Genomic DNA, 144,179 nt, shown 5'->3' with positions numbered 1-144,179 from the left:
AGAGGAAACGCGTGAACCGCCGTCGAAGCCGACAGGCAAGCGAAGGCGCTCTTTTCCTGTTCCTGCTCCCAGGAAGTGATGGCCAGGAACGCTTCCAAGCGGAACAAAGGATCGTACCGCAAGGATGACGACGAGCTCTTTGAATTCATCAAGGTACGCAAGAAAACGGTGTCCAGTATGATACTTGTGTTGCGGCTGTACGAGGACTCCCAGTGGGCGCTTGAGAAGACCTGTCCAAGTGTCAGGTGCTCTGGGCTTCAGCTGACTACGTTTGTCGGGCCGCCTAAATGATCTAAACGCTAAAATGCATGGCACTAAGTGTTCCCGCGGGCCCCAGAGCGGGTGTTTGCAATTGATCTGTTCAGCCTGTCAGCAAAACGAAAAAATTCCTGATGACTACGATACTCCCTAATGCGAAATTTGTGCGCAACGTGAACTTCAGTCTTCTCAGTCACGGCGCATATCTGCCGCGTTTCACGAAGTTGTCGCGTGATCAGCGAACGCATGGCGGCGCGCTCTACTCCGCCGTTTTCTCGCAGCGTGTCGCCGCCGCCGAGCATGTTGTTGCAAATCGTGTTTGAACCTCGCGCGCAAATGTCACGTCGTTCGGATGAGCCACAAACGGCGGGGAGCGCTGGCGAAAGTGTGAAGGGGAGGCAATGAGACATACTGAGCCGTGGCGACCTGCAGGGACCTTAGCAGCGCGTGCCGTCCTCCCCCTCACACCTTCGCCGATTAGGCTCCTCTCCGTCTTCTTTCTGCTGGAATGGGGTCGTTCGCTCACTCGGTTACGTGGATGTCGGCGCCGCCGCGAAACCCAGGTACCGGGCGCCAAAATGCTGCGCCCTAAAACACGTTCGGCGGAGACGCTGCACTATAGCGCTAACAGCTAGGTCAAGACGTTTACAGTGGCATTGCTTGCACAAAGAACTCCACGGGCCGAATTCTCCAAAAAAGGGGCGTCGTTTTGAGACGACGCGTTGGCACCATGCAAATGCGTGTGTTCTTTCTGGGGCTGGGGCGCCGCTTGGAGGGGCGAGAAAGCCGGCAAAGTCGCACTGAGGAGCACCGGCAAGAGGGTGAAAAGTCGCTAGCAAAACGACGGGGGAAGGGGGGGGGGGCAGTGTGCGTCGCTTTTCGCCCTCTTTCCGGTGCTCCTCAGTGCGATTTTGCCTGCTTTTGCGCCCCTCAAAGCGGCGCCCCAGCCCAAGAAAGAACACGCATTTGCATGGCGCTAGAAGGAGGAGGAGGAGGAAGTGATTGTTGGGGGGGGACAGAGGCCGGTAACTGTCTGGCGTTTCGCCGACACCTCAACCGGCCGAGCATGGCGCTACCGCGTCGTCTCAAAACGACGCCCATTTTTTTGAAGAAGCCGTCCGCAGTTCTTGTCTTTAATCTCATGTCTTCTCGCCAACTTTGACGCGCTTCCTTACACAGACGAGCAAAGACCATGTGCCTCCTGGTGTACACAGGTGGAGTTAGAGTCACCAGAAAAAGCTACTGGGCGGGGTTATGCTCTGTCAGCGCACCCTTTCATTGCCGCATACGTGATGAGCTCTCTCAGCAGCCGAGCGATGACTTCCGCGGCTCCTCCTACGGACATGTTGGGAAAAAGCTGCGCAAAGAACCAGAAGCTTACGAAACAGCGTAGAAGCGAGAACAGCTCGACCGTATCAAACGTGGATAACGTATTATGTACAATGTCCACTGAGATTAGAGCAGGGGGCGGTTAAAAATGTTTCCCTGTAATTATCGTACTCAGCACACCCCTGCACCACTGTGTTGTCGAGTGCTTCTTTGTCTCTACTGATGCAACAGCGCGAACTTGACCGACACAGAGAAGACAAAACAACACGAGCGCGGTTTTCCGAGTCTTATCTCTATTATTTCAGAATAGAAGTAGCGCCGTTTTTGACAAGCTTTTTGTCCAGGAGAAGCAAAACAAAACAAAACAAAAAACGACGCAGCGCGCGTATCGCTCGCAGGCTGAAGCACGTATATCTGTACCTGTAGCTGTTGTACCTGAAGACAGTCTGCACCTACTTACAGCCCTAGCTGAATCAAAAATATGAATCCTAATAACAGCTTTGCCGGCTCCATCATTGGACAAGCGCTTTCCCGTCGCGACTCAGAACAAGACACACTCATTCAGTTTGTAGGAAGCGTCCTCTGATCAACTTCATCCGCTGACTGAAGCCCCACCCCCCTTTCCCCTTCCGAAAAAAAAACAGCTTTGAATTCGTCGAACACTGCAGTAGTAACATAGAATAGTAGTACCATAGTAGTACCATACTCAATTCACGGTAGATTTTGGAGGAGGTCTTCGCGCGATAAGGGTCTTTTCTGTCCGTGCTGAGCAAAAAAGGCCGCCACTGTCTCCTGAGAAGGTCTTCTGATGATAGTGAGCAGGTTAGCTAGTCGGTTGGACATGTTCCACGGGAAATATATACACTGGACTGAGGCGGTGCATAAACTAGAGTACGGCCGCTGTGTTTATTTCTGGAGGTTCTACCGCCCCCGCTGTCGGGCCTTCTTAGATGCGAGGTTTTGGAACCCAAACAGTAATCAGGAGACGTGTAGTGGCGCATGGACCTCTTCTCCACACTGCAGGACTACTTGTTCCGCCGCGGAGGCGCCCTGAAACTGCGCAGTCGCAGTAGCGACGGGAAGGCCCAGTTCATGGGCGTCGACGCCAGCGACGACGATGCACCGCCGGCCAAGAGGGACAGCGCCGAGTCGGACAGGCGCTACAAGATGCACATCATCAAGTTCCGCCTGGTGAACCGCAGTGACCCCGCCGTTGCCGGAGGAGCTAGGAGACACGGCTTCAAGGTGATCTCGTAGTCTATACCCAGCCCGGTACACTCGGGAACAAGTTAAGAACGGCAACGATGATGATGATGATGATGATTGCTATTGGTTTCCCCTTTGAAGCGGGGTGATGACATGTCATCTTACCAAAAAGGACTAGTATACCTATGTTTTACACTCTTGGTTCAAAGCGCTGCTTAGGGCAGGCACAAAAAGCTTATTAGGCACAAAATACTTTTTTTTTTCTGTTACAGGTGGTAACTGTCTTAGCCAATATTCCCCTCTCTGCTTTTCGTCCACCAGCATTCTAATCTTCTTTTCGAATTTTTTTCCATGCGCGCCTAAGGCCAAACGTCCTACCGTTCTCTGGTTCACTTCAAGGCCTGATAGATCTTCCGATTTTAAGCAGAGTACAGCATTCGCAAACGTGAGACCCGGAACCATTACTCCTTTCCACATTTCTCGAACGATGATGATGATTGATGATTACTATTGGTCGCCCCTTTGAAGCGGGGTGATTACATGTCATCTTACCTAAAAGGACTAATATAATCATGTTTTACACTCTTGGTTTAATACTAGCGCTGCTTAGGGCAGGCACTAAAGCTTATTAGGCCGTTAATACTTTTTTTTCCCTGTTACAGGTGGTAACTGTAACGGGCACACCTAAAGTGCGATACAAATTGGGGAAAGCTCGGAGCAATGATGAGAGCTCGAATCGCAGCTCTCAGCGCGAGAAGTGGCCTGTAGACGCCTGACTTTCTCAATTTCATTATTTTTCCTGGAGCAGGTTTCGCCCTTTACGATTGCATTTTTTTTTTGTGTGTGTGGGACATTTCCAATCACGCGAAATGTCAACTTTCAAGTTTGTCACTTGTCTAAAGTACTGCTGGGCAAAAATATAACTAGAGTAGTTAGTTATTCGCGTACTTTTTCGCAACCAAAAGCCTGGTGGAGCTTCAGTGTTGATTTGTCTTCGCACTTGCGGGCGATGCGGTTGTGTCTTCCTGTGTTGTTCTGTTGCTTGCCTGACCAAGCCAGAGACGTTCTTGGGGAGCCACTACTCGTCCAGTGACCCGCCCGGTGAAGCTACAGCACGGTGTCGTACAGCCAAGGCCTGGAGTCGAGCGTCTGCCGAGCACTTCACTTCGAAAGCATCCCTCCGGACAACGGTTGAAGACCCTTATCCATCGGGATCTCAGACCCCCGGCGGAGAAGCTGTTACGAATCGGCCAGCGCCGCCGTACTGTCCCGCATCACTCCTCGGCTGTGCGGCGAAGCCCCTGCGTGCGCCTTCGAAAACAGGCGCAACCATGTCAGTAACAAGTTGCGACAAGCCGCGTCAGACGCTTCGCTCTCGGCGCATTTCAAAACTTCAGCGGTTAGCGGCGAGGCTCGTCTCCACGCTCTTCAAGGAAACAGAGGCCCCGTCGATCGCAACCACGGAATACTCTTACACCGTGATCGCAACGGAGTCCTCCTCTCTCCCCTCTCTCGGACTCAATGTGCCCGAGGCTTTGAACGGCTTACGAACTCTGGAAAGACTGTTGTGTGTGTCTGTGACGTTCGTGGCGTGTTGCCGCTTGTTGCGTTTGACCGTTATCGCTTTTGGGTATAAATAGAGCTGCCCAAGCGTTGTAACTCATTCCTGTTAGAGCAGCGAATCGATGTTGTCGCTCTGCTCGAGTCCTGTATTGTAACCTCGCCCGTCGGGGCATTGTTCTTTGGCTTCGGCTCACCTCTCGCTATGAAGTAAACAGTTACGTTAGCCTACGGCTTCTGGACTTCTTCACGGCTGCAACAGCGGCTGGCCGCTCGCATCATACACGCTACCACTCGTATGTCGGAGGCCACGGAGCTCGGATCGGGTGCCCCCGCCCTGTCGCAACACTGCCAATGCTTGCTACTATCTTGGTAGCACTCAAGCGGTGCACCAAGATATCTTTTCGGCACCTCAAACCACTGGATGTTCTAAAAAAAACTCTGATTTGGTGGGTCAGAGCTGCCGAGAATGGATATATAAGGTGTATAAGGTGTACCATAACAGCTTACACTTTTATTTAGTTTTAGCATTTCAAGTACTTTAGGTGACTATTTGTTGTATAGCGCTCGTGCAGTAAGCGTCCTTCAAACTTCCACAATATCTCACGTCTAGCAATTACATTTCTCTGACGAAAAAGCGTTCGCAGATGTGCGATCGTGCTGCTGACCGCTGTGCTTGTTCACCCAGCGCAAAAAAGTGCTTCCTGCTCCCTAGTTTTGCGCTGTACGGCAAAAGTTTCAGTTGATTTTATTTCCTTAGTACCTATATTGACTTCGCTGACTCTTCTCCCGCCTTCAAGTGGCCTTATAGGTTTTCCTACTAGCGTACCAGTCAGCGAAGCGTCGCATGTGCACTTGTGCAGCGCTTGCGTGGAGCGACCCGGACTCGGAGCTTGATACAGTGTACAAATTAACAAAGTAAAGGAAGGCCCATTCTTCCATTCACAAACGTGTTGTGACTTAGTATCAACTGAGCGAGCGAATTGCGACGACCGACGGCGGCCGGCGGACTAAACGCTGGGCCGACTGACTCTGTAGGAAGGTCGGCGAGCCGTGCAGTAGCGCAGCCAATTGCCAGCTCATCTCCCCCTGACGTCACACGAAAACGCCACAGAAAATGGGCGAGAGTGCAGAGAGGAGGACAGCATTTTCGAATTGATTTTTCTACTAAATAAATTCGCGTAAACGCGCTCAGAGTGGTCGAAACATGGCCTATGGACTCCGGACTACAATTTGCGCTGTAATCCCGCAATGTTTACTAATCACTTCAGTGTCCCTTTAAAGATACTGCCAAGGCACCCCGCCATGCGCGCTGTAGCCGCCCGCACTGTGGCCGACTCTTGAGCCAACCAGTCGGTACACGCGAACCAACACCGGTGTTTGGCCCTCGTGTCGGCTCGCTGCTGGCTGTCCACCCCATCGCAAGTACCACCGTCGTTGTCCCTTGTCACGCCGCCGAAGCCGCGCCAGGGATAATTTGCCCCATTTAGGCAGTGTAGATAAAAGTAACCGCGCACATCTCTGGCTCACTTGTACCGAACCGACGCACTCTACAAGTGACGATGCAAGAGTATGCGTAAGCTAAATCCTTTGCAGAACAGAGTATTCCAAGCCTGACGTCGCGGTTGCTGTAGCTCCATCGCGCGGCTGCTCCGCTCCTATGCAGGCAAAGGCGGCGCGAAAACAAGGCACGTACGCCATCTCCCCACACGGTCCTCGGTACAGGGAGGCCGGCGACGAGGGCACGCATGACAGCCACTATGGCGGCCGCCGGTCCACCGGGCGAACCGCTGTCGCCTACACCTCGTCGCACCCGACGCACGAAACGACGAGTTCTGAGGCCCCGCCTCCCCCGAGGGGGGCCGCAGCAGGGAACTGCGAACTTCCTGAAACAACCACGAGGAGCACTACGAAGAGGACGACCACGACTAAGAAGACGACCACCAAGACGACCACCAAGACTACCACCACAACGACGCCAAAGAAGACCACACGCACGCTGACTACGACGACGTCGTGCGCGAGCACTACGGTGAATGGTAAGCACTATGCAGGACCCGATATAGCTTACATGCATGTATGAGGTCAAGGAGGCTCATTTATATAGCTTGTTGCGCAATTTGTAACTATATGGTGCCGAACCGAAAAAAAGAAATTGGCGCAGCTTGCACCAGCGGTGCAAGAATGGAGAAACAGCAGAGCTGACGGTCCCTCTCTGGACGACGCCGCTGTACACGAACCTTCATACCATGTGCTGCACAGTGACATCATGGCTTGACGGGCGCCGGTGAGGCTCGGCTAGCGAAGCGAGCGTGAAGCTATGCACAGCTGCGCCAGGGGTTGCTAGGCAACGCGATGTGACGTCATCGCTCCGCGAGGTTTTTCGGTGCGATAGACGGATAACGCTCTGCTGTTAAAAATACCGATTCGGTTCGGGCTCGGCAGGCTCTATTTCGTTTCGGTTCAGTTATGGTCCGACTAAGCACTTTTCCCGACCGGTTTGCGAGCTCTGAAACCTTTTTTCGAGTAGTGGTTTGTTCTGAAATTGATGAACAAGTGCAATAAACAAATGGTTATGAGGTTCGGAAGGACATTCAAGTGAATTGTAAATCGATCTAAGCTAATCGCGTTGCAAAATGAAGTCCTAGAACGCGTAGGCCACGTTGAGAGGTGGTGTTAGCTATTGTTTTTTTTTTTTCTTAAGAATTAACTTGGGTCAGTCCAAAATCCACTGCGATTCGGAACAGGGAATTGTTTTCAGAGAATATGGAAAAATGCTTCCGCCTCGCATGGTCAGAGGGCTTCGTAATCTTGCCGCTTGGGACACTTAGGGATCCTCCTTAAAGGAGCCATGAAGAGAAAATACAACTTTGTTTAATTTGAAAGAACTAGGATTCAGTATCTCACTCAGCTCTATTACAGCCACAAAAGATGTTTTTTAACGAAAAAAAAGCAAGAAGTATTTAAAAACTTTCAAATTTCGCGCCACAGTGACGTGTTATGAGCAAGAATGACGTCATACGGGCCAACAATAAAACATAATTTTCAGTGCGTTAGCTGCACGTTAGCATTCACGTGATGCGGTCAAATGGAACTAGAGGCCGCATTACAGACGTCCAGTCATGTGTCGTCGCGACAAGTCAGTTAGGCGGCCGCCAATCGCACAAACAAGGTTCCGTGACGTCACAGAAAAGTTGCGGGAAATTGGCTAGGGGGTCGCCACGGCTTCACACGTTTTCTTTAATATCTCCGTTATTTGTTCGAAGATTGCGATGATATTGGTATCATTATTATTGGGACTAAGCAGTCTTTCTAATAAACCTAACTTGTATTTTGTCTTCATGGCTCCTTTAACGCTTCCCAATTGTTTTGCTACGTTTCCTACGCGTTGCGCCGCTGCTCGTTCCCTCCTCCATGCAATGGGAGAGTTGACGACGTTGCTGAATTTATCTGCTCGTCTTTTAGCTATAGTTGGGATGCGTCCCTTCGCTTTTTCCATCTGCGCTGTACCTGCGTGGACGAACGCTTCCGAAGGTTCTGTTTCTTTTGCGGACGCCGGACAACGGCTTTCCCGCTCCATTGTACGGCCACGTTATCCGGAGGCCTGGCAACATGTGGACCACCCGAGAGATAGAGTGGCTGTAGAGGGACGGGGTTGGAGGTAGGCGAAGGCAAAAGACTTGGTGATGGGACCATTCGGGAAATAGTTTGAACTCGGAGGATGCCGGACAGGGTCATCAAAGTGCTGCTGATGATTATCATATAAATATGCATAAGTCGAAATAAGGGCCTCGAATAAAGGGGCTTTGATGGGAACGAACGCAGTAAAAATAATTTGTCGTTTAAGTATGTGTATTGACATTCAAAGTGCTATGTAAGAATAGGAAAGAAATTGATAACCATGCTCTCGCCCAGCGAGGTTGATACGAACTACCTTTACGTCGCGCGGGTGGTACCAGATCGATAATGAAAGTGATTGATCCCTCCTGTATTTTGACAAGTGTGTATATTTGTGGGAACGTATTAACGGGTTGTTTTGCGAAGGCAATTGCAGCACGAGGTGACGGTGTCAATGTGCAGTGGTAGGCTGTGACCGGCCCGCCCCGCCTTCCACCAAGACAACCACGAGTACGACGACCACAACGAGTGCGAAGCCGTACTTGCACGGCCACCCGTTCGTGGTGATCAAGGTGCACGAGGTGCCGGGGACCCCGCCCTCGCCGACCACAGCCGGTAGCAGCAGCTCGAAGCATTGGGCGTGGGGACACAGAGGCAGCAACGACACGCAGACGCTGCGACGGCACAACGACTCGTCGCGCTTTGCGTACTTTGGACATCGGTAAGCATCCCTGCTTCTTGGTCCCGCCGGGCCCCGTGGATAGAAAAAAAAATGTCTGCGGCTTAGCTCAGCTCACCTTGGATATGCGAAGCAACGCTTGGCCTAGTCTGGTCGAGTCTTGGTTTCGCTTGATTAACCTTTGATGTAGCTGTATTGCCGACCACTCAAAGCACAGGAGGAGGCCCGGCGAACTCGCCGCTCCTCTTCGCCGGGCGCGAGACGAGTCACGTAGCCCGAGACGACCCAGCGGCGCATGCGTGGGAGGCTGCGGGGGTGGTCGGCTTCCGATCAGCTGATCGGCCGCCTTTCATATGAGCAGAACGACTGAAAACGAGGCCTTGTGAGCATAGCCGAAAGTGGGCCCGGCGAATCACGCGATGCGCTTCGAGGGGTATGTCGCCGGGGGTGTGCATGTCTCCGGTCAAAAGGTTAACTTCCACATGCTCCACGAAACCACTGGACGAAAGTAGTAAAGCTTCGCTTAAAAAAAAAAAAAAGACAAGACCGCCTTAGAAGGTTTTTGCAGCAAAGCTGTATACCCCTACCCTTTGACGGTTTCATCGCCGTGGGCAAGAACGCCAAGGCCTAAAACGCCGACCGAATGCGTCAGGCTAATTACGCATACAGCATAGACGTTAGAATTCGTTTGAGGAAACCACAAAACAAGCATCGAAACCGCGTTATGGATGATAAGGCGCCTGTGACCCCCCCATGTGTTCCTGATAAAGACTGTTTGCAGATTATGTTTGAAGGCTGGGCAGGACTAGAGTTCCTGTATATAGCTCCCGCAGGGAGCTATATACATATAGCTCCCTGCGGGAGCTATATACAGGAACTCTAGGCAGGACTAGCGTCACTAAATAGAGCAGTTCTTGACCAAGACGCCGAGCGCATGCGTCAGGCTAGGCGGGACCCATGCATTTGCCGCCGGAGAAGCCGAGCGTAGAGTACCGCCACGAGGCACGCAAGTCAGCAACGGCGGCCATTTTCGCGTTTACCAGGTTGCCGCATGTACGGCCTCGCCGTTAACTTCGACCGGGTTGTTTGTTAATAACACTACTGAAGATGCAGCAAAATGACATCTTTGGACACACTTCTGCTGCTGAAATGCTGTTACACGCGTTATCTTTGGTTTGCATTTGGAACGACGCAGAGCAGGGAGGTCAAGTTAAGCCTACCAGAGTTGACCGACTAAAACGTATAAGCAACAAAATTGCGGCGCCCATGAACCGTCGCAGTGTAAACAAATGTCACGTATTGCGAACTGACCAATGGTCATGGCGGCGTCACGTAACAATAGGAGAAAACATTGCGGATACGCTGTACCCTTACCTAGAGAACTGAGCGCGAGCGACAACCCCGCCGAAACGTCGGGGAACATTTAATACCCTCCTCCATTTGCATTTGTAGTGGCTTACAACGGCTTTGCTGGACATCCACTTTCGCAGGGCAGGATGGCGACCAATTTTTTCTTTTTTGCTCCGCGATTCATTGTTTCCCCAGCCCTGCAATTAAGAGCACATTTTGAGTCTGTCGGAGCTGGAGGTGAACGTTTTCACGCGGTCTAGCCGTCCGTACACATCCAGTTAAGCTTGACGCAAACAAAATAATAGTTCCGGAAAGAGGCCAACATCCCCGCCAAGAGTGTGTGGACGATTAATTTTCACCAAGCGTCAAGCGGGGCCCTAAGGCAACCAACCCACGTTTTCGTTTTCACCAAAAGAATGCACCTAATTAGGCGTGTACCTTCAACGTCCCGCCACTGAGGTCCTCATGGTCTAGAGGACCTTCGGATCCTTTGTGGAAAGCTAGCTTAGAGTTTTGCTGGAGGCAAGAAGAAACGGGTGAAATATTTAACGAACCGTTCAGCTTACTCGTTATGCAGACGAATTAGGGGAGAGCGGGGCGATATGCGAACCCCTGAGGATTCTCAGGTAATGCGAGTTTTGTATGGGCCAACCTCAACGTACGTCGCTGCACACTGGTACACAAGGCAAGCGACCACCATGCCTTAGACGAGTCGTTCTCAAACGGAAGTTCGCGGAGCTCAAGGGAATCGCGTGCCCCGCCGCGGTGGCCCGTTGCGCTGCTGAGCACGAGGTCGCGGGTTCGATTCCCGGCCGCGGCGGCCGCTTTTCTGATGGCGGCGAAAAGCAAAAAAATTGGCCGCGTATCTGCTCCTTTCGTTGCAAATGCCGTCAAAAGACGATAGTCTTTATCGGCTTTTGCGAAGTAAATGCCTCCCTTGGCTTTCCCGCTCACCTCTCATTTTGTTCCTCTTGCGTCGCGCTCCTCCCAAGGTAAAGACGCCAAAGGTTTGCTTAAATCATTTTAAATTTCCCGCGTTCCACTGCTCTAAACCGGGTGTCTCGATGCGAACGCTGCCGTACGGCGAAGACGCGCGTTAATCGAGCTGCCCTACTTCAACGTTTATAGAACCGCGTTTCCCTACTCCACGTGCGTTGCAATCAGAACGTGGAACCTGTCTAGTGGAACCTTGCGTAACTGTTGCCGGTTGATTTCTTAAAATGGCGCCAGAAGCTATAGTGGCGCGGGCGACAGCAGGCGACGGCGGAGTGAATTCTTTTTCTGCAGTTGATGAAGTATTTAATTTCGCAAAGTCAAGCATGTTTGATTTTTTTATAAAGGAACACTGCAAATATCACTTCTGTATTGATTTGTTGTCTCATATTTGCGTAATGTCTTGTTCTTCTTCAACAATGTTGACAAGTATGAACATTACACCGGACATAGACGGGTAGATTTAGCTGCGACTATATAAGACTATTGCGCAGGCATTGTTTTGCTTTGGCCGGGTGGCTGAATCGAGTCACAGACAGACAGACATACAGACATACAGACAGACCAAAATTTCTGGGTTTAAGTAGCCCAAGAAAGACTATCGTCTTTAAAACGCCCGTGTGTACGAGATTTCAGCGCACGTTAGAGAGCCCCAGGGGGCACCGTGCCAGGGGGTCAAAATTAATCCGGAGCCCTCCACTACGGCGCGCCTCATCGCCTGCGTTGCGTCGGTGCGTTAAACCCTACAATTATTCAATGAAGGGGTTCGCGTGGACATTTCAAGGGGTACCCCACCCATATTCTTTTCTCTTTGCCAAACCTTTCCAGCAAGTAAGAAAGGTGGCTTCACTGCATGACACGTACGTCTGTTCTTCACGTAGCGCATGTTTTAAAGTCGGCTTTCCGCGCAACACGTAGCCTTTGCAGAAAAGCCAGACACACAAAAGGCTTTCATATAATAGGCGTTTGGGCGACGTTTGGAGCAAAAGAAAGCTGCCTCAAAATATGTCACGGATCAGCAAAAAAAAAAAAAAAGAAAAGAAAAGAGAAACGAGACAGAAAATGTGGGCATCGAATGGTGCTTCCCCTAAACTTCGTTTTTTTTTTTTTTATTCTTGGGGTTTCCCCTGAACTGGTCGACCGAGAATATTTCGTTGTGGCGTCCCTCATCACTTTTGCGTGCCCGAATGGTATCCTCAGCACACCCATGGTTGAGATAGACCCCCACCCACAAAATAGGGGCTCCTGAGGGGCAACTGCGTCGTGCAGCCGCCGGTGCGCAACAAAGGCGGGCAATGAAAAGCGGTGGCGCAGGAATCTCACCTGCTCTTGTAGGTGACGTCTCGAATCTTCATTCACCATCAGGGCCGTAGCCAGAATTTTTTTTTCAGTGGGGGGGGGGGGGGGGGGGGTTATGGATATTGGGAAGGGGGTAGTTTTGCTGAAAGCAACAGTAAGTATTGCTTACATGCTGCCTGGAAAAGATTTCGAGAGGGGTTCGAACCCCCAAACCCCCCCTCTGGGTACGGCCCTGGACCATACATGATTCGCTTATCGTACACAACTAGCGTAGTTGATTATGCAAACGTTACCAGCCCTCCCCCCCAAAAAAAAATTTGCGGAAATTCGGAGAATTATCCACTAATGCGTAGCATTCTTATGCCGCTTGTCTTGAGTGTGAGTTTTTACAGTCAAAGTTCTTGGTTTTTCTAAATACTGTCCGACCAATTATCTCCATTTGCGTTGTTATAACGACTACGAGTGGAACTTTCTCGAATCCGTGTTATTGCGAAAATGCAGGGCGTTACATCACTGTTCGCCGTTTTCCGGAATTATTTTATATTTTTCTTAAAATTTAGTTTTTTTAAATTTTGTTCGACCAATTATCTCCACCTACGCTGTTATAACGACTACATGGGAAAATTTGGCAAAATCTGCATTCTTGTGGAAATGCCATGCGTTATAACATATAGGGTTTGCTATTTTCCGTAACTTTTTCTTAATTTTTAGTTCCTTAAAATTTCGTACGACCAAATATCTCAATTTACGGGATAATAACCATTACATTTGGAACTTCTGCGAAATCTGCATTATTTTAGAAATTCAGGGAGTTACACGGTTTGTCACTTTTCGTAATTTATATTTTTATTCTTTTTTAGTTTTTCAAAATTTTGTTCGAACAATTATTTCCATTTACGATATTATAACGATTACAGGTGGGGCTTTCGCGATATCTGCATTATTGTGGAAATGCTATGCGTTATACGTTTTGACATTAACCGTCATTTTTTAATTTTTTTTAAGTTTTTTATTTTTTTTTTAAATTTAATTCGACCAATTATCTCAATTTACGTTATTACAATGATTACATTTGGAACTTTCCCGAAATTGCATTATTGTAAAAATGCAGGGCGTTGCGCGTTTCGCCATTTTCCGTATTTTTTTGTATTTTTCTTATTTTCTAGTTTTTCAAAATTTTCTGCGACCAGTTATCTCTATTTACGCCACTATAACGATTACAGGTGGAGCTTCCGCGATATCTGCGGAAATGCAGGGCGTGACACGCTCCTGGTTGTGGGGGTACTCGGCAAAGAAAGCTACGCATTAAAACCTGTAATTCAATAACCCACGTATTCCCCGTGACGTGGCCCCAATTCCCTGCAAATTTGAACACTCTGAGTTCTTTCGGAACAGCGGGCCAACATTCTACACGCGCTTAAGTGGAACGAAAACGGAGTTTAGTGATTTCCCCAAAGAGTGATTAACGTTGATTGATTGATTATAAGGTTTAATGCGCCGACGCTACACAGGCTATGAGGCACGCCGTAGTGGAGGGCCCAGGATTAATTTTGACCACCTGGGGATCTTTAACTTGCGCCGAAATCTCGGAGTCTGATTAGCGTACGAGTCGAAAACATTCAGTGCACGTCATCATTGACAAGCCCCCTATTGCAGCCGAAATTAAACTCGGGACATCGCATCATTTTCCCAGGGCACCAGAGATCTATGTGCACAGCGCTTTCGACGCACGTCTAGTCCCTCTGATAGCCTCGTTGCAAAAGGGTTGTGCTGTGATGCACATTCAGAAATGAATCGAGAGGGCGTCACATGCATGACCCAGAAGAGTTGCGTTGTGAGGCGCAAGCGTGACGTTTGTAAATACAAGTGAAGGGAGCGCTTCCAGGACGATCACGAACCGCCACTGAAACAGTGCAGACCAATGCATAATCTGATCGGATAACTTTTTCCATTATCAGGAGGGAAGGGGAGGGGGACAGCAGTTAATTTCCTATCACAGTGGAAGCTTCCGCGCGCCTAATTCTAGTTCTCAATTACTGATTCCAGAGTCCTGACAAATTGAGCAGTAAAACTAAAAAAAAATGGTCCGAAATTTTAAGGGGGGCAGTTGCCCCCCTCTCCGGACGCCCATGCCCACTGCTCTTCGCATCATCGGCTCGCACAATCGTCTACCACTTTTGAGGAGGCGTGCACGCGTATTTTTGTCGGTACGCGTACATGTACGCACGACGCGGGCGGTCGAAGTTCGAACGCGGCAACTGCGTGAAGAGCACGGACGGGCTAGAGCGAAGAACCGGCGCGTTAGCGCGCACTCCGGCAGATAGCGCCACCATATCATGCCGTGCGGTTCGCTTCATTCAGTATGCAATCATGCAGTCGCATAGGAAGTTTTGAGGAAGTCTGTCGAGTAGTCGCAGTCATGCGGTTATGCGAGGTTGCTTGGCGCACGTGAGGGTGTTTTGGCGGCAGGCATACGCTGTCGACATGACCTCTACCTTGGGCCTGTACTGGTGACTTGTCGCAGCAGTTGCATAGTTAGTGCGGCTCCGATGCCGGAACTGAGGCCTAGCAGTCCGTAAACGTAAAGCTTCGTTGTCCGTAAACGTAAACGTGCGTCGCTTAATCCAGGAACCAATGCGCGAAATGTGGATACTGTAGGGGTTAGAAACATATGCATGATGCTGCGGTTCAAATGGTTAGTTTAGAGCCCTGAAGACCTTAGGAATCACATCATTGGCGCATGAAGGGGGAGGGGATGAGGGGGGGGGGGTGTCGCCCCCCTCCCCATGTGATAGTGGGATATATGATCAACAAATAAAAAGCAAGTTTTCCACAACAGCTTGTGAATAGCGTGGATCATCATCATCATCATCATCATCATTTTATTATTTTTCTTTTTACTCAGGTGCACTGCAGGATGAAGGCCTCTCCCAATTACCTCCAACCGCTCCTGTCCTGCGCTGCTCGATTCCACAGTTTATCCCTCAATGTCTTTATTTCATCCCTACATCGTGCTAATGGCCATCCCCTTCTTCTAGACCAATCTCTCGGTATCCACTCTGTTACCCTAATTGTCCACCGTGGATACGGTCTATAAACTAATTCTAAGCTGGGGCAACTATCTGGCCTGTCCTTTGGCATATATTCGCATAAGTACTTCCCTCTGCAGTGCATAATCGAAAAAAAAACGTAGTAAATGTTTCAACGTGTCAGGAATAATTTTTACGTGTGCATAGACAACAAACTCTGCAGTACGCATACAACACCGGCTTGATCAGGGCGCTATTTAGATCTTGTACGCATGTGAGAAACAATTACCCCGCAGCCAGTTTCGAAGATGTTTTAGCAGCGTTTAACACAGCGTGCACTAAACGCTGCCAATTAATCTCATCTCCATTAGTTCAGTTCGATAAGTATGTCCTGAAGTCATCAAGTAATTGTTTATGGCTGCGGTAGTCAAACAAGTTCGCCATCGTACCTTCGTGCCCACTCAATCCACATGATAGCCACAACTTTAAGCCGTATTCATGAATACAAAGAATGTCCTAACGTAGCCACGAATTTCCTAGCCCGCGTACCCCCGGAGGCTAACAACTAAGAGTGCGAAGAGCAGCTTAACTGGTACTACAAGGTTTTCTTCTTCTCAGTGCCTCACTCCATGGTGAGATTGAGTGCGGCGAGCCGCATTTTTTTTAATATCAATATTTTGTAGGTTGTAATCAAACTTCCACTTGGTATGCTGTCACTCGGGGGTTAGTGACACGCTTGCCTCGACTTGCGCTTCTCTTGCCCGTTCAACGGTGGTGTCACAAAAGCGATTGGCGTGCATGGCGCGTTCTTTTGCGTGCTGTTCTTCTGCGTCCGGATTCTGTTAGGCATGAGAAATGTTTTTCCTTGGTTCGGCTAACTTCAGAGCATGCGAGAGCGTAAAAAAAAAAAAAAGCGCAGAGCTCACAAAAAAGAAAAAGAAAAAAATTCACGCATCTCCACAAAGTGAATCATGACAATTGGGCGAAGCACTGGTGATTGTTCTTACCGTAAATCACCCGTGGCATTTCCCACTCGCGCATACAAATGAGTGACAACGTGTGTGTACAGTATATACAATTCCAATGCAATCTAATCCGATACAATTCAATTTAATCCAATCCAATCCATTTCAATTCAATCCAATCCAAATCCAATCAATTTTTACCCGATCGAATCCAAATCCAATCCATTTCAATCCAATCCAATCCAATACAATCTAATGCTCCTCGCGCATGCGCAACACTGAGTACGCAGACTCCAATGCACGGACAAAGCGAGGTTCTAAGGTGCTTCGCACCTAAAACGATTGTTAAGAGCGACGCGACGCGGACTGTATTGACTACGACACGAAACTGAAGAGTATGCAGTTGACATCCGACGCTGAAAAGGAACTGTCCTTCCGTTGGTGAGACAGTGACTGAAGCGTCATATGCCCCTTGATGCCTCCACATGTTTTCATGGTACATGCGGCGCCTCTTTGCAGCCCTCATGGCTCGGAGCCGGAGCCCCGGCGGCGTTCGCGGCGGTACCCGTCGTACGCCGCCGAGACGGCGGCGCTCAAGCGAGAGGTGGCCGGCAACCTGATGCACGTGCTCAGGACCATCCGCCAGTTGGACCAGCTTGCGCGGGAACCCCAGCAGGAGGGCGACGCACCGCCAAACCCGGAGCTCGACGTCGACCGGCTGCTGACCGCACGCGAGAGACACAAGGAGCCCAGGTCCGCCCTTCCGTCTTGAGAGCGCTAATTTGATGTCAACATGACAATGATGTGCTTCAGGTTCACTCAAATGGAGGTGCACACAAAGCTGCCATTGTTACTCTGTCGTACACGTAATTGCGATTCAGTGGCGCCTCCAACGGCAGGATCGGGATATGCACCAGTGGGGACACGGCTGAGCTAGAGTACCGGAGGCGCGCGTTTCTAAGGTGCCACTTCGTAAAATGGCCAGATTACCTAGGAAGCGGGGTGTCGAACCAGAACCGAACCGGTACTTTTCACGGAACTGAGCCCAAACCCGAACCTTTATTTTTTTTTTAGCGCGCTGAACACGAACCGGAACTGAACCGAAAAAAGAAATATCGGTTTAGGGTTCACGACATAACGGTTCGACCATCCCGGTCGAACCGTTATAGCATCGACATAGCATCGTTCACGACATAGCATCGACCATCCCGGTCGATGCTACAGGAGTTTTGCAAGTTGCAGCATCGACTTTGCCCTTCCCTCGCTGGGACTGTGCAGGGGCCTTTAGGACGCGAAATCGCTGCACGGCGAACCGCTGAAAGGTTCAAACCCTACATGTGCCCACTTGTAGCACCTCAAAATGGTCAAATTTTGGCTGGTTGGTACATAATCGTAAGAATCAAAACAACAGCGCTTCGTATGGAACACAGGAAGAAAGAAGCGCACACTTGCGCAGACAATATAAATCATTAGTTTTTTTATGAGTTCGGGCATCGTCTTTATATAATCGAGGCATACGCAACAAGAAAGCGCGAAAAATACGCTGAAGAAGCACCGCAGAAACACGTTTCTAAAACGCACAACAGGGGATAGCAGAACAGACGTGCCAAGGCAGAATTTGGTGTGTTAATTCGAAATTTGAGAGATGGTATTCTATCGGATCGAGGATCATGCACGTTCGAGTTCGCTGATTTACACTAGTGTCTTAAATCTGTTCTTCACAAAAAAATCGGTTCTTCACAGGCGGATGGAATGCTCTATTGTGTGTGTGCGTGGTTTACATGGAAGTTTGTTGTAGATTTTGTTATGAGAATGCAGATAGCATTTCCTGTTGGTTGTCGGGGGAGCAAGCCCGATAATGGATGTCGTGGTCGGCGCTATTTCTATGCCGCGTTTCCTTCCACCCTTGGCTAGGGGCGTTAAATGGGCCATGCAAACAAAGCTCTACTTTGCCTTATTTGAAAGAACTCATCATCATCAACAACAGCCTATTTAGGTCCACTGCAGGACGAAGGTTTCCCCCGTTGACCACCACCCGCTTCTGTCCTACGCTGGCCGAGTCCATTATTCTTTGCCTCTGAAATTTCTTATTCGGAGGCAATGGCCTCCCTCTTCGTCTAGCCCCGTCTTTCGGTGTCCATTCTGTTGTCCTTGTGGTCCGCCTGTTGTCAGTTCGTCGTACTACATGGCCAGCCCAAGGTCATTTCCTTTTCTTTAGTTGAACTATTTTATCTTATATTCGAGTTTGCTCCCTAATCCAGTATGCTGGTTTTCTGTCCCTAAGCGTTACTCCTAACATTATTCGCTCCATGGCACGTTAGGTGGACGTATGTTTGCTTTCTAGTTGTTTATTAAGGCGCCAAGTTTCCGCTCCGTATGGAATCACCGGCAGGATGCGTTGGTTGAATACCTTTCTTTTTGGTTCTAGCCTTCGTAACTCGCTCAACTATATTACGGCCTCAAGTACGTTGTTGTCACAATAAGAGATGATAAATATCGAAAAACTTTCCCACCTTCCGCTCCACAACATCGTCAGGGACGTAACAAAGAATTAATTGAAACAGAAGTGGCAGTTTGTTAACTCGTATAAATATAGTTAGCATCCAAGCGGTCACTTGGCGGTGCAATAGCAAGCGCGTATCAATAAATCCCCCAGTCGTGTCTCTTGTGGGCGTCTTTATGCTATCTCTAGCACGACATTAGGCCAGGGTGAAAAGGCGGCTGGCAGCAGCAGTGAACTTTCGTTGGAGCAAAAGGAAAAAGGAAGAAAAGGTGGTGGTGAAGCGTCGCTAGTCCAGAATGCCTCTTGACCGGGCCGACTCGATGGCCCGAGAAACCAAGGCCATCTGGCGGGCCGGGTCCGGGCTGGTCAGCTCAGTCGGAGACCGAGCTGACCATCCCCAGCCTGGGAGTGGGAACAGGAGTATACCAGGTGGGATGTGGTGAGCGGTGCGTCGTAATTTTTGCATTGACGGGAATGCAAATGCAATAGTGGTGCGATGTGGTGGAGGATTACGGGATTGTATAAGGTACAGGTCTAAAGGCGACGATAGATGATGGCTCGCTGGTTGGTTAGGAAGGAGTGTGGAGGGTGCAATTAGATAGAAAGGCGCTGTACGCATTATCCAGGGGGATTTTGAGGTCGGGCGTGTTCGTGAGGAAAAGTGGGATCACTTCACCATCGGTGGAGAATTCCCGGGAGTGCAGAGCTCCGGCTACGTTTTCCTTAAAATCGAGCCTAATTTTTTAAATTTAACTTTAATATTGCACCACGCTTATTAAAAAAATCAAGTATTTTGAATGAACAAAAATTTATTTGAGTTTTATGCTGAACTTAAAGTACAAAAGTTTTTTTTTTTTTTACGCATCGCTAATAATTCAGCTACGAATCGATTCGCGAACCGGTTCAAGCTTGCGAACCGGTTCGAAGCATGATTTAGTGTAACCGGAACAGAGCCGGAACGGAATGGATTTCTCTGAACCCGGGCCGCAACCGAACCGGTATTTTTTCCGGTTCGGCACACTGCTCGGAAGTGGAGCCTTATTGGCTCACCGACTAAGGCATTGCGTAAGTGAGCACGATGTTACAGTTCAATGTCTTACTGCTGCGGCTGTTTTCTCTGTGGGAGCGGATCCTAAAGCAATCTTAGTGTATGACTATCCGCAGTTCCATTACACCGTAGCCCGCCCCTACGGCTCACCTCATAGCCGAGCTTCGTCGCTTAGAAGCGTCTTTTCAGACGAGTGTTGTAAGCCAGCCGCTACCAAAAAGGCGTTGAGGGCTGCCCACGTCAATGAACACTACTCTGCAGCGCCACATTTTGTTTGCTGACAAACAATGCTTATCTTTTAGTGTAGCCTGATCCTTATTAAAGGCCAACTGCACTCAGATTTCACCTCGACCAAATTTGTTTTTAATGTGTAGTAAGTACCCCCAAATCAGCTGGGACACAAGCGGTATCCCCGTGAAACGCCTCGTTAATCAGTAAGAAGCGTTTACAAAAGCTCCGCCGAAGACCACGCTGCACCTGCGGGGGATCGTGTAAACAACCATGACGCGCCTGTGACGTTCCAGCAGACGGGGGCTTATTCCTCTGGCCAGCCACGCAGCTGGAGAATCGGTCGAGCCCTGCTGCGCACGCTTCACCCATGTGCTAGAGGTGTGCACGAGCTCGGGCTTACCCGAAAGCCCGGGCCCGGCCCGGCCCGCGGGCCGTGCTCAGGCCACCTGACTTACTTTTCAACCGGGCCCGGGTCGTACTCGGGCCGGAATGTAAATGCTTCGGACGGGCCGGGCCGTCCTGACGGGCCGGGCTGGCCCGGCACAGTGAAGCAAAAGGTTTTCTATGATATCACAGAAACTACATGTTGCTGACGCGGTAAAAGCACGGATCAGGACTTGTTATGTTTAATTGGGTTGCTTTGCCCGTTTAATGTTGGTTTTGCCTGTTATCATTTCCCTTACGATGCATTTTACCACCTTGAGGTAGTTTTTGCTTCCAAACGTGACCCAAACAGACGCGGGCCCCTACGGTATTTGGGTTGGAAACAGGCAGCCGTGCCGGGCCGGGCCGGGCCCGGGCCATAAGGTGAAGGTCTCATGCTTACCCGGGCTGGCCCGTCGGCCTTCTTCGTCGGGTCGGGCCGGGCCTACTGCGATAAGCACCCGGTCCGGGCTGAGCTCGGGTCAAAATTTTTGGCCCGTTGCACAGCTCTACAATGTGTTGCGCCGTGCGCGCGTAGAGCTTGCGCGCAGACTTTCTCCCGAGCTGGTGACCGTCCGGCCGCGCGCTGTGCGGCTGCAACGTCACTGCAATGGCCGCGCTCTCCTCGGTTTCGGTTTCAAAATCGCCTATTTTTGCTGGCCGCTTGCGGCGTCCACGCACGTATTTCAGCTGTTGTATTTTGCATGTTACTTTCTTTTTAAGCAGATTATAGGAAAATAGGGTTTTCAAGAGGTCGAAATTTTGAGTGCAGTTGGCCTTTAAGCGCGTGAGTGTCCTCAGGGTCTGCGTTGATATCTGGCGGGGCAGCAAGTTGTGCGAGAAATGTAGATGAAATCTGGTTACACGTGCAACTGCCTTGACTATATATGCACCCGGGGCGGATCCAGATTTTTTTTCTGAGGGCGGGGTCAGCTTCTATCAGTGATGCTGATGATGATGATGATGATGACGACGATAAGAAGTGGGAGGATAGTGGACTTTTTTATTCACCGAAATTTTGGATAACCGAAAATACAAGGAATAAAAAAAAATAATCAACTAGACTTTTTGCTCGACCCTACGGGTCATCTTCTTGAGGTCAAAATTAAGGGGGGTGGGGGGTTCAGGACATCCGGAACCCCCCTCTGGATCTGCCAGTGTATGCTACACTCAAATTTTAGGACGTTGTCAAGGTAGGGATCACCTCTCGGTCATTGGAGGTGAACAAACTCGTTACTCCTCTTGCAGGAAGAAGACGACGGAGTTCCCGGATGAGCTGCGGGAAAACGAGGTCGAGGAAGGCGACCTTCACCAGTTCAGCCTCCTGCTCAAGAAGGCGCTCGATGAGATGGGTGCGTCGACGACCACGCGAAGACCTCGCACCCGCTAGCGGCGACCCCAGCTCCGGCGCGTCGAGAACTGGCTCGGTGTCGGGCCATGCATGCGTAAAAGGACCCAGATCATGTGGCGCCTTTCTGGGAACTTGCGTATAACCGCTGCTGCTATCTTTGTGCAGCCAAAATGTCCGTCCTGCTGCATGGGTGTGTGGTTCAATCGCAAGTGTTTGTATAACGAAGGGACAAGTGATCGCTGACTTTTCTGCAGCTTTACACAATCTCCGCTGTCCGTTCAACTATCCGTCCAGTGGCACCCGCCATCGCTGAAGTTCTATTCAAAGTGCGCTGCTTCAGCTCTTATCCACAGCTTCCACGAACAGTCGCTAAGGGTACAACTAGTCATTCACCAGCTCAATCGTACCTTAAGGGTGTTTGTAGCGCCATAAGTCATCATTGGTCATCTGGGGTCAAAGCATAGATCATCTGCAAGTTGTGGACTTGATCACTTGGCCGCTTTACTCGTTTATTTTTTTCCTTTTGCTCCTTGGATGAAGCTGTAATGAACCTCGGGGAAATTGCGCCTTCTAAGTGCTGATAACGCTGTAACGCTATGGATGTTTGTGCAGTGCGTGTTTTTGTTCCAGTTCTACGGTGCATTAGGCATTGCAGTGCAGTAACATCGGCGCGTAAAAAAAGCGTCCGCATATTAAATGATTTGGCACAGTCACAATTGCCAAGGTTGCTCTTGCTCGTCTACTTTTGTTGTGGTGGAATAGACTCCGCCTAATTTGAGTGTTATCGTTACTTTAATACGTAATTGTCCCTGGACATCAGATCTGCCGCCAGCATACGGTTGTCGCGCTATGAGGAGCTATACAGAAGGCTATACAGTGGCAGAGCGGGGTTGAGTAAATTTGAAGTTTGAAAACTTCTGGATAAAGACGAATGGCATAACTTAACATCGCTCTGTGAAGCGATATTCCGTTCCCAGGTAGGTACACGCCCGCACTTCCGATGTGATGCAGAACGCTAGTTAAACATGATGATATGCCGCGCACCGTACCTAACCCGACCTAGAAGACACCAAGTTACCTTTATTTGCAAAAAGAACGCGTAGAAGTGGCCTAAGAAAACATTTTTTTTTTCTGTAAAAAAATTACGGGTCTTGGCAAATAATTTGAGCTCTGCTAGGGTTCGAATCCAGGCTGTTCGCGTCAAAATCCACGGTTCGACCCCTAGGCTACAACGGCCGTACAGCGGAGTCGTTTTCGCAGTTATTAAAAAGAATACATTCTACGCGAGCCAGTAGATGGTGCAGGGAGCGTGCAGAAAGTGGCAAGCTTGTGCCCACATAGGAACGGAATTTCGCCTTTGTGACCCATTCTTAATCGTGGTCAAGGGAACAATCATCATATTTTTTTTCCTCTTCTTCCAATATGTCCCCGATTAGTTTGCATTGTGAAAGGGATAGTAAACTGTTGTAGAGAGCGCTGGGAGAACGCGTTCGAAAAAAAAAAAAACGGGTATCGGCGTGGTCCCGCTCCTTATAAGTGGATTGATCGTTAACGCGATATGTGTGGCCCTATTTGTACCCGTCACACTAGAAAATCAGCCTTTTAACGCTGGCACTCTGGTGGGATTTGCTATGTGAGGGTTTAGCTATTTGGGGATTTGCTAGTTATAAGGACAGGGCACGATCTCTATGTCACAGAGAAAGGACACACGATTGGAGGGTATACAGAGATTGAAATTTTATAACAGCGCGGTAACGCCAATCACGGCGGAGCCTCTAGTGCACCGCACAGGTGGCCGCCGAAGAGCGCGCGGCATTGCGCCATGTCAGGGGCAGAGAGACGCCGCAAGTGGCGAGGAGAATACACGACTCGGGATAGCGGCGGCGGCGGTGGACTCTGAAGGGGAGTATAGATGGTATTCACTGAAAAGATTAGTTGTCAGTTTCTTCGCTTGGCAACACTAGAACGGACATGGCCGAAGCGTCACAGACAGGGCGCGGCTTGTGCCACTTCGCCCATACGCCGCAGGAAAAAAACAAAAAACGCCGTGCGTCGTTTGCTCCGTTTCACACCGATTCTCCGGTTCACACCGATTCTCAACCCACATGGTTGCCTATAAAGTAGGGCTGTAACCATACTCCGTCCGTAGATGGCCATGCTTCACTGTGCAACGGGAAAGCCAGCCTACAAATACCAAGCTGACAACCATTTCATTAAATTCGGCTCCACCTCTGAACACAAGTGCATTGCTAGAAAGACATTTTTTTCAGGGGTAATTAGGCCTCCTTACCTTATAATATGAAGGCCCACACCACCGCGTGAACTTGAATGATTATACATATGCAGCTTCACCGTAAATAGAATGCAGGAGGGCTGAATATTGCTTTATTGTTGCTTTTATTACCTTCCCGATTACATTGTGGCCGCCAAATGCCGCTTCCTGGTGCACGCGTGTTTTAGGAACTGGTTCGCCCCAAAGATGGCGTGAGACGCCGATACTGACACAGTGTTAGACACCCACAGTGGGCCACCCGCAGAGGTGCAATACTGACCAGGGCTTACCATCAGCAAACCTAGCCCATTTGCATAAGCATCTAGCACCCCTCCGGCGGCTGCAACCTCAGCAGTAGAGAGAGGTCGCTGGCCATGTTCCATTAAACCGCTGCAAAACTCGAGGACAGTACTCGCAGCGCAGGTCTCGAATGAACACACACAGCATTCAATCCGACTTCAATGCTTGCGCTTTCACAGCTCATAAGAAGGGCTTAGGTGCCGCCAGTTTCCAATGCGCAAACATTCTTCACCGCATGCGGCAATGCCCCAGCCGTGTCACGCCCTGCATTGCAGCAAAAATTCATAATTGGCGAAGTAATACATGTAACCCTTGTCATAGTGTAAACAGAAATAATTGGACGTAGGAAACTAAACAGAAATAACTATAAACGATAAGAAAGCAATAAAGATGAGCATCGCCCTAATAATACAGAGGCAACAATATAAAAAAAACCGAAAACACAAACCGAAACACGAAAAAAATTGGCCGATCTGGACTGGGAAAACGTTTATATTTTTTTAGTGGTTTGGCGGCACTCTACCGGGTTATTGTGCCCCGTACTACAGTTCCCGACGGGAGTAGCCTTAGTCCAGGGTTCCGATGTCCTCTGCTGCTTTGCATGCCCGCTGAATCAGACCGACCTAGTCTTCACAGCAGTCGCTGGCCAGCAGTGCCGAGAACTGATGTAGAAAAGCGTACACACTTGTAGCCAATTCAGAATTTGTGTAACTTTTTTCTTGCATCATATTACAGCCAGGCGTACTTCCTTTTCGTCTTACCCTTGTTACATGGGCGAAGGCGTACGAGTGTAGATAGATAGATAGATAGAAACTTTATTGTTCATGGGATGGTGGAGCGAATCAGCCGCCTCGGTCCAGGCAGCCGCTGAGGGCCCTGATGATGTGGGCCGCCAGTTCCCGTTGCTGTTGGAGACTCGCCGCAACAGCCAGCCACTCTCCGGTGTAATTGTGTGGTTGGGTAGGGTTGTAGGGGCACTCCCACAGAATGTGGTCCTGGGTAGGGGGAATAAGGCAGTGGGGACAGAGTGGGACAGGGGTGTCTGGCGTGCGTTGGAACAGATGGAGACGAGTGGGTGTGTGCAGTGTATATGTTTGCGCCTGCCGAATGACTACTTGCTCGCGACGGGTAAGCCCGGAATGGAGAAGAGGGAACGTAGATGTAGCGTGGGAGCGTACTCCGTCATGTAGATGTAGCGTGGGAGGCGAGCGGCTTGCAGGGGAGTTGCCTCCATTCCGACTATGCAGAGCCGAAGCTAAACTTAGCTTCTTTGGCTTCGGCTTGTTTAACTCGTTTGGCTTATGGCGAGTGGTGAGAACAGCGGTGATACAGGTAGCAGCACAGCGGCGTGCTTACAACATGACAACTCAAATGGGCAGAGAAACGTTCTCCACGGTGGCCCAGGACGCACTGCCTCCTCGTCACTATTTAGTCTCAAATGCAACGGTCAAAACGAGCCCCGACATGTTCAAAGCACAAAACACGCCCAAGCAAAAGCACACTCGCAATGTCGCAGAGGCGGTGAGTCAGACGCCACGACCCTCCGTCCCGGCAGGCCTGTGTAGAGTGAACCAGAATATTCTAGTGTTCACAGGAGGATTCTGACCGCGCCGCATTCTCGATGTCGCAGGAGCGCGCTCAGACTTGCGCGGTTCAGTCCTACAGGTGGTTTTCAACCCTCATCTCCCGTGTTCTGCGGGAGAGTACTACTCGCGTCGTCGCGTTATGCGCTGTTGCCTGTTGCACCACAGCCCGACCCAACCCGGGAGGACTGGGAGGCGACCATGCTCGGCTGTTCTGGCCTGCAGGCCCGGCGAGCCTTAGTCGGGCGAGCCCTGGCTGTGGCCGACGCCCCTGGGGTCCCTCTCTAGGGGCCTTTACCTAGTATCTGTAGGGGCTAGCCTCTTCTACGTCAGCTCATGCATAACCTCCTATTGCATAGCGCTCAATAAATATTTACCACCACCAATACCCCCACAGTCAACTCGTAACCCCCCCCCCCAATCCATTCGTCCGTCTGTACGTTCGCGTGCGTGTGTGCGCGCAGTTATGAATGCATGCGTGCATGCATGCGTACGTGAGTGTGTGCGTGTGGGTTCGTATGAGTGCGCGCTTGTGTGTGCGCGCGAGCGTGCGGTGGGCATTTTTTTTTTCTTTTTTAGACTACGTTTGTCCGCTCGTTGGCGTTATTACGCCACAGGCGAAATGGGAGGAGGGATTTCGGGGCGCTACAACGCTGCAGGAAGCCACATAACAAAGAAATCTGCTCTGTGAGATTGTCTGGTCTGCCTCCTGCCTGTGTATGTGAAACAAAGCCTGCAATGTCAGAATAGGATAAAAAAGGAAGGCAGGGAGGAAGGAAGGAAAGAAGGAAGGGAGGGAGGGAATCAAGGAAAAAAAAAGAAAGGAGAATGAAATAAAAGAATAGCACTGAGGGCAGCAAAGGAAGGAAAGCACGATGCCCAATGTATCCGGTTGTTTTATCGTCATTGTTTGCTCCCACTACAATGGCTTTTTAGACCTGACAGCGGGCATTGCGCCCTTGTGGCAGGCAGATCACGGCTATAAAATATTGTTCACAAAAATTCCTATCGTCTGAATAACCCCATTTGTTCCTACATGTATATTTAAAGTATTCGTGCTTCCGTATATGCAAAATCAACTTTTATTGAAAAAACGGCAAAATAAAAAGAACACCGAACTAGGAACGACTCGATATTCCATTTAATTCATCATCGTCGTCGTCATCGTCGTCGTCATCATCATCATCGCCGTCGTTGTCATCGTCGTCGTCGTCGTCGTCGCGGTCGGCCTGCTAAGGTTTACTAAAGGACGAAGGCCTCTCCCACTAACCTCGAACCGCTCCTGTACAGCGCCACTCAAGTCCACAGCTTATCCCATAAGCTCCGTATTTCATGCCTCCATCGTGTCATTGGCCTTCTCCTTCTTCTAGACCCACCTCTTGATATCCATATATGTCCACCGGTTGTCGGTTCGTCTCACTACATGGCCAGCCCAAGTCCATTTCGTTTTCTTTATTTCAGCTATGATATCCTCTGTTCTAGTTTGTTCTCTGGCCCAGGTAGCTCGTTTCCTGTCCCTGAGTGTTATTCCTAACATTACTCGTTCCGTAGCCCGTTGAGCCGACCTATAGGTTTGCTGTCTAGTTGTTTAGTAAGGCGCCAAGTTTCAGCTCCGCATGTCATCACCGGCAGTATGCACTGGTTGTAGATTTTCCTTTTGAGTGACAGAGGTAGCCTACTTTTCATTATTTGGGGGTGCTTGCCGAGTGCTCCCCAGCCCATACCTATTCTGAGCTGGATTTCTCTCTCATGGTTGGGGTCAGCACTAACCATCTATCCAAGGTAGTTATATGCTGTTACTTCTTCTAGCGTTTCGTTTCCTAAGCTGAAGAAGACACGTTCTTGGCATGCTTAATCCTCATTACTTTACATTTATTCATATTTATTTTTGGCCCCACAACCGTGCATTGTGATTGTATACAATTTCTCAAGTATTGTTTGCGCGTGTTCTGCATTCTCACTCAGCAAGACTATGTCGTTCGCAAACCTCAAGTGGCTCAAGTATTCCCTGGTTATCCTTAATCTTGTGTTTTCTCAGTTTAGCTTTCTAAGTATACCCGCTCCAGACATGCTGTGAATAGCTTTAGAGAGATGGTATCTCCCTATCTTACTCCCTTTCGTATCGGAAATTTATCGCTGTGCTTGTGGAGGGTTATCCTGCCCGTGAATTTCTTATATCTGTCTTCTAGAAGTCTTATGTAGGTTTCCTCTATTCCCTGGTCTTTTAGTGCTTCTAAAACAGGCTGCGGTGGGTACGGAATCAAAGGCTTTCTGGTAATCTATAAATGCCATGTAAAGGGGTTTTATGTACTATGCGGATTTTTCTACGACATGGATGTAATCCATGATAGAGTACCCTTTCCGAAACGTAGCCTGCCCTCTTGGTTGACGGGAATCCAGGCTGCCACCTATGCGGATAACTATGACTTTGGTAAACAGCTTGTAGACAACTGAGAGTAGGCTGATGGGTTTGTAATTCTTGCGCCGTGGGATCTCCCTTCTTATGAATCAGAATAATGTTATCCTGATTCATAAGAAGGGCTATGGACACTTTTTGAGTCTTCAAGTAATCCAAAAATAGTACAGCAAGCTTTTCCAGCACAATATCCCATACCTCCTTCAAAATATTTACGGTTATGCCGTCGTCACCTGCAGATTTTCCTATTTTCATGCCTTTGAGAGCCTTTCCAAGTCCCTGCTTAGGCACTGGTAGGACATCGCAAATTGAGCTTGTATTCTCAGTATTCTTGTATTCTCCCCAGGTCTAACGTCGCTGGATACAGCCTTGTGTAGAATCGTTTTGCTACCTTAATTATATCGTCAAAGTTGTGCGTAATGTTTCCCTGCTCATCTCTAAGTGCGTACATCCTGTTCCGTGCGTACATCGGTGATGGGAGTCACGAGACCCGTCGAGGTAGAGGCAGCTGGCGAGCCGCGCCGGCTTGTCGTCTCCACGGCAAGGTGGCCAGCGTTGCGAGGAAGCTCACACGCACTCTCTCACCTCTGTCGTTCTCCACTCTTCTATCGCTCCCTCGGGGAACGTCTCGTTTAGAGTAGAACACTCTAGAACATAGAGTGTTCTAGAGTGTTCTACTCTAAGAATATATCTCATCTTATCTTATAGAATACATCTTATAGAATATATCTTATAGAATACATCTTATAGAACACTCTAGTCTCGTTACAAAGCTACGCAAAAATTTTGCCGACATGTCCCATCTGTAGCTTAAAGGGTCTCTGCAACACTCCCGACAAACGCTTTCACTCTTTCTTTCGCGACCGAAAGCACTGCAAAGCTATAGTCATTTGATAGTCATCGCCAGCACGGAGCGGAACGGCGTGATTTGCTCGTCGCAGCAGATACGCCTTCCGTTTCTGCTTTGCTTTTGTGGCTTTTTTTAAGTGGCTATCGAATGCGTCCATTGCTGCAACTGAACGAAAGCCGGCCAATAGCCGCAAAACCGCTGTAATGACGTAATTCCAGAGGTCGAAGAACGCCAAGACTGGGAAAGAAAGAAAAATATTTCTGAGCAATTTTTTTTAAGTTATCTGACGGGCACAGAGCAGTAATTCTTGGCTGAGGTACTTTGTGACCCTCGAAGTACTGGATGTGTTTGTCGAGTACGTTCGAAAGCATTTAAAATTTAGAAAAAAGGTGAAAAAAAGTGTTGCAGGGTCCTTTTAAGTAATAAAATAGAGTATAAGCCTACTGTTGTTTAAGTATGAGGCTGCTTTTTTCGCAAGGACAGCCAGTGATGTACTGCTGGCACGCCCATGCCGTGGTAAAAAAAGGTCGCGTGCAATGGGGACTGGTGAACGCTTTTCCTGTTTTTTACTTGAAGGCGATGTGAAAGTTGTCGTTATCGCCAGTAGACAACGGAACTTCAAGATTTCCTCGCCGCAGCCGCGTGTCGATTTCCCCGGCTTTTATTGTTGCAGGTGAAACTGGAAAGCGGCCATTAGCGGCAGTGCTCCTGCGGTGACCCATAAACACACAATGAATCCCCGGACTTTGAATAGCGAGGCGCAAGTGAAAAATGTTTTGAACGCGTTTCTAAGCTATCTGAAGGGCTTTAAATCCCTAGTATTTGCAGCCCGCGTAGTCCGTGGACTCGCGTTAGGACAGGAATACCATATTTACCAAGCTCTTAAGAGTGCTTGAGACGTCGGAAAAAAAAAAAAAACGCGTTGCAGGGGTACCCTATGTTCCTGTAATTCATTGCTGTTTTTTTTTTCTTTTTTTTTCACATTGAAAGCTTTCAACAGCTCTGATCAGTACTCTTAATTAGTGAGTGTATGTCACCGTGTGCGCGCGGCCGTGCGTCCGTCGTCGTGGGTGTACGTGGTATGTCGCCGGTTTCACAGCGCATGCACCGTCGAGCACAGACATGGAAAACAAAATATTTTAACACTGCAGAACTTTGGGTGATTGTAACCACGCCCCTCCCCTGCGAATCGGGGACCTCAATCAGCCGGACAAACGCCCTTTGATTTTACTTGTTTAGTTACAAAAAAAAAACAGTACCATTCGACTCTGTGAAAGTGGATGACCAGCGGAGCTGTTTTTGGGCTATTGGTAGCCCACAAACTTTCGCTCAAACAGCGCCGTCAAGCCAGGAAGGCGTTCAGCGGGATTGTATACCCACGCCTAAGTTTTGAGTTTCCCGCCTTGCGGTTTCCTGCTTCCATCTCGTTCGCGCTCATTGGTGCCCCTTTTTTCTTTATGGCTAGGCTTCACTGCGCAACAGACAATGTGGGGTAGCCAACTTACAAAGACCGAGGTAACATCGATTTTTATGAAGTCGACTTCATTTCTATATGCAAATGCATTGCTTGGAAGACATTCTTTCAGGGGAAAAATCAGGGTTGTCAGGTCCTCAGAACAAAAAATCGCCGAAAAATTGCCAAACGTAGCCAGAAAAGTCGCCACCTTGAACTCTACATTTGAGAAGTAGCCAAAAAATTCTGAGTAGCCGCCATTCTGAGAAAAGTGATGCTAGCAATTTGTATCAGATCATTCGATGGCCTGCATAGAAAAAAAGGCGGAAAATTCAAGGAGTAGCGAAACTGGATAACAAATATTCATTTGTTATGGATCGGAAAAATAACAGTTGTTCTTCGTTGTCTGCTAAGAAAGCTAAATTACTTTACGTAAAGTATTCAAAGAGTATACATGACCACAGAACACGCGTTCGCTGCACATTGTCTTTCACCCTATTCACTTCCTCTTTACATTACCGTGCCTATTATAAATCGTCAAACACGTTCCCCCCGGACATGGCTTCTGAAGCGCCCGTGAACTGCCTAAACACTACTCTTCAGACAGACGGCGTTGCTTGAAGTCTTTGAGACAATTCTTAAGGCGGGTGATAGATATTAAAAAAGCGACACAGCGTGTTTCGCATTGAGCCGGTAAGTAGCAGCGGGCGTTGGTGTGTTTTCGGTGACACTTACTCCTTGGACCCTATTCTCCACTTTTTCATATCGTTCTCATCTTCTGGTTCTAACTGGCTTCTAGTTTCATTTTGATCGCTGAAAAGCTCTGAACGACCAAATAAGGCCCTTTTTCTTGAAAGCAAGATGTCAGAAGAGCTCGGAAATATATAAATAATCAGCTGCGCCGCGCTGCTGACGTATATTGCCCCGGGCAATATACGTCATCTTGTATCCGAATATGAAGCGCCGGAATATAAGTGAAGGTCGAAGGGAGAGGGTGTGCCGAAGCGATGAGGAGGGGGCGGCCTTTCTCAGTCTACGCACCCAAAAACAAAAAAACTGGGGTGTTAGACTATCACAGCTCTGATGTAAAAACACGTCCGCCGTTTCACAAGCTCCCGAGGATGACCGCATAACTATCAGAAAAAGTGAGCAATTGTACAAGCTTGTACAATTGCACCCTGATAACAAGTTGCATTTGCGGGTCTTCTTTTCAGGCGTAGAAGGCAGAAATGAAATCTATCATGACTTCTAGGCTTCGGTGCAACTGGAAATGGGTACGTAGAAATACGCGCCGTTACTGCTCCAGCCCCATGCCCAAGAGCACCATCGGAAGAAAATTTGTGATTTTTTTTTATTTCTGGCATCCCACGAAAAGGTCAAGGCCTTGTTTAATAATGAGACTTCCTGTTCCCTCCACGTACTTTTCTCTTGCATTTAATGAAAGTAAAGCACACCATGTTTTATTCACTACCGTAGCGGACCACTTCCCTTTTGTTCTGGCAAATCAGTTGCCCTGGCGACTACAATGGTCGCACAAGTTTCCGGGGCCAAAACCGAGTGGCCCGTCCAGCGGCGTCCGGTTGTCCCAGCCAGCAGTCTCACGCAATCCGGCCGAGGAGTATTCTGTGACTCATCGGCGGCCGAGGTCGACCTTGGCGGCGCGCGAGGCGGCCACGGAGGCAAGGTTAACGGGCAGACGCTCGGTCGACGTGGCAGTGGCGAATGCAAGCTTGCAAGCCGACGCGCAACCGGATTATGTCATCGGGCTGCGCTTGCCGAGCGCAGCCAGCACGAGAATTCCCGCAAGCTGCCGATTAATGGGCTCGAGCTTGTGGGTCCGTCGTGCAAGCCGTGTCCAATGCCCCAATCCCCAATAGCTCAACTCATCGACAGTATGACTATACGCCTGAGCAGGGAATCGGCCAATAGAGGCGGGACGCATAGAGCGAGAATTTGAGTTTCTCATAGACGGTGCTGACAAGCTGCATGCAGAACTTCTTGGGCAAAAAAGTGTGCCCATTATGCGCATATACACATCGCGTGGCAAATGGCTCATACAGGTTTCACACCGAGCACTCCATGCATGACGCCGTGGAGCGGAGACAAAAACGCACGAAGTCTTTAGCTCTATGTTGAGGACATTTGCACACATTATGACTAGTGATGCCTTCTACTTGCAACAAGATACGTAGAACGAATGCAGCAAAAGGAAGCGTAAGCGCGCGCTTTCTCTCATCGAAACATAAAGCTGGCCGATATATTTTTCGTTCATCTTGAAAAGGTGCAAAAAAAAAAAAAAAAAACACGGACGAAGGTTGCAGGATGAACAAACAAGGAGCCTTGCTTGTTCATCCCTCAACCTTCGTCCGAGTTTTTGTTTTGTTTTGTTTTGTTTTGCGCCATTTCAAAGGTGAACTCTCTCTCTCTCTCTCCTCGTGCATAGGAGCACCGACAAGTGGGCATGTTGATATGGAGAAATAGTGACTAAAAGCGCGGAAAAACGCAGAACAATACGTAAAATGTGCGAAGGGGGTTGAATCCCGTTCGATTGCGGTGGATCTTACGTAAGATAAACGGGCAGTTGCCTGCACACCCGTCCTCCAGAACATGCCTCCTCCTTAAAGGGAACCCCATGTTGAATTTCATTGTGTCGCAAATAAGAACGTAAGCGGGATGAAGAAAAGGACATGATTCGAGGACGCTACTGAGGAAAGATGAGACGGAAGACGATGAACGCCCGGATGCCATGATCACGTTAAACAGGAATTCAGTGTAATGTAAATACAGTTATTTTTTCTTTCCGGCGGCTGCAGACTCCTTTCTTCCACACCCCATGTTCCCATTTATCGAACCCCTGTATGCAGCATGGCATCGTGCCTCTTCTAAACAAAAACTGAAGGCACTCTCAGCAACGTACTCGCAAGGTGGCGGAGGCTCACACCATCTTCCTAACTTCAACCGAACTTGCCTCAGTGCCCCACCTGTGTCCCTCCATGTTTGGGAATTCGCCTATCTTAAGATTGCATCCAGTGAATAGGCGGTGAATCCAGTGAATCTCTAGGCTTCACAATGTTGGGTCACACCGCTATCGATCTGCCAAGTTCCAACACTCGCGCGGAATGTTGGCTAGCTGTCGTGGCGCATGTGTGATTACTGATTCCTTCACGATTGTTGTTGTTTAAACACGTTGTGTGTGCGTGCGTGCGTGCGTGTGCGTGTGTGTTTGTAAGCGCTCGTCGTGTGTAATTCCCCTCTTTGTCCTGCGTTTTTTTGCGCTTTTAGTCACTATGTCTCCTCGTGCTTGCTTGTTGAATCGGTGATTAGCGAATTTTCGAGAATGATCGTAATGACAAGTTAAATCACAACCCTGCGTTTCACTCTTCCTGTCATTTACGACGTGGCCATTATTTTACTCACATTTTCAATTGACGGTGAATCGAACTTCGCGGGCTTGCCAACGCCCCTCGTTGCGCTAATCAGACGCCCCTCGTTGCGCTATCAGAAGCGTGCTTCATGTTCCCCCGGCTTCGCATCCGCGATCGACAAAAGAGAATGATTTTTTTCACCACTTCAGCGTTTTTCCCAACAATTCAGTGACCATGGCATCAGCTACACCTTCACCTGCTCACAGCTGCACCGGCTTCGATCAGATCAAGCCGCTTGGGAAAAAGCCCGCGCGCAAGGCCTTCGCTGAGGCCACGATGGGCTGATATTGTATCACGCCCTTCCGCCAATGTCAACGTGCCGCTGGGCGCAGTGACCTAACAGGCACCGCCGCAAAGGGTAAGACAGAGTGAGAGAGAGAATGAACATCGTTATTGCTAAAATCAGAGACTCGGGAACGAGTTAAGAACGGCATATAGCTCGTGTACGGTACCACTCCGCCGAAGCGGCGGACTCAGATGTCTAGGGGCGTGCGCGTTTTGAAAGGAGATTCTGCTTTTTCTCACGTAGGTTGTTTGTCGTCGCTGCAGTGGTTTATAAGCATATTAAGTCCGAAAAATCACAGAAACGATTCGCGCCATGTTCAAAATATTCCCAGTGACGCCCTACTTGCGCCGCGCGGAGTAACATCCGGATGCGGTGATGAAGCACGGAGGCAACTTTTGTTGCCGTTCTTAATTAAGGAGACCGAAGCGCCCATTACACGTACGCCCTACGTGTACTGTGGCAGCTTGAATGGGGTGGTTGTCACTGCGTTGTTGTGGTGTGATGGGCAGATGTCTGAACATTAGACTGAGGGAGCACATTTCGCTAACCCTTACACGGAATTAGCTAGTTACTGTACATGTCGTCGTTGTGCACCGCGGTTTGGGCGCACGAGGATGATGTTCAGGCACAGGCGTTTTTTTCAGGCGACCACGCACTCCTTGTATCAACCAAGCATCGTTTGCCCTCTTACAGGGCGAGCAAATGCGTATATTGAAAAGAAGTCTTTTCCAATGTGACTTCGGAAAAAAAAATGCGTTTGGTACATGCATGGTATGATTATTCTGTGTATGAAATGCCTGCCTTTTCTGTTTAATAAAATCAGTTGCAAGTCAGCACCGTGTCCTGTCTTTCCTTCTCCTCTGTCTTACGTCGGCTTGCGCTGTTGCTAGCAAGATAAACCGTTACCAAGTTGCCCGGTTTTCCGTTCTGTTGATATATCAGCTCCTTTTTAAGTGCGAATGCACTTCTTAAGCGAGCCTGAATCGTCCGCCGCCGTAGTCCGCATAGCAACAGCTGCGGGTGCGCGCGCTCCTCGTCTTCCTTAGCAACGGGGGGAGATGGGCGCGCGCTGCCTGGCCGCTGACATGGCACATACCCACGTGGGGGATTGGCCAGGAATCGGGCGTGAGAAGGGCTAATGCACCCGCTTAAAGGAGTACTGACACGAAATTTCAAAGCTGAGATCCGCTCTAGCAATCAAGTACAACGACAACACAAATAGGTGTCTGTGAATAAATGCATCTTTCTTTCTTTGTAGTTGTGTGTGTGTGTGTGATCTCTCTTTGGCGAACATTACCGAACCGCGCAAATTCAACTCGTGCATTCGCACTTTCACATTCTTCCCCTCGGGGAAATGCGGGGAATTTTTCTGCAACCTACGCCACCCGCAGCAGACCCCCCCTCCATCCCCCCCCCCCTCCCCATTCCCCCCCTCTTCCCCAGCAACATGCGTGATGGCACGGAACGCTCTAATAGCGCTTATGACGCTCGAGTCGGAACAAGAAAAGGATACTGACGGAGAGAATGAGCAAAGTTTATTGTAGTGGTGTAGGCCCATGGCCCGTCGAAAAAGAAAACTACATATATAAACACTCTAACTGCGCACGACCCACAACAGGTGGAAGGGTTACCATTTTTAATAGGTATATACTGCCGGACACTAAAGCTCGAATTCCACGGTGGGGCTAACAGTATTTGTGTCTTTATCAGGTGATTTCCCATCTCGTATCTGTTAGTGCACAGCTTCTTAATCTTAAAATTCATGACCTCGCTAGTCATGTTCGACTTTTAGAAAAAGATGACGCCTCGACTCCCTCGTGCAATCACAATCATCATCAGTGTTATGTTCCATTAGAACACTCATCGGAACGGGTCACGGCGGCTCGTCCCTTTCTCCACGCGGCTCTCAGATGGCGCCTACAATAATTTCGGTGGTAACATTCCTGCAATCCATACTTTCACGGGCACCTGCCGTGGGACCTGCCATGGGATATCTGCCGGTCACAGATGAATGAGGTGGCAGACCGCCAGTTATTTTCGAAATAGCGCCATTGACGCCAGCGCAATCATGGTATTTTATTGTTAGCGAAGCGTTTTCAGGGACCTTTTTTTATGCGAACAACCTCCAAAATTTCATGAGTGCATTACGGAGCTTACTTATGTTTTTATTTGATTTTAAAGGCGTAGAAGCACGGGAATTTTCGTTTTACACGAAGAAAAGCTGTCGTGATCGAGTAAAAATCCTGCCCTGTATTGTTTCAGTTTCAGTTTAATTGAATTTATTTTCCAACAACAATGAGAAGAAAATGCAGGAAGGAGGGTCAAAATGCTTGCTGCAGCCAGCTTGACTGGTGCCCAGCTTCCTTTGCAAACCAATGTGGCAGATAGCAGACAATATGTAAATATAAAAGAAATGGGAAGCAGTGTTGACTTCTTTTTTTCTTCACCTTTGTAAACGCACACCGCAAGGGTCATGGCAAATGACACTCGTAACGCCGCACAAAGGCAAAAACATTTGGCACATAGTTACAGCATTAAAATACTTAGCAATCAGAGAAAAAGCGATTTTCAACAGTACAAGCAATAGACAATCACATTTTATGGTGACCAAGTAACGATTGCAGCGTGTAGGAACAAAATAACTATGATTGGGATCAAAATAGTTTACAAAAGTCTACTGAGACAGTGAAGCTCCTGTTGAGAAGGCATAAGGCTGTGTAGATGATCTCTCTTCTTAGAAGAGAGACCATTTATAATTTGTGGTACGCCATTTTTAACCGTGTCATTGCCGAGTACTCTTTAAATGTGTCGTCTTTTCAGCAAATCATGCATATACATCATTGCAGAGGAATAAGCTTCGTTGTTTATTGGCTGATTTGTCTCAATCCCTCCTTGTGCCATCTTCCGCGCTGTTTCATAGTTTGTACAGGTTTCATGCTTCGAGCTATATTTTTGAAGTACTTCAATGTGAGAATTTACTGCGGGCGTACAAAAGGAGAACTGTCGTACGACAGCTTAACGTGGTGCCGCAACGGCAGCAAACAGTCCCGACAAATAGTTGTTCACACAAATAGAAGCTACGCTGCTTTTACAACACAAAAGATGCGCATGTTACTGTTCTAAGTAACGTAAACACCAAGCATGCGTGCACGTACTGTGTTTGGTGCGTTGGAACGGTGCGTTGCTTTAATAGGATGACAAATAAAAACCGCTAAAACTCAGTAATAGAAATTAATACCAAGAGGTAACGAAACACACGTGTAAATCTTGACAGATAGCCGTTCTATTTTTTGTGAAGAGAGACGCTCCTAGGGTATTAACACAGTCATCAGCCCACTGCATAATGCAAAACACCTCGTATATCGCGCGTGCCTTTTGCTCCTGATAGCGGACTAAGAGACGGCCTTTCTCAACGAACGGCATGCGGCCGCAGCTGTGGCAATGCCCAGCGAGGTAGCTACCGACAGACCATTTAAGAAAATTATCGTGCTTACGCCAACGGTCATTAAGGCAGCGGAAATGGCCTGCCTGGCCTACGCAGTGTATATTTCTTGTAAGCCAGTAAGATTCTGCACGCAATGCCGGACTTGCATTGTTCAAATTGCCATGCGTACTTTTTTTCACGGGACTTTTCTGCGTTGTGGCTCGAGTCAACTTTCCGGCACAACCGTGCACAAGGCTGTAGGCCGTTTGAAAAATACCATATCTTAAACCGCTATCGGGAGCAAGAGGCACGTTAGATATGCGAGGCGTTTTGCATTATGCAGGGTGATGATGACCGTGTTAGGGTTCCTACTGTATCACTTCACGAAAAAGAGTTTATCTTTGAAATTGACACGTGTCTTTCATTACTGTGTGTTTTTAGAACTGAATTGTCGCGGTTTTCCTCCTCCTTCTCCTGCCTTTCTTTTTTCTTGTTTGCTGTGTTGTGTTCACCACGCCTGTATAAAGCTGGCGCCCCGATCCAACAAAATCATTTGGTTGGTAGTAAGCGCAAGTGTTCGTCTCCTCATCTTCCCGTCACGTCTGACACGCTGGCACTTTCTTTCAAAATAAGTACGCACCAACCAGACCAAGTTTCATCTCTTTTAAAAAATAGGAGAGAAACCGCCAAATGAGTGCTCTTTCTTGGTGAATTCTTATTCATACTGATTATCACTGGCGGAAAATTTCTTTGGAACTTTGGAAAATACACAATATTTCCGCGCTGACGTTTCGGCCTGGACAATTTGTTTTCCAATGAAGGACTTTCTCGCAGTGCTTTCAAATCAGCCTTAATCCGCGTTAGTGGCCACGGAAAATATGCTGTTCGGAATATTACGCAGCAGGTCCAGGCCCACGGTCATTGTTCATCATGCATATCTGCGATGTTCGTTTTGCGTTTTACAGCAAGGTGAAAATTTCTTTTTTCATAACGACGAAGAGTATAAAATGACCCCGAAAACATTGTCAGAATTCTGCCAGGTATTTATTCTGGCACAAAGTGCTTTGTCGTTCGCGCGCTACGCTGTGGTACTGTTTAAGTTAGACACTACTCTGCTTGAAGGCAAACGCTGCCATTGCTTTACGTGTCACGGTTAAAGTTTTTTCACTGCTTCCTCCCAAGACCTTGTCTTAAAAAACATGAACTCTTCGACTACATTCGGTAGCTCCTTTTTTATCTGTTCCGTCCTTCTCATTTGTTACTAGTTTTGAAATATTGCATTCAGCGTAGTTTTTACAGCTCTAGCTATGTACTTCGAAGTTTTCATCTACGTTACATACAATAACTGCAACTGAGAATCTTCGTCGCGGTGTTCATCGTGTCCAGAGGGGAAGAAACTGGTAGCTTTTTCGACAGGCTATGCGTGCATATGTCCCCAGATGAACTTCTCGTTTTCTACGAGTACGTCCTGCGGAAATGACCCGCCCAAGCGCACATTTGTTTCGTTCTACACAAAGCAATTACTTTTCGAATGAAGGTGAGCAAACAAACGGCCGGAAGCATGGAGAGGTGGATGGCTGGTGTTCCATATACAGTAATCTATTGTGTTTGTGCGCGCGAAGAGGAATTATTCTGTAATCATGCTTCGCTTGAATTGAGGATGTCAGCGGACATCCTCTGAAAAACAGCACAACACAACCTTCGTTGCACGCGACGCCATATCACAGGATGTCCGCGGACATCCTCTGGTATGGCGTTGCACGCAACGAAGGTTGTGTTGTTCTTATTTAAAAGAGCATAGCCTTTCCTGGGCTACTTAAACCCATAAAGTTTGGTCTGTCTGTCTGTCTGTCTGTCTGTCTGTCTGTCTGTCTGTCTGTCTGTCTGTCTGTCTGTCTGTCTGTCTGTCTGTCTGTCTGTGACTCGATTCAGCCACCCGGCCAAAATGAAACAAAGTCTTATATACTTACAGCCAAATCTAAACGTCCAAGTCCAGTTTAATGTTCATACTTGTCAATACTGTTCAACAAGAACAAGACATGTTACGCAAATTAAAGAGAGAAAATAATACACCGGGGATATTTACAGTGTTCCTTCATAAAAAAATTCATAGATGCTTGATTTTTGCTAAATGACGTACTACATTGCTACATCCACTGCAGAAAAAAAAAAATCGCACTGTCGCCTGCTGTCGCCCGCGCCATTATAGCTTCTGGTGGCATTTTAAGAAATCAAGCGGCAACAGTGACTAGACAGGTTCCATGATCTGCTTGGAACCAACGTTAGGTTGCTTGGAACACACGTGGACTAGGGTAACGTGGTTCTATAAACGTTGTAGTAGGGCGCTTCCATTCACGCGCGCCTCCGCCGTACGGCAGCGCTAGCATCGAGGCATCCGGCATGGAGAAGTGGAACGCGATTACCCCTGGAACGCGAAGTGTTCCTTGGGAACGACAGGTGGAACGAGAAGTGTTTACCTTAGGAGGAGCGCGACGGAAGAGGAATATGAGAGATGAGCGGGAAAGCGAAAGGAGGCATTTACTAGGCAAATGTCGGCAAAGCCTCGTCTTTTGTCGACATTTGCAACGAAAGGAGCAGATACGCGGCCAATTTTTACGGATCAGTGGCCTTGTGAAGACTCTATCGACTCTTAGAGACAGGGTTAAATTGTTCCCAATCCACGTGCGTGTGTGCTCCTATTTATTGTTATTTTTAAAAATTTTCAGTGTGGTGACTTTACGTAATAAGCACCATCGCCTGACGTAGGAAGTTAGGCAGTCTACTGCAGGATGACCTTCTCGCTACATTAAACCATTCTGTCTCTATTCTTGTTTTCTTTCTTTTAGATGCGAAGCATCTCTTGCTCGGGGGGATGCCCCGCGTCCGTGCCTCGTCCGCAGCGCCTCTGATGATGATTGTGGCAGGATGCCCCTAGGGATTGGCCAACCAAAGAATCCATCACGAGATAGCTTCGCGTTCAACCACCGTCGTCATCTTCCCGTAGGGGAACCGCTGAAGAAGAAGAAGGAGAAGAAGACAAAGCTGCGAAGAGGAGGGCGTGTACGTTGCTCTCAGCCGGTGCACCAACGTCAACAACCTTTACCTCACCAACGCTGACGGAGACTACCGATTCTACCACAGAGACGACAACATCGACAAGAACATGACGGACGAGTTTCGGCGCCTCGAGAACCACCGCCTACTCACAGTAACACAACAGTACTTGCGTGCCTTTGCCACCGGTGTGGACCCGGACGCAGAATTCCCTCTGGCGCTACTAAACACCAGATCACTCAACATAACGGCAACACAATGGAACCACACGGAACCCCCATGATGCTTCGCATCCTCATCAGGGTTCCCCAGGGGCAGATGGTGTAATTTTTTTCTACATGCAAAAAGCACGGACGTTGTCGGCGTGTTAAAACCCACAGTTATGCCTAATGCATGCGAAAACGTGAGAAGATTGCTTCCCTATCTGCTATATGGTTGCGCCGCGGGCATGTATATATCCGTGCCGCCTGCCGTGGGGCCATGCAGACGCTGCCGTTGCCCTTTTAGGGTCTTCTTGTGTTTAGCAGACTTTTTTCAATACCGCGGCCTTCCTCGTATAAGCGTGTGTGGTGCAATTAGTGCCATCGCTCCTCTTCAGAGCGCTTGCGCACGCGTTGCTCCCTCCTGCCTGTTTTGTACGTGAAACCAGTGGAGCACATTTTTGCAGTTTCAGCGGCAATGGACACGAGACCCAACTTTTGGGTCCCACATTGTGCGCGAAAACTCGGGAGCACAAAGGAAAGCTTTGGCACATTCGAGGAAAAACATAAGCAGCACATATCAAGGTTTAGTCACATTAACAAAGATACGCACTGGGTTGGCTTCAGTTCGTATAATGTACACAGTATTTTGTTTTGTGAGCCTGTTAAAAACTTATTGAATACAAACTAGGGCTGCCTTGCGGTTATGGAGGAATACACAAAAAATCGCGCGCCCAGTAAGTTTTAAATCCAGCCTGGAACGACGAAGCTGCATGTATATGCATGAGCGACTCCCTATAGCGCCTGCGTGTTTCCCTTGCGCAGTGTTACTGGACAGAAACTACCAACGAATTTTGGTTACTGAAGAACACTCCCACATCCACGAGAAAGGGGAAGAGGCAGCTACGCGCCCACGTTGCTTCGAAAGATTTGGTTCCCATCAATACAATTATGTCAGGCACCAACGCACTTGTTTTCTCTCATTTTTCCGATGCAGAATTTATCGTTAAATTTTAAGGCATTTTCTTCCGCATACATACAGTATTGTTGTTTGCTGCATGCTTGTGACATATGGGCACATATCCCAGTGCACTACCACATTTCCCGGCGGGATGTTTTGCTGACCATGCATGTACGTTCTGTTCGCCATTCACACATCTACGGTGCCCGGGTGGGAGGTACGTGGGCCATGGTCTTGGTGCGGTGCCGCGGTACGCACATCCCCGCGGCAGGTGGATCACGGTCAGCTTTGCATGGCTGCCGGTGACAGGGACGCTGGAGACTGACCTTCTGCCGTGGAAGGGGAGAAAAGCAAAGGTGCGACTGCCATCCCCATCCGGATTCGCTTATATATAGCGATAGTTTCCCGGCACGGCAACTCACTGACGGAACTCCATGGAGGCGGCAAGGCACGGCGGCAATTAACTGCTGGTGTTTAATTAGCTACTTGTTGATAAAAAATTGGCTAGAATTCCGAACACACCTGGAAACGTTTTTCATGCGAAAGAGGCATGGGCATCGTGCGCGTTAAAGACTACTGTCTACGACGTGGCGTCGATCGACACGGTGCTGGAGGTACACGCTTCCTTTACGATCATGGGGTTGTGTACATGCATTCGGGGCCCACGCTGCACTGGGGAATCTGGCGATGGAGCAGCCGTTTTTTTTTTTTCGGTAAACATCGGACTTACTGGTTTTGGTCACCGGCCAGCGCTCTCGATTCGTTACGCAACGAGAAACTAAGCTTCGTGTGCGTGTGAACTTGGCCTTCTGCGGGGCTCTGTCGGTGCACGCGTGGGAAACGCGCGATGAGTTATTGCAGTGATCGCGGAGTCTGGTATCATTGGCGTAGCCTGAAATATATTTCGGGGGGTTGTTTGCGCCACCTGGAAAATAACAAAATATAGAAAATGAAGACGGCGCTCACATTGACGCGTAAGACGGTAACGAAGCTGCACGCAACCTTCACGACCACTACGACGGTTTAAGTTCACGATTGCAGCCGATGGGCTTCTTCGCTGCTGCAAGGACCTAAATTTACTCCATCATTGTTGCTATAAGCGTGAGCGTCCGTTTTTTTTGGAAGGGATAATCATTGGACATAACCTTGGAGGGGCGTACGCTATGACGTGTCTTTCTCGGGCCGAGCAAGTGTTGCCACGATTACGGTGAATGCTGGAGTTTCTTTTTTTTTTTTTTTTGCCAATCTCGGCCAGTCTCCCCAAGTGGGCACGCTTTGCTTGACAAACGCGCGCCGGGGACGCTTAGCGGTCGCCGCGAGGTATGCGCTCACGTGCGCTCGGCATTTTCTTGGTGTTTTTACTGCTAACACCAAGATCTAACGACCTGCTAAGCAGCTACTCTGTTAAAATACACGTGGACTGTGCCGGAACCCGCCGCGGTGGCTCAGTGGCTAAGGCGTTGTGCTGCTGAGCACGAGGACGCGGGTTTGTGTGACGTATCCCCGCCGTGGCGGCCGCTTTTCTGATGGAGGCGAAAAGCAAAAACGCCCGTGTGTACGAGATTTCAGGGCACGTGAAAGGTCCTCATGTGGTCAAAATTAATACGGAGCCCTCCACTACGGCACGCACCATCGCCTGCGTTGCGTCGGCGCGTTAAATCTTACAATCAATCAATCTAGACTGCGCCGGATGCCCGATCAAATATGTCATTTAACACGAAAGTGTTTTTTTCCTGGATACACCAAGATTTGACTGACGTCATATGCGTCACGGAAATGACGCCAGTAAAACGAAGCAAGCGGCCTGTAAAGGGTACACCCCTGCACACAGCGTCTTCTTGAGGGGAAGCAACCTTTAGTACTAAAGAGTACGTTATACCATATACCAGAGTCCTTCAATGCTTTACTGGTCACTAAACTGCTCTGTAACGCAATGGGAGAGCTTCATATGCTGCATTTGGCAGCCGCGTGGTGGCGCCACCATCTGACTGAGGTCACTTCTCAAGCGGCGTTGCGCTGGCTCGAACGACAGACACACGGCGAGTTGTGTATGGTTTGTGCAGGTAAGGAATGTAACGTGCATCTCGCGCTATTGTGATGCGACTTAAGTAGTGCAACGACGATGCCGAACCCGTGTTGTGCCCTGGGATGTCGTTTCGGGTACAAGGGTGCAACATAAAAAGTTTCCTTGTTTTGTTTACCGAGCGACGGGTAGCTGCGTTAGAAATGGAAGCGCGCCATTCCAAGGCAAGAAACGGGAAATTTTAGCTTCGATTCTATGTATGTGACAGTGTGTGAGAATGCAATGTGTAAGAATGAAAAAAGCAATGCACCCTTTTGAGAGCCTTCTGGACCTATAATTGTACAAGGCTAACTTAGATCCGGATTTTTGTCAGATCAGTCAGGTAGTAGCTGTGCTTCGTTACCTGTTTGCAAACTTGTATACTACCTAGCACTCAGGCTCGCATGTAAAAAAAGCTTTGTGATGTACTTGAGCTTTTATTTCTCATATTTCCAGGAACTATCACTTAGGATTCGTTTTCTTTGTTTTGTAACTGCGCGTGGCCGCTTCCGGTTTTATTATCTGGTGTTTCAACCGAAGCACCCGTTTGCTATTTTGCTCTTGTGTTGGGCAATATTGTTTGATATCGAAAGGGAGTCACCTTGTCACTAACCTTATTTTTGTTCCTTCGACAATGCTCTCGATTCTATTTCTATGGATCTGAAATTAATAACGTCCCAAGAATCATGCATCCATAGCAAACACCGCGCAACTCGCTTTATCGACGTTCATCTGCGCACGTCACGCTGCGGACTGCTTCTTCGACGATTGTGTTTCATTCCAGTTTTTTCTAGAGCAGGAGGTCGCTTTCATAAACTTTGTTCAGTAGAACTTCGCGGCGTTCTTCGCTACGTGGCAATATTCTGTTCCCTCCGTCATCACAGTGCAAAAAACAAATTTTTGTGGGCTGGACCACGTTATTTTGTCTCCCTTCGTAATATTGAAATTTTTTTGTAGCATGTGATAAAATCAGTTTTATTCTTCTTTTTGCGCTCCCTTTTTTGCAAGTATTGAAAAGCGTGGTAGCAGAAAGGCACATGGTGCTACGTAATTTTTTCCCATTTTGATCCTTTTTGTTTCTGCAGCATTTTAAAATGTTCTTAAGTATGTACCAACTCATCCAAACGACAATATCATTGTTATGCGCATTCCAGAGCAATTAACAGATTCATTAATAGCGTAGTCTGAACTACGCGTACTTGTTTCCGAGTTTTTTATTGCATTATCGATAGGCCCGCAGCAGTCCGTGACTACGGTGCTACCGCATGTATAGTGGTTACAACTTTTGCTTTAAGAAAAGAATCAATAGAGATTTAAAAATCCGTAAACACGACGGCGCAGCGCTTGTGCCCGAGTATGCAGAAGCAGTTGCCGTTCGCGGTCGAAGTCTACGGCAATTTTATTTTGAAAAATAAAACAACGATTGGACAATTTATCGCTAACTACTACGAAAAAAAAACACATAATCAGCGCGCAGAGACCAAAAGCCCCGAGCGTTTGCACGCCAAGAGCTGGCAAATATTCCGCACGCGCGGCGGTTGGATGCCCTTCGTGCGGCGGTGGCGCCAGTAGTGGCGCCTGAGGTCCCTATTTGAAACGAGCGCCTAATTTTTGTGACCAGTAAAGCATCGAAGGACTCTGGTTATACTTAAGGTTGCTCGTTTTCGGGTTTCATATTTTAACCCGAAAGTGTTTTATGCCGGGATACACCAATATTTCTCTGACGTCATATCCGTCGCGGAAATGACGCCAGTACACCTTTGCCGAAGCGATTCACTAGCAGGACGTCGCTCGCCAAGCACACCCACAAGACAGCCGCCGACCCGCAAATCATGCTCAGCTGCAGATTTCGCTGCACATTTCGCTTTCGCGTTTTACCGATTCCTATGACAGAGGAATTAACCACAGCTTTTGTGGGATACCACCAGTTTGTCACCTGGCGTTTTGTAACGGGGGAACACTCGTCATAGCAGAGGGGTTACCAGCGCACGTGGACGAGGGCACAAAAGAAAGAAACGACAGGACAAGGCGCTGAACTACAACTTATTCTTTATTCAGAAAAGAAAGACATATAAACCCCGACACATCCAATAAAAAGGCCAAAACAACGTGACGCCAACACTTACATTTGCGCCCTCAGCTTGCTACAATCGTTGCACCAGATATTCTATTTCTTTTTTTCGAGAGCGCAACCGAAGGCATGCTTACACAATTGTCATTAAGACATCCAATTTCAAGCGCCTCGATTACTTCGCGTGTGTGCTTACCCTTCTCTCTAGAATTCACTGCGCACTCTCCGGACAGCGGAACACCAGCACGTTTTTACAGTGCCAAACTAAGTGATCCGAAACCACTGTCTTTTCCACGAGGTTCGTACGCTCTGTTAGCCTTTCTTTGACGCATCTACCTGCCTGGCCAATATAAGTCTTGCCACAGTCCAAGGGGAGAGAGAAAACAACGCCTTCATTACATTGAGCAAACTGCTTTCTGTGCTTCTTCAAGCAGCTCTCCTTTTCTCTGCCCCCGCCGTTTACCATCGGACACAGCTTGAAAGGTTTGCTAGGGCCACAGAAAATGACGTCACACCTGCGCGCATACCAATCTTCTTAAGGTTATGCGCTATCCTGTGCATATATGGTACCACAACATTTTTTTCTTTCATTGGTCTTATCACCGGGCAGTCCTGGTCACCACTTTTGAACTAATAAAATCAGGCATGAGCCACCGACGTCTGCAAATGATGCGGGAACCCAGCTGTCACGACGCGGGTAACCTGGGCCCTGAACTTTTTTTTTTTTTTTTTGCTGAATGGACATGGGATTTTTTTAAAAAAGGAATTTTTAAGACAAGCCTTTTCGATGCCCCGTTTTATGTTTGGTGTGGCTAGAGAGACAAGGAAGCAGCGGTTTTGACGCTCATGGCTCGTATATCCAACACACATGTTCCCCGGTAAAATAAAACTTAATATCAAGAAACTTCAGTGAATCGTCTACTGGAACTCCGTGCATGAACTTCAAAGGCTTCAGGAAGTCGAACATGTTCGGCCTGTTACGAACCCGCCAATGACGAAACGCCATGTGACGAACGCGCCCACAGCCATTTTTTGTTTCGTGCGTCGAGTACCCGCTCGTGCACAAGGGTGCACCAATAAACAGGCACCAGCAAAGTACCTTGTCGGTGCTGGGTTAACAACGCGAAACAAAAAACAATGCACAAAGGCAAACATTAAAATCTAGGCCCACAAAAAAAAGCATTACAGCCGCTATTAAGAGCGCCTATCATATGTCTTTGTCCTCAAACACCGCCTCGTTTGAGTCACGGTCAGTTGTCAAGTCTCAAATGATTCCCGCGTATTCAATAATCGAGGTAGCGATTGTCTCCATGGTGTATCTGTTGTTGACGTGCAGCAAAGAGCTATGGCTGTCAGCCATGAGCGAAATCAGTAATCGCAAGCAGGTATAGGTTAATAGTAAGGATAATAGGAATGAATGGAGATGGATGGTGAACTGATCCTAGTAAACTATTCGTGTAAGTCTTCATGCTCTTAATAGTAACAAGAGACCAACCAGTGCTTTTTGAGGTCTAGGTGAAAATGGACACTTCCTTCCCCTGTATCATAAGCAAGTTCAGTCATTTTACCTGTCGATATTTCTTGGCAAATTGCGAAGGATAGGGAGGGCTCCTATATGAAATTCCGCCATAACGCGGTTAAGCACAAAACGTTCTTTCAGGAAACTCGCCTGGTCGCGTCACAAGCGGGCTCGCGACTTTCTGAATTTGGGACGACGCAACTCAACGGCACTTAAAAATAAAGTCTGCTTTGCTCAAGCCTGCACGGCACTTACTAGTGGTTCCCAGATAGCGGTCGACAAGCCGACAACACCGGTCGCAAATTCAGTGTGCCAGCCTACAACTCTTGGGACGTGTACGCACCCTGTCAGGAAGTGTAAGTTAGAGAAGCGCGTGCACGTCTAGGCCTTTTTGGCCTCCTGGGAAAGTAACCGCAGCTCTACAGAGCGTGAAGTGCGGACCTTCCAAATTGAGACATTTGCCTGCAGAGACCCGATACTTGCAGCATGTTCAAAAACGTTCACCGGGGCCATTGTGAGCTGCCTCAGAAACCGACCGTCTCTCGCATCCGCACGCCCGGGTCGCGCCCTTACCCTGCGACACCATCTCTGTGATAGGTCGGGACTCCGTGATCTCAGTTGGGAGTCCGTAAGGAATGGACGTCTCGACCGGTGGCAAAGGCTACCTGTAATCGGCCCCTAAAAACGTTTACGTCAGAGCAGTGCTGGGCTTCCTCTGAATGGCGGATATGTTCCACATTCTTTAAATTTCCCACATCAAGGTCTGACCCCGTTGTAAATTAACAAAAAGAAGGTGTACCCAGCACGCTCACTTGATAGCAAGCGGCACGCGGTCAGGCGGGCATGCTCGTGGCCCTGTGGCTGCTCGTGGAAAGAATAACTAGTCGTGTTTACGTAGACAGTTGCCTGAAAATTGCCCGCTCTGAATGCAGTTTTGGAGAAAATGTAAGGGCAATCGGGTACACAGAAAGATAAAAGTGTTAAGCAAGATCTCCAGTAAAATTTCTCAAAGCGGTCATGCAACTTGCAAGCATTGAGCCGACGCGCTTAGTGTCATAACGCCCTGTCCGCTAGCACGCGAGCAGCGGTCGGCATTCGGGAGCGATGAACCAGTATTAATAGAACGTAAAACGGCGTTGCGTCATGCCTGCGAGAACCTATAAATGGCCCGCTCCTTGCGCGAGAGAATCTGATCGGAAGGACAGCCGAGCTTCGCCCGCACATCGTGACGTCCTACCGCACGCTGCTTGCCGACTCGCACAAGCTGCAGCTCGAAAGATAAATCGACAACAGGGGCGGCCAGAAACAGGAGCAGAGCGTCTTACGTCGCAATTAGTTGGTGCCAAGATGGGCTCGGGGGGTCAAGGATGGGTGAAAGGGTGTTTCCGCTGTGGACAGAGGTGGTGCGGGCGAGATAGCATGGCAACGCCGAAAGCTTCGAAAACATCGCGATGGTGAGGGGGATGGAAACCGAGTTGCGTCGGGGTCATGACTCGCCATTGACGTCATCGTCTTCGGCGCGGAGCACTCTGCAGGGCGTGTGAGCTTCTCCGAACTGGATCCGAACGGGCCACAATCGACGGGCGGCCGATTGATAGCAGATCCGAGATAAAGGAGATACTGAATTATTCAGTTGCTCTCGCTTCCGTCACTCAAAAGAAACAATCAGGGTACATGGCTATACTAGCAGTTGAAAGCAGGTGCGTGTGTTGGGAAATTTTACAGCAATTGCTGTATACTTTTACTTCCCCCCCCCCCCCAAACGGTTTCATCTCCGTGGGCAAAAAAACGTCAAGGCACCAAGGCCTAAGACGCCGAGCGCATGCGTCTGGCTAATCAGGCACACAGCAGTGACAGCACAGAGCTCACAATTCGTATAAGGAAACCACAAAACCAGCATCGAAACCGCATTATGGATGATAAGGCGCCTGTGAACAATGGGACCCCCACCATGTGTTCCTGGTAAAGATTATGTTTATTATGTTTGCAGATTATGTTGGAAGGCTATAGGCGGGACTAGTGTCACTAAATAGAGCAGTTCTTGCCCAAGACGCCGAGCGCATGCATCAGGCTAGGAAGGACCCGGCATTTGCCGCATCTTTGTACGTATACTTCTGCTGCTGAAATATTGTTAAACGCGCTATCTTTGATTCGCATTCTGTACGAAAGTCAGTCGCGCGCAGGCGCAGAGCAGGGATGTTAATGTTTTTTCCACATCTGTTTTGATTGATTGTAAGGTTTACGCGCCGACGCAACGCAGGCGATGAGGCGCGCCGTAGTGGAGGGCTCCGGATTAATTTTGACCACCTGGGGATCTTTAACGTGCGCCGAAATCTCATACACACGGGCGTTTTTGCTTTTCGCCTCCATCAGAAAAGCGGCCGCCGCGGCCGGGAATCGAACCCGCGACCTCGTGCTCAGCAGCGCAACGCCTTAGCCACTGAGCCACCGCGGCGGGTCCCACATCTGTTTTGTGGCCGGGAGTATGTTGCGAATTGCACCGAAAGATGAAGCTCCTGGCAGAGCCTATAACTGGCAGAGCCTAATCTAAGCCTACCAGAGTTGATTGACTAAAACGCGTAAACAACAAAATGGCGGCGCCCATGAACCGTCGCAAACAAACGTCACGTAATGCGAACCGACCAATGATCATGGCGGCGGCTCGGAATAATAGGAGAGAAAAGTGCCCATACTCCGTACCCTTATCTAGTGACACTAGCCGAGCGCAAGCGACAAGCCCGCCGAGACGACGAGAAATTTTTCATACTCTCCTCCATCACCATTTGTACCGGTTTACAACAGCTTTGCTGGACATCCAATCCACTTTCGCAGGGCGGAATGGAGACCAACTTTTTACGCTGCGCGATTGGGATCAAGCTGAGTTGTTGGCCTGTGCAGGGGATTGCGACTCGTGGTTAATGGGTGGAGCAGCTCTACGTGACTGCCTTACATGCTTCATGCAGAAGATGGTCTCGTGTTGTCGCAGTATCTGCTCAGCTGTAACTTCTATCTGTGCACCCGCGGGCGCGATTGCCACTCGGCAGTTCCTCCGCCCCAATATCCAGGCAAATGTGCTCCGTGTGGAGGCTATCAGTTGCAGTGAGCTATATGATATTGGTAGATGAAATTGTGGAGGTGGAGGTGTATGGTCGCAATATTACTTAACAGAACAATTCAGTGATTTTCCTGACAAAAAAAAAAAAAAAACACTTCGCAAAGTAAGTAGCAAAGCTTCTATAATTCTACCTTTTGTAAAGGGGCAGACTGGAAACATCAGTAATAAAATCACGGACACAATTTCTAAAAAAAAAGAAAGTGAGCGAAATATGGAATACGGATACGCTCGAAGGCAATCCCGGGGTTTACAATCACTGCAACGCACTCTAATCCATGCCCCAAACAAAATAAATTCGACGAACGGCAGCAAAGTGCCTACTAGGGATTTGACTGAAAAATGTAATCTGCGCTGCGGCACTGCGCAACCGAGAACGTCATGCTTGCATGTGCCACAGTGTAGACTGAGCCTTTGAGCCACGTTCGACATCGTCATTCGCCGAAACGTTATTGTTGGCTGCACGAATTGATCAGACAAGTGTATTCTGGTGGAGCTCGGACAGATAATTTTGGCTTAGAGTGATTGGTTGATTGTGGCGTTTAACGCGCCGCCACAACGCAGGCCATGCGGCGCGCCGTAGTGGAGGCCTCTGGATTAATTTTGACCACCTGGGGATCTAACGTACGCAGAAATCTTGTACACACGGACGCTTTCGCTTTTCGCTTCCGTCAGAAAAGCGGCCGCCGCGGCCGGGAACCAAACCCGTGCCCTCGTGGTCAGCAGCAGAACGCCTTAGCCGCTGAGCCACCATGGCGGGTCATTAATATTAGAGGTAGAAGTAGAAAAACTAATACAACTAAAAAAAATGCATACAGTAAATGTATACATTAACTGTATACATAAAATGTATACATTAAAAGGTTGAAACCGAATTGAATATTTTTTAAACAAATTATTCCTCACCTCGAGCTGTACACGGAAAGAGAATTTTCTAACGCGCTCTACAAGCGGTACATCTCCACGCACATATATGACCGGTCCGAACGGGCTTTATGAGGTCGTGCTTGAACAGACGTGTCAGCCACCGAGACGGGCTCTGCTTGCGAGCGGTTTTTGCATGGTTCCGCCATCACTCCGACAGCTGTTTATCAGCCGCTTCACTTCCGGAGTGGTTGCAGCACAGGTGAGATATTGGTGCGTATCTGTCCGAACAAAGGTGCGCTTTGAAACGGTCGTGATCCCAGGGAGGAATGCGCAAGTAATACGAATCAGACGTTGTTATGCATTACCTTTTGAGGTTCGCTTAGTAGAGCTTGTTGCAATGAAAGACAAGGTCATTACTTCGACAACTCAAGGGACGGGGTGCGAAGATGAAACGCCCAGTAGAGTGAACGGCGTCCATCGCGCTTTACTGATGTTGGCCTTCGCCCGGACAAGTGAGTGCCGCGTTAGTTCCGACGCAGCCAGTGGTGCCTGAGACAGTTCGACCTTAGAACCAGCGCAGTCCACTGATTGGCCGAAAATAGACTATTCCCCAAATGATTAGGCCCCACATGCTGATGTGTTTTCTGTGTTAGAATTGCCAACCCCGCATGCTGAACAACTACGTATCATCCCCCCACGTTGTTCAGGGTCTACACCTACCATCCTCTAGTGGCGTGCGCCGTCGAAGAAGAGGCCGCGGAGATGGCCGCCGCCCGGATCCAAGCGGCTGGCCAAACATAGCGAGCTCCAAACGCGTCTTTGTTTTACCCGCGTCATCACTCGAAATTAATGATCAACGGCGCTTCGCACGAGAGCCCTCGCATCCCTCCCCCGTGCGCTCGTCTCCTTTCCACCTGCTGTCACGGACTGCATGCAACCAACGCCGGAGTTCTCGGTCTGGACGACCTTGATACGCGCGCAACTTAGAAACGGCTCGCACTTCGGAGGGAATAGCGTCCGGCCATCTGTAACTTCAAAAGGCGATGTTGTGGCTGATCACCCTTTAGCGAGCGTCGCTTATACGAAACAAAAAAAAAAGGGGGGGGGGGGGGGGGGGGCTGTATCTTTGGGCAGACCAATACTGTAGCGGTGTCGCCTATTTCTTTTTACCGACGGTGCACCGAGACTGGCGCGTGCGCTCCTAGCGGTCAATGCACGATGGTCTCTACAGGAGGGGTGAAGTAGCTACTTTGGTCTGCTGCATATTTGACGGTAAAGGGAAGCATAGGAGGGGTAAAGTCGAGAGTAGAAAGCTTACTTCTCCTGAGGCGTCCCTTGCGGCTACTCAGTAGCGTTCAAAATTTAGCCCTCTTGTTTCGAGGAGTAACTATTTACACTTTGTTCCTGTCTGTCCTTTATCGTTGCACTTGGTGACATGACCTGCTTACCTTGCGACGGCCGGTGTGGCGTCTTGCTAAAAGCAATGTCACGGTTCACATGGGCGATTTAAGTAACAAAATGTATCACAGTGAACGCGTATGCGACGTATGACGTGCAGGCGAAACCAACAAAAATGTAGCCTATATGGATCAGTAGACCAAGCAGCAAGAAGCAGCAAGAACATTCAACCTTTCCGTTATCTCTTAGGTCCCGCAAGCAGCACCATGTGTATTACCGCCTTGGATTCTTTTGGCACGCACGCATCAAATTTAGGTTTGGATGTGAGTCCGCCGGCGTCAGGTAAAAGGGGATACCTGCCGCCAAACGTGTGACCATATGTGTCAAGGACTGTACGCGATGTCACACATTCAACGTGGATCAAGAGTGCAAGAATCATGAAATCCTGCAGGCGCTGCGGTTAACTCAAGAATCGCCTGGCTGCAAAACAGACGTGCATATGTGGGATCTGCCTCGCTCTGACCGACTTAGAAAGTCATAAGCTCGAGGACCCCAAGACGATGATGAGGCACAGAGTTGGGCGAAAAGGGCAGAGCTCACGTGGCCATATAGGGGCGTATACGGGCTCAGTGTATTCAAAGCTGGTCGCAGTCTGTACAGGCGATGCAGCTTCCTGCGCTGTTGCCGACGCCACGTGCACATGTACCACTGAGGCAGGAGACAAATCTTTACCCTCAGCCATCCTGTGTTTCATCAGGAGTGACGTGTAATGGCCTTCGATCCTCTCAAGGGAGGCTCCTAAAACTCAGTATGCATGCGTGAATGCGCAACTGAACGACCAGGAAGGCCTCCAAACCAAAAAAATGCATAAAATACTAAAGCGTTTAATTAGCAAAATGTGTTCACTTCTTTCAGGTGTGCAAGAGAAATCTCTGGGGGAAATTGGGTTTTTCTCGTCTTTTTTCTCGTAGCCTTGAAAAATCGGTATTGTTTTCGTCCAAAAGAAAACATCTGTCATTGTATGCCATTTTTAACATACAAAAGCAAAAAGGCGGGAGTGAGTCTCCCAATTCGGTTGCGTTCGAGTTCCCAGAGCACTCGATATGTCCATGGGCGCGCTCAACAATTTGGCTGCACTGGCGTAACAGGTGGAAGCAGTGGGGCTTTTCCATTATAAGTCCTGGCTCACCGCGGACTCACACAGAAGCAGTCCGGCAATCGTTTTTTACGTGTATTCCTATGGCGTGGAGAATTATCGACAACCCGTGGACCATTCGTGGCGAGCTGAGGATGGCATCTATTCGCCAGTGCAACTCCCGCCGCCTGCACCTCGCTCTTGGATTTACCAATGGGGCAGGTGAACGCAGTCCATGTTCCCGGTTTTGGCCCACTCCACCACAAGATGCTTAGGCGTGGTGCAGAGCACAAGGTACCCACAACTCGTCTATTTCCGATTTTTCCCTTTTTTCCGAGCCTCACTCGCGCGAAGTTGAAGAATAATGAGTGGGGTCAAGAAAGGCAGCCATTTCCCTCTCACTTAGGGGGCGTAGGAAGAAGTAATCTAATGTAACAACGATAGGGACTGGTCAGGCGACTATTGGAGTCGCCTTTTGCCTCAGCACCATGGCAGTTTCTGATTGTCAAAAGTTCAATAAAAGAAATAAGAGAGAGTCCCGTTCTTCGGGAGCTGCTGTGACAGAAAAGTCGATAATAGCGTACGCAATAGCACCGCCATTTTTCAATGTAAAAGTGGTTTCCCCCCCACAAATTCCCCCAGATAACACTTAACTTTCCCTTCTGAGGAACTGAGTCACCTTTTGGGCCTACACGCCCATATTTCTGCACGTCGGCATCGACCGCATTCGCCATCCTTCTGTGGACTTGCCCTCGTCTCCAGCGTTCCCGACAGCGAGTACTAAATAGTGTGGGACTCAATCCAGGTCGGCTGCCCGACTACAGATGCTGGCTCTTTTCGCCGTATCGCCGAAGCCTTTTACACTTTGCAATCCTGTTACGGTACATGTAGCTCCACTGGCTCAACAATTTTATGCTTCCGGACAAACTTCCGAATATTAATTAAAAAAATATTACACTTCTCATCATGTTTTGTATCCTTGCCGATCGCTACGAAATACGAACAACGATTCGTGGCGCCATAAAATGCTGATATGAATAGAGAGTTTTAGCAGTCCGTCCGTTCCGTCGTGTACGTTGTTACCGGGTTGACCGGGGCCCGTCTGGGCGCTTGGGCATTCGGGATTAGTTCCGCGGGCCTGCCTTCGCCATGTCCGCGCCTCCTCGCCCTTCCGCGTGCGCAGGCGCGGACGGGTCCCGGTCAACCCCGTAACAACGTACACGACGGAACGGACGGACTGCTAAAGCTCTCTAATGATATGAATTGGTGGAGCTTGCGTACGCATTTTTTCTTTGAAAAGATGGGTGGAGAAGGGGGGGGGGGGGGGGGGGCGTAATGTAAGGATGTAAGATCATGCAAACGTGCAAACCTTGGCGCGAGTGTATGAATCGTGCAAAAGCATAGCACCACTTCCGGTCCTGGCTGTTATAACCTCCATTTTGAAATGGAAAAAAAAAAAAAAACACGCATAGAGATGACCTGCCTTTTGTGCCGTTCAGACACATGTTTTATCGACAAAAAATATGGGCAAACAAGACAAAAAAAATCAGAATAGAACCTTGGGGTACTTGGTGCATTACGACAATGGGAAAAGACTACGCTTGAAGCCGCAGAACAAGAGCAGGGAAGTGGACAGACAAGAACAGTCAAAGCATTTTGAAAAAGTCCAAGCAAGAGAGAAACCATGTTGGGCTCGAATCTAGTACGTTACTACGCTTGACAACTCTGATTGGCATTCGTTGCGGAAAAGTCCCGGATGTGCGACAGAAAGGGAAAAAAAGTGCTATGCGAACATCACATGACTCTCATGGGTCTTCTTTGGCAGGATTCAGTGTTCGTAAGTTTGGAAGATTTTTATATCTCTCCTTCCTCGTGTGGGGCTCAAGGATGTACAAGAAGTCCACTACAATGAAGAGAGGGCGCATGTTCTTAATCCTGACCGCTCTTCTGAAACCACTTTGCCTGTCTTTACTCTACTTCTTGACTTCACTCCTGAGACGACTCACTACCTATCTTGAGTCGTTAACCTTCGCATCACGGATCGTTGTATTTCCCTGAAGCGCATGTGTACCTCAGAAACAAACAAAAACAAGCGCGACACTCGAAAATTGATCTTGTCGCATCCGTTACTAACTTTCCTATGTGACGAATCGATCTATGACGAGTTTTCCTCTGTCGCGAACCGGCGTATGACAAAACGCCAGGTAATGAACGGGTCGTGCCCCGTAGTGTCTGATGCGTCATCTGCCCTGGGTCAATACCCCCGCATAGACGCGTGAAACATGATCCGTTCGCACACGTTCCAGTTTCATTTACAAGCTTAGGTATCTCTATGCAGACTCAACGAAGAATTACGTCCGTCCGCCATGAACGGTTGATGTGTCACACTTTCGGCGCTTAGAGAATGCTGCAGTATCTAAAATGCCTAGTGCCTTCATATTTACACACGCCTGAAAAATGCTTTTCGAGCAATGCATTTGTGTAAGATAGTGAAGTTTACTTTTCTTCATACTCTGGTATGTGTTTAGAGAGGAGGTTGAGAGCAATTGATCAACGAAGGCTGGCAGCTAAGGTTTTTAGGTACCTATACTTAAAAAGCGTGGACACGCAGTGGTTAAGGAAGACTAGAAGGCTAACGATGAAATACCGAAAGAACAGTAGAGAATCCAAAACAGCCAAGGTAACCAAGAAAGAGGCAAGGCAGATAGAAACGAATAAATTGAGGGAAAAAATGGAAGCTAGAACGTCGTTCGAGATGTACAGGGCTAAGAAATTGGACATCAGAAAGGAAAATTTCTGCGATAATTCCCAGGGCAGCGCTTTGCTTTTTGAGGCTAGAGCAGGTTTCTTGCGAACGAAGAGCTTTGTGGAGAAGTATTCACAAAATTATGGGGTGTGCGTGGTCTGCGGAAAAGAAACAGAAACTATGCTGCACATAGTGTTAGAATGCAAGGGTATCTATAAAAATCTACACGAGGGAAATATTCGGCCTCCATAAGCCCTAGGATTTAAGGGTAGCACAAAGGGAATTGACTTCAAGGCTGTCGAGGTGACGAAAAGTAGATTAAAATGCTGGTGGAGGAAAAACAGAGAGGGGAATATTGCCTAGAACAGTTACGACCTGTAACAGGAAAAAAAAGTATTTTGTGCCTAATAAGTTTTTTTGTGCCTGCCCTAAGCAGCGCTAGTATTAAACGAAGAGTATAAAAAATAGGTATATTAGACCTTTTTGGTAAGATGACACGCCATCACCCCGCTACAAAGGATAAACCAATAACACTCATCATCATCATCATCATCATCGATCATCTGGTATCAGATTGGTACCTATATTGCCCTAGAAAAATGTGTTGCCAAAATGCATTTGTGTAAAGGGCAAAACAGACCCAGTGTACAATGTTTTATAGGTATACACGGGGTCGCATTGTAACATTAAATATAAAGTACTATGGCCTTGATACGTTGACATCAGACTAAGCTGTGATTTCAAGCATATAAAAGCACTAGAACCCCTCAGAGCCCCCCAGTAATGCCTTCCAAGCAATGCATGCGTGTATAGTAGTGAAGCTGACTGTTAACGCATTTCTTTTTCATTTCTCACTTGTGAAGGAGTTTCTGCAATTCTCTTTTCCGTTTTAAAGCTCCAACTAAAGAACTTCCACCACCGAATATTGTCCTCGAGGAAATCACTGTAATCCCATAGCTGCACCTCTGTCACCGTGGTTACTAGTTCGTATCGCCTTGGGGCGATCGTCTGTGTTTGTTTTTTTTTTTTCTGCTAGAACCTCTCCAACGGCGTCTTAGTGAAGATGGACGGCTGGAGCCCGGAAGTGGTTGACCAGTACCATCAGTGGGAGCTCGCCACTTACCCTAATCCGACGGGGGGAGGCACTGGTGGAAGACAGCCCGGCGCTCAACTGCTGAAGCTGATAAGACTGAAGAGCTGCCAGACTCAAAAGCTGATAAGACTGAAAAGAGGAGTGGTACCGGGTGTATCTGAAACGTCCAGAGCACATACCGCTAAAGATTAGTGTTTTCCCTTGAGCTCCTGTATTTGTTCGCCTTTGCGTCGCAGTTCTGGATGCAAATGTACAAGTCATACCGTAAAGTTCCGAGAGAACTCCCTCCCCCGTAACATCCCCCACCCCCCTTTAGGGATGAAATATTCAATTCACTAAAAAATTAAAGCCGTCCCACTCCATGTGACAGCTGCCGGAAGTGCAGAGCAGTGATTCGCCATAATGGGCTGTACCGCCGCTATCCGCTCACTGGTACCACCCCATGCAATTCAAATTTCCCGCTCTTCGCAGTGCTCGCGCGCCCCCTGCCTGAAACTACGCCAGGGGGAGTTCTGTTATTTTTGTGTTTGCTTTGATTTCGTATGCTGTTTTGCGTCTTTTCGAACGCGTAAATTTTTTTCTTCCACGGGTGGAGCCTTTCTGCGTCATTTCGAACTCGCCATTTTTTTTCTTGCGGGGCCGCTTTGCTCGCTTACTATCGTAAAAACTAACCCAACGAGCGTTCCTAACTAAATGAACGCGGGCGCATCCGGTTAATTACGTATATTTTGCCTCACATCTGCGTATATATAAAAAGTTTTATAGAAAAGTTATAGTTTTCTTTGGACTAAACAACGGGGAGATGTAGGACATGCGCCAGCGGTTCACGAGTTTCGAATGCTTATGACTATAGACAATAAAACGCTTGGCTTTCAAAGCCTCTGGGGTATGCCGCGACGACAGCGCTATACAACGGAACGCCATCTCGCTCTACTTGGGTCCAGCGAGTGAGCTACGACGACAAGGCGAGCGCCTAAAGTTCTCTGCACTTAGAAGAACCCAGAGATCGCCCACCCCCTAAAATCGCGCTCCCTCCACGGAAACGTCTCACGGCCATGCCTAGATTTTGAATAAAAGAGACGCAACCTGTCCGGCTTTCTTACTTGGTATCTCCGCAGTTTTGGTTGGCGGTCAGGCCACTTGTAGTTTTGCGCACCTGACCCGAAACGTGGCCATCATTTTGAAGTGGCGTTATGTTGGCGTGAGAAATGCACGTTTGCATGGTTCGTGTGTCCTGCGGCTATGATGGCCTCACACGGGACGACCCATCCGCATGAGGAGTTCTTCAAGCTTGTTCAATACAGTCGTTATATTTTTGTTTCCGGGGAATGTACGTTCTGGATAACAATCTATTCCAGTGGTTGCTTTGTTTTCTATTTACACCATGCTTTCTAAGTTAATTTTTTGAATCAGGGGCCCTATTCTCGACTGCACAAATTGCCGGCAATTCGCCCATGTTTTTTTGCGTAAGCACGACGTAAGCAATCAGTGACGTGCTAATTTGACGAGTCACTCATAAAGATCGCTACCAGGGTATTAAATATTGTGCAAGAAAGATATAAAAACACTTGGCATGTACTATAAAAATTAAGACGGTAGCTGAGGCTGACAAGAAAAACACATTTCTGGAGATCAAATTTGGCGTCAACACCACAAGGCGATCGAGTAACGTTGATCCAAAAGCGAGCGAAAGGCGGATGTCGAGCTAAAGAACAGCACACACTCTTTTTACGGTATCTATTTATTTCTTTCAATCGCTTTTAGTAACATAGCTGGGCTCTCTGCTTCAATGCAAGCTTTGTAGCGTTATCACCTTCCCTGCCGGCACCGCCGCCACGCCATCGTCTGCTGCTATGTTACAAGTTTATGGCGTGATCACAGAAAAAGACGGCCGCGACCATTGCTTCTATGACACAGAAGAGCAGCGAAGCGCTACGCCTGATAACCGCGGAGCGCACCGATGTCGCCGATTCACTCATTCGTCAAGCTCGACTTCAATCAGCGCTGTAATGAACCAAATAGTCACTTTTCTTTGTTATTTTTAAGTGCGAATGCACTTTATAAGCGACCCCAAACCTTCCACCGCCGGCGGCGCCGTCCGTCCGCAGTCCTCCTCTCCCTAGCAACGGCGCGGAGCGGAGGGAAAGCGTCCGTAGCAACGGCGCGGTGACGTCACTTCACCACGTGACCGCGCTCGCTCCGCCTCCTCGCCGTGGCTGCGCGGGTGCGCGCCGCTCCCCGCACCGCTCCTCGCGCCGTGACGTCATGGTATGACGTCACAGCGCGCCTCCTCTCCCCAGCAGCTGCCGCGCGCCTCTCTCTCCACCGTGACGTCACACTCTCTCCTCTCCCCCTCGCTCGGCTGCAGCTGCCGTGCGCCGCTGTCCCTCTCCCCTTGCGCTCGCCTCCTCTCTCAGCCACCTGGCTCGGCACGCTGGGCGCGGCGTACCCCCCTATATATGCAGCGATAAACTGCCAGACCTCCGTGGGTCGGCTCCCGCGCGCTCACGGGCGAATGCCAACGGATTTTAACTTTACTCCCCCTCATAGCATCACCCCGTGCATTCGCACTTAACCATGTTCACCCTCGGGGAAATGCTTGGGAGTTTTCTCTTGAGTTCGATCATGTGGCCCAACAGCTTACTACAACAAGTGTGGACAAATGTCATGCATTGGGTTCTCTTTGTCATGGAGAGGCTTGTACTGCCCTCTTATGTTGCGGTTACGCCAAACAAATAATTTTTATTTCATTGCCAAACATAAAAGCAAAATACTGCATGTTATTTGTATGTTCCGTGATCGCTGACTTGGAAGCAGTTGAAACTATAATTTGTTTCGGTAGGAAACATGCTTTAAACAGCGCGCATAAACTGCGCCTGTTGCAAATTGCCGCACATTTCGCGGCGCCGTAAGCCGGGGCAATATTTTGCCCTATTTTGCTTGCATGTTGCGACAAAAACAGCCGCCATTTTCAAGCTGTTACGAAGCATTACGTCACTTTTACGCAGACTGGAGTTGCCAATGCATGACGTAATAGTTCCCGCCAACTGTTTAAATTACGTCACGCGTTCTCAGCCAATCACAGAGGGGGTGTGTATTATAAGCAGTATTGTTGTTGAATAGCAAAGACAGGCTGACGTTGTCATGTCCGCTGCATTTAGTCTGGTTTTTCATTGCCGGCCAAGAATTATGCGCCTTTAGTAACAGAAATAAGGCAAACTTTAGAACTGGTGTCCGTAGACGACATGAAACGTCAAAATGACGACAGCACACACAACCATAGAGTTAATACTACTGACTCACACAACCGCTTTGTCAACCGGAAGCACGTGACCAAAATTGAAAGCCAATCAGAAAAGACTTCCGGAAAATTGCCTGAATTGCCGGCAATTTGTGCAGTCGAGAATAGGGCCCCAGGGCATTTTTTACGTCGAATGCCTCCTTTCAGGACATACCTGATATGCAGTCACTTGATTCCATTCTGGGGTGCCTATTTCTTCGTAATGTATGCGGAACTGTCAATCTGAAGTCCCTCTCTTCTCTTTTTTCATAAGTGGGGAGGGGGCCGAGTGTCCAGAAAACACTGAAGGGAGCAGCATTCCGAGGAGTTGTGTGAAGCCACGTGATCTGCTGACAAAGGTTACCGTGTCCTTTCCTATTCCGTGACTACAGTAATGTTAATTGGATCCGCAGAAGACAAGGAGTGCACATGCGCAGGTGTTGACAAGGAATGTCTTTCGTCGTTCAGTAACGCCTACAATAATTCGGGTCATCAGGTTTACCATGAGTAAAACGGACACACAAGAAAGAAAAGACAAAGGCATTCAAAGCCCGAAAAAGTGCGCCCACTGTTTGCAAGCTTAAGCTCTGTCTGTCTGTGCGTGTGCATGCGTGCGTGTGTGTCTGTGCGCGCGTGTGCGCGCGTGCGTGTTCGTCGAGGGGCTTATAGCCCAGTAGAAGCAGCACCTTCTGGCGCCGTGGTGCGGTCTCGTGACACGCTGGCCAAAGAACACGTCTTTTCCTGCATCGCCACCCTTTTCGACACACTTTGTTGAGGCGTGGCGGACGCAGAGAGAGGGGATGGAATTCACATCCCCAGGTGGACCTCGCGCTAAAATGGCTCGACTTTTTTTTTTTTGTAGGTGTGAGAGCCTGCGGGTAGTTAGGGCTCTTTTAAGCAGAATTGGTGCAAATAACCAAATAACCGAGGAGACCGAGAAGATGCGGACCTTTTTCCGGTACCGGTCCTCCTAGCGGCCGCCACGGCGAGCAGTCAGGCACGCTCCCCAAAAAGTCAGGCTTTCGGAGAACTCGTGCACAACATATCCTGGTCCTGCAGTCCCTCCCGCACACACCTGTCGCCCGCTCCGTTCACAAGGATGTCGGGGAAGCAAGCGCACGTTCTCAGGAAACCTGCAGTGGTCGAAGCACCCCTTTTTTTTTTTTCGTTACTCCCCCACTGGCAGCCATGGGCTTGCAGCGTGGTCAGCCTCAAACGTTTGCCCCTTTCATTAGAAAGATTTTTTTGTGTGTGCTCGTACGAACGCACCACGAGCTGTCCGAAGAAAAAAAAAAAAAAAAACGTGCAGCGCTAGAAATTATAGCCGTTCCGTAAGCAGAAAGCTGAGGGGCGCCTTTTTGTTTATTTTGCCGAAGGCGCCTGCCAAGAATGGCGGACCGGCAGCACGTGCATGCGCAGATCGCTACTGGAAAAAGGTCCAGTCGACGCCGAGTTCTCTCCTGCTTTCTCCCCCTTGTCAAGCGAAAGGGAATGGGAACTGACAACTGAACATTACTGGAGGCAACACATGGGATCCGGACATACCTGGAACGAACGAGAAGCAGCTGTGTGACCCCCATGATTCATCGGAGCCAGGAGTTAGGCCTATGGAAGCCAGGTTTCTTGTTCATTCCAGATATAGGCCCGTGATTTGAGCCTTCTCAAAGTTCTGGATTACAATCACAAGAACTCCAAAGCAACGAACAAATAGCCTAGGTAACAGTTCTACTAATCCTTTCATTGTCAAAGGCAGGTAAAAAAAAAAAAAAAGATTTCGCTGTCAACGTGGATACGTTTTAAAAAGAAGAACCAACATCGTCTTTTGTTCACATTTTCCCCCAAATTGGGATTTTACGTGAGGAAGCTTCGTCTGGCTTAATTTTTTGTTTACGCAACTTGCAGTTCCCATATAAACGTTAACCCTTTCGCTGTCACTGACTGATGAAGACATGAATATAAGAAAAAAAAACCTGTGGAACATTCGTGCTCCGAAATGTCCGGACCCCTCATCTTGCTTCTGCAGCCCTTGAGCTGTTCTCGCCGAAGTGTAGGGCTACGAATTGATGTAGACCATGGAGATCTCCTACGCACGGACTTCTTTTTTTTATCTCGTCTCTGTCCCAAGAACAGCTACAGAGAGGGGTTCGGAATCGAAACTTCGTGGGTACCGAGTCGCCTCTGTGGTGCCTTTGGGCAAGTGAGTTGCATCCCCCAGTTTGGAATAGACCCTTTTCCAGCAGTGATCTGCGCATGCACGGGCTGCCCGTCCACCATTCTTGGCAGTAAGTATCCTCGGACAAAATTAAAAAAAAAAAATTGCCCCCATCTCCCCGCGAGGGAACCCTGGTGTGATGCGGCGCATGCATACGCGAATTGAGATAGTACACGTGTTTTAGCGACCACCACCCAGCTCTTTATTACATTTAAGAATGATGACTTTATGGTCAGTAAAGTGCACAGTGAGCGGTTGCCGCAGCAGTGGTCGAATCTTTGTTTCATCGTCGATGTTCGAGAAGAACGAGAGCGAGCGCTGACTGAACCACCGCGGAGCGATACCCGCTTTATATTCACAGCGCTTGAAGGAGAGGAGACCGCGGTAGAGAGTCGCGCATGCGCGCACATGCGCACCGGAGCAGCTGTTAACGCAGCGAAGCGCGCGCCAACCAAGCGCGCCAGCTGTCGTTATGCTAATGCGCCGGAGTGAGAGCGTTGCGCACAGCTGTGGGAGAGACGAACCGAGGAGAGTCGCGCATGCGCAGGTGGCTTGCGGACGGACGCCGAGAACGCAGGAGGGACATGCCTCAGAGCAAGAGATGCGCCGCATCTAAAAAAGGGCGCTCCCTCATCTTGCTGCTTGGAGAGCGGCTATGCTTTCTAGAGGAGGAGGAGGAATAAACTTTATTTCAATATTAGTCTTTGTAGTAGTGACAATGGGGGGTCTTCTCAGTCCAGAAGTCCCTGGGCGGTCGCTGCCAGGCGGGCCCTTTCAACCAGCCGAAGCTGATCGCCGGGGTCCGGGCTGGCTAGCATGCCTTCCCACTGCTCATGGTTGGGGGAGGGAGTAGGGGGGAGGGATGGTGTGTGGGAGCACGCCCAAATCATATGATACAGTGTGCAGGGTTGGGGACAGTACTTGCAGGTGGCGGAGTAGGAGGTGGGATGAATGGCGTGGAGGAGGGTGCCGTGCGGGTAGGTGATGGTTTGAAGGCGGCGGTACGTGGTGGCTTCTTCCTTAGTCAACTTGTCGTGGGGTGGGGGAAAGATGCGGCGTTCGAGGCGGTAATGTTCGAGGATGTCGTTGAATTTTTGAGGCACAGAATGGTGGACTTCCGACTGTGATGCTGGAGTGTTGGAGGGGAACGCCCGGTAGATATGCGCGCGGGCGGCAGCATGAGCCGCCTCATTCCCCTCCAGAGACTCATGTCCCGGGGTCCAGAGAATGTAGAGGTAAGGAGGGTTAGGGATGGACTGTAGAATGCGGAGGGCTAAGGGAGCTATGTGACCGGCGGCGTAATGGCGACAGGCAGCTTGCGAATCTGTGACGATGGTGATAATGTCTTGAGATGTAGTGGCTGCGAGGGCTATTGCGATTTCTTCTGCAGTTGTGGAGTCGTTGCCAATTACTGTTGCGGAAGCCAATTCAATTCCTCGGTGGTCTACTGTTGAAATTGCGAAGGCTGGTTTATCGGCATATTTGGCGGCGTCAACGTAGCGGGTTTCTCGTGGCTTGACTTGAAGCATCTTGCGAAGCATTCGAATTCGGGCTTGTCGGCGACCCTGGTTATGAAGGGGGTGCATATTCTTGGGTATTGGGGCGACGGAGATGCAATCGCGTATTTCGAGAGGGATGCGTTGGCGGGGGTGATGGGTGGCAGGTAGTGGGTAGCCGAGGCGACGGAGGAGGTGACAGCCAGTGTGTGAAAGCTTGAGCCGTTCGATCTGGTTGACATGATGTGCCTCTCGAAGTTCGTCCCAGGTGTTATGAAGTCCCATCTGTAGTAATTTGGCAGTGGAAGTTGTCGGTGGTAGCCCTAGTGCTAATTTATAGGCTTGCCGGATGATTATATCGAGTTTTTGTATTTCACTATTTTTGAGAGCCAAATATGGAGTTCCGTATGTGATGCGGCTAATTAGGAGGGCTTGAATTAGGCGCACGAGGTCATTTTCTTTCAGTCCTTGTCGACGATTAGCAATGCGTTTGATGAGGTGCGTGATTTGCAATAGTGTTCCTTGTTCGTTTTTATTTCTTTTTCATCATCTCGTGGTGGGTTCGTATGTGCACACACAAAAAAAAGGCTTTCGAAGGAAAGGGGGAAATTCATTTCAGGCTGATCACGCTGCGAGCACATGGCTGCCAGGGAGGGAGTAACAAAAACAAAAAATAGGTAAAGAAAAAGGTGGGGGGGGGGGGGGGGGCGCTTTGACCACAGCAGATTAGTCACGGGAACCTGCACCTGCTACCGTGCCATTCATGTGAGAGGCACCGGTGGGAGCAGGAGGGAGTGCAGCATTCACACTAAAAAACAGCGCAGAGATGAGGACGGACGAAGTGACAAACTAGAGGACTGCAGGACAAGAATATTTTGTGCACGAGTTCTCTGAAAGCCAGACTTTCTGGGGGGCGTGCCTTACTGCCATTTTTCGTTAGTCGTGGCGACCGCTAGGAGAACGGGTACTGGGTGTGATGAGTGGCTTGGAGGGGGCACGGGGAAAATAGTGGAAGAAGATTTCACTCGCGCGAGACACCAAGCGGCCGCTGGGAAAAGGACGCCACGGAGAAGAAGACGACGAGGGCGTGGTGCGAGGTATTTGCACAGGTCTCGTCTGGCGCCAACAGCTCTGTGCAGCTGGAGGTGCCGCTTAACAGTTTGGGGGTATCCCTAACAGTGCCGGCTATTCTATCGTTCGGGGCATTCGAAACGGGGTTCTGCCGCCGGGATGTATGCTCTGCCCTCCTGCGCTACATTGAAAATTCAAAACGATTCTCTTTATGATTGCGATTGGTCACCCTCGCTTTGATTTTTCAGGATTTTTTTTTATTTTTTTTTCCCTTTTTTCTCAAAATTTTTCAAACCGGTCTAAATTATCTTTCCTAAAAGTCGCGTGATTAGAAAAGAATTTCATTCATTTTAACCATCCTCTGTTGATTGGCCGATCCCCTGATTGGGTATGTGCCACACCTAAAGGCGCAACAACAACAACAACAACAACAGCGAGCAAGCGCTGCGAACCCGGGAAGTGCAGGGCGACCGAGACAGGGCACGGTTGGACTGGGCATTCCCACGTCAGACGTCCGGTCGACGTGCCGTCCGCTACGAGACCGTCGCCATCGGTGACCAAGGCGAGCTTCCGTCTGGGTGCGGCTCGGGCACGAGTGATAGCAAGGCTCTGCCGCGTCGTCACGTTCCGGCTCGAGCCAGGGTTTCTGCTGCTGCGAGGCTGACGTTCGTGGTGCGTCAGCGGCTCCATGCTCCTGCTCGGACCGCCGGGTTGCTAAGACCTGGCCACGACTTCCGGGCCTGGTGTGCTTGGTCGCGGAGGTGTTCCGGAGCGTCCCACACCAGCTCGTTGGCGACCTGTCCGTGAAGCGGCCGGCCAAGTTTGCGACCCTCACCCTCGACGACCACTGCGCCCCAACAAGACGTACCTGTGAGTCGTGCTCAACGCAACTGTTTTGCGGGCCTAGCGACAGCCACTGCCGTGGAAAGTTAACCGAACCCGCTTTGCGAACGTTTTTTTTAGTTACCTTCATTTCCTTGAGTGGCTAAATATGTTGTAAATACATTCCGTCTTGTGTGTGTGTGTGTGTCCGGCATTCATCTCATTGGGTTCTGCACGATCCTAGCGTAACACTGGAAAAGGGTCCATTTTTTCTTAATTTGTACTTCAGCCCGCAAGTGCATGAAACAACCTACGAATGCTCTCGTGCACAGAGTGCACTGGGTGGAACAGTTACAAGCGGCATTATGTCAGCCCTCCTCTTGAACGATTCTTTCCTAGATTTACAAAAAAGCCGCAAAACGCTTTTAGCAGGTTTTTCCCACGCCCTAACAGCAACTGCGTACCGCAAACTCCCCGACGTTCCTTCCGAGGCGGCAGAGCAGAAGCAATACTTGTGGAGCTCACGAAGCCAACAACCTCGGCGCGAACCGGTGAAGGCGAAAGGGCCAAATCGGTGGGCCGTGCCGTGGGGAGAAAGCATACGGCGGAAAAAAATGTGGGCAAAGAGAAGTAAGCATGTAAACAACAGAGGAAGTGGTGAGGGCAGCAGCCTGCCAAGCAAACAGAGGGGAGGCAGGCGTCACGTGACGGGTGACGTCAGCGCGTCAGTCACCACCCCGGCGCTCCGCGTGCGTGCGTGCGTGCGCGCGGTGTTCCGCAGCCGCTTGCAGCGTCGGCGGCGTGTCGACCTTGGTACTCCGGGTGCTCTCCTCGGTTGCTGGCGGCCAGTATAAAGAAGTGCGGCGGGCCTCGAGGGCGAGATCGGCACGTCGCGCGCGAACTTGGTTTCTTATTCGGGCCGGCATTGGCCGCCTTCACTTCCGCTCTCCTTTGCCCCGGCGGCGGCGCGAAACAGACGAGCGCTTGAAGCAGCGAGGCGTCGGAAGCAGGATTGACCATGCCGATCATGAGGCCTGGAGACGACGTGTTCGGCGAGCACGATGTCATCGTCACCCGCGCCCACCTGGAGGACTTCCGCAACAAAATGCTCGAGGAGATGGCGCAGCACCCGGGTAAGTCGCCCACCACCCATCATCTAACGGCGTCGAACAAGGGCAGTTGTGAAAAGCGCTTCCGTAGCGAAGCCGAGACGTCCCGGGTGTTGTTTAGATTCGAAAAAAGTTGACGGTTTTATTTTTTCGGTATTCGTCCATTTTATCCTAATGTTTTATCCCGACCAGACGGCCTTCCGTCGGACACTCGCTTTCATTTCATTTTGTCTTTCAACGAAAACGGTTTCGCGCACTCAGCCGAAGTGACGCTGAAAATATTCTCGCGCGTCCAGATGGAATTTATCTAGTTCATGTGTAAACCGCGAAAAACATAAGGTAGCAGACGGTGGTGGGGCAGGGATTGCACTGTTGTCTTCTGTTGGGCTTCCTTGTGTTATGCTGTGTGGGTGACCGCGCAATGCGGCTGTGTTAAATAATTCCTATAGAAAGCGTGTCTTGCATTGCGCCGGCCTTCGTAGATTGGGGACGCTCTGGTAACCCACGCTGTAGACACTCCTCCAGAAAAAAAAAAAAAAAAAAAAGGTAAACACCGAACATTGGGACAGTTTAGAGTAATTAGAGAGGACCACTAATTCCTTCCGTAATACGTTATTGTATAGTGCACAAAATTCAATAAGTGCGTTACTCATTCGAAATATACACAGTACGCAAACCCGCGCCCTGCGGAAAAATAAATAAATGAAGTGCCGCGTGCAGCGGCGCCGCTCAGTCGTGACTCATCGTCGAAATGATTTGCCATCGCGCTACCAGCTGATTGCAAGGGTGAGTCAGTAAAGATACAACATAGAGCGGAAGCGTGTTCTCGTATCACGACCGGCAGACACCCGTGGTCGCGATTTCTGAGATTTCTTGTCTATGCTATAGGCTTTATCCAGGAGCCGTGTGTTTGCGGAAATGAAATACTTTGGGTTGTTGATTCGGAAACAAGCATCTGTCATGTGATCATTAACCGTAATTCGTACTTCTTTGCTTCCCTTACCGGACGCGATTTCGATTCCCGGCCGCGGCGGCCGCTTTTCGATGGAGGCGAAAAGCAAAAACACCCGTGTGTACCAGATTTCCGCGCACGTTAAAGATCCACAGGTGGTCAAAATTAATTCGGAGCCCTCCACTACGGAGCGCCTCATCGCCTGCGTTGCTTCGGCGCGTTTAACCCTACAATCAATCAATCCCTTGCCGAGAGGCTGTGAATTATTTTATCAATGCGATACCGACGTTGAGAGCGGGTGGCGCGTTTTCTAGTACAGGCTAAGCCAGCCACGTTTAGGCGTGTACTTTTGAAGGACTTATCCGCTCTTTTCGATGCTTCCAACAGCATATGCGGTAACAAGTCATTGCCGCTACCCACAATGCAACAAAGCGATACTTTGCATTAAAAGAAAGGAACTATTTTGAAAGGTCGAGAAGATGGAGTGGCTGCAATCGGCATTACACAAGTTAGCTGAAGCTTTCCCTGCACTCGAATGCCACGGCGCGCACTGTTTGGATGCGGCGTGGCAGAGTTCCCACTAGGCCAGCTGGCATGGCTTTAATTCCACGCGTTGAATAGTGCGCACAGTGGCTGGCTGCAGTGACCGCCGTAATAGGCGGCCGCCAAGATCTCATCGCGGCTAATCTGATCTCCCAAAGAGCATTTCATCATGCATAGCAAACCGCACGTGCACTCGTTCGCTACCTTTGCCAGGTTCCGTGCGCCTTTGCAGCCGGACACAAACCGATTCGGACTTCCTTTCGACGCGTGTCATCGTTTTCAATCGGGACCTTCTAGCAAGGCGGCGAAGCTCCGTACGCATCCATGCCATTTAAAGAAAAAGCAACGTCTCAATTAACAATGCGCGGCCGGTGCATAGGCCTCCCCATAGAGCCGCTAAATAAGGGGGTCCGAAAATGTTTTTGTAAGCCGTTTCACCTAACAAAATTTGCAGTACGTTTTTTAGTTCCCTCCATGCTATGTAATTAGACAATCTTCCCTCCAAAGCGGGTCTTCATTATTTACCAAAATGTGTAGTATTTATAGTAGCTTCCTTTTATTTCCTGCGTGCTTTTTGTTTTATGTGTGTGATGCGCAGGCTTTGCCTCCACAAATATTTCGCTCTGCTCATTGCGCAGGTGGGACTGCTAACGAATCTCCTTCTTTCTCTAGGCCTCCCTCTGATCCGCAGCATGTCACGGCATCGTGGCGTATAGGCTAGAGTGCAGCGATATGCTTCCTACATTTTTTTTTACGCTCCGCTTTTGTGTCGGCACATAATTCTAATTATCTTGCCGCGTCTGTTGTACATGAGCAAAGCACTTCTTCGCGTTTGTGCACGTCCAATGTCAAAAATCCGCCTGGGAAGCAGCCAGCAAAAGTCCCATCCGACTTCTGCAATCTTAATTCTTTACCGGCATGGAGTAGCATTGCTACGAGGTTATTAAGCCCTGTTCTTCTGTTCTCAACGCACTGCTTAGAACCAACGAGAAAAAAGTTGGCTACAAAGTTGTCATTTCTCGTCCTATCTTTGCACCTCAGCATGACACGGGTTTTGAGCCCACGCGCTTCAGTTCATTTTTTTTTTTTTTTTACCCAGGCCATTTGTCCCCCCTTCTTTTTTTTTTTCAGGGAAATCTCTACTCATGGCGCTGTCGCCGCCGTATACGCCATGGTGTCAGGACTGCCGTAGCACCCCTTCTTGTTTTTGTGACTTTGTTTCCCCCAACTTGCTTTTGGTTGCACCTGTTCTACCATTTGAACACATTTTCGGTGCTGGAGGAGCGAACTAAGATGCTTCCAGAGTTCTGCTAAAAAATTACCTTTGGTCACGCAGCATTTGCCTGGCGCAGTTCGGGGTAGCGGGCAAGGCGGCCACAGAACACGACCAGTGCTCATGGTCTCTCCACCTGTCAGGGCCTCACTTTGACAGTAACACCCCCCCCCCCCCCTCCCTTTTTTTTTTCCCTCTAAGTGTTTCAACGTTCTTGGCAGGATATTTTCCAAGACGCAAATAAGTAAGAATGGTGTGCAAACCACGTGACTAGAAAAAATGAGAGAAGACAAGACTCCGGAACACGTGATAGTGAACCATTGCGAAAGGTATATATTTGGCAATACCAACATAAATACACTGATACACACCTAAGAAATATCGCGCGCGGGGTTAGATTGATTATGAGGTTTAACGCGCCTACGCTACACAGACGATGAGGCGCGCCGTAGTGGAGAGCTCCAGGTTAATTTTGACCACCTGGGGACCCTGAACGCACAGGGTTAGGGTTGCAAATATATCGGCAAGTTTTGTAATATAAAAATAGAAACATACACTCACCCCCACCACCCAAACGGGAGCTATCAATGAACACATTTAAAAAAAAAAGTGCTGGTAGAACAGAGAGGTGCTCGGAAACAACAAAACGGCGGGAAAGACGTGTCAGCATATGCAAGGACAGGCTCTTCCATGTAATACACGGCAGAGACAACATCGAACGATACTATCTGAAGATTACGGGTTAGTCAAATGGCGATTATAACTAAATAAACACTGAAAATCACAGTGAAAGACACAAAACCACAATTTCGATAAAACGGCGTTCGATAAACTGTCTGGGAACCCTAAATTAGCCTTTATTTAGTGATACTATGGATACCGTCACAGCTTTTACAGCGCTAGTGGCGTGGATGAAGGTTCGAGAGAATTTAGAGCAGAAAAGTAGAGAAATAGAGAAAAGTAGCGATCAGTGCCGGTGCCAGGGGGGGGGGGGGGGGAGGCAAAGGGTGCGGTCGCCCCCCCCCCCCCCCCCCCCGAAAGAGGTCCACAGTTTCTTATTTTTAGTTTTTTTTAAGCATTCCACTTGCCGAAGTTAAATCCCAGCGGGTTGCACCGCATACGCGCACACGCCTCCATGGTTATCACCACTTCAGCAGAATTGGCGCAAGAAGGGGAGCGATTCTTTATTCGCCTCGCCCTCCCCTCCTCAAAACCAATCTCTGGGACCGCTACTGCTTCCGATGCTCTTTTCATGGTTTGAGTACTCTGGCAATGCTTGATCAACGCGTTAGTCACGTTTGAACGACGACACAATTTAGAGCAGAAAAGTAGAGAAACATGTTTTCTTCCGATGCTCCTTTCATCGTTTGAGTACCCTGGCAATGCTGGATCAACACACTAGTCACGTTTGAACGTCACGATGCCACAGCGGCTGTGAAGTTGACGTAACGCGGCCTTCTTCCAACGAGGCTTCAACGTCGACTACAGCGACATTTCTTCGTGAATCAGCGTCGTCGGAAGACGGGTGCACGTGGACGGGTGCTACTGTTTCGAAAGTGGCCATTCTGCCTCCGCGACGGCGCGTGATCAGCGGGTCCGGTTGCTATGCCTTCTCACGTTACACCTTTCCACTTTGTGTTAGCTACGTTGCTTCTTGCGCTTTTTTGTGCGTTTGTAATTGTACCCATTATAAGCGTTGTTATTGGCTCTTACTCTTCGCTGCTGCTGACTCAGGACCAGAACCACGTGACGGATGATCGGCATAGTAGTAAATTCGGCGTAATTTACTCACCTGCTACGTACGTATGTGCGGAAGCAAGCGACGCCGCAATATGTCTAGCAAATGTGAGCATCTTGAAAGCGTTGCAACTGCATCTCAACTGCAAACTAAGCTAACGAAGCAGCGTCTGGGGAAACCCTTACCTGCTGCGAACAAAACGGAACTGCGCTCGGTTGCTGCAGAGCCACGAAGTAATTGCTCCAGGTTGCCCAAGCGCGCGCGACGGGACACAAAAGTTGACAGCTCTCTGTTTCCGCCGGGGTAGACTAAGTCATGCATCGCGCCAATTACAAGCCGCGGTGGCCGTCTTATGCTGTGTGCCTATAACCAACGCAGTCGGTGTTCTTTTTTTCGGTGCACACCGTCTAGGCGGTCTTATTACTCCGTATCCCTCCACTACAGAACGCGTCGCAGTCTAGTTGCGGTGTCGGCGTGGCAGTTTGAACTCGTATTTTCTATCCCGAACTCGTGCATTCAATTCCGCCGAGTGATGAGCGCCCGTACCCGCAGAACATTCCAGGAAGCCGTAAGACAAAGGTGCACAGCTGTGGTGCCCTACCAGCTTCTCCGCTCTGGCGATAATAGAGATGTTCCCATAGTAACCGCATTGTGAATCTTATTTTGCACACAGCTCAGTGGGTACGCAGCTGGCCTTTTTGTGGCACGACGAATACAAGTTGAACTTGTTAAGGCTAACTGTACGTGATTTTAGGGGCGAAGCCCCTTAGGGGTCTGTTGGCGTCTCATGTCGTCGTCGTCGTTCGTCTCATGTAGTCACGGTACTAAAACACCGGGAAACTCCTTTACGTCTCGCGCTAGAACGGAAAGCGTACTAAAAAAACACTGGGGCACTCATTTACGCCTCGCGCTATAGAGCTTCGTACTTCAAAGACAACAGACAAATACAAGAGACCTCTACCTCCAGCTGTTTAATCTCCGTTGGCAAAAACGCCATAGCGCCAGGAGTACGCTTATACACTGCTTGCTTCGCCCCTCCCCAGGATTCGCTAGTGGAGATGGGCCGGGATTTTTTTTTTTTTTTTTTGTGCAGTGCAGTGGCGCCACATCGGTTAGCAGGCCAGTTATACGAAGCCCGTGAACATGCTTTCTAATGTTTTCCTCGATGAATGCCCAAATTGCCAGCACAGACAGGAAAGCTTCATTGTGTTTTGTAGGCAATGTAGCTTAGACACTTTATTGTCATTCGGTTGTTCGCCATGGACGGAATCACATTTGAGCCGAGGTCGCGGGTTCGATTCCCGGCCGCGGCGGCCGCTTTTCGATGGAGGCGAAAAGCAAAAACACCCGTGTGTACGAGATTTCGGCGCACGTTAAAGATCCCCAGGTGGTCAAAATTAATCCGGAGCCCTCCACTACGGCGCGCCTCATCGCCTCAATCAATCAATCAACATTTGAGCCGAGTTTTTAAAGTTTAAGACCAAGAGTAGGAGTTCGATAGATTTTTTTTTTTTGTCCTCGGCATACATAAAAATCACCACATTATTTCAGCGCGCTTGATCCGTCTGGCTGCTGTCGCCGCTTTTTCTGCTTTCGCATTGCCGGCATGTTACGCATCAGGTTCACTTCTTCTCTTTTTTGCTACTTGAGTGGCGTGTACCGCGGTTTATCTTCGGCCATGATGCTTATCAATAACATTCTTGTCATCACGACGATGGCCGCTACAACGAGGTCCCCCTCTCAGGACTTCCACCAGCTGCCATTGCAGCGGCGTAGGAATCAGTCTATCGTATAGGTTACCGGTAAAAAGCGCAAAGGCTCATGGGTACATTGTTTTCACCCGCGGTGTCCTGCCGCTTCCGGCTCGAGAGCTCTCCTGGCTTCTTTAATATTTAACTAGCGTTTGGGAGCGGCGACTTTTCATGCGTCAGCGGCGTAAGAAGGAAGCCAAGTTGCAAACAGGCCTATCGCCTGCTATAGGCTATTCTTTCCTAAGAGCGTCACATAACTGAAAAATTGCAGCTCGCGCACGCTAGTTAAATATCTGACCGAATGTATACGCCAGCGGCTTTCACGGGCGTGTGTACTTGTTATGTATCTGTTTTCGCCGAAAAAAAAAAAAAAACGCTCATGCTTCGGGAATTCAATATCAACGTTTTGCCCTGCTAGAGTTTCTCTGAAAGGTAAGCACCTTGTGACAAATGCACAACACGCGCGTGAAAGCCGCCGGCGTACGGGAGGCAGGAGAGCTTTCTAACCGGAAGTTGCGGGAGCAGATGACGTACCCGTGAGCCTTTGCGCTTCTATGGCCAGGCGTTGCGCAACTGCTGGCAAAAAACGGTCGTTTACATTGTCTTCTCGTGGGGAGCGGGAAGGGGGGGGGGGGGGGGTATCTATATTTTTGTGTCGAGGTAAATTTTTAAGAGTATCTGTTATCGCAGAATTTAAACATATTTGCAACATCGATTATATCGGGGTACTCTATCAGACATACGTACAGGTGCGTGGGGAGTATTTTACGGGCGGAAATGGGCTGGCGTTCAGGCATCGGAAAGAAATGAAACATTCGTTTGTGGATGGGCCTCGAACCGCTGGCTGTTTTTACACCGAAACCCCAGATATCGCTATCTAGTGTCCTACACGGAAGTGGTCTTCTTTGCCAGCCCCCTCTTTCAGATGCAGCCACGCTTCATGGCTTCCCCCTATTTCCTACTGCGCAGGATGCGGGTATCGCGGCTTTTTAGGGGGTCAAGCGAACACGGAGTGCACACCAAGGGCTGTTACAAAAGATAAAAAACTTGGTTTTTTTTTTTTTTTTTTTTTTTATCGGCGTTTCGGATATGGAAGGTCAAGGACAAACAGTCGCCAGCCGCCAGTGGGCTTTTTTTCGTCTCTCTCGCTCTCTTTTTTTGCCGCCCAGGCAGCTTTCCCTTTGCAGCCGCAGAGCGCAAGGAGCCACCCTACTCCCCCCCGTGCGTCCACCTGCCAAGGGTCCACGCGGCTTAGCCTTGGCTGATATTTGAACAGCTGCCCAACGACGTCTTTTAGTCACACGCTGTGTGCATAATTTCCCCTGTGTGTCTACCGGACCGCCGGAGAATAACCTCATTTTCGTACGTCTAAAATCCGGACCCGAATCACGGAATGTGGTGTGGGACACGTATGCTGCCACGATCCACGTGTTGCCACAAAACGCGAAAGTACCGACCCGAAATGCACAAACTGCGAGCTGTCATTCTATAAACGCAAAATGGTGTGGTTGTCTCGTTCATAATGACCGGACTTTGTCAGAAGAACACGAAATGACAGATGTACCCGAACGGCGCATCGCAGATACGAACGGAAATCTGCCAACACTGGCGTAATTTCCCTCTTTTGGAATGGACCGGAAGTTCCATTGGAATACATGTGGATAACCAAACGCCGGATCGCGTCTCGGGCAGTTCGCAGACGATCCGGGACTGGTAATCGAGGAGGCCCAGGGTAGATGAGCTTGGCTATAAAAATGGGTGAGGTTTAGTACATGGAACCTAGCGCTATCACAAGCGAAAGGTGAAGCGCACGTTCGGACGGCCCGGCCGGCGTGCCATCCATGTTGAGACTGAGCGACTAAGCGCCACCGAAGCAGCCGTTAGACCATCGCTTTGTCACGCTGCACGGCAGCGGCGAGGCTCCACGCGAGCGTATGCTGCGCGCCTCTCGGCAGCGGATCACATGGCGTGACGTCGCACCTGCCGCGCTTGAGGTCCCATCGCTCAAGGTTATTGCGACACAATGAGTACCTTGCAATGCATGGCAAGTGCCGAGTGGCATGTCTATCTATCCTCTGGGGTACCTATGAAATCCGCTGCGAGTGTCCTCCTTGGAGGCTTGGACTCAAGTGCTCAAATAATGATATTATACAAACCCAAAGTGAACGTTGCTGGAAGTGCACGTAGACTTAGGTTCCGCACGGTTCATCACGGTGCCTAATGCGCTATCTTTTTGAGGCCAAGGACGCGTGTTTGATCCCGGTCGTGGCGGCCCTTCTTTTGATGGAGGCAAACGCGAAAACACCCGGGTTTAGAGAATTCAGCGTACGTTAAAGAACGGCAGTTGATCGAAATTAATACGGAGCCGTTTACGGCGCGCCTCAAAGCCCATGGTGTAGCCTGTGCGCGTAAAACACCCAAAATTCGAATTTAGAACGCTGACCGACGCCAAGCTGTCATATTTTTGAGCGACCATGGGGGGAAAATGTATGGAGAAAGGGCTGTTTGCAGAGGAATGCCCATGATCCGCTGAGATAACGACACCAGTAAAACCAAGAGACAAGGTGGGCTATTCAACGGTTGAATTGCATCACACGTTTATATGACGCGGTTTTAATAGCACGGACGGCGGCTGCGCTCAGATTTCTCGTTGCCTGCAAGCTATAATTCCATGGCGCTCCGTTCACGAGACCAGGAGAGCAGCGCATCTGGGCCGGATGTTTCCGATCCCGGCCTTCGGCCCACATACCGTGCAAACGATCCTGCAGGGTTACATCACCGCGGCGGTGGGTCAAGGCCCGGGAGCGCCGTTTCATATGCACGAGCAAACACGGGCTGCGGCGGAAAGCGCCTCGGGACCCATCCCCGTTTTAGCCACCCTTCTAGGGCGATCGTCCCGCTTATAATACGCCCCCGCCCGTATTCGAGCAGCGAGTATTCGTGTGCTCTTTCTTTTTCCCAGTGAGAACCATACTACGCTCGACCAGTCACTTTTTGTAGGTCCTAGTCTGCTTTGAGACTATTAGTACAAAATAAGTGTGTTTCTATAACTTCTTTCAGTGTTCTTCGACCAAAAGATACACGTTATTCTACTGGTTGCTTGTTGGACGTTCCTTCCAATTTCTTGGTCATCCATCTTGAAGTCTTCTCAAGTGCAGAAGTTTGCGCCGCGGGTAATCCTCTTTAAGGCAATAACGTCATCCCCAAACCCCAGCTTGAAATTAGGTTACGATGGCTGGTTATACTGTTGGAGACGGAAAAATACTCCACGTCTTCGTTAAACGCACGCCCTTGGCTAATTTGAAGCCAGCTTCAGTGCCTTGCTGGCAGAAAAAGTGCGGCACAGACGCCTTACGAGGACTCATTAACCTAAACAACCAAATTTGACATCCGAGCAGCCGTCAATACAAGGATGTCAGGTGTAACGCTTAGGGGTGGGGGAAGTGAGCGTCATTTGATGATGACGATGATGATACCCTCGGTGTGTTTGGCTCGCACACACGGGGGGGGGGGGGGGGGGGGAGCATTGACCAGGGCTAAATCGTTGACTTATATCGTTGGAGCTTATAGATTAGCCCTTTCCGACAAGAGAGAACTGATAAAACCCCGAATTAACCAGTAATTATAACTTTCTGCCGTGAAGAAAACAAACTTCGTTCCCAAGATAGCCCAAATTAAAAGCAGGGGGGAAGCGACAAGCGGTCGACCACCCGGATTAATAGGATGGCTAAAGGGTGAGAGGTGGACGCAAGGAACAGGGAAAGCAGATGGGAGGGACTGTCGAATTCGACTCCCGTTCCTCTAATTTCACTCCATTCTTGGCAAAACAAAGTTTATTCTTCTTTTTCTGAAAGTCATGAGAGACGCCTTCGTGCTGGAGGCCTCTTCAGAAGCCTAATGACGACGGTGGCATTTATATCTTCCCAGGATCCAGATTTCGCAGAACTTTTGACTTATCGTGGCTGCTGCAGTTTCTGCTGACGCCTTTTCACATCATGCCAAGGCCCAGTGAAGACATTAGGTATATTTGCTGGGTCTTTTACATCATTTAAGTAATCATTCACGGCATCAGCCGCACACACAGAGCAAACCCATTTCGCTGCAAATGATTTTTCACTCGACCCCCCCCCCCCTCTCTCTCTCTCTCTCCTGCCCCTACTTTACTGAACAAGGCGTGCACTTGCAAGTCGTTAATAACGGTGGCCATCCCGGTCCTCACCAACACATTCCCTCCTAATCTCTTATACATTTCAAAATTCAGTAAACAAGTTACTAATTACCGCAATCATAAACTGGCATGATTGAGACAATTAGGGAATTGGCCGCATTTTTCCAGACAAAAAGAATGGACGTCGGTCGAATATAGCGGTACCATTTAACCGCCAGGTTGTCGAATACTACATCCTCATCGCGATATTTCTAAAAACGCGTTCACGGGACTTCTATCGCATGTTGTTGTGGGTATACGCTTTTACTGTTGCAAAAGCTGGTCCTGCGTTTCTATGAACTCTCCAACGCTGCTGTCGTAAAATTTTGAGTCATCGTTTTTACCCCTGTTGGCGCCGATGGCAAGTTTCATTGCAGTTTGTTTACATGTGTTTCTTCCTGGACGAGTGCAACTGCATTAAACTTTCGACATTTCCCTCTTTTTTTTACATGATTATGGATATGTGGTCAGATACTCAAGAAGTGATTAGAGGTCGCGGTTTTACAGGTTTTCGAACCCCGGACCAAACAGTGTTTTTAAGAGCGAGCGACTGCGCAAATGATCCAATAAGCGACTATAGCGGCATGTTTAAAATATTACAGAAAGGACGTTCTTGGTCGCAACGTGATGGATATTGTTAAAAGCAATGACAACTGGAAGCCTTTCTCCGAGGGTTGCCTTAGGGCGGTAGGGGTGCGAAGTACGTATTGGACGTTTTCAAATAAAAAAGAGCCACGCATGGCACGTAGCCAGCTCCAGATTATCACCGCGCGCCTCGGCCCTTGTTTCCCAAACCTGCAGTTGCCAACATGAGAGGAGGGGCCGGAGCTCTCGGGAGCTCTCGGCCCGTCGTCTTCAGGCTCCGCCCGAGCACTGTTTCTTAGCCGCCCTCTGGGCTGTAAATAAATGTACAATTTTTGTATCAGAGGCTGAGTTTGTCGGTTGAGGATACCCGGGGTGAGATCCTCAGCGCTGCTGCGGCATGGAGGAGGAGCCCCTGGGAAAAGAACATCGCGAAGATAACTGGTGTGTTAAAGAGAATCTTGTGATTTTTTTTTTCGCCCGTCGTAGCCTGGAAAACGGGAGGCAGAGGGCAATGCGGAAGAGAGCGAACGCAGAGCGCAGGGGTGAATGAATGGCGGTGATCGCGAGAAGGGACGGGGAGGAAGTCAAAGCGGAAGCATGAGGAAGAAAGGGCAGGAGAATGGTATGACAAAAGGGTCTCGAGGAAAGCGGATTAACGCGGGAGGCGAGCTTCATAGCGGGGACTAGCGTAAGCTTATTTAGTGACGCTAGCGGGGACCTTGCTGCTGCCTGTACAACACCCTCTCGCTATGCACAGCGTTGTCTTGTAGCGGCCACTTCTTCACCCGCTACAGGCGCCCTCCCTCATATCTTATCATATCATATTTCTCTTAATCATAATGCGATGCAGTCTCAGCCAGTTCTTTACGAACAATGAGCGACGCAACCGGTGGGGGTGCGAATAAAGGCTGGGCTAACGTGACCAGCTCAATGAAACTTCGCACGGTTCTATGTTCCCCATAGCGCGCAAACGTACGTAAATTGTTTACATCCGCTTTCGTTGCAATGCCGCTAGAGCACGGGCGTCTGCAGGGGGAGCGCAAAATGGGCACTCCCCCCCTCCCAAAGCCACACCAGGATAGCGCCCTTCCCTCACCTTATCCCTTTCCCCCAAAAATACGATGGGTTCGCCTCTCCAAGACATAATCCTGCCGAGGACCTTGAACCGCAGTTACGCGCGTTTTCTATACATTTTTACCACTGTACTTACACCGTGATTTTTACTCATCCTCTGTCCCTGCTCTCACCTCCCCGCCCTCCTTCCGCTGCACGCCTCCGCCCATCTCACTGTAATCCCATTAACATGGCTAGTTCTCTTACATCTCCCACCTCGCCTCCTGCCCTCGTACTGCCCCTTCTAATTACACTCGTGCCCCTCCGGTTCACATTCTTACCCAGTCCTCCTTCCCCTCCTTGGTCGCTTTCCTACCATCTTCTTCCTCCTCTATTCCCCTCGTTCTTGCTGTCCCCTCCTTCCCTTCCCCTCACCAACCAGCGGTTCGCTAACCGCTAGTCTCAGGCTCACCGGTATCAGTCCTTTCTGATTCGTGTGACTGACAGACAAAAATGTTCGTGTTTAGGCAGCCAAGAAAGGCTTTGTTCATGTGTCACGCAGAGTGCGGCCGTCCTCCTTGAAAACGAACGGATTGGCGCTCCTCAGGTCCGGCCACCTCGAGGGCCCCACGCGAGGCAGCACGTGCTGCCGAGGTGTGCTGAGGACGAAGAACGGAGGAACGGGCACCTTCTCGAAGATGTCCGAACTGGTGTGCATAGCAATGAGAGACACGTTTTATTAGAAAACAGTCGCACAAGCGGTGTTTTTTGTTGAACAAGCTTGTACTGTAGAGAAGCCAGCTGCGTTTGCAAGAAATAAGCGGGCTCGTTACTCGGTGTTTGCCTCACTAACTACACGCACGTTTTACGAGGCTGCGCCTTTGGCTACTGTCATTTCGTGCTTGACCACCCTTGCATCAGGTGCCTTGACGCTTTCGGGCATGACGAGTCAACCAACACCTGGCAGGTGGGAGAAACCAGCACCGCGCTCCATTTTTCTTGCTCATTTGGAATCTTTCCAATTAGAACACCGCAACTCGCTTCCGTATTTGTAGCGCGTTAGGTGGATTTGTGCGCCGTTAGAGGCGAGAAAAATGAAGTGAAGGAAGTGGCGCCGGTGAACAACAGCTTTTGTCTCAAGCTCTAAGCTTCGCTTGACGATGGGCGTCAGAATGACGCAACTAAGTGACACTGAGGAAAAAGCGACGCAGCCCGCGAGCACAATCCTCTTGTGGTGGAGCATTTCCCGCATTCTTTGACTACGTGTCGGCGTTTGTGCTTTCTCAGGCACGAATGGACGTCGACCGTTTCTTTTTCCTTTCAGTGAATGACTAAGGTCGTTTTTTTTTTTTTTTTGTCTACAGCAGCGTAAATAAAAGGACAAACTATTTTACACATTTCCCTGCCTTGTCCCGGTCCCCTAAACTATAAGCGCCGACGTCGTAAGAGCCGACTACATTTTCAGAGAAAAACATGAGCCACAAGGGAATTGTTTAGGAGACCTATCGCGCAGCCTCGCAAACACCTCTTGCTTCTTGCGAAGTGCTGCATGTGGCTACGTATGTAATATCTGCAACTCTAATACAGCGGCTTTTCGACACATACCATCAAAGCTTGCTACTAGAGATGTGAGCATGCGAAAGTTTCATCAAAACCAGGTTACGTTCGAAATAAGTCCTTGACCGCAGTTTCCTTCCGCAACGATGTTCTCTCATCTTTTTGAGCTAGTGTCGGATAGGCTTCCACTGATCGGGCGTGTAGGTAAGACGTATTCTGTGTTGTAACGGGGGTCCCGCTCCCCTAGCTTTTGAGGCTGTGAGGTACACTTGAAGCTCGTACCGTCTTTTGGAGTTTTAATTCAACGTTCTAAGGTACGTTCGAGCGAAATAAGGTCTAATGGAGAACAGCGCAGTAGTACTGCACCTAGCCGTATGTACGCACACTCACTTTGTCTTCAACGGCACGAACCCTTTCCGTGGTTGCAGACAGGGAATCTTGAAAAATCCCCATGCCACTCCGCTGAACAAAGCTGTTTTCTCCCGCGGAAACCGCGAGGTTTGGTCCTTCGCGTGTTGCACCGGTAGTTGCCGCTGTAGCAACCACAGGAAGGTTCCAACACAAACGTGTCACAAGCTCTCCCTGAAAATCTATTTTATTTCCATACGTCGTTCATTCTTCTTCCCTTCGTGCGCAACCCCGCAGCAAGCAGAGCAACTTACAGTTCTACATTAAAAAAAAAAAAAAGGGCGATTTTGGTTGCGGTTTTGTCTACGCCGAATGCGTGGCCGTTATTGTCAATGTTTCTGCATATGTAATATATCCGGGCACCTCACAAAGCCTTTCTAAAGCTTGAACGCTGTCTAAAGTCCCCCGGCCGACGGGGCATGGAAAGGCTATATGCCGTCCCGGCTCGATTGTGGGTGGCAACGACAACGTAGGCGTTGTGTGAACCCACTCCAATCCACATAGTACAAGTAACGGATACGCCGAAAGGCTTTCCGCCGTGGAAACATAAACTGCAACGCTGTCCGCCAACTTTTGTCAACAGCCCTACCGGTGTTGTTTTCAGTGCTTCCTTTTGAGACAAGTGAAATGTCACCTTGACGGCGCTCAGTGGGAGAGGCTGCTCCTGGCATTCCTTGAGGCGCACGTGTGAAGTTGGGGGAGCACAGAGACGCTCTCCGTAAAGAAACGCGGAAAGAGGACTGGCGCTTAACAAAGGCACATTGTACGTCCGCGCCGCTAGCCTAAAGGCTGGTAAGTGACGCTGCGAGAGCGCGCACGCGGGGTCTCCAGGGCTTTGGGAAGAAGGCCGACCGATAAGCAAAGAAACCCCCCAAACAACGCGCCAGCAGCTCCCTCAAATGACGACGAAACGTCAAACGCCCCACCGGCACTCTTTCGCCAACGTCCCGTGACAAGAGCCGCTGGAAGGAAAGTCACGTAGACCGGCTTCCCCAGCTGTCGGCGGGGGCGCAGCGCCTTTCCCTCGTGGTGACTACCTTATCGGCGAATGCCCGGGATAACCGGCGCAGCTTAGCTTCAGACAACAGTGTAGACGTTCGATGACTCGGTGCAAAACCTTTCACAGGGACACGGCGCACATAACCTGCATAGCCAGAGCGCTTGTTTCGGCTCTCTGCTAATCACCTGACTGACTGACTCATCAACGGCGCAGAACGTACATATTTGAAATTTCGGGACTGCTTGGCGCAGGGGCTCACTAATGCTACAATCACTATTAAGGTTGGAGAGCTCAGTAAAGCTTGATATCTTTCAATTACACCCCCAACGCAGTCGCAAATTCTGGATTATCCTGCGGGCCCGTTCATGTATCAAAATATACGTAACGTTTAGTAGTGTCTACGAAGTCATTTCATGCTTTTTCCCAAACATCTGATGAGGCAAATCTGAATTCGGGGCCAAATTACGCCTTTTTTACTCAATATCCGCTAAACTATCGTCGGGACCTACCACCAGTATCCATTGCTACTGGACTCAGCATTCTGCGTTCAGGCGTTTCTCCTGCGTTGCAGTCCGAGGCGCGTGGGGGTTTTAGTGACGTAGACTGAAGGCGCTACAATGTTTACGGAATTGAATATCAACCTTGCTCGTTGTTGAAAGCGTCGGTACCGTGAGATTCAGACTTTTTTTTATTGGCAGGGGCTGTGGTGGCGTTGAAATCGTAGCTGTTACCGTTCCTTGATTCATGCTGTGTTAACCGGAAGGCGCTTTGACATCGCGCTGTCGGGCCGGCGTACAGTGCACGCACGTTCCGTCGCTTGGCGCTTCCCGGCGTAGCCCTGACGGCATTGTCTCCGTCAAGGTCTCCTCCAGGCTTGGCACACGCGGCATGGAGATGCTGCGAGTGGTGCTTTCTCCCTGAATGAAATCCTGTCCTGCTACCCCTGTTCGGATTCTGAGTGCTCGGCAATCTGGAAGCCCGGTTGCGTTGCCCATTATACGGGAGTTACGAGGAAATACGAACGGGACAGGACGCTTTCATGTACTGCATGCCGAACACGCGACAGGCGAGGCTGAATTACATTATTGTTCGCAGCGGCGACGTTACATAAGACTTATTCACGAAAGAAAGAATGCAGTTTAATTAAGATTACTCCTGCCTAAAATGCGGTCGTATGATTCGCGGTATTTAATGGTGCTTACCCTGCCGTGGAGCTTTTGTCTGTCGCGTACGTGCCGCCTGCTGTGCGACCTATAGCAGCTGCACTACATGTACTGAACACCTATCGGGGATCCCTAAAGGCGAACTTATTGACGTGCGTGCGCGCGTCCGCGAGCGCGCGCGCGATTGTGCTATATACTGTGCATACATTTTACATACGTTAAAGCAGTTTGGCCTTGGTGCTATCCGTCAAACCACACGTGTACGCTGTGAGAGAGAGAGAGAGAGAGAGAGAGAGAGAGAGAGAGAGAGAGAGAGAGAGAGAGAGAGAGAGAGAGAGAGAGAGAGAGAGAGAGGGATAGAGATAGAGATAGAGAGCGAGAGAGAGATAGAGAGATAGAGAGATAGAGAGAGAGAGAGAGAGAGTGAGAGAGAGAGAGAGAGAGAGAGAGAGAGAGAGAGAGTATACACGTTTACTACGAAAAGCAAAGGGGAGGATTACGAGTCCACACATCCAACGAGCCAGTACATCCAACGTGCCATTAAATCCAACGTTGGATGTGTTGGCTCGTTGGATGAATGGCACGATGAATGTGCTGACATGCTTTTTGGTGGATCTATCTGTTCGTTGGATGTGGTGGAGCGTTGGATGTGGTGGCGCGTTGAATGTAGTTGCTCACCCTTCTGAAGAGGGAAGGCTTAATGATGACAGCGTCCATAGACCCTGTCGGGACGATGACCCCCTTCCCTTCTCGGGGCTTTGTTGTGCCCCCTCCCCCCCTTCCCCCGTTGTCGGCGGGAGCGAGGTGCGGCCTCCGCCGACACCAGCGAGTCCCAACCCTTTGTATGGGCCTAGCCGGCGGCTTTTTAAACGGCGTCGGGGAAGGCTTTTCTGTCGTCTTCCTGACCTTTGGGGACGGACAGGGGGAGCGGAGGGCAAAACCCTCATTGATAGTGCGCTGCGGTGGGGAGGCGGCTTCGCCTACGACCACTCGCGAGTTCGTCTGGAGCTGTTACCGAGAGGTCGCATCAAGACTTGCTCCCGTGACGGTTTCTGTGCGCCTGAGGATTTCTGAGGACCCTTCTGAGGATTTTTTTGTCCACACCATAGCGTTTCCCATCCCGTTGTCGCCCACGTGGTGTTTCTCGCTTCCGCGCGTTCTGCGGGGAAAAAAATAGTGCCTTGGCACTCCGAATGGATCGCCTGGGCCAGCCGAAGCTGCAGCGCGTAATTAGCGACACAAAGGGCAGCGGTGGCCCGATCCAAGGGCGAGACTTTTGGGCGAGCCCCCGCGCCAGCAGGCGCCATGCACGCTTGTTCCCCACTTCCCGTGCGTCGAGACGAATTCGGGGAATACAGGTGGCTGACCCCCACGGCGAACGCCCAGCTTGATTCCGCAGCACCTTTGATCCAAAATCTAGGTCCAGAATAAAACAAAAAATTACGGGTTTTCAGGAGCTTTCGGTGCATGAACATGTAAATTTGTTTTAATTTTGTTTTTATTTGGATTTGTTTTCGTACAGGACCTCCAGGATCTAATTTCATAAAGACGGCGTCTGTGCTCTTGTGATTATTATAACGCCTACTTATGAATCCGCATACTTTCAAGCAATTCTCCTGCAAATATTTGTTGAACATAGTTCCTCGAACCTCTTTCATTTGCTTGCCTTTCTAGCAAAAGTTATTTGAATTGATTATATTATTACTTAAAGACATTCTTTTAAATTTTTTTTTCTGAGTAGCGAAGCTCTTTTTCACAAAAGTACCGAATGTGAGCTTCAGAGACACCGATGAACCGCGATCAAACGTTGCTCATATTAGGGGACGGTGCTTTGACGTGCATGAATGCTGCCGAAAATGTTTCTTACGCACTAAGCGCTCTTCCGTGCTGTTAGACAAAGTAGATGGTTTAACTCTGCAATTAGAAAAAAAAATTATCAGTCGGAATAGTAGCATTAAAGTGTTATAAAACGCAATGTTTAGTAGCTCAATGTAATAAACAATTGTTTATTTCAAAACCCAGAGTCTCCCAAAAGCCCATTTGCACCACCTGCCGTTTTTCACGGCGGCACTCAAATGAGGACTGATTAACAGTAGTGGGCGAAATTATTCCTCGTAGCAAACAACACTTACACGTGGAAGAGAAGGCGTACCGTAGCGCACGCTGCCCGCTACGCTAAAACAATCCATTCGCAGAGTTCAGTCAGACTGCGTTGAATTAAGCCGAGAAATGTAGTTATGTTAGGCAATAGGGCATTACGCGCTGGAAGGAATGAAACGTTGGATGTACTGGCCGAAATTGGATGTACTGACGCTGCTTTGGACGAAGTTGGTCGATGGATGTAATGGCACGTTGGCTGTTACGGCACGAAATTGGATGTTTGTGCTCGTTGGATGTGTTGGCCCCAAGCGTTGAGCCAATACCGACTAGTTGCTTGAGAATTTCCAGCCTCAACAGCCCTCAACACCAGCAGGCGCTGATCATTGATGTCTGAGCGGGTCAGAGCTCCCCCGAAAGCTCGTAAGAAAGCGAGGGATTGTGCGAGTGTAGTGGGCGTGTGCGCAGCCCCCTACCATATGAAAGAGCGTCCCGGGGGCTTCGCCGAAGCGGCATAGCGGGGAATATACGGAATATACGGTGGGGTGCAATATATGGGATATAGTTGGATCGGGCAATTTATTTGTCTGGAGTGCGCGGAGCTACCGTTCCTCCTCTTTCATTAGGTTCTCTTGCGGTGCTGGGTAGGTGATACGTCCTATCTGGTGATACGTAATCAACAGGACCTGCCTATCCTGCTCGCTTCTTGGGGCCAGGCGGGATAACTCTCGGGCCAACAGGTGGGTGGCTCCGTTGCCCAGGAGCTTTGATAGCTTGTCGGTGACCGTGCTGATAGGAGGTCCGGGGCGTGTTTGTAGGCCTTCCTAATAATAGCATCCAGCTTTTCGGTTTCTGACATGGGGAGAAGTGCATAGGGTGTGAAATTCTCAAAAATTACCCGTATACGTTGAAGCAGTAGTGGTCCAGCGGGACAACAGTTTTATTCATGCAGCCGTGGCTCACAACCGGTGAGGCAGTACACTGCGGGTGGCTTGTACTATAGAAGACGATCTTCTAATGCCGGAATACGCTTGCACAAAGTCAGGGGCTGCGAATCCCCGTAGTCGCTGGCGCTTTTAGCATGGTGTGGCCGGCCATTTTGTCCACGGGTGTGTCTGAAAAAGGGTTAATGCGAAAACATGTTGGATAGCACATTAAGCGAAAAAGACAGCGGCGGCATCGGAGTAGGCATGTCATGTAAGCATTCCAGGCGTTTTTATAGCCCGAGCTTAAACTCGACAAAGGCTGCCGTTTGCGCCAGTATATCGCAAACGCAGCAAGGGAGCGGGAAAATGTGGCCAAACGAGCCAACAGGCAGGAAGCCAAATGCGCCATCGTCGTCAACTGTTCCATTACACGGCGGCAGGAACGAGCAGCTGCGCAACGCGTCGGAACCAGATCGAAGCCATTCGAAAGCATTAGGCCGAAGCAAACCCTCGAAGCAAAACCTCTCAATCGGCCAGAGGAGGACGAAGCCTTTCGAGAACGCGGAGCGGAAGCAAAGCAACTCCTTCTCCGCACAAACACTATCGCTTCCCGGGTGTAAAGACAAACCCCTTTTTCTCGCACTTTTCTTGCCGTCTATGTCGTGTTACGCAGCGTATACTATAGACGTGCCGTGAGTTTATGCCTTGCCCTGGGGAAGGCCAGCCCACTAACCGATAGGCATAAACCTTGTTGCTGATGCTTCAAGGTGTGTCCGACGTCTTACTTAAAAATATATTGACGAAACAATTGCATGTCGCAAAAGAGAACATGATACCAGGTGGAGAGTGTATATCTGTTCTTGAGAAGGAGCGGAATCCTCAAGGAGTAACGTTCTACTCACTCATCCGCCAAGTACATTCAGAGATCAAAGCCTAACGGTTCCAAGTGATGAGTAATTTAAATCGATTAGCATACTTGTCGCGCTGTGCGCCATGCAGTCGGCAGCGAGATTTGTATCGCGCTTTTAGCCCGGCGAACCTGCCTTAATTCGAAAGCACTGTCGGCAGTTTTTTAGCGTTTCGTAGTTCCCTTGTGGCCACTGGTCTAGTTTCGCTCTGCACCTTTCGTCAGGAAAACGGAATTGCAGGCCTGAGTACACGGTCCATCCGTCGGAACCGGAATGCGTGATGGTCGCCATGTAAGTCCATGCATTCTTATATCTAAGCAGAGATTAGTGAGCTGTGACTCCGCGGTCCTCCTTGCTAGAGTCGCCCATTTTCGGCTTCGCCTTGGAAATATCGCTTTTAGTAGCCCTATCGGCTGCGGAGAATTGAATGGGGCCCACAGATATGCGGAGCTGAATTAATCCCCCTTCTCGTGGTATGCGGAGACCGTCCGAGTTCCCGTTTCCATAACTTCAAAGACGGCACCTGAAATCCGTCGCGACCCAATCGATGCAGCACCGGTGCACGAAAACCGCCACGTAACGTAACGGCATGGTTACGGAATTTCCTTCACCAGCTTTTAACTCCGCGGACGGCTCTTGCCGAGATCGGTGAACGCCCGCGGGCGGTCGCGTGCGTACGCATTGGCGGCGCCCTTGTCAGCGCGCTGCAGGGCCGGTGAGCGATAGGCATCGGCATGAGCGAGCGATGGCAACTGCGATGGCCTGCCGGCATAACGCGCGCATTGAGGGACGTCGGATTGGGACCGGAAGGCGTCAAGGGCAGCGCGGCAGTGATGAAAAGCGCCCAATACTCCCTCCGCAGCTCCATAAAAAGCAGCACAGAAGGTGAGCGCCACAACCCGTACGCCCCTAGTTTTGTTCGCCGTAAACTAAAGCAACCACATTCTTGCGCGTTTCTTGCTGCGTGGCAATGCGAGCCTCACATGTACTGTCAGCGCACGGTATCGGATAGTCCTGCACGCCTACTCGACCTGGGAGAGATGCTTCTTCGGATGGGACATTTTGGCAGGAATCAATTTCTGAACAGACGTGTGAGATAGATGTGTAGTGACGAAATAAATTCACTCCTCCCGTTTTCCACTTCCCGAATCACGTTCTCTGCCCATCGGCTGCGGTAAGTAATGTGACTACGAAGGCGGGACTGCTGCCACGGCCCGACGTCCAAACCAACGTTGCGCTTTGTGGTCTAACATCGTCAGCCGGTACCCGCAGTTTCACGAACAATGAGTTCGGTGTTGCTTGCGTCATTGGGCTCAACGTTGAGGTTGCCTGCAGTTGCAGCCACGACACCGCAATCACAGCAGAGTGGTCGCACACGAGAGAGAGACCAAGGGAGATGGTACACGCTTTATTAGAGGAAGAAAAAGCGCGGAAATATGTCGCTCACGTGTTCACTGCGCTGGAAAAAGTGCCACTGGTGACTGAAAACCGAGAAAAGTGATTCCTATTGGGGGGCACCCGGCCAGCAAAGTTCCGCAAGGCGGTTCCCCCTCCCTCCCCCCTCTTTTTTTGTTTCGCAAAATGGCAGTGTCTACACTGCCATTGCGCATTGTATATGGAGCTAGCGCGCGGAGTCGGCAGTTGACCAGCTGAGCCCGGGAGAGAAGCGCGCCGATCACTTCGCTCTTCCGCATCCCATGGATACCTGGTGCCAGAGACTGAGGATGACGCTCAGCGGCTGGATGAGCAGTGCGCCGCATGCAAGGCAGGCAGCGACCTCGTTTCAAGGCGCTAGGAGAGCGGGTTCGCCGTCGCGCCTTTGTATCGCCCGCTGCCGATCGGCCTTGCCTGCGCGCCGCGCTCACGAACATCGCATAACCCGAGGCCGTGTTACGTTAGAGTGGTTGAGGGCGGCGGGTAATTTAAAACGCAAGCAAGTACCGATATAAGCGCTTGCGTGCCTATCTGCCGCGATGACAGCTGCAAGGCCCTTCGACGCCGCTCGATTGTGCACGCAAAACTGCAAAGCTTCCTTGACCGCGACACTGCTTCTGCTGACACTGTACACTGCATGGATCAGATAAACCCCTTGCGACTAAACACTTGCGACAAGCTAGTGTGCCTGCAACCATCCATGCAATTCTTCACTATCGAAGATCTTTAGAACAAAAGTATTAATATTGTGAATATGCGTCAGGTAGAACCCGAAGAGCTGGGATAGAACGTAATTCAGGACATCTTTGTTGTATACTTACAGCTCGGCAAAAATCTCAACAGCTTTAGGCGCAAATCAACGGTGAGTCTATATTTCACTGAAATGGTTGGGGCACTGGCTTCGATATCGTCGTCAGTGCAGTCGGCACCTATGCATAGCCGGGGGAAATTCTCGAATAAGATTACCGGCCAAGTTGCTGCCCATGCACTGTTTGAATAATAATGAAAAATGGAATGATCTTCGTCTCATTCGTTAAACACAACCTGCGGCGGTTCTGGCCTACCAGGGGGCAACTGGAGCGCGACCGACTGCAAGAGCATACTGCCTCTTAGTGCCCGTCCGCACGCACACGTCATAGGACTATGCAGGTGAAACTCGTGGCTCGTAGAGGTCCCACACACTGAATGCTTTGTTATATTTTCAGCGTATATTTCCAACATATTCGACCACGCATGGGGTTGGATATGTCGGGCTATTGGTTGGCTTTAGCCTAATCACCGGGTCATGTGTGAGTGGAGCACTACTTCTACCACCCATGGTGATCTCGAACGTGGCCCAAACGTTGCGCACACGCACAATTCCCGCCTCCGCCAGAAAAACAGATGCAGCATCGAATTTGCAGCCTCGTGCTAGCCACCGCGGCGCAGCTAAGGACCGGATCTCGGAAGAGAGGGCCGAAGCGGTGCCGAAGAAGTCCCCGCGGCCTGCTCAAAGGCGCGCAGCGCTGCGAGGTCAGCGGCCTCGGCTAAGCGCTCCTCCGCTCTGTCGTAACACCTGGCCGGGCCGGCTGCAAAGTTCCGATGGCAGCCGCTTTCGCTCTCCCCGGAGTAACGCCCTGCGCCCGCACGAGGAACCGTTCTTTCTCCTGCGCGAGTTGACATCGCCTCCTGATCGTCCACTACGTGCGCGGACGATGACAAGAAGGAGATACGGTTATCGTGCAGCCCGTGGGTGCGATCATTTCTTCCGGCTGTCAGGCGCTAACAGCGATGCGTACTCCTCCATGGACGACGGAAGAAATCTTAGTTCGATACCTTTCAGACGGGGTTACGTGACTCAGTCTCATTTTGGTGGTATTGTCACTCCTCGGCCCGGTTGTGGAGGTAATTTTTACACTGTCGGGCTGAGTGTGTTTATAGGCTCGCACGCTGCACGAGCGATGCGCACTGTCCCTTTCGTAGTCACCAGAGGTCGACGCGAAATGCATTAAAGGCAGGTTCGTAATGCATAATACGGCCATGGCACCTGCACACAACTACGTGTCCCGTCTGTATACGTATGCGGTTTATACAAATCACATCCAGGACTGCAATAAACTGCATCTGCGCGGATTAAAAAGCACGCATGTTTGCGACGTGCCCAAAAGATAGGGGGAGGAGGGGGGTTGATTTACGGTGCCATACTGGTGTAGCTGCACGCACATGGAAATGCGATTCATATCCGTGCGCCACACACACAAGTTGTACACATGTCCATCCGTCCAACATGTCTTTGTTAAACAAGCCCACCCCGACCCCCTTGTCAATATTACACATGACGCACACCGGTGGTGCTTCGGCGCGAGCGGCTGCCGAGTGCGTCTCTGTTAGGTATCTGAATCCCCTCGCTTGTTTCAGGCATTTCCACGGCTTCGGGGAAGCACGAAAAGAACCTTTTCATCGCTAATACGGCGAAACTTGATCAAGCGACGTCTCCACCATGTCAAACTTGCTCCGTACGAGCAATGATATATCGGAACTGTATTTCTTCTCAAACATATTAGTCTTCTTTCAGTGAGTCAGTGAGTGTATTTTTTTTTTATTGTGGGGTTTTACGCGCCGACAAGGGCGTCCGCAGAACTTTTTGCAAGGGGGGGGGGCATCCATTAGCGGGCGGGTGGGGGGGTGGTGGTGCAGGGGGGTACGGTTGGATAGCACCAAAAAGGCGTTATTTGCGGTTACAAAAAGTACAAACAGCGAATTAGAACCAGACTTGGAAGATGTAACATTGGATTTTATTACCGAACAAAGAAATAAAGTTAATAAAGAACATGTGAAAAGTTACTGTCACTTTGTAAAGAGTGGCCAGTCTCGCTGCGTGAGGGTTCTAGACTCACGCCAACTCATCACCAGCACACTGTACAATACATTCACATACACACAACTGCACTCCGTCAATCTTCCTTGAATAGCAGCTGCAGACGCCTTGGGTTTTTCTGGGCAAATTGCGAGATGACATGTGTGATGAAGTCTGTTGAAATGGCTGACGCAATAAAGATGCTACTCGCCTCCCTGGCTTTCAATGCAGTACAGACGTAGAAGAGTTTTGAGGGGCTGATTTATAGGTTTTGTTTCGGGGCTTGGGTGGTGTATGTATGTATGTATTTATTGCACAAAAAAACAAGAAAGGAAGGTCCACCAACAGGCGTAAATTGTCTCGCCTAGGGGCGGACACCGGAACGCCTGCTGGTGTGGGGGAGGTGGGATAGGGAGGAAAGATTACATAGGAATAGGGGGATAGGGTAGAGGGCTAACATAAATATATGAAACATGGGCAAGAATAACCTATATACAACGTTGGGTGAAAGAGAAAAAAAAAACCCAGACACACACACAAAAAAAGGAAAAACTAGACAAATAAATAAATATCAAAATACAGGACACGAAGGAGTAGGACACCTGCACACTTACACACACGCACTCACACACCCACACACACACACACACAGGAATTCTACCCTAACAGCTACACTCCACTGCGACCCGGGCAGTTACGTAGAGTTGTAGCTTAGGGCATTGTGGAGCCCCGAGGCCCCCAGGTATGCTCCCAGGGCCTCGAGCACTTTGTCCCGCTCCCTGGCATTTCCTGGGGGCCAAAGCAGTTCCTCGAGCGGCCGCACCCCTCGGAGCACGGCCAGAAGCTCCGCCCGCCCTGCCGCAAACTTGGGGCACTCGTACAGTACATGCGGCAGGGACTGCACGGGCGCTCGGCAGTGCTTGCAGGCGGGACTGGCCACCAGCCCCAGTCGGTGCTTCCGCTCTGACGTCCACGCGGCCCCCACGCGGAGGCGCAGGACGGCCGAGCGCAGTCGACGAGGCAGGCGTGATGCCCGCACAGGCGGCAGACCCCCTCCGACACGCAGCCGCGGGTCTGGATGCCCGGTGCGGAGGTGTCGCTGGATGAGAAGGCGGGCGTCGTCCGCTGCCGCCTGGGCCAACATATCCGAGGGAGGCAGCGCGTGAGCCCCGGCGGCCAGCTCGTCTGCCCGCTCGTTTCCGTCCAGGCCGATGTGGGCGGGGACCCACTGAAGGCACAGCCGAGTGCCCCGGTCCGTCAGCTGCGCCGCTTTCTCCCGGATGCCCCGCACCAACAGGGAGTGCGAGTCGCCGTCCTGTAGACGCGCCAGGGCCACCCGGGAGTCGCACAGCAGGGCACAGCGCTCGGGCAAGGGCTCCACCTCCAGCAGTAGGTCCAGGCCCAGTCCGACACCCACCAGCTCGGCAGTGGCCGAAGATGAGGCATAGGGCAGCCGCGCCTGCCGGGTGGCCCCTCCCAGCACGGCTGCCGCTGCGGCCGACCCCTGCTGCTGCCGCACCGAGCCGTCCGTGTAGACAAGGGTGTGGCTTTCGAGGTCGCCCCAGATGACGCCCCGTGTCAGCTGCAGTTGTCCGCATGGGGGCGTCCGCCGCTTTCTGCGCAGACCTGGGATGTCCAGCCTCACTTCAGCTGTCAGAGCAGGAGCCGGGCCACCAGGTTGCGCATCCACGGGGGACACCACCTCTTCGTAGAGCGCGAGCATGCGCCCCATGCGCGAGCGGTGACATTTCGCAATTTCGAAGGAAAGGGTGTACAAGGTGATCGGACGGCACGGGAGGATGTTACACTCTCCCTACTAGGTGTAGCGGTGAAGATTTTTTGCTAGATATAGCTGCAACTTTGTCTGAAAACTGAAGTTCTTGCGGTACGACTGCATAAATCTAGAGTTTAGAGAAAAAACACACAAAAAAAACCGTCAAAACTTTCAGAATTGTTCGCTATCTTCAACAGCCAGCACAGGCAGACTGTTTCACTGCCGACACATGTCCGGCAATGTTAGTCAGTGTCTAAAGTGTAATGTTGACCGCAGTCACGGATACGCAGCACCTGAGTGTGCTAATCATTTGAGTAGCGTGGATTGTTGCGCTAGTTGGCTCAAGTACATAATTAAAAAAAAAAACTTTTCGCTAAAGGACGGGAAAAAGGAGAGAACTTCGGTGTCGTTCTCTCCTCTCTTCCGTCCTTCAGGGCAAAGTTATTTTAATGGGCCAGGCAAGCTGTGCAGCTTTTTTCTAGTGCATAAAAATATCCGAATTTCCAAGGGGGGGGGGGCAGTTGCCCCCCCCCTTGCCCCCCCTTTCGGACGCCCATGCGCGCCGACGCTACACAGGCGATGAGGCGTGCCGCAGGGAAGTGCTCTTGATTGATTTTTGACCACCTGGGGACCTTTAACGTGCGCCGAAATCTCGAACACACGGGCGTTTTTGCTTTTCGCCTCCACCAGGAAAGCGGCCGCCGCGGCCGGGAATCGAACCCGCGTTCTTGTGTTCAGCAGCACAACGCCATAGCCATTGAGTAAGTGAGTGAGTGAATTGTTAGTAAACAGGCGGACCTAGCCGTGCAGAGAGTGCCAGCAATGGATCCGCCCTATCAGCACAAAACTACATGCGTCCACTCACCACGAGTGTCATAGGTTTGTGTCCTTCAAAAACAAGGCCAGGCGATCTGGTGCCCGTTCGTGAAAAGAACGCCTTCCAAAGATGCATGCGGGGCGGTTCTCTTTCGAGGTTGTTTAAACAAGGCTTACTGCTCCACCGCATGTTCCGGACAGTTGATTAATAGACAGATGTCTGATGTCGCGTGGTACACCACAATTGGACGCATGGGCGATGAGGCAAGCTTCAGCTTGTAAGACCTCATTTTTAAAGCAAAGCTGTATCCCTCTACACCCCAATGGTTTCATCTCCGTGGGTAAAAACGCCAAGGCTTAAGACGCCGAGCGCATGCGTAAGGCTAATCAGGCATACAGCATAGAGCTCAAAATTCGGTTAAGGAAACCGCAAAACAAGCATCGAAACCGCATTATGGACGATAAGGCGTTTGTAATCGATGGAAACCCCCCACCATGTGTTCCTGGCAAAGATTATGTTTGCAGATTATCCTTGAAGGCTAGGCAGGACTTTTGTCACTAAATAGAGAAGTTCTTGCCAAACACCCCGAGTGCATGCGTCAGGCTAGGCGGGACCCCCAGCATTTGCCGCCAGAGAACCCGAGCGTAGTGTCAGTAGATAAGATATTAGAGTACCGCCACTGAGGCACGCAAGTCAGCAACAGCCGCCATTTTGCCTTTTATCTGCGGCCTCGCCGTTAAATTCGACCGGATCGTCTGTTAACAGCACTACCGAAGATGCAGCAAAATGGCATCTTTGGACACACTTGTGCTGCTGAAATGCTGTTACATGCGTTATCTTTGATTCGCATTCGGAACGACGTCGGTCGCGCGCAGCGGCAGAGCAGGCAGGACAATCTAAGCCTAAAGGAGTTGACCGACTAAAACGCATGAACTACAAAATGGCGCCGCCCATGAACGGTCGCAGTGTAAACAAATGTCGCGTAATGCGAACTGACCAATGATCATGGCGGCCGCACGGAACAATTGGAGAAACGAGTGCCGGCATACTTTTATCTAATGACACTAACCGAGCGCAAGCGACAAGCTTACCCGGACGACGAACATTTCATACCTTCCTCCATCACCATTTGTAGTGGTTTACAACAGCTTTGCTGGACATCTAGTCTCATAAGGCAGGACGGCGTCCATATTTTTTTAAATTTAGACTATAGTTTAAGGGAGCCATGTGCCCGCGTTAAGACCAAGCTATTGTTGAAAGAGAAAGACATCCGTGGCCGTGGGCTTCCCAGGCCATTGCGTTACGGTCCACCGGTGCGGTCCAGAATACACTTTTGCATGTTCCTCAAAACAGGGGATTTTAACCAGACACCGTGAATACCATAAAATAGCGTGTTTGTGTGTGCGTGGAGGAGGGGGGGGGGTGGAAGGTCATTATCAGCCGTAATCACTTCATCTGGAGTAGCAAGTTGACCTCTCCGTTCATTGAAGTGTTTGCTCTCCCTTTCGGTACGAGGAAATTCTTGAACCACGGTAGGAAAGCGGCATGAATCAAGGTAGCAGTAAGCAGTTTTCGTACTGCGTACAAGACGTTGCTTGTCCCCCGTGCAAGCGGGTTCGGCGTTTTCCCCTCCGCATGTCGCATGCTTGTGCGAGGCGATAATCCCTCGGCGCGAGCAAAACACGCGTGCTCGGAGCACCGCGACGCTTCCTGCAGAGGTTATGCATGCATCCCCAAACACGTCTCTGGCCCGTAGGTCGTACGATACTGAGGGCCTGGAGCAGAACACGGCAGAACGACAACGTCCTGCTTCGCGTGCTTTCCTGCATTGCGTCACCAGTGCTTCGTCGTGTAACGAATTCGGTTAGCTCTGCGGCGAACCCGTAGTCGTGATTTACCGGGCTCAGCACTTGCAATCCGGTGGAACAGATCTTTGAATAGCTGTCTTACGAGTGCTGGCTGGTTAATCGCGCAAAAAGCGCCGACTTGGTCGCCAGCGATATCGTCTGCGTGCTACACGTGAGGAGCAATTCGGTTCATCGATCATTCTACAAAAACAAAACAAAAACAAAACAAACAAACAAAGCACCGGCAAGCGGAAGAGGGCATTGCATCCTTCGCTATACTGCTGCGGAATTTATTGTGTAAAAGCATTTTCCTTTGGCGTGAGACGTTTCTTGAGCTCACCTAGGAACTACAGCTTCGAGCTTCGGAAAGGGTCCGCACCAAATTGCAAGGGAAGCGCGGGTATACCGTGCGTGCAGTTCATTATTGGTGTGACTGGGCTTTTCCGCAAGGCAACAAACCTTCTATATCGGTTAAATTACAGCCGATTGTTGCCTCACTCATACACCCAAAAAGTGTTTCGCAAAGCCGCGCGTAAAATACAAAGTGAGCGACTGTTCCAAATGTTATGTTTTCATCGCACCATCGTCACCACATATGCCTCGAAACTGCGCATGAGCATGCACGGAGTTGGCAACTATTAGTGAATAATAGGCAAAGCTCAATTACCTGAAGAACAAATTATTCCCGCAGTATCCATAGCGGGACATCAGTGTTGCAGCTTATGTGAAGCAGTGGCCTACGTAGAATGTCAAGGAGGACAGACCCACCCCTTCCAAGAGAGCTGCAGAGGGGGAATATGGAAAGAACACAAGAAAGTAAAAAAAGAGAAAGCAAAAGAATCCGCAAATCAATTCGAAACAAAAATGCTTCAAAAATTTATTAGGTGTATAAAAGGCCAACTGCACTCAAATTTTTCTTTGCCTAAATTTGATCCAAATGAGTAGTCTATGCTCTTAAAATCACCATGGCGAAATTTTAAGCTTCGTAAGCACACAGGAGGCACTATAACACTAGCTACCGTCGTTCATTTTAGGGGCCTTAGTTCAAAGTAGCTCCGCGCAGAACCTGGCGGAGAGTGGCCGAAACACGTTCCGAGCGGCCAGTGGCGGAGGTTGGGGAACCTGTCCCGTGGAGCTCGCGCTTCTCCGGCGACTTGCACGGCGCTCCGACGGGCGCACGAACGCGGCCGGCCGGTGTTTCTCTGCTACACCACCGCCCTGTACCACCGTCTCCATCACATACTTCAAACTAACTGCATAGGTAGCAATATCCGCCTTTTTTTTTTATTGCAATAACATAGATTAGAAGCCTTAAAACTATTAACACGCTTGCGAACGTTCTGGAGCTAGCAAAACTCTTTTTACTTAAAAATAATATTTCTACTGAAAAAAAAAAAAAAAAAGCGCGACACGCACACTTGGCTTACATTTGTTATTCCTATTGCATCTACCACAGAAAAAACGAATATTTTATAAATTCTTGACACCTGCACTTCGGCGTCCAATATTTGCCATATTTGGGCTGGCCCAACGCCACCTCGATCCCTTAGACCTTTCGAAAAGTTTGGCGACCTAACTGGAGTTGTTGTACACGTGATTATAAACATTTGTGCGACTTTTGCCTCACTCGCTAAGTGAACCAAAATCAGCCTTGCTCGGGGTAACAAATACATTCGCACAAATATCGGCCGTCTTCGCGAAGTGCGAAAGCTAACAAAACTGCTCCTCTCATAAAAACAATAAACTTGATTTTTTTTAAATTCCCAAATGAAGTATTTAATTTTGTGGAGCCCTGAATTTAGTGTACTTGTACGTAAAATGTTTTCAACAGCACATGTCTCTGGTGAAAGTAGAAAACAGCGGTGAATAGGCAACTTTTTTCGTGTTTTCGTGCATCATTTAGCTGTGGAAGCTGGCCCATAGTTTTAGATCCTTGGATAAAACCAGCGTGAACTCAACGACGAAGGAAGTGCAACACAATTACAGTTTTAGATCCCTTTTATAATTCGATTCTCGATGTGCAGCAGGGCGAAAAATACTGGGCTGTTATTAACGAAGCTGTTTGCACGTATTATATAGTAAAAATAGTGATTGATCTCCGGCCGCGTGCGGTTTATTCCTTTCAAAGTGCGCGATGTGACAGCCGAGGCGCCGGCTAACCAAAGCTGCTTTTCGATATCGTACGAGCAACTAGAGTTGTAAACCAGGGCCCGCTTTTTTGCTCGCAATGCCAGGGATTGCTACAACGGCAGTTTTTCTGAAGGAAAAAGAACTGTAGTACGGTCTACTTCAATTCGATTGATAGCAACGCGATATCGGAATTGCGCTTAACTCCACTACCCTGAGCAAACGTTGGTGGGAGTTCTGTGGAAATAACAGTACAAAACGCGACGCTACCACGCGCATTTGAAGGCGGCTCTGAGCGGCCGCTTCCATTCCATCACGTACGTGCCGCCGGTAATGGCCGCCTTTTCTATTCAGTTTCGGTATAGTGAAGTATAATTCTAGTTCGCTGTAGTTTCGGTTCCGAAAACACCAATGTCCTGAGCCGTTTGCGTCGCTCGCGTTCATGTCTGAAACGCAGTGTTTTGCATTTCGCAATCTGTTTGTGTACTATTAGGCGACATTATTTCTACGTTGTCGAAAGTTTGAGTGCAGTTGGCCTTTAAGCTTCCGACTATGTTATAGCTTCTAGATTTCCTCCAGGGGCACTTTGCAAAAGGGCTGATCGTGTTCTTAGCAGGAGTCGAATTCTCGTAAGGTCAAGGGGGTCATTACGTGCAGGCGCGTAGCCAGGAATTATTTTAGGGGGGCGGTCGACCAAAAGATGGGACGGGGAGATATGTAGGCAAACTTTCTTTCGCGTTGTTTTTCAAACGGAGCTTGAAATAACTGACTTTTACATGCGATTTGTGTATGCTGAACGCTAACGGTAAAGCCCACCTTAAGGAGCTTAGATGATGATGATAATGATGGCGACCTAAATTCCCGTTCACCGGTCTATGGCTAGGCCACGGGTGATTCGTTCGTCCGTAGAGCAGGCGGCTATGCGGGCACGTGCTCGTGAGCGTGATCATGAGTGCGCTCGTGAGTGGCGCGCGGTCCCCGAAGTTCGTCAGGGGAAGTGGAGGCCAACACTGGGTGTTTACTATCAAGATTCGCGTGTTTTAGATTTTATTTTTGGAAAGGGACTCAAAAGTTTTCTTATCAGCTACGAAGTAGAGTCGAACACGATTTGAAGGTTATCGCGCCAGAATCGAGCGGCCACGCGTGCCACTAGCCCATGGTTTCGTTTCGGAACCATGAAAATCAAGATTTCGCACTATTCTCTCCCTTGCTGGCTGTTCCATGCTACAACAATGGCCCGCACAACTGACTTGCAACCCTTTGGGTTTAAAGCTTTACGTTTGTAGTTATCAAGCACAGACTTGGTTGCCTTTTATCTACGCCGACGATAACGAAACTGGCATGGAAGATTTGCTACAGCTGGTGTTCTGTCTGCTTCATTTAAAAGAGTAGCTTTTCCGCGATAACCTTCGAATGGCAGTGGACTGTACGTGCGGCACATTCATATATTATGGCGGTGAAGCTAGCAAACGTGCGTCTTCGTCCTTAATTAATCGCCTTTTTGTTATTTTTTGTGCTAGTAACGTGAGTAGTAAACTTATGCTTAGCGGAACACCTTATTGCACTGCTGTTGAATGTTGAGCTTGTTGCACATTTTTTAAATTTCATTCTATATCTATCCGTTAAATCGAGCAGACATGTCTTCAGTAAAATTGCGGTTAAGCAAATACAGGATGCTGATTCTATCCAAGAGGCAGGTCAAGGAACAATGGAATAGTGCCAAAAAGACATAGCTCCGCAATAAAGAGAATTGTACAGTTTTGTTGATGTAGGGGAAATACAAGATGGGCAGAGCAATGCTTTTCATACAGCAGAAATTATGGAACTGCAAAAGTCAATGAAATGCGATGTCGGTAGAAAAATAAACATATGAAGGATTGATAGTTGACTGAACAAAGTACAGTGACATGCTCTGTCATGTGATTATACTTTGTACCAGTGTGAAGACAAGGAATGACACGCTAAAAGTCCAGACCACATGTATGCCTATATGAGGCTTTTCCTGCTGTTCCGCCATTTCGCGGACGTGCTGTTCCGCCAGCGAAACAGCGGGACTGCCTCGATCGGCTCGCGGCAGGTTCCCGGCGCTGCTCGGTGTATCCAGCGCGAAATGCAGCCGGGCTGTATATGGTGACATGTACAGCATCTGGAGCGGGCACAGGGATCAGACGTTGACGTAGCCCTTGTTTTCAGCTTTATATGAGCAGGAATGACCTTAAAACTGCAGGTTCCGCGCCTGCAGGCGACTTCAGGCGGTTCTTCACGCTACTTAAACCGCACCCCAGCCTGTCACGAAACATTTCGGGGGGGGGGGGCACGGGCCCGGTGTGCCCCCCCCTTGGCTACGTCCCTGATTACGTGCGAAAGTAAGACTTACCAGTAGTCGTTATTCGACAACAGCCAGTGTACACGCCTTCACTACACCATGAGCGAGTGCTATAGGTGTCCTCGTAGTTTTTTTTAAAGTGGTTATCACGGATATAGTTTCGAACCGTCCCCTGGGTTGTTTCTGTTTTTGTCTTTTTGTTGTTAGTGATAACCTGGATATCACCTGACACTGACAACCTGGAGGACGGTGCTCTGTCAAGCTGCATGGTTGCAGCTTTTTCTCCGTTTGCTTTTTTCACCTCTGTAGTGACATTGGTGGAAATAAAGCCTAATTGATTGATTGAATATAGTAAGTTATGTATTTGGGTTGCTTACAGCACTGAAATAAGGGCAAAATCTTGCCATCTGTTACCTGCCTTGGCGCCTCAAGAGTCGATGTTTTCTTGTTAGTGACGCATGAAAACTTCCGATGGCCAAAAGCATCTTGTCTCACATGCGTTCTTGCGAATCTTCGAATAAATTCGTAAAATTTTGTGGGCGCAGTTCAACAATGCATCCTTGATATTCCTTCTTTCAGATAAAGCTCATACTATTACCACAAACCTCGTAAAAATTGCTGTAAAAACAGTGAGCGGTGGCTTCTGAACTGGCGTTTGTCTGTTTACTAGTAGATTTCACTTGCAGCGGCTATGGATACCCCTCGGCTCTGCTCCTTGCCATTCCGGGCCGAGTGAGCTTTCACATTTTCGAGATAGTCTGATGACAGAAGTTTATTTAATCAATTAATAAATCGCGTCTAACGGAAATGCAACCCTTGTTACATCGGCTTTGTGGGTGAGCGTCGCCGCGTTGCGTGCGGGCGTAACTGAAGCACGTTTGGGTTTTCCGGCCACGTCGACACGAAACTCGTACAAGCCTCATTTGAAAAAAATTGGCCGCGTATCTGCTCCTTTCGTTGCAAATGTCGTCAACAGACGATAGTCTTTATCGGCTTTTGCGAAGTAAATGCCTCCCTTCGCTTTCCCGCTCACCTCTATGTTGTTCCTCTTGCGTCGCGCTCCTCCCAAGGTAAAGACGCCAAAGGTTTGCTTAAATCATTTTAAATTTCCCGCGTTCCACTGCTCCAAACCGGGTATCTCGATGCGAACGCTGCCGTACGGCGAAGACGCGCGTTAATCGAGGCGCCCTACTTCAGCGTTTATAGAATCGCGTTTCCCTACCCCACGTGCATTGCAAGCAGAACGTGGAACCTATGTAGTGAAACCTTGCGTAACTGTTGCCGGTTGATTTCTTAAAATGGCGCCAGAAGCTATAGTGGCGCGGGCGACAGCAGGTGACAGCGGAGTGAATTCTTTTTCTGCAGTTGATGGAGTATTTAATTTCGCAAAAGTCAAGCATGTTTGATTTTTTTATAAAAGAACACTGCAAATATCACTTCTGTATTGATTTGTTGTCTCATATTTGCGTAATGTCTTGTTCTTCTTCAACAATGTTGACGAGTATGAACCTTACACCGGACATAGACGGGTAGATTTAGCTGTGACTATATAAGACTATTGCGCAGGCATTGTTTTGCTTTGGCCGGGTGGCTGAATCGAGTCACAGACAGACAGACGGACAGACAGACATACAGACAGACCAAAATTTCTGGGTTTAAGTAGCCCAAGAAAGACTATCGTCTTTAAAAAAATGTGGTTGATCCCTCTTCCATAGGAATCAGTAAAACACGAAAGTATAATGTGCCTTCACTGCAGCAGTTGAATGCTTATAGTGCACCGATATGAACTTGCACATCACTATTTATATTTCGTCGGCATGTCACCTTTATAAGCATCAACGTTAGACACTGGATTGCACGCGCCGGAGCATTGCATAAATGTAACTGAAAACATAGGCGCTCTCAAACCGTCTATGCGAACGAAACCAAATGGGTTGTCAGCGAATCGTTTGGTGAACCACGGCCTCCGCGATCGGCTGCCGGCGGCGCGGCGCGCCGCCGGCAGCCGATCGCGGAGGCCGTGGGTAAACACACGGTCCGCTTCAGTGAAAGGAGCAGCGGGCCGTGTCACGAGAACGACATGCGCAGGTCGGCTTCTCCGCAGCTTACGCTGCTCGTCCCGCCTACACGTAGGTGCTGGCATCGAGGCCGTAACTGTCGGCGCTCATTAGCGTCATGATGCACTACTTGCTTCGCCTCTCCTAGATGACAGCACCATCTGAAAGGAAGGCTATAAGGCGCGTTTGTCGTCGTATTCACGCGTCTGTTAATAGCGCAGTCGGGAGCGCGTTTCGTACCTCCCGTTGCGGGAGGTTCGTGGTTCAAATCCCGGCGCAGCCGCGTCAACTGAAGTTTTTCTGGCGATGTCATTTCCGTGACGGATATGACGTCAGTCAGATCAAGCTTGGTGGACCCCGGCATAAAACACTTTCGTGTTAAAACTCCTCGACTTAGTCCAGCAGGAGCAGACGTATATAGATGCGTCATGTGCACCCTTCGAAAACGAGGACACGGGAGAACGGGCCGCACTGGTAGCCGGCACCGCAGACATCCCCCACAAGTTGTCCCCCAGCGGCGGTGGTTCGCCGGGTGTTTGCGGCGGTGAACGATGACGTCAGGATCCCAAGTGCCTCTCGGCGGACTTTCATGCGGAGGGAAGTGTTGCGCTGCTCCACGTGATTCGCGTACGCCATGATCGTATCACGACTGTCGCGTCCGGCGCCTGCCGGCTTCGTCTCAGCTGTACGAGCTCTTGAATGCTGTCGCGTTAAAATGCGAAGTAGCTGGCTTTCCGTTGTAAGTGGAACAGCGGCGGCGCGTCACGTGGGCTGCCGCCTGTCGGTTCGCGCATCATGGTGCCGGCAGACGCAATATAGGAACGGCTGTGTTATATAGGAACGGCTGTTTTTTATTTCTCCGCAAGCTAAGAAGTGGTGCACCCGCGGTACCGCGGACGTACCGCTCGGATTGACGGCACCGCACACCGAAGGCCGCTGGGGCACGTGACTCAGCGGATTATGTGCGCCTCACGGCGTCTCGTCGCGAGGGGCACGCATCACGTAAGCGCGCCGTCGAGGGGGACGCGCCGGCGCGTGTCGTTGACGCTGCTTTACATAACGGGCGGCGGCCGCCGGAACGCTAAGGGAACGAGAGCGGGAACCGGTGTTTGGTTGCGAAGCACGCTGTTTACGGCTCACCAAGGCCTCCCCGGGCTCGTCCTCGCACCTCGACGGCAGTCGTAGCTCATCGCGCACTCCTCCCTCGCCGCGGCTTCCCAGCGCGCAGATATGCGCTGATGCAGCACCGCTGCCGGGGCCTCCGTCACGCCTGGCTCTTGCCTCAAGTGTAAGGTAGAGGTTTTAACGCGACAGCGCTAAGCAGCTTGTGTCGCAGAACAGTCGGCGTCGGGGGTCTTGCGACGCGGAAATCCTTATTGGTTGATAATTCTACGACGGATGCGAGTCACGCCGTGTGATTCTGTGAACGGCATGGGTGATGTTTACACGAACGCGTGACCACATGTATTGTTGAAGAGGTGAGAGTGAGGATTAAATAAATGGGCGCAGTATTGGCAGTATGCAGAAGGAGTAGAGTGTGCCGCCATGTGGTGAAGCGATACGCTCGTCTGTCTGGAGCATAGAGTTTCATAGTATACACTAGAGGGAAATCTGGCGCCACTGTCTAGGGGAGCCGCGCCTCGGCGAGCGTTCCGTCATGTACCGGCCAGGCACGTTACACTTGTCCTTGGCATGGCTCCTGAACAGGCTGAAAAGTTGCTTCTGGCTGCAAAAAAGCGACAATATTACTCTAAAAGATTATTGAAATTTGCTTCGTTATTACAAAATTGAACTTCCAGAAAGATTTACTTATTAGTAATTATTTAGAGCTTTATGCATGATGCAGAAGAAAAAAAATGTTACCTTTCTGGCCTCGAGACAAAAAAGAAGTCGTATGGCCAGCTAAGCCAAGTAGGCGAGTAACATCGCTAGCTGAAATGGCGCCACCCACGGCGGCTTGCGATTGCAGCGCCAGATTTCCCTCGAGTATATATTAGTATGAAACTCTATGGTCTGGAGGCGAGCGGAAAGCGACAACTCTGTCGCGTTTCACTCATAAAAGCGATGTTCTAGCGTCCTCCAAGTTAAAAAAAAAAAAAAGGTCTTGAAATGCAGGAACCCCAGCGCCCACCAAACTCATCTTTACCCGGTCAAAAAAAAAAAAAAAAAAAAAAAAACTCCACACTTCGAAAATAACGCATCTTTACCCGGTCAAAAAAAAAAAAAAAAAAAAAAAACTGCACACTTCGAGAATAACTTCGAAAGAATTTCCAGGAGCGCTGAGGGCCGCTGCCAGCGCGAGCTAGAATCAGATGGATATTATTCTTACTTTGACACTAAATACCCTGTGGATAAAGCAATGCTTAAAGAGATCTTCAAGGAAAACTGTTTGTGTGACGGGAAAATTTGGCACCCACCTAGAACGAAGCCGTACGGCCACAGAGGAAATGGTTTGTGAGGAATAGGAGGCGCAACGGGAGAACTCCTCAGCCAGCTCCTCTTCCATAAGAATAAGACCTGACTGATACTGGTTTACAGACATGCTGTGTTTAGGCTTCCGAACGGTGGCGTTTTCTGGCGTTTATTGTTTAGTTTGACCACTTGCATCAGCGGGATGGCTTTCAAGTTATAACTGTGCAAGCTGCTTCTTTCTAGCTGAGGGCCTTGGATAAGCTCGCATGTGTGAGCATCACCATAAGTTATTACAACGGAGCTGTTTATTCCATATTTTGGCAAAATAATCGTCGATCGGTCGCACTAAGTGATCACCGTTCATCGTCGGATTTGTCGGTGCAATAGATTGGCCCAGAAGCTGACTGCGAACCATCACAACCGCCGCCATCGTTGATGCGCGGACGGCCAGTAGCCTAAACAACTCGTCCCCAAGGCTGCTCCATAGAGACGTTTATTCCTCCTTCTCCTCGACATTGTCGTCTTAATCTTCATCTACGCAACAAATTGGTCATCACAGTTGCCGCCGTCGTCCTCGTCGACAATCAGCAGCCTTGAAAAATGATTGGTGTCAGCTTCGTAGGAGACTGGCGAAGAATCTAGACGTCGACTAGCATAATTGCCATCGACGCCTGAACAGTGGGCAAGTATTGCATAGGTTTCGCGGTTCCAAGCGGCTGACCGTGTGTTTGGGGTAGCTATTGGTACCACGGCCATACATCAATTAATCATCCATAAAATTCGAAACTGGAATGTACCAATCTCTGTGGTTCACATCTCGCCAAAGTTCGATTTGCAATCGGCTGCGCTGCTACACCTCTGCTCGTCAGCTGCGTTCACCGTGCCACGTCACGAGCTCACAGGGCTCCGGAAGGGACGTACCAATGAGTGCATACGACTATATATACTGCTCGATCTTGCATGGACCTCGTGTTCACTGGGAAAAGGTTCGTAATGAAAACAGAGTATAAGCACGCACTTCTCCGATCATAAAGTCCTGGTATGACTTAAACCAGCGGTGCTCAACGATATCTGTATGTGTAGCAGGGATCCCTTGTGGGCTTGCAAAAATGATGCTGGACCCCGCGATGAAACATGTTGGTCGGTGTCATAGTATCAAACAATGTGGACTTACAGCTAAATGCGCCCATAGACGGATTCAACGCCAGCCTTGTTTGCCTGGCTTTCATGCCGACTTGTGTCATACTGTCAAGCAATTTGCCGTTGCAGAAGTCGCCCAAACGGCTGCGATATGCCCGCCTGTTGAGTGTCTGGCTTTGTTGCACAGCTGGCGTGTTGCGCAAAAAGCCGACTTTAAAATGCGCGCTACGCGGGGAAGTTACGTGCCATGCAGCGAAGCCACTTGTTTAATGTACTGCCAGAGGGGATTGGAAAAGAGAGAAAAAAAAAGTTAAAGGGAGGGGTTGTGAAGGGGTTTAGATTCGGGGAGGGTTTGGCGGAACCCCTGGAACAAGCTCGGGAACTTTTTGAGGTCCGCGGACATTTATAGAATAACCACTGATATAAACAATGTGCGCACTGTCGTGTGTGTATACGTGTCAGCCATGCCTGACTTCTCTTCTCCAGATAAAGCTCGTACGCGTGTCACAAATCTCGACGGACAAAACGTTTCTTGTAGGTCCTGCGTAAAAGTTGTCGGGCGCCCACAGAAGGTGTTTTTCCTGCTCAGGGACGTTCAGCTGTCAGTTTAAGCATCTGGCAGCTGCGCCGCTATCGCAACGCATCTTTTGTCGTCGCCTGCCAACTTTCTATCCCGAACCCAAATGTTGCATAAAGTGCGAACTGAACACGAGTGGCCGCTACCTGCATGAAAAGAACTTAGTAGTTTGTATTTCCAATAGCCATTTGCGCACTCCAGGATGACATCCACCTCGAACGCTATGAGGGAGGTTCCTCAATCATTTTCTGACCATTCAAGACTAATTTGGAGCGTACTAATGCCGGACTGACAAAAAAAAAAAAAAAACAAACTCTGTTGCGTATACGATAGCGTCTCGCTGCCTTGTGTCACTAATAGAACGAAATATAACAATTCTTTTCGCTCAGTTATGGTGCATCCGAATGCGCCCGGACAGCTGTCTTAAAATACGAAGGCGCATCAGAAAATGACTGAAAGGGGCCCTAACAGACAGACGGACAAAATTACACACAAAGCCAGTTTACTTCTACGATGGATGCCTGGCGCCAGTAAAAGGCCTTTATTCAATGACACAACGGCTGTCCATACCGTGTTTCCTTTCAGCGGGTAATAGGGGCCTTGGTGGTCGCGGAGAAACGAACTTCATTTCATGCCTCATTTCGTATACGGCGTGTCGTCCGTGTTTCACGAGGCGTAACTTATTTATTTACCGTCCTCGTCCCCGCCAACCTGCGGAACGGGCTGCGAGTGTCACCACTAAATAGTCATAATCCAGGTTAAGTAATAGTAGCCCCTCTTTTGTCTGTTAGATCAATATATCATGGAATATTTTGTGATATCGCCATCGTTGCGTAAGGCCTAACCATTCAACGAATCATTCCCTACAACCGCCGCTGAGAGACTGCGGTCGTCAACGAACTAGGAACTGTGCAGATGCAACTACTCCATGTACCAGAATGAATGAATTAATGAACGAATGAATAAAATACTTATTCATTCAATCTCCGCGCTCAAGAATGAATGAATGAATGAATACATATTTAGGAACGAAGGTTCTGTTGTTCGGGCACTCGCCCAGTGGAGGGCATCCCTATAGTCCGGGATCCCCTGGCTTTGGCTGGCTTGCTAGGTCCTTGCTGGTCAATGAAGGTGCCTGGGAGCGGTCGCAGATCCGGTGTTTGCTGGCACTCCCATGCCTAATGATATAGGGTGTCGTGCGCTGGACAGCAACTACAGGTAGCTTGACACTATAGGTGGCATGGAGAAGGGTGCTGTGAGGATGGGTGTTGATTTGAAATCTTCCAAGAATGGTTGCTTCACCTCTTGTAAGCTTGGGTTGTGGACAAGCGAAATTTCGCCGTTCGTGCCAGTAGCTGGCCAAGACGTTTGTGCAGCGCAGTAGAGGTTGTTAGATGATTCTCAAGGGGCGATCATTCTTCCGCGAGATAAACAGCCCGGCAGCGGCGTCAGCCGCTAAAAAAATATATTTTCAAAATACGTCATATCATATCCGGCCCCTACTGCATTAGTTCCGCTATCACTGCCCTAAACGTGGTAAGGGGGCTCGAGGGTAATCTTGCTCGTTCTGCAAATACGGCGCGTCTGGATGTGTCTGCTTTGGAAGCGCCAGCTCTTGGGAGGAAGTTTCGGGCCTTCGAATACCCCCTCCCTCATTCTCGTCTGTGATGAAGCGCGTTTGGCCAAGAACCTTCAACATTGTATAGACAGGCGAGCGGGAAACGCCAGTTTTTCAAGGGAGCACGGCGAGGGCGAGGGACGTGCGGCAGCAGCTGCGGCAGCTCCTACGGTTTCTGTGTGTGGGGGAGCTGTATACAGGAACTCGAGCGGCTCCCAGTCATGCGCGCCAGCTGCTTTCCATCACGACGACAAGTTTTTCCCGACGGCGAATTGTTTATCGCAAGGAAAGCTTGCACGGGTCGATTATTTTTAATGCTTGTTGGAAATTTCTCTTCTCCTAGCTTGTATTTCCCTTGGCCGAGCAGCTTTTTTCTGCAATAAAAAGGAATTTGCTGTGGATACTGTGTGGCATTAATTGCACGTAAGATACGTTTAGCTCCGATGACCTTCCGTCAGATATATACTGTCAGTACAATTCTAAGCTGGTCGAGTTGGTGATGGTTCATCTTAAAAAGCAGCGTGAACAAAAAAAGACAGGTGAAACGCTGGCACACAACTGGAGGGTCTATCGAAAAAAAAAAAGCTATCACTCTCTCACACACAAACGCACACGCAAACGCACACACGCGCACGAAATACCCGGGAAATAAAAAAAAGCAGTAATACAGCACTTTGCGTATGACCTTGGAAATGTTTGTTGTAAAAAACATGGTGGCAGCTGACAGGAAACCGATCGTTGTCAGACAGCCCTACATGCGGCTTGCTAATGCACCTGCCACAGCTCTTTTCAATGTGGAAGGCTTCTACTACATCTATTGCCAGTTGAATGCGATTCGAAAACAAAACGCCAGTCTTATCACAACCAGGCACGCAACCACATGTGTGACAGTGAGCAGAAAGGTGCGACAGCACATTAGGTTTGGGTGAGCGTTTGTATACTCGCGCAGCTGATAGAGGTGAAAACGAAAATGTCCTTATGTCGAGATAAAGATCCCCAGGTGGTCGGAATTAATCCGGAGCCCTCCACAATACCACGCCTCATATCCCAGGTGATAACTGAGGCACGTGAAACACCTATTGCACAGCACCGGAATCCGGTACACTACGCCTTCCCGGCACTGGTGTTTTATTAGGGGCGAAACTCCTTAGGGGTTGGGGCTGTTGGCGTCTCCTGTCGTCGTCGTCGTCGTAATCGTCGTCTCATGTAGTCACGGAGCTAAAACACCGGGACACTCGTTTACGCCTCGCGCTATAACGCTTCGTGCTTCAAAGACACGAGACTTTTACAGCAAAGCTGTATACCTCCACCCCCAACGGTTTCATCTCCGCGGGCAAAAACGCCAAGGCGAATAACTTATACACTGCGTGCTTCGCCCCTCCACAGGCTTCACGTTAGTGGAGATGGCCCGGGAATTTTTTGCCTTTCCCACGGTTGTGTGCATGTGCATTTGCATATCGTTTCAACAAGGGGGGCATACACTCGTGCTAGCTTGCTTGGAATAAAAAAAGCTGCATCAGAATTGCACAACCTTTCCCACATTGTTGAGCCCGTGGGGCGCATACATCTATAAACCCATACCGTCATCCTTTTGCAGGTTGACTGACTGAATCGTCAGGGGGAGCACCCGTTTCCCCATTTGTAGAGCCACTAAATAAGCTACGCTTTATTTAGTGATGCTACCCATTTGGTTAGGGCTAGACACGCTCGGGCAATTTTATTGGCTGGATATCCAGCTTCGAGCCACATCGTTACTTGTCTGTGGAACATATCAGCGACGGAGGGAAAAGAAGATTTCAAAAGCGAGGACTCAAGACACTTCTTCACCGTGCCCTTCTTGACGACTTTAGGAGCGCCCAAAGTTTAAAATCTGAGCAGGGGCTTAGCCGGGGAGGCTGTAGCACGCGTGCGGGTGCGATTCGCCGTAATGAAAACTATGAACTGGAGCTCACCGTTAGGCGGCTCTTCAAATGTAAATTCTAGACCGCACCCGCCTCAGTATACGTCGAACACCTTCCCGCTGGGAATACGATTGTCACTCAAAACCAGGAAGTCGTTTACATTTTTAAAGATGCGTCTTTGTGCACGTGTAAAAATCGAAAAATCGCGTAACAATCGAAAAAAAAAAAAACAATGTCGCTGAGTACGGAGGCAACGCTCCCGCCGATGAACACGCCTGATTTCTGCACGTAATGATGATTTCTGCGCCCAACAACAGCTGGTTGCAGGTAGAAGGATAACAGTTCAACGAACGCCTTCACCGAGATTCCGCTTGTATTTTGAAACACCTGCTCGTCGTTTCTACCGATGATGTACTGTTCCACTGTTTTTAAAGGGAATGCAGTTCTGTAACGCCCACCCTGGAGCCAAGGGATCCCTTTCATTTCAGTGCAGCAAAAAAGGTGAACTATCGCCACCGAGGAATCAACTAGGCAAGGGTCCGCTAACGTAAGATTTTTAAGATGTGCCTGCAATACGGAAGACACAACATGCTGCCACAGGTGCACTATTATAGACGACACACCAAGGGCGATACTACGTGATTAAAAAAATTAAAAAAATACTATAAATGATGCAGTTTTCGCGAGTACTTAATTTTTGCCCATTCCGCGAACCGCGTTCACTTTACGAAAAACAGGCCTCGAAAAAAACATCGCTAGAAAAATTTTTTAGACATACCTAGAGATTCTACCCTCGTAATCTGTAACTGAAGGGGAAAAAAATGTTTGGAGAGCTCCCAAGGTGTCTGCCGTCCGTGTTTGCCGGACATGTCAAGTTTCACGAAAATAACACCCAGATGTTAACTCATCCCTTCCGTTTGCGCACGCAGACTTTTTTAATACCTTCTACAGTTTTCTTGAACCTACCTCATAACGAGCTATAACGAGTGTAGACGCAGCAGTACGGAAATGAAAGGAACTTTCTAAAATATTCTACTTTCTTTGTGCCTTGTACTTCGTGAAATTTAGTACAACGAAATATTCTGAAATTCTCGATTTGGATGAATTTGCGAAACAATAATCTCGCGAATGAAAAGTCGTTTGTAGTACGTGCGTGTGCCACGTTATAGTTCAACGCCGTGCTTTGCCCTCCCCTTTTGTGCCGTGTTTTTCGCGCTGCTATTAGGAACAATGTACATCTCCCCCAACTGTAGGCCCTACAGCTTTGGTTTTAGTATTAAAAGCCTCAAAATTCAGATTACTCAGAGGCAAAAACAACAAGAAAATGTTAAAATGGCATTTCCGACCTGACGAAAAAAAATGTCCCATTTTTACACTGCGCAAAAACAAGATTCCCTTTTCTCCGCACCCCTGTTTCCCCCCACAAATATGCCAACTTTTCCACTAGTATTTGGCAACATTGGGGCTCTTCGATTTAGAGTCTCGGACTCACCGCGGATAGTCCGCGGGTAGTCCGAGGATTCCCCGAAGCCATAGGGATACATGGGAAAATCGAATGCCGGCCTGCTTCTCGGGGAGTCCGCGGTGAGTCCGAGACTGTAAATCGAAGAGCCCCATTGAAATACCCCACGGCGTATCCGCTGACGTGCCACGTAAGCTGTGACGATGCATCTATAATGCTGCGAAACGTTGAGCTCATTTCTAGTGGCTCGCTTTAAGCCCACTCAGTTCGCAATACACCTACCCTGCACACCCGTTCAACAAAACGGAACCAGGTGTAAGTCCCACCCTTCACGGTGCACGAGTCAGAGCTGAAAATGACGCAATATTGGCATCAGCACCATTCTTGCCACTCCGAGAGACAGGAAAGTTTTTACAGAGGAGCTGTTATAGGCCAACTACTTCGTTTTTATTCATTTTTTGCGCGCACGTATACCGAGAAAAGCCGCTCCCCTCCTCCTCACTTCGGCACGCCCTCTCCCTTAGGATGGCGTTTGTTGCTCCTGAAAGCATAAAGTTAATACTACTGACTCCTGAAAGTGACCTCTTCTCAGCAATGCACTTGTGTTTAGAAGTCAAGCCGACTTTAGGGAGATCAATGTAAGCTTGTTCTTAGAGCCACTAGATCGGTGGCTCTAATTGGTCTTTGTGAGCTGGCTTTCCTATATTAGATGCGACGTTCAGAGCATCTCTTGTCGGCGGCCCTGTCCTTCCTGCGTGCGTCCGTTGTTGTCCGCGTGCGTCCGTTGTCCGCAGCCACACTCCCGCTCTCCTGTCCGATAGCGAACACTCTCTCGCGAGGGGCATTGAATTGGATTGGCTTGAATTGGATTTGGATTGGATGAAAGTGGATTGTGTTGGATTGTGTTGCGTCATAGCCGCGTCAGACGCACTGGCGCCGGCGCGTGCCCAGGTGAGAGCAGAGTTACTCAATATAGACAGTTGCGAAACTCCGCTTCAGAATCCGGGCGGCGCTAGCCCCCCCACTCCGTGGAAGCTGAGGGGCAAGTCGACGCGTGCGGCACCTAGGAGATGAAAATGGAACTTCGTAAATTATTATTATTCAAAATTCTTCTGTAAAATAAAGATTGCTTTTTAATTTAAAACACAATAATTACGAAAAATTTGCTTGTGTTTTTGCGGCTTTTCTTTTTATGACTTACGGCAGCAGCCGCAAACACTTGAGTACTGCTTCAACGTCCTGCCGACAGACGACAGGCTAATCAACTTGCCCCGTGCTTGCCCCGGCGCAGGGGGGCAACCGTAGACCGGCTTTCGATACATGGGGCCTATGGGGAGTTTCGCAACTGTCTATATCCAGTAACTGTGGGTGAGAGCGTGTGCGGCCCAGCGCGCTCTCACTCCGCCGGTGGGCGGCGCTGCGCGCGGTGTTGCGCATGTGCAGAACTCTCTCTCTCCGCGGTCTCCTCTCCTTCGGGCGCTCTGCGCATATAACCGGTGTGCCGCTCTCCGGCGGCCTTTCGGTCGACGGTTGCTCTCCAACTGCGCTCTTGAACCCCCCTCAGCGTCGCATCACACCAGGGTTCCCGCGAGGGGAGGTGGGCGTAATTTTTGTTGTTTGTACAGTGAAGCCTACTCGTAAAAGAAAAAATAGCGAACGCGGCGGAAGAGGACTACCGATGACGATCGGGCCGCGGCCGCGAAGCCTAAGCGCGGTGCCCATAGGAGCACCGACCACCGCGAGGCAGAGAACAACGTAAGACGTCGGCTTCCCGGGCGCGATGGCGTGGTTTGAGCAGGAGTTCGTGGTCAGCAGACAACAAAAGTTGGTCATCAAATTTCACAGAGGGGAATGAAACTCGATTTTCTGACGAGAGAAACATTTTGGCGCTTCTCAAAGAGGGCCAGGCGAAATTAAAGGCTGTGCGCACCAAAGTGCGGCAGTGCGTGTTGTCGTGGCTTTTTTTCAGCGGTGCTTTTCTAAAGTGTGTGTGTGTGTGTGAAGGAGGGGGGGCGTATAGTGAATGCTTTTGCAATTTTTTCCCTGGTATGGCTGACGAGTCGTGTTCCCCTCTTCTTGTTCCCTCTCTCCTTGCAGACCTGTACCACCCGAAGGATGTGCAGCGGGTGCGCGAGAACGACGAACTGTGCCGTCGCTACGTGCGCCACAAGGCTCTCGACATCCCGCTCGCGCTCACCTTCGCCAAGAACTCGCTGCGCTGGAGGAAGCAGTCCGGCATCAACGGTATTTCGGCGCCCCATTCCTCGTTGCAAGGCCGAATTCCCTCAGTTTACACACCTCGCTGGTTTTTAGACACTACCACAGCTTTCGGTGCTATAACAACGTTTACTAGCCGCATACCGACAATACTTTTTAGTATTGGAAATGAAATTATCATGTACTTAGATTTTTTGTGGGGCTAGCATCACAGACGGATTTCCAGAAAACTCACACTTGGAATGAAGCGAAGATTTCTCCTGGCAATAAATACTACTCGCAGACTTTCCGCCCTCAATGGGTTAAGCAAGTTGCTGCAATGGAGGCTGGGAATACTCCTCAGTTAACTAGCGTCATGAGACTTGGGGTTAATTTTTATCCTGTTGGGCAAACATGCTCTCATTTGTTTTCGAAAATTTGTTTCCGTTTCTCCGAACTATGTGCAGCCATCAGGACGGTGGCAGCAGTCTTCGTCATGATCCCCTTGAAAAATTGGACTTAGTTTCCTTTTGTAATGCATGATGTGAAACTCGGCACAGTTATGGAGTAACCGAAGCTGTCAAACCTGGCATGTACTTGCTTTGAAGATAGAACACTAAAATGCGATGTACAGCTAGAACTGGGGACCCATGCACTTGTTAATAAAATGCGTTGCGCTTCTTAGCACTAGCACATTTCGACGCTACGGCAGCTGCACTCCCAATAGTTGCAGTCGGCTGTTTACCCGATGGAAGCGTATAGCGATAAAGGCCTGTGTCTCGTGATTTCGGCGCATGTTAAATATCTTCCCGGTGGTCAAAATTTAATCCAGGTGCACTTCAATGCAGGTGTAGCTTTGGCCGCATAAAACGCCAAGTTGGGAAGAGGACGGTGGGCGGACGGACGGAAATCATCAAACATTTTCGCTTTCCCAACGCGTAAGGCACGGCTATAGGGACCAAACGTGGTAGAATTAGCTGAAAGGAGAATATATTAGAACGCTGTTTGCAGACGCTTTGCAAGACCGTACACCTTAAGTCAATATATCGGTTTCACTACTCACGGCTAGCATCGCCGCGAATCCAAATCCTGCCATCTATCGTACAGCTGTCGTTGTAAAAAGTATTGCCATACGGCGAGTATGTACAGGTGCCGTCAAAAGTAATTGGAACATCGTCTCGTCGATTTCAGAAATTTCTTCTTACGGAGAGTGCCTGGCTGCATTGGTGTGCGTTTAAAGGAGTCCTCCATAATAGAAAAAGCTTCCTGTAATCCGGCAATGGCCGTCATATATAAGGGCAGTAAGACAAATATTTTGTGTTTTCCACAGATCCTTGTTCCAATTACTTAAGACGGCACCTATCACCGGCGTCAGCTTTGCTTTTATTCCAGTTCTACGGCTATTCGAGATCCCCACCGAGACCTTCACTTAGGAAGCCGGCTTAGTATGTCGATGATGGCGAACACAATCTGTGGTCCGCTTGAATTGATTCATGTGCCAGTTTGACCGGCTAGCATTACTGCGACTGAACGTGAATTCAAGGTTCGCCCTTCGGCAGTGCGGTCCGCGCGCCACCATGGTTATGCAACTGCTTTTCCTTTAAAAAGCGAGAGCAAGGCGACCCTGATGAGTTTACGAAATACCGATAACATCGCGCGGACGGATTTAGTCCCCACGGTGGCTTTGGAGCGTTGCTCTCTCCCTGCGCGCTCAGCAGGCTGCCGCTTATCTGATAACCTGCCGATTCGCATCGAAGCCTGGAAATGTTGCAGCGAGGCCCGTAAGTCTAACGAAGCACGCGAGCATCTGATCGCTTTTCGAAGGTCTGCAACGCCTGTGTCGACTGCATTTTGCGGCAGCTCGAAAAGGTCAATCGTGGCCGCCATGCGGACGTTGTGAAGCAAAAATTACCGCTCCAAGGCCGCAGAATTCATAGCTGCTTAAGGGAGCGGGAGAAACATTTCTTCTTCAAATTTTAGGCTTAACGAAGCCGAGCGGCGAGACCTAGAAATGCCAATCGCATTAACAAACAAACAAACAAACAAACAAACAAACAAACCCCCTGTAAAGACACAGCCACGCGATGTTGCGGGTGAGTAGTAGTAGTAGTAGTAGTAGTAGAATAAACATTTATTTGCCACAAATGGTAAAGGAGCGGGGGATGATAGAGGCGCCAACTAGGAGGCGATCACGCGATGTGATGCGAATTCAGTGTCAGCTAAACCGACAATTCGAGCTACGATGTGACGGCCACTCCATTTAGTTGCAAGAAGCCTGAGAAGCGCAGATACTACGAAATTGATTGTGTGGTTTAGCGCGCCGAAGCTACACGCCGTAGTGGAGGGCTCCGGATTAATTTTGACCGCATGGAGATTTTTAGCATGCGCCGAAACCTCGACACACGGGCGTTTTCGCTTTTCGCCTCCATCAGAAAAGCAGCCAGCGCGGACAGGTTCGAACCCGCGTCCTTGGGCTTGGCAGCACAACGGCAGAGACAACCAAATTGTGAGGCCATCGCGCGTGCGCAGTCTTATGTTACAATGTAAGAACATTCTTACGTAAAAACTATGCAACTACGCAAAAATGTTGACCGCCGCTTTTCTGATGGAGGCGAAAAGCAAAAACGCCCGTGTGTGCGAGATTTCGGCGCACGTGGTCAAAATTAGTCCGGAGCCCTCCACTACGGCGCGCCTTATCGCCTGCGTTGCGTCGGCGCGTTAAGCCCTACAATCAATCAATCAATCAATCAATCAATCAATCAATCAATCAATCAATCAATCAATCAATCAGAGTGTTGACCGGGGAAGCTTGAGCGCGAACATGTTATCAGGATGCGATAAGGGAAGAACGAGATGCAGTTAACGCGCGCCTCTAAAGCACCTTTTTTTTTTTTTTTTTTGCCGTTTAGCCACACGTCACCGGTGCGTTGCGGAAAAGCCTGTCACCAGTGCGTTGCGGCAAAGACGGTGCATGTTAGAGCTGTTCGCGGCGATCGGTCGTAAGCGCTTCAATTTAAAGTTCATACGGTGCCTAACTTGTTCTAATTCGTTGCAATAAATATATTTTGGGTGTGTTTTATCGGAGCATTTCTCGTTTTCAAGGAGGCATAATTTCACGCATCCTGGTTTAATAAAACAGTTGGTCTTCGCGTTTTCGACTTCGAACTAGCTTTGAGTACTTTAAAATTTTCTAATACATAGTCCTGTGCGATTTCGCAGCCGAATCGAATATCAAGTTATTCGCTTTGTTACGCGCTCAGGTTTTGTTTACTAATTTTTAAAGAGAAAACACCTCTACGAATATTTTGTATTCGCTGCGCTGAGATGCCGAATGCGCGCAAGATAGGGTATTGTGCGGGAGATCTGTTCAGAAAAACATAAAGAGACTGCCTTTAACAGCGGGGGCTGTCAGTAGCACGTGCGTCTTAATTTTTCGTCGGCGAAAGTAAACTTCAAGTGAATTGAAGCGAGAACAGTTTGTATCTCCTTTGGAACCAAGCAGGCAGCATGAAGAAAAAGCTTCGTCTACAAAAAAAAAAAAAAAAGTGCAAAGCAAATGCCAGAGCCACATGATACATCACAGGTCACTGCGAACTATGCGAGACGCGTTTTCTTTTTCGTTTTTTTTTTTTTTTGCGTTCAAGCTACATGCACTGCATAAATTGCCCCGGAAAGGGCAACACCAGCATAAGAAGCGTGATAAAGAGGTCAACGGACAGTGCACCATAGACTCGCATATGCAAAAGGGGAGCCGCCCAGCAACCCGTCTCAATGCTGTTGACACCACGTTGAGGGTAGTCAAACCACCTGCCCGAGTTGAACGTTGCGACTGAACGTCTGATCTACCGTGGTTACCGTTCACCAGCACTCGGCGATTGGCTCATATGGAGGCGGCCAATTCTGAAGGAAAAAGGTGTTGAAACTGCAGTGCGAAGTCTACCGAGACACATCAGCGGCGATTTCGGCATCTCATTTGAAGCACCGACCGCTGCCGAAGCCAACACGCCGGGGCGCGGTGCAACAATAAATGCGCGCGTTTTTAAACCATGCAGTAGCCTTTATAAACCGCGTTTCGCGCTGAAATTTCGCACGGAGGTATCAAGTTACGGTCCATTTTGTTTAAAAATAACAGAGACGAGTACAAGCCACCGGCTTCCCGGCTTTTTAGCAATCGATCAAAATACAGCTTTTAGGGAGAAAAGCTGCCCGAAGAATAATTTCCCTTTGCATATGTAGACAGCACAAAAATGCTTAGACTGCGCCCATAGACAAAAACAAGTTTTTCTCAAAATGCAAAAAAAAAAAAAGAAAGAATATCAGTTACATATTCCATTCTGGATGACCAGCGGAGTTGTTTGTGGATTATTGGTTGGCCACAAACTCCTGCTGAAACCGCATCGTCGCGCGGGAAAGCTTCAGCGGGACTGTGAGTAAGCTTCACTGTGCAACACGTTATGTGAGAAAGCCAGCTTGCAAACAAGCTTGCGCTGATTTTTTGTAAAGTCGGCTTCACTTCCAAGCGCAAATGCATTGCTGGGAAGACATCCTTCCTGGGGCAATGTGTGCCATATTCCATTAAAATATGAAGTGCTGGCAGCGAACAGGCGGCCAAAGGGAGAGGGTGTGCCGAAGTGAGGTGGAGGGGAGTGTTTTTTTTTTTGTGGTCTACACATGAAAAAAAAAGGGGAGTTAGCATGTGACAGCTCCGCTGTAAAAAAATTGGGCCCATCTCCCCGCAAGGGGGACTCGAGTAAATGTGTCGCATAGGGGGGTGGGTGTATTGCGTTAACGTTTAGTGTTTGGGGAGTTGGTGGTAGTGAATGCATTGTATCAGCAGCTTCTTGACGTAGTTTGAATGAGTCAAGGATATAAGGCGCGTTCGTAGCCTCCCATTCTGTGTCGGCTTTGTGGCGCAGTGGGTAGAGCACCATGTACATTGCGTTCCGCCCGCAGGGTCGAGGGATCGAAACCAGGCGCCGGATAGTATTTTTTTTATATAGTGTAGGGGGAGGGGTGCGGACTACGACTACGGACGTCAACGCGGGTGACATCGTGAGTTACTGAAATGCTCTGCATTTAAAAATCTAGGCCCACATGGTTGCCTCTATTTTTACATAAAAAACAAATCGACCACAAAATGAGACCTTCATGCAAAGATTAAGCGTAATTAAGCCAGCGGCTTTGCCAAAGAAAATTTTATTGATACTCATTTATTCTTGCAACATTCTGAATGTGGCAGTCTTGCAATGGTGAAGACACCCACTGCGGTGGCTCAGTGGCTAAAGCGTTGTGCTGCTGAGCACGAGGACGCGGGTTTGAATCCCGGCCGCTGCGGCCACTTTTCTAGTGGAGGCGAAAAGCATGCCCATGTGCATGAGATTTCGGCGCACGTTAAAGATCCCCAGGTGGTCAAAATTAATCCGTAGCCCTCCACCATGGCACGCCTCATCGCCTGCGTTGCGTCGGCGCGTTAAACCCTACAATCAATCAATCAATCAGTGGTGAAGAAGTCAGAAGTGAAAGCGTGGCTTGATGCACTGTTAGGCAGTAGTTTGTACAGATGCTATTAGATCACATTCAATAAGTCAACACTTGATAAAATCCCAGAAGTCAAAACATCCTTTCAGTGAAAGTGACGTTCACTCACTGACAGGACGTGGAAATCTGAATGACCTGCACCAGTCAGTGGTGGCAATGAACGGCGTCAGCTCAGACAATTACGCATGATGATGCATTGATGAGATTATTTCAGCTTTGATCCCATTACACTTGTCAAATTGCTATTCAAAGTGTGTGCCATTTGCTCTTTGATAGCTTTGCCATGGTTTCCAAACAGCTTTGCTCACAAGGATTAGTGTATATAATTTTTTTTAAAAGTGCCCGCTTTAAATGTTTCATGCTGTTCCATCAGACAATTTTATGTGAAGAATGCTTGACAGCAAGCACGTGCACAATAACGGAAATTAGATTTTGTAAAGGAGCAATTGATAAAGCTTAGTGGAAACCAAAAGAAAAAGTTCTATGAAAAATTTTTTTGAAAAAACACACAATTTTGTTGGTTGTAAACAGAACACTCCCATCACACCAAGTATCAAAATGTACTCATCTTACAAGCTAAATTAAATTAAAATAAAGCGTCAATTAAAAGTGATTCATAGGAGACCCTGATCCTGCAAGCTTAGGCAGGAATTGACCCAAGAAATTGGGTTAACTAAAAGCAGGTCTTGCAGGAATGTTTCAAACCAAATGAACGTCTACGAAATTGATTTATTGGCGTTCCTTCTTATTATAACGCTCTGCCCTGCACCATGCATGAAGAATAAAAAAAAATGCTGTGATCCATCTTCTTGTTTCTCCAATGCCAGATTGCACAGAGGACAGCTTTCCGATCGAGTTCTACTACCATGGGACGCTTGTGCCTTACAACACAGACAAGTTTGGGAGTCACGTATGTAAGTATACAGAAGCTGCCATGAATGCTTGTACTATAATTGATTCCTTGCAATTGTGCTTGCACGGGTAATCTGGTATACAAAACTGGCTGGTATACAACGCCCCATAGTTAAACCACGACCAAGTTGGTCGTGAGTTAAACATGGCTTCACTGCATATACACACAAAATCCAAAACTGGTTGTGCTCGTACACAGTAAGATTGGTGGCGAGATTTTTAATTGGCACCCCCAGCTCCTGTTGTCAGCTTAGGGACTCGCACCGGCGCCTGTCCCACATTTTGGTTGACTATTGTTATTTCTACATGTCTGGAGGGTTTTGTTTGCTAACGGTTGTGATGTCAAAAACATGTGTTGGGTATAGACGCAGAAAAGCAAGTGAGAGAAGACTGAGATACCACATGAATGCTTATCAATTGCACTTCTGTGGACGCTTTCGAAAAGTGACGACACGTGGCGCAGCAGTCGTGGCGTTCGGGCGTACACTGTCAAATACCGTGGTATCTTGAACCCAACCTACTATATGTTTTATAACCATACCGTAGCAAATCGTCAGTAGGTGTTATTGTACTTTCGAGTATATTGTCACGAAGCCAGAGACGACGCAGTTGTCTTGAAGGAAAACACGTTTATTGGAACGAACTTGTGCCCCCCTTACAACTCAAAGAATACACAGGCGGCGAAGCAGCAGTCAACAAAGTGACGTGTGCGAGCGAGCGTCGACGATCGGAATGCTCTGGCGTCTGCTCTGCAGGCTTTTATCTTTCGGCGCGAGTTTTTCTGGAACCGTCGATTTACATCCAGAACATTGTAGATCCGAGAAGATTATTCTGGGCTAGTGACGTTAGGGCGAAACAGTCTGCTTATCTGAATGAGATAGACTGTACGACATAAAAATAAAGAATGGAAGATGCGCTTCGCTTGACACAGATAACAGAACCGGGCGTAGCTGGGCAGTAAAAACAAACAATAAATAAACAAACAAACGCATACATGGTTCGCGGCAATATCACAAGTTTGCAGAAAGCTTTGTTACACTCCGCTTGGGAAATAAAATTCACTGTCTTTCCCGAAAGTCTCCGATCCATGCAGAAAAATAAAGCCTGGTTTTTATTTGCTGCCTTCCTGATGGGGCAGGCATTCAGTTTGCTTTTTTTACATTTTATGGAAGCTCGCTGCACAAAGAAGCCGGCACAGTATGGATAAAGTAACATTGGCTTCCTCACACGGCAGCTTGCTAAGGTACCACGGAGTGGTAACAGAACGAATGTGTTGTAAAGCCCTGCTCAAGGGATATGCATATGTAGAGGTAAAAGTTGCACGAAGGTGCAATCCACCATGGACAAGCATCAAATATCCCACGAATGCAATGCAACAGTAGTGAGAGCGGGCCAAGGTGAAGCAGATGAAAAATGTGCAAGGCCCTAAGCTGATCTCATGCTTGATTGAATAGGTATTGCTTTTGTATTGGGCTGATTGGACCTGCTGCGGTGGCTCAGTGGCTAAGGCGTTGTGCTGCTGAGGCCAAGGAGGCGGGTTCAATTCCCGGCTGCGGCGACCGCTTTTCTGATGGAGGCAAAAAGCAAAATCGCTCGTGTGTACAAGATTGCGGCGCACGTTAAAGATCCCCTGGTGGTCAAAATTAATCCGGAGCCCTCCACTACGGCACGCCTCATCGGCTGCGTTGCATCGGCGCGTTAAACCCTACAATCAGTCAAATCAATCTATTGGGGTGATTGCATGAGTGCGATGTTATTGCTGAGGAAAATGTGCAGAAGCGCTATGAAGCAATGGCTCTGCAGGCAATGGTGTGTTACTAAACTATGGGTGCCCCTCGCTGCAGTGACTCTCCGTGTGAAGAATCACCGCAAGGACTCATCGGTAGTGGACGAGATGCGCAAGTACGTCGCCTTCTTTATGGACAAGATTCTCTTCGAACTGGACGCACTCAGGGTCACCGTCATCTTCGACTGCACTGATGCGGGCGTCAGTAATGTGGTGCGTTCTCACCTCCCTCCTTTCATGCAGAGTACTCCATACGCCCAAGCATACTTGACAGTCTTGACATCCCTCTTGCCATCACCAAATCATTTTTTTCCACTGTAGCAATTTAGTATTTGCCACGAAGTAGAACTATTTTGTGTTTTAACAATTAGTTCAAACTGCAAGCCCACATTACCTAATTTGCTGTTACTTTTGTTGAGCAAATTGACTTGTGCAAATTTGCCCCCATTCATTGCATTGCAGCTGGCAAGCCTTCAACAGCCCCAGCTTTGAGAAGCCGTTACTTGAAGCAACACACATTTACCCTGCCTCAGCACACGCTGCCAGTTGGGAAAGGAGTAAGGAGAGAATGAAAGGGATGGGTGGGCACAAGAGGCCGCAGTGAAGCAGGCACTGATCGTGGGCGGTTCCTCGTTCTGCCTGCCAGTGCGCCTAGGGTGCCTAGAACACCGTGACCCCGCCTAGGATGCCTGAATCCGCTCCCTCACCTCCAACCCCTGAGGCATAACATCTAGTAACCCCACCTCTGCAGCCCTGACCTCTATTGGCCACTCCGCCTTCTGCAGCATGAGCACGTCCAATGTGGTTACTGCGCAGAAAAAAATTTGTAAGAAGCTGTTGGAATAGAGATACACTTTAACATGTTTTTTTTTTATTTTGTAAACAATAACTCCCATAATTTTGATCACTGTAAGTATCTTAGCGGGAGAAATTTAGTCAGAGCGTGCTGTGTGGGACCTTATGTGCTCTATAGTGTCAAAAAAAGTGCTTTAGGACTCCTTTGATTGACAGCAGTTTTTGTTGACATTGGCATATATAATTGTTAGTGCGACACAGCAACATCTTGAAGAAAGCATATTTGCATCGTCATTGTTGCTGTTCAAAAGCCAGCAACACAATCTTTGATGAAACCCCTAACTGCACACAGTAGCGTAGTCCGAGTACTGGAGCAAAAGAAAAACGGTAAAAAGTCAATCCATTACTACTCGGGAAAAAACAAAACAAAAATATTTGTTGCAACCTGCAAATAATGCATACATGAATAATTGGTCTTGTAACTTGACGTGCAGCCTAACTACCTAGAATGACTTTGTTTTCCTTTTTCTGTCGCAGGATATGGAGCTCATCAAGTTCATCGTCACCGTGTTCAGGGATCTTTACCCGTCTGCACTTGGTATGATCGCGTCGTGCAAACACACCTTAAGGGCTGCTAGTCGTGCCCATTTTTGCAACATGAGCCCAGACCCTGGGGTGGCTAACGCCTGACCTGGCACGAATAGCGAACGATGTGTTGCTATGACAGAGGGAGGGGTATTTGCTCGTCTTGGCTAAGAAGGTAACGGCTCCATATGACCAGCCGAGCGCTACTGCATGATAACATTGGGAAAACCCGCTTGCATGGCAAATTTAAGCTCCGTATGACCGACGAGTGTGTGCAGCCCCAGGATAACTCGGAAAAGACAGCAGTCTAACTTGGACACACTCCCCAGATGTGTTTGCGTGTAAAAAGCTAGCTAATGAATAGGATGAAATGGAAACTGGGGTGGCCGCTGTAATGCCTCTGCTATGGCACTGTTCAAAAACAGGCGCTTTATAAAAAGGCTCGACTCAGAATTGCGCCACAGGTGGCACACGCCATATTGTGCACTTAAGCATTGGTTCTGCCTGCATGGCTGGTTGAGCAGTTAAGACATGGAGGGGAGAAAGTGAGAATGTCCACTTTCGTCGCATAACGTGTGCATATATTGCCTGATAAACAGAGCGACGTTTGATTGATATTCCGCGTTTATTATTTGGCACAGCCAATGCCACTACTTATTTATAATGCCCCCATGCCAGAAATGCCGCATGAAGATTACATCTCCTAACTTCCCATTGGCTGGGGGGCACGTGCACAAAGAAAAAAGCATGCCACATGCTACAGAAATGATGATGATAAATTCTTTTATTAGGAAGGGGAGGACCGAAGGTCGCTGGAGGGGGAAGAAGGGGAATAGGGAGGGAGGTAGACGCCCACTAAATCACGCTCGCCAGGCCACTGGCAACGCCAAACTGGGCTAAGGTCACCAGGTGTTGAGGATTTTCGAGAATGTCCCTATGTAATGCTTCCATATCTGAATTTTGAAAAACATTATGGTCCAGTCTATGACTTTGCCGAGCAGTATGCACCCCCTTCCTTTTGTGTTTTATTTCTGTAGCAATGTTCTGCACTGCTCCGCTTTTGCTACAGAAATAAAACACAAAAGGAAGGGGGTGCATACTGCTCGGCAAAGCCTGGGCATGCACAGGGGTGGTGGCAGTGGCAGCTGTTTGGCACCCCGGTGGTTCCTGCGCTTCCACCCAGCAATGCAGTAGTCACTGATTATTTGATGATTGATTGTGATGTCTAATGCTCCAAAGCTAACCCTAGGCTCTGAGGCACACCATAGTGGAGGGCTCCGGATTAATTTCAACCACCTGGGGATCTTTAACGTGCCCTGAAATCTCACCACACGGGCGTTTTCGCTTTTTGCCTCCATCAGAAAAGCAGCCACAGCGGATGGGATCGAACCCGCATCCTTGAGCTCAGCAGCAAGCTTTAGTCGGCTGATCGGCGCAGTAGTCACTAGGGGGTCAGAGTGCTCTGTGTTGTTCAACTGGACACTCAGAGGCATCAAAGAGGTTTCCATGCCCGGCCAGACAGGGAGTGAGCGCACCAAGTACGCACAGTGCTGCGGGTCACGTGACAAGCTCCACTGTATCGACGCTTCCAAACAGGCCGTTTCAATCTTTCTATGAGCTATGACAACCTCTGCTCAAGGTGTTTGAGTGAGGAGCTATTTTAATTTTCGACCTCACTGAGATGGCTTTTGGGTTGCACAGCACTAACAAAGGTGCTGTGAAAAAAAGCTATTCAGTATAAGCTCAGTTCTTTGCAGCTGTGGAAATACACTTTTCGCAATTGTATTATATGTGAAGAGCAACATTTTGAATATGTTTAATGCTTTTACATTTTTTTTTGCAGGGTACATCATTATTCATAATATGCCATGGATTCTGAACGGTTAGTGTTCTGGTCATTTTCAGCCATGAAAGTGCTAACACAGCTATTGAGTCGAGCAACTCTATCGTGGCCACACTATTGTATATTTCTTGATCCAATATCGCAGAGGGCCAAATGGTTATCTTTTAAACTGTAACATTTCATCGCATTCTGCCATTACGTTTTGCTGGGATATCTCAATTTTGTTGGGAGAATACACAAACTTTCAAAACCGTTGCATCACCAGCACAGCAGGTACTTAATTTAAAATGGTTTAGATATCTGCTACATGCCTGCTGCACAGTATTTCCTATCTAAAAAAAAAACCCCACTCCACTGTAATATTACCCATTTTTCGCACTGTGTAAATTAGTACACCCCGGCTTCAAAATGGTTCTCTCGTGCTAGCGTCTGTAGTTAAGATAATAAGAATTGCACATGGGAAAACCAACTGCGTTTTCCACGGGGGAACTGTAAAAACATAGCAAAAGACACATAACCACATTTACAGGCAGAACTCATCTTTGTGGTGACTAAAACAACTGCCGATTTGAATGCATCAATAAGATGGCTCATTATTCAACATGAATTGAAGAAATTTAGCTTGCGTCACTAAGAAAGGCCCCATGAGCATTCACTGGGCGCTCGCCAACCAAGCTGCATGCCCTGGTTTGTGTACAATGGTTGGTGTGCTTCGATGTTGCAGCTGTGTGGAAGATCATAAAAGTCATGCTTCCATCGGAGGGAGCGCAGCGTGTGGTGTTCACCACTAAGGACAGCATCCTGCAGTACATGGACCGCAGAAATTTGCCCAAGTACATGGGTGGAGAGGTGAGTATTCGTACGGAAACCCGACAATGTTACACAGGTGCCTTTATTATTCTCTTAAGAACCAGACCTCTGCGAATGGTAACGTTTCGTAGTATTGTTGCTGTTTGGTGCATAGTGGCATAGTATCAGTGTTCTGTCATGGCTGATTACCCGCCTTTTTGGAGCACCGGGTTACAAATACAATTAAATTTTTAATGCCCGCGGATGGGCACAAGTCCAGGAAGGCTTTTGAAGAAAGCTGCCTGTTGGTAGATGCCACGAGGGAATGCTATTGGGGCAGATATTTGCAGAATACGTTAACGGTGGCCTTGCTGTTCCCTTGAGAATGTTTCATAAATAAAGCAAGGAGGCCCTGTTTTGCTGAACTGCATACAAGCCAGTTGCTCCTGAAGGTCTCGAACTTTCCAGAATTGTCGACACAGTGAAAGACAAGTTATGATTTGTTTGCTATCATCGTGTTTGAAATCTTTTACCACCCGCAGGGCTGCCTCTTGAATCCACACTGTGCTTAATTTGTGTCGAGAAGTGTGCAGGTCCACCATCGAGTGGATTTCTATGTTTACATGCGTGCTGGGCCTGCCAGTGTTGCCTAGAGAGAGTTTCAGCTTATGCTAAAAGTGTAAAACTTTAGGATGGGACTAAACAGAAGGCCGATATTAGTGCGAATATAATTTTGCAATGGTGGCGACACGCAGAAGAGCATCTAGCATATGGGCAGTGTGTCTACCTTTTCTAAGCACGCTTCCACGATCGTGAAGATGTAATTCAGTTCCAGTACTCTACAAACGTGCGCTGCCTTAAGCTAACATATCTTCTTTGTCAATGCACTTGTAGTGTCTTCAAAAACCCAACTCTGCATGGGAGTTTACAGCGTAATGAATAGGCTAAAAATGTTACCGTAAAGAAAGTCGAGAGAAGCGCAAAAGCTGAAGTGCATCCAAAATTTGCTGGAAGTGTGTTGAGTCTATCGTCAAACCTTCAAATGGTGGTACATATTAACTCTATGCCTTCAAAGACCCAAATCACAAACAAAGCACGAACTCATGCAACGATTTTTTGCACACTCAGTAAACACATCTATGAACGATCTAAATATATACGGATACGTGGTTTATTAGGTAAAAGTATACTATTGCACTCTTTCTTCATGACTGATACGTGTATTGCCTTATCTGGAACTGTCCCCTTTTGCGATTTTCACGTAACCGTTTTGACACAATGGAAGGCCGGTTTCATGTGCGTGCCGTATGTTCAGAGATCTTATTGGCCAACAGGTCTATGGGAAAAGGCATCAGTTTTTTGGCAGGACGCCATTGGCCCCACTAAGAAAGGCTTTAAAAAGAGAGGCTATGAATCCAGTTAGCAGTAGCTGAATGCGTAACGCACTGTGCTGCAATGTTGGGCATGACCTCCTCTTTGTGCGCAGGACACGTACGTGTACAGCTACCAGAAGGGAAACCCCCTGGGCGAACGCTGCAAGCGCTGCCCTTATCCCCGAGTGGCCATTCCCTGAGGTGGCCAATTACCGACTGTGTGGACAGACTGTGATATGTTCGCTTCACTGTGCTGCCCTTCGAGCTCTGCGCAACGTCAGCATATATGCCTCGATAAACCGGCAAGCGGACATTTACTGTAGCGACTTCAAGTGCAAGCCACCGTCTGGGACCACGCTGCGCTTCAACATTGCACGCATTTTGCTAAAATATCTGCTTCTGCTGCACTTTGACGACAAAAAGGACTGATGAGAATCGCTCATAGCTGAAAGACAACGGAAGTGCTACTACAACAAGCACCACATTTATTAGCGTTGTGCTTGAGAAATAAACATTTCAAAGTGCTTGTGACGCCTGCCCCTTTCTATGCCTTAGTGCAGTTGAAGTTGTTCAAATATGACACCTCAACAAATCTCAGACTTTTTCTTTCACAGTGACAAGCTGTTAAGAGCTCAATTTCATGAACATTCCATTCTGTACATTGCACCACCGGAAACTATCCGTTCACCGAAACCCACTCTCTCTCTCAATGTGATATAAAGCGTGAAAAGTATAAAAACACACTGTAGAGACTCACAGGTGGGAGTGGCCTGCTAACACTGAGCACCTCACAAGTCAGATTCACTACTACACACACATGCAGTGCTGGGGTGACATTTTTGCAGCTGCCACTAAGCAGTCCATTATCAAGGTATGATGGCTCAAGGGCTTTTTATTAAATGCTTGTGTAAAACTCGATGCATCCCTGTGGAGCTCTGTACACTGAGCACCTTTAGTCTGCTTCACTACTCAACATAAATGCATTGCTGGGAAGGCACTTTTTTTAGCAGCAACATAGGCGGTCTGATATTAAAGGGGCCATGCCGACAAAACACAAGTTTGGTTAATTCAAAAGATTGCCTCGTTAAAATCGTACTCGCACCACTTTTAATAAGAACTTCGCTCAAATAAGCGATATATTTAGGAAAACGGGGAATGACCATGTGATTGACTAGCTCATTTCCCGCACTAGAACTTTTGACATAACATGCACAGCTGTGCCATCGGCCGAGGCCAGCAAATGCAAGTTATGCAAGGCTTATAAGCTTGCAGAACGAGCTATTTTCGCTTAAGTGTAATGCATATTCATTTTGTAGCAGTAAGAATGGTGGGGTAAACAATGGAAGTTGCAAAAGTACGTGTAAACATATAAGTACCAGTGTGTACTGCCGTAGGCACTGCACGCACTATGCTTGTTATAGCTGCACAGCAGTCGCTTCGGGGTTGTCTCGCACAACACTGGCCGATTGGCGTAAGCGACATTGTCTTGCGTGACCGTTTGTCGAGCATACCGCATGTTTCACAAAATGATTACTACCTACCGTAACAAGAACAAGCCAAGTGCAAGTCAGAACTTGTATTTAGTCTGCACGGCCCTTTTTTAAGGATGAAGGCTCCAGCAGCGGCAGTTGCCGCTGTTCAGTTGCCGCCTTCCTCAATAACGTTTCTGGTTAAACCTGATTTATTGAAGCAGGTGCTGTGCCGAGCTGCGCACTCCGGCTGCATCTACTCCTCTTGCCCGCTGATGGAGCAGCCACCAGCAAGCCAGGACGTCCTGCAAGATTGCTTAACGTACACAGTTTTTTCTTTTTTAAGCACAAGTCTGGATGAAGTTCTGTGCAAAACCTTACTGCGAGGCCATGTGTGGGCGACAAGATTTTTGTGTGCATTGTTCCACATATTTTTTTTCTCACCTGGCATAGCAAGCTGTGTGCAACTGCTTGGCTAGCATTAGAACTAGTAAACAAGGTCTCTCGTCAGTATCTGGCTAAGGTAACACATCTAATTGTACACATGAAAATAAACTCGGGGGCGGGGGAAGTGCCCGAGATACAACCCAATTCCTAAAGAAGGGTTTCAATGTGTAGCTTTTTATCTTTCTACTGGCTAGTTTTAAAGGCAAGTTTGTTCTAGCATTGTGGATGGCTACTTTAACCAGGTGACATTCAGGGCACTTCACACACACACACATGAAAAAATCTCAGAAAATTGCTAGATGCAAGCTTGCGAGGTTGAAAACGAAAGTGCACCACTGTCACACCAGCTTGTGCTGAATAGGCAGACTGGGAGCACTGCCCAACATTGTCTCGTGACTGTGTTTTTAGCGGCACAATTCTATCGATGTCCACCATAGCCCGACAAGAAATTAGAGTTTCCTGCCATTGCCCACTGGTTGTGGTTGCCCAAAGCCTGGGGAGCGTAATCCGTGTGAGGATCAACAAATGAGGTAGCATCACAGTGGGATCACCACAGTGTCAGAATCAAGTCCCTTTATTGTTGACTTCTGTCTGTCTCTCACACACACAAAAAATAAACAGCAAAAAAAGCTCATGGAACCTTCGAAGAGCAGGACAATTCCTTAAAAAGAAAAGGCCCTCATGCATAGCACGTCATCGACAGAGCAATTAGCTGGTAGGCAACATTAGGTACATTGGCCCACTTTTTGTATCACAATATGCACACCTTTACCACTAAATCTGTGGCAACAGGTATGAGCTTCAGACTAGAAGTTCAAAATTATTACAGCATACAAAAGGTCCTTATAACTGCGCTACACTCCATCATCTCAAGCCACTAGCATAAAAAATACAGTGGCATCACCTTTCTGGCTTTGTACAGCCGCTAGTTTGATGGCCACTAGTCTGTGGCCACTTTTTGCCACAGCTAACATTATAATGGGTTTTGGTTTGTTTGGCTAAAGGCATTGCATGCCCAAATGGCAATAGTACATCTTAAGCAAGGGAGCATCAACAGTGAAGCTCAATACACTCAAGCTTGTTCACAAGACCTTCTGAGGAAGCTACAAAGCAAGATAAAATACCTCCGAATGCAAAGACTGCCCATTTACTGTACTTCCCTTCTTTTAAAAACTTCTAACGCTACATTCACAGGCAAAAAGGCAGACAAGCAATACACGTTATAAAATTCAGAAAGTAGCATGGCAAAGTGTAAACTGAGCAAACTCTAGTGGGGCGGATCAAAAAGCACATACACACAAAAACAAAACTGAGCAAACAGCTCAGTCACGAAAGCAATGAATACCAGAGAACATAATGTCCAAGACAATGTATGTGCACGTGTGCATCCTGCACTAAGAATAGAACAAGTTAGCATTACAGCACAAGCCCGTGTCAATAATTCGAAGCTCCACATCAGTGCAAGCTAGCTGCAGAATCTTGAGACTGCTTTTTTTCTTTTCCATCCTCCTGCTTTCTTCCCAGATTTTTTAAAAATTTTTTAAAGCTGAATTATCCGCCCTCCCCTTTTCAGAGCCGTTGTTCGGCGTTTTCTGCCACCTGTCTGAAAGGCTATTGTGTGCCAGGACATGGAAAAGTTACACGCGACTTGATGGCAGTGGCCAACGAGTGCACAGTTCAGAAGAGGCTGCCTCTTTCTTAAAATCACGACTTGTGTGCAGAACTTGGTGCTTCGTTGGACCTTTACCACCAAACGTGGTTGCCTTTCCAGTCTAAATTTGTGAACTTGCTTCCTTGACTGCGCACAGACTAAGGTGGGAGGAAGGAGGGGCTCCAAAAAGTTTGTGCGACTCAATTCTGGATTACTGGCAGCAACACAGCACAAAGGTGGGAGAAGCGAGAAACATTAAGAAGACCCCCGTTTGCTCCCAGTTGGTGTAATTTTGTCAAGAGTGAAGATATGTGCAGCCATTATAAAATAAATAAAACAATTATAGTGCTTGTAAGGTACAATGGCCAGCCATCAATGACAGCAAATTCACTGGCCACCTTGCTGTCAGGCTGTCTGGAAAAAAAAAAGTACTCTTTCCATTATGAAGCAAGACATGAGAAATGGTTGCCACAGTGTGAAGGTGTTTGCATTTTTCTTTGTGCTGCAAAGATCCGTGCGTTTAGCAGAATACAGTAGACTCTCGATAAATGGAACTTCAAGGGACCGAAAAAATTAGTTCCGTTTAACAGGAGTTCCGTTTACTGAGATAGATGTGTGAAAGTGCAAATGTATGTGCAAACACGCTCTTAATACCATTCCATGGAACCCTAAGCACTAGAAGGTGAATGTAGCTCATAGGTTTTCAGAAAGCAAAAAAACTACAAGAGGTTTAGGCACAGCATTTACAAAGTTGATTTGGCAACAATGAGTCGCTGTGCGCTACAAAATGCATCAATTATTTTTGTTTGAGTCTTTGCAACTGCATCTTCACGGAGGCTACAGGACTCGACTTTGCGACTGCTTACGAGCCACCGAATTTGAAAGACGGCAACGCGGTAATGAAGCGCGAATAGAACGATGGCATGAACGAGGGGGCAGGAGCTGAAACCTGTAGCTTCAGGCGTCTTGAATTGAGACCAAACGGCTGGAACGGAAACTGCGATGTTGTATTCGTTGCGCTAACACGGCTGACCACGAACAAGGCGAGACGAAAAAAACTGAATGGGTTGGAATTGTAAAAATCTGATTTTAATGCCAATGGGTTTTACAAGAGCTCCATTTCTGGTTCCGTTTACACGGAGACGCGGAAATTTTAGTTCCGATTACCGAGAGTTCTTTTTCGTTATCTGAATACAAAACCAACCAACTTACAGGCTACTGTTTCGTTTCAGTGGCAATTCCATTTAAGTGATTTCCGTTTATTGAGATTCTACTGTATATTGTTTGTAATAGTCGTAAGTCTGTGCTTGTGAGAGTCAACTGTTACATTTGGTTCTTCTTGCCAGTCTTATGTATGGCTCACCGAACAACTTTTAAGAAATATTTCGTAAAACCACTACGCCAATTTTTCCGTGCCTGCCAAACGAGTCCATCTGTTCCATTCTCTTTCTTGGCACAATACATTTCCCTCTAAGCCTCGACACATGCTTTGGGCCGATGTGTGCACTGGGCAAAGTGTATGTGCATGCAAACCAAGAATGTGGCAGCACGTTTTTTTTGCTTAGAAAATACACGGCGCTTCAAACTACCTCACCTTTACACGTGTGTTGGCTTCGTTAAACGCTTCCACTGAAGTGAGCAGCCGCCACCCATGGTTGTGGGTGCTTGCCTACCCATAGCAGACACATGGTTCCTAACCAGGGCCCGTTTGCCCGAACGCGATAAGTATAGGAATGAGTTCTCAACTATAACTTCAGTGCTGTCTAGGTAATAAGTTGTGTGCCCGAAACTGACGCAAACGCTCGGTTAAGGTAGCGCGTTTCCGTCGGGTTTTCTGGCAACCGGCTTGTTTGCCGTGGCTGACTTCGACTTATTGGCGTCTTATTCGTAAGCGGGAACTTAATCGGGAACTTATGCGTACGGGCAAATGGGCCCAGGTTTATCACACATTGTAATGTTTTAGTCTCTGGTTTCTGGGAAGCAGGCACTGCGAGCTACTTTGTTTTCTGGGCTGTTGCTTTTTAACTGTAGCCCATGCAGACTACTGGAGACTCATCAGTAGCTTGTTCATTGTTCACTGCAACATGCCACCAGCAGACAGGATCCTGATGAGTACCTGCTTCAAAGGACCCGACATGACCACATGACTAAGCAGCAGAAGCCGGCAACGGGGTTGATGTAGCAACATAGCATAAGGCAGTAAGGCCTGCTGTGATCATTAATAAAACGAATGCACTTGCGAAGAAGCAAGTGAGCTGCCTTTGATGTGATGGTGATGACTTGAGTGATACTGCAGTGACAAGCTTGGTGAATGGACTAATAGTGCCAAACCACAAGTTGCAAGACCAGCGGGATCGGTGCCCTACTGATAAGCGAGCAACTCGACAGGCACTGAAAATAACAGAGGCTATGGTTGAACACACACTCGCTTATTTCCCTGTCGCATTATGTGGAAGTCCCACAAGGCTCCAACGTTTTCTGAATAGTCAAAACAAGACATTATGCTGGTTTGGGCTAGTTGCAGGTTTGGGCAAGAAAGAGCTTTTTTTTTTTTCGCCTGCATGGGTCCACAAAGTACTTGTACATAAGCTGTGTTATGGTTTTACAGATTCAGGGGCCCTGAAGAACTATGGAGCATTAAGGGGACACAGGGGCATAGTTTCATAAAGGAATAGCTTGTAATCACTGGCGAGGCATGCATGAAGGCAACCTTGTGAGTGCACCGTCACTGGTTATGTCAGGCTCCGCAGGATGGCGGCACTTGTCTGTGCTAAGCACATGATGTGTTGGACGTTCCAAACTCTACCCCACCGAATGCAATCCCTCAACTCCAATGCGAGTCTTTGTTGACATCTTTGTTGACACCACCATTGAGAATTGGGTTGAAATGATGCACACCAGTGTTTTTTTTTTTTCTGCGGCGTTCGGATGCAGTGGCACAAGCAGCGCCATGTCCGTGGCGGTTTCCAGTGTTGCCAAACGAAGAAACTGACAGCCAAACTTTTCAGTGGATACCATCTATAGGTATTACTGGAGTTGCATGCCAAAATAGTTGGTCTTCTCCTACCCTCTAGTGCCCTTTTAAATGCAGGGATAGCTGTTTGGGGTGCCAACTGAAGCCGATGCCCCACTGCACCTGTAACCATAAATGTTACACTTCTGATTTGTGCTTCAATTTCAATACGATGGCTGGCTGCAACACCTATTGTCCCACAACAAAGTACTTGCCAATTTTAGAGAGGTGCTTCTAGCATTGTGTACAAACAAAATCTTGTGATTTCAACAAATATTCAGGAGAAAGATAGACAACGCATGCTATGCTGAGCACTTTGATTGGATTAAATTCTGGCAGTTCTGTGCTCATGCATCCATCATCACAGCGAACACGTTAGAGCTGCAGTGACCACATTTTTAACTCTGTGTGCCATAAGCCCGTGATGCCTGCCGCATCTTCATACGGCTACCATCTGCACAGAAAATTGCTGGATGCAGATTAGACAGAGTTTAGTGTTTTTTCGCTGCAGTTAGTCATCTCACAGTCATTGTGCTAACACTGCATTACCTAAATTGGGCAATAGCTGCTTTTGTAGAAACTGCAGAAGCTTTCACTACCTGAGTTTGTGAGAAGCAATTCCCTACTGCTAAGACTGCAGCTAAACCTTGTTAGAGACCTAATTAGCCTATTACCACAAATGGTGACTTCCAGGCTAAGTTGCTAATCAAAAATTTGTGAATTTAGGTGACCAGCTACAGATGGAAAACTATTCATGTAGCGGTTAGCATCACGAACCATTGCCTTACGCTGCGTAAATCTGGCAATGACTTAAAAACGCGCTATGCATACGGCAGGGACTAATAACAGGCACAGAAAAGAAGTCACGAACGCTGTAGTGTAATCACGGGCTTTCTGCTGGGCATAGCAGAGTGATAGTCCACTCGAATGTCCTTGACCTTGTAACCTCACAATTTTAAGAGTGTATTTGCTATGTTGAAGGCAAGTTTTGGGACCCCTTTAACAGCGATTGCACACTTGATTGCAAAGAGGATATTTTGTTGCCAGCACCTTGCTTGTTACAGGGTACTGAGCTTTATATGCCCACAAGTTATATGTGTGATGTGCATGAACCTTAAATTCAAAATCACTGGTACCAGAAATCCATTTTAGAACATTTGAGTGAAAATGAAAGTCAGCCTCAAAAGATCAGACTTAAAAGTGATATCATACGTTCTTAAAATTGCGTAAAATAAAATTTGATGCTCCCACAAGATGTAGTCAAGATGTGTAGTACGAGGCATCTATGATGTGGCCGTGCCCCAACAATGGCGCAGCCCCCTGGGGCAGGTGGAGAGTGCACTCGGTGTTGTAGGGGGTGGCTCTGTTCCGTCCGTGTACTGCCAGGCCACTGCACGCAACAGCACGTGTGGACACGAAGCCACACATTTGTGACACAGTGCCACTCAGGCAGATGCCTCTAGACTTTGGACTCGTCTGGCACTGTCAGGCACCGACTTGGCCATGTTCTTCTTCTGCTCAAGGAGCTGCTGCACAATCTTGCTGACGGTGGACGCAAGCTGTCCAACGCAGTAAGGCTCCCCTATGGGCGGCACGTGGACGAACACAGTCCAGGGGCTGATTCTGAGCGAGGTGAAGTAGATGAACTCACAGAGGAACCTTGGGAACAGGGCAGGCAGCAAATGAGTGCCAGCACTGGCACAGTCCCCTACATCACTCAGGCAGGTACATAAATATGCAATGCACTCTGGATTCACTTTCAATCCCTTCTGCTAGCAAGTCACTGCGGCCACAAAAACCGGTGGCTTACATCAGTAAAAGTTAGATCAGATATTTTAATGTCTCGCAAGTTGATCAACCCGCAAATGAAAGCTCACAAGGGGTTTGGGGGTTGCTCTTAGGTTGATGCAGCCAATGGCATATGCTGCTGTGACCATCAGAGCAAGGACCGCTCCTGAAAAGCCAATAGACTTGGGCTTAAAAAAGGATTATGCCAGCATTCTTGCCCATTTTCAACACCGACCATGGCAATCTACATAGTCAACCTGCACGTTTGCTGGTAACTTGCACCACCATCTAAAACACAGGACCCAAAGACATATTTCACACTAACAATATGTACTTGTTAAGTGATGCTGCCCACCACAAAAAATGAAAATTGGCAGCCTTCTTTAGGTTCCCGAAAGAGGCCTAAAGGATCTCGTGCTTCCTACCAGTTGTAGCCGGATGTGCATAGGGCTATTAACGCACATATACACACATAGAAAGTACATATCAAAGACGAAATTTATGGTTTCCTCAGGGGCCAGGTGTTTTACGCCACGTGGTGAGAGTAGAACCTGCCTGTCAGCTCAGCTCACTTAAACCAGTCGTGAGCATTTTTGCAGCTTGAGCTGCAACAAACAAGACACTCCCACAGACTTCAGCCAGTGGCCTGAACTGGAAACTACAGAAACGGGCCTACCTCCCAGCATCACTTGAGGTTTCAACAGGAACAGGACACCCGGCTTCCTTGAGCTGCTCGGTCAGTGCAACAAGGTCGAAACAGGTGCTCAGTCTCTCATCCTCTGGGGAACATCCGCAGCAGAGGCCCTGCAAAGTTTGCCAGCACACCACCCCTCTTCAGAAAAATGAGCAGGAATTGAACACCACTCAAAAAGTCTGAACTTTTAATCTTGGCAGCGCACGCCTCTTACTCGCACCAGAACCAACCTTCCTCTGCAAGGCGTTACTTTTGTGCCCCAAATATAGCTAGTAATAGTGTTCTCCTAATGAATGCATGCAGAATCTCTGCAGACACATCTTTTGCTGTCTGGAATGTAGCACACAGCTACAGACCTTCTGCAGAGAAACCGGGACAATGCTTATGCAATAACTGAGGAATGAATGCTCCCTGGGTACATCACGAAGAGCAAATGCCGTCGCAGTGAGTCAGTTTCGAGCTCGCACGTCACCAGGTGGTTGGTGGAACATTCCTTGTGTGTCCAATAGGTGGCACCAGTTGGAGGTGGCACATTACACCAGTGCAAAGTGCCTGTAACTACGATTAGTAGGTCAAACGGTGGAAGTCCGATTTTTACTTTCCTACAAAATCCCCAAATTGTTGAATACAGTATAAATAACACTGCATTAACATACGTGTGAGTACAAATACTTAGGAGTCTTCTTTACACCTCATCTCACTTTGAACCATCATGTGGCTCACATAACCGCACAAGCCTCCAGGGCTTTGGGGCTCCTTTGCCGAAATGTTAACTTTTTTTTTTTTTTTTCAAGTTTCTAAAGAGCTTTTGAACACATCAAACATAAGATCAGTTATGGAATAGGCCTGTACGGTTTGGGACCCACAAACCGCTGAAAACAAGTTCTAGATTAGAGCGGATTCAAAACCAAGTCGTTCGTTTCACTTTCGGCAGTTATACCACGAATTTCAGTGCGACAAAATGACGTGAACATTGGGATGGGAACTCCTACAAAGTCGCCGCAGAAAACTTAACCTGAGATTTTATTATTCAATTTATTCTACTACAGGACAGGAGACGGGAAAAGTACATACTCGAACCTCATTATGAATCTGAATGTGTAGATCATAAGTTCAAAGGCTGTGAATTTGTCTGTAAACCTGATGTGTTAAGATATTTTTCCCCTCAAACCACTACTGACTGGAACAGTCTACCTCGCCATATCGTTAGTACGCAGAACAATGATGCCTTCTTTTCCTGATTACATCTTAATTACATCGCAATAATTACTTGTATGTGTGTGCGATTCCTGTGCTTTTCGGTATTTTTGTGTTTTAATGGCTGCCGAACTGTTGTTGCCTTACTCATCTATGCTGTTTTGTTTGTAATAACCCCCCTCCCCTCACTGTAATGCCTCAAGCACTGTGGGTATTGCATAAATAAATAAATAAATAAATAAATAAATAAATAAATCAATCAGACGTAGTCTGCACACTGACGGACAGCTTTTTGTTTGATCTGAAAAATATGCCACAGAAACTTCTGGTATGTCACACGCCTGTACAGGAAGTGAGTACAGTGCCTTTTAATGGGCCGATTTCACACTATCACACACTTTCAATGACACCTATCGCTGTTGAGAGGAAACAACGCATTACAGAGCTGCTGTGCCATCAACCTATACTTTCAGCAAGAATGTGTGCCATACCTGTTCGGGAAGGGTGCCCTGGTTGTCGGCGGCACAGTAGCCGCCATTTCGAGCTTGGTTTTCAACAATCAAATTACGGGCTAGAGCGTGCATCCCGCAGTGGACCACAAGCTGGAAAAGGGCAATACAACACCAAATCACTACACATCCCAAAGTCTCTGAAAAATACAGCTGCTCGCTTTGAAAACGTTTACGTGGAGCGGTTACATGCAATCACCCTCACATTCAAGTCACCCGCCGCGGTGGCTCAGTGGCTAAGGCGTTGCGCTACTGAGCACGAGGTCGCGGGTTCGATTCTCGGCCGCGGCGGCCGCTTTTCTGATGGAGGTGAAAAGCAAAAACGCCCGTGTGTACGAGATTTCGGCGCACGTTAAAGATCCCCAGGTGGTCAAAATTAATCCGGAGCCCTCCACTACGGCGCGCCTCATCGCCTGCTTTGCATCGGCGCGTTAAAACCCTACAATCAATCAATCAATCAATCACATTCAAGTCCTTGCTCAGTGCAAGAAAACCGGCAGCAACACTTAGGGCACATTGTTAATACCTACATAATTAGCATGACAATGTACTAGCTGGAAATCTTGAGTGCTTTGGTAATAAAAAAAGTGACAATTGCGTGTCATTCCACTCTGCTGTTTATGACATACTGCCACACAAGGATCCTACATCTCGCTCCCTTCAGCAGCAGGATTTAACTTGTCATTTCATCATTCGTGACAATGATGAAATGACAAGTTAAATCCTGCTCGTTTCACAAAAAATAGGCCAAAACTGAAATCATACAGCAAGTGGTTGACTGTGTACGTATGCTATTTATTAACAAGGACAACAGATTCTGAGGATTGCACTTGTTCCTTCAGGGCAAGACCTTTACAGTCACCCGGCAACATTGCAATTAGCTTTGAAAGAGTTCTGTTTATGCAGAGCAAAAAGAGACACTGATGGCTGGTTGCCTGTGCATGCTTAATAACTTTGTACTAGCGCAAACATGGGTGGGAATGAAACACGCTACTTAGTTTTTTCAGCACTGCACTCAACTTACCACCGAGACTAACTTGAAGTTGTTGACAACATATCAGTGCCTGTCATGTTCGCTTTTTACTGCGTCTTGCCAAATTTGCGCAGGTACAGGTGCTTCAAAAGTTAAACGGAGCATGAGAGCGGTGTTCAGAGCAGGCAAAACTGCATGCCAGCTCGATCTATGAAGAGGTGCGCCGCCGAGAGCAAGAGTGCTTGGGCCCATCCGGCTTGCCCATCTCGACCCGCTGACACTCGCCTTATCACCGGCTCAAGTGAAGCTGCACTGCTGCCATTCCTGCTCGCCAGTGGCGCTTCCAATGCTTACTTGTCAAGCTGGGATGCCTGTCTTTCCCAGCATGATTTACTGAAGTGTGTGTAACAAAGCCGATTTGTTTTGAAGCAGCTTGCCTCCGATGGGCTCACCTCCTCAATTCTCTTGAGCGCACATTAAACCCATGGAAGCAACGCAGGCAATGCACGCATGAACTGTTTGTTTTTATTCATCCTTCATGCGTTTCCTTGAGCCAAGGAGGGTTATCGCCGCAGCTTCTGAGGGGTTGACGAGCGTTTAAACCTCATGCACAACAGACTTTGCACCGAGGGAATCGCGTACCACAGCACAGGCATGGATAAAGTGGTGGCATTCCTAACAAAACGGAACCCATACGCTGCTGACAATCAGTTTTCTTCCCAACACACGCAAAAAAATTCGTGCACAAAGCATTGAAATCGCCCCTGGCGAGCAGGGGTGGCAGTGGCGCAGCTTCGTTTGAGCCGGTGATAAGCCGAGCGTCAGAATATCGAGATGGGCCAGACGCGGAGCATCTGCGGTGCATCTATTAATAGATAGCGCTGGCGTGCAGCTTTGCCCACTCCGGCCACCACTCTCGTGCTCAGTTTAAACTTTTGGAGCACCTGTACAATTAACTACACAAACTCACTCATACATCCCTGATAATGTCACATGCTATTGCAGAGACAGCATAAAAGAACCTTTCAGGGACAAACCTTCGAAGAACTGTGCTCAAACCTGGATTTAGACAAGCCTGATCATAAATAAGAATGAAGTGACAGCATGAAAAAAAAAATTGAAATACTTCTTAGAAGAACAGACACATAGTGTAGAATGTAAATGGTATATTGTACTGTGGGAAGTTCAGGAGGCTTTCAAACGGTCGCTTTGAGTTTGGTGAACGTGTTTGGTTGGAGAGCTCGATGTATGAAACTGCACTGCTGTCCCAATGCAGAGTGTGCACTCACATCAGGCTTGTACTTCTGCCATAGCTCAGGAACCACAGTCGAGACATGTCCGTATTCCACTGGGACTTCCTGCGTTATTAGCCTTGTTCCAGGGATACCGGTGCTGGCGAGGGCTTTCACAACTTCACTGCTCGAGTTGTGGCTGTAGTCGCGGAATAGTCCAAACCCTGCAGAACCCCGGGGGTAAAAGATTGAAAATTACGACTGGCACGGAAACACTCAACGAAAAGATTACAATGCCTACAGACACCCCTCATGCTCCCCTATCACCGCTTTGCATTGTGTGTTTTTAGCTGGTGCCTGCCCGTTTTCTTAATGCTTTTTGAGCATAAGCGCGCAACTTTACTCGCCCACAAACGTGGCACATATGTACTACAACGAGGCAGTTACATTTAAACGCAGCATAACTAACAAAGCTACAGAAATAGAAAATGCAATTTTTTTCCCACTCCGCTTAACCATATCACGTGCCCTAAAACTTTTACTTTTCTTCCATTCTAACAATAATGAATAGCGGCTCTATATTTCAACACTCGACCATTGTACTACAATAGTCAACAACTCACCCGTTAGAAGCACAGTTGGTTCATCTTCCGGAGCAAGCACACCTGACAGAAAAAAAAGTAAAATCAAACAATCGGCGTAGAAGTCAACAGCTGCAATAAAGTGACAACTGCAATAAAGAGACACGCACTACAAAACTGTGGAGAAGAGCTCCACTCAACCAAAGGAGGAAACAGAAATCGGTGCACGAGGTGTACAACGAAAGGTAAATTGAAACTTACCGTTCACGGAGTTCGCCAGCGAGTCACTGCTTGCTATCGCCATGGCTAATTCGCGCCCTGGCAGAAGAATACGGTGCGTACACTGGCGCTCCCGAAATGCCGGAACCGGCGAATAAAAGCGATAAAAGCGAGTAAAACGTCTCCTCACGGATATGACGTCGCTTAGCCGGAAGTGGCAGGCGGCAGCTTGATGACGCAAAACTTCTTTTCGGCATTATCTCTGTTTTCGGCGCCCGCGGGCCGCGCGTGCCTTTCGTTACTTTCGTGTCACAGTCGCACGTACAGGATGGATCTTAGTGACTGCAGGACAATTTAGCGAACGAATGAAACTTCACTGTGCTTTGTTCACGAGAGTATTGATCGGGGCGCAGACCAAACGAGTGAAAGAAAAAAAACCCTTGGGATTTAGCTATCTTCTGATATAATCTGAGTAAGGAAAATTGGGACTTCACCCCAACCGACAAACATAGGCCTGTTTTCTGCAGGCACTTTGTTATACTGCTGAAGTGTCTTGGGAGTGGTGGTTTCATGGTATGTGTAATAAAACTGCCACAGGTTATTATTCATGGCCATGATAAAACTTCCCATTGTTATGCAGTCATCACAGCAGTAGTGTCATATTGTTTCGGAGTTGTTCAGGTTAAACATGCTTTACAGTCGTTTTCTGTAACCACACTCCTTCCGTAACACCTGCTATGTACAACAGACAAGAAATTATGAAATGATGACAACTCGAGCGTGAACTAATTATGACAAGTATGTGAAACCGACCACGACAGATTCATATTAGCGCATCAATTGCGCTATGACTACAAGGCGCTGTCTGCGCGCCTATGGCGGTACCAAAAATATCATTGCCCGAGACGTCAACGGGCCAAGTTGCCCTCCTATTGGCTGCTATGTTAGCATACACATCTACAATTCTTATATGCTCACTCACATGGTTTGGCCAGTGACGACGACAGCTACAAGAAGAAGGTTGCAGCCGATTCACAAACTTGTGCTAAAGTGTTCTTGGAGCTTTTTCGCCCCATGGCATAGCGAAGTTTTAGCAGAGAAAATGACCACACAGTCCCCAGCCAGCCACTTGGCAGTTAAAGAAATGTTTGTGGCATATACCTACAGTCGCCGACCGATTTTTCGGACCTGGAGGGGAACGAAAAATAGCCCGAATAAAAGAGCAGTGCGAAAAATCCGCGAGTCTTTACTCCTATGGGACAACTGACGGTTCCTCGGGAAGGTCCAAAATATCCAGCAAGTCCAAATTTTCGGGGTCCGAAAAAACTGTCGGCTACTGTAGTGCACACAACCACCCCAACAAGTGAAGTATGTGGGGCTAACCGGTCTTTGTTTGAATGAGACTTGTATTTTTGATTACAATGTGCACAAGCTAGGTTGTGCAAAGGCATGTAAGAATTCATTACACTGACTGCTGCTGCAAGTCTTGTTTCGAGTGCTGCATTTTCGCCATACCAATCAGAAAACTAGGGGGCTCATCAAAGCGGTGGAAATAGCACATGTAAGTGACCAACGCGTTAACACACCAACAGTAGCGTTATCCAAAAAAAGATAATTTGGCATGGGAATCTGCTCCCCCCATAGTGAGTGTCTTGTTTAAAGCGCTTACATTTTAAGCACTTTACCTTATGTGTATATTGTAGAGTACTACATGCTTCCAACAATGTACCGCTTGCATTCGAAATTGTTGACGTACGAATAAACCTCAGAAGTTAGCATTTGCACACGTTTCATTCTTTTTCGTTTTGTACCCTTTTATTTTGTGTAAAACGAAGCTGTGGAACCTGGACATGAACTAGCCCAAGCATAGTGGGGCTACAGAGCATCAAAGAGAACTTGTCCCACTCTGTGATAGCACCTTTGTTTGCTGGCACTGTGTAACTATTGTCAATGTACAAGTCACGAAATTCCTGTTGGACAGGAACCGCTATTGTCAATGTACAAGTCACGAAATTCCTGTTGGACAGGAACCAATGCTACC

The 144,179-nt window shown here is 48.8% G+C and overlaps 3 protein-coding genes across 3 annotated transcripts in view; 2 read left to right on the top strand and 1 right to left on the bottom strand.

The window, feature by feature from the left end:
* The window catches only part of LOC144167764 (uncharacterized), a 23,809-nt gene extending 895 nt beyond the window's left edge, over nucleotides 1-22,914 (top strand). Inside the window, exons 2-7 of the mRNA XM_077696945.1 lie at nucleotides 73-153; nucleotides 2,611-2,832; nucleotides 6,020-6,392; nucleotides 8,434-8,692; nucleotides 16,806-17,039; nucleotides 21,740-22,914. Coding sequence (XP_077553071.1) covers nucleotides 73-153; nucleotides 2,611-2,832; nucleotides 6,020-6,392; nucleotides 8,434-8,692; nucleotides 16,806-17,039; nucleotides 21,740-21,881 — 1,311 coding nt within the window. The 3' untranslated portion in view covers nucleotides 21,882-22,914. The remainder of the gene's footprint in view (nucleotides 1-72; nucleotides 154-2,610; nucleotides 2,833-6,019; nucleotides 6,393-8,433; nucleotides 8,693-16,805; nucleotides 17,040-21,739) is intronic.
* A 44,775-nt stretch (nucleotides 22,915-67,689) lies between these two features.
* On the top strand, nucleotides 67,690-128,896 carry LOC144170517 (motile sperm domain-containing protein 2-like). Its single transcript, XM_077700365.1, has 8 exons — nucleotides 67,690-68,083; nucleotides 114,646-114,792; nucleotides 121,110-121,196; nucleotides 123,039-123,193; nucleotides 124,313-124,373; nucleotides 126,204-126,242; nucleotides 126,928-127,052; nucleotides 128,479-128,896. Exons 1-8 carry the CDS (start codon nucleotides 67,969-67,971, stop codon nucleotides 128,563-128,565), a joined length of 816 nt encoding a protein of 271 aa, XP_077556491.1. The 5' UTR covers nucleotides 67,690-67,968; the 3' UTR covers nucleotides 128,566-128,896.
* Nucleotides 128,897-130,839: 1,943 nt separating this feature from the next.
* Nucleotides 130,840-142,329, bottom strand: LOC144170516 (pyroglutamyl-peptidase 1). The gene is made up of 6 exons (XM_077700364.1): nucleotides 142,181-142,329; nucleotides 141,962-142,003; nucleotides 141,396-141,562; nucleotides 139,116-139,226; nucleotides 137,410-137,537; nucleotides 130,840-136,604 (listed from the first exon to the last, which is right to left on the bottom strand). The coding sequence occupies exons 1-6, from the start codon at nucleotides 142,221-142,223 to the stop codon at nucleotides 136,391-136,393; spliced, it is 705 nt and encodes a 234-aa protein (XP_077556490.1). The 5' UTR covers nucleotides 142,224-142,329; the 3' UTR covers nucleotides 130,840-136,390.
* Between the last annotated feature and the right edge of the window lie 1,850 nt (nucleotides 142,330-144,179).

Source organism: Haemaphysalis longicornis, unplaced genomic scaffold (genome assembly GCF_048455015.1).
Source record: "Haemaphysalis longicornis isolate Haplotype H1 unplaced genomic scaffold, Haemaphysalis longicornis Haplotype H1 scaffold_2, whole genome shotgun sequence".
In the NCBI taxonomy this organism is placed as follows: Eukaryota; Metazoa; Arthropoda; class Arachnida; order Ixodida; family Ixodidae; genus Haemaphysalis; species Haemaphysalis longicornis.
This window is presented reverse-complemented; position numbering and strand designations above follow the sequence as displayed.

Bases quoted from the DNA above. Each gene is read 5' to 3' on its own strand.
- LOC144170517 (XM_077700365.1), top strand. From the start codon at position 67,969: ATGCCGATCATGAGGCCTGGAGACGACGTGTTCGGCGAGCACGATGTC. The intron at 114,793-121,109 runs GTATTTCGGCGC...CTCCAATGCCAG, and splicing joins GAAGCAGTCCGGCATCAACG to ATTGCACAGAGGACAGCTTT. The intron at 126,243-126,927 runs GTTAGTGTTCTG...TCGATGTTGCAG, and splicing joins TATGCCATGGATTCTGAACG to CTGTGTGGAAGATCATAAAA.
- LOC144170516 (XM_077700364.1), bottom strand. From the start codon at position 142,223: ATGGCGATAGCAAGCAGTGACTCGCTGGCGAACTCCGTGAACG. The intron at 141,563-141,961 runs GTGAGTTGTTGA...GGGGTTCTGCAG, and splicing joins ACCAACTGTGCTTCTAACGG to GGTTTGGACTATTCCGCGAC. The intron at 137,538-139,115 runs GTATGGCACACA...CAAACTTTGCAG, and splicing joins AGGGCACCCTTCCCGAACAG to GGCCTCTGCTGCGGATGTTC.